This window comes from Phocoena sinus, chromosome 5 (genome assembly GCF_008692025.1).
Source record: "Phocoena sinus isolate mPhoSin1 chromosome 5, mPhoSin1.pri, whole genome shotgun sequence".
Taxonomy (NCBI): domain Eukaryota; kingdom Metazoa; phylum Chordata; class Mammalia; order Artiodactyla; family Phocoenidae; genus Phocoena; species Phocoena sinus.
In genome coordinates, this window is record NC_045767.1 from 32,888,332 (window position 1) to 33,032,510 (window position 144,179).

The window sequence follows — 144,179 nt, forward strand, 5'->3', positions numbered from 1 at the left end:
TGAACTAAGGCATACAAATAAGAGATAATACATGCAATACATGTAAATTACCTAACAAGCTTAGCACAGAGTTAGCATTCAGTATATTTTGGTTATTATTTTTTTTTATTACTATATCTTCCAAGCCAGTTACCTTTAAAATTCTTTAAACTGACTGAACTTTAATACTTTGAGTTTTTCATACCTCAAGATGTTTTTGAGCATTGGAACCTATTCCCACAGTATCAAAAGGTACGATCTATTGCAGAATGATCATTTGAAGATAAACTAAACACAATTTACATTCCCTGTTACCAAGCACGGTTATGCTTCAAACACAGATTTAAAATTGCCACTTAGGAACATATTTCCTTAGTTTGTGCCAATAGTTTTCCCATTATTTTTCAATCTGTGCCATAATTTGTTTTATAGTTGAAGTTTTTCTATGTTTACTACTCATAGTTTCAGATAACTGACCAGGAACAAACACATTTTACCATGACTGGATTAAATACCCTGCCCTTCCATTTTTTAATATGCCTTACTTCAAATGACCATATCTGACTAGAAAAATTGTCAGATTTTCAATAGTTTCCCCATTTGAGTAATGTTTATTTTGGCAATAATCTGCGATAATAGCAGGATAGAAATCAATCCATCTTGTTGGCAGGTTGAGTACTCATAGAATATTTTGCCCAACTCATTTTTGCATCCAAATCTGTGTGGTTGATTAAAGCCAAAAAACCAACCAACACAACCCTCCCCCAAATAAAAACAGTAACAAGATAGACACTTAAAAATTCATGTTGCAGGAGCCCTCTCCCATGAGGTCCTGTCAAAAATAACAGCAGTTCTAACTTCCTTGTCAGACTCCTACAGAACCCTGGAGATCTAAGGAAAAGAATTTGGAAACTACTGGTCTACATTATCTAAAAGTTGTGTGTTTTGTTGTTCAAGATGAGATTTCTTGCAATGAGCCTCTCTCAAGAATTAAACATATTTTCCAAACCACCAAGTATAGTACTCTTTCCAATAATGAATCTTGGAACAGCCTGCCAGAGCTCAGCAGTAGGGGTATATGGACCACCAAGAAGGATATGCAGTGTATAGAAGAAGCAGAAACTGTGCATCATAAAGGGAAAGGTTTGGTGTTAAACGTTTGGAGATAATTTCTAATTTCAGTTCTACCTAAGGTCACCCATATGCACAAGAATGAACAGAAGTTTGTCTACCTGAGTTTCTGACTGTATCATTTACATGCTTTTTATTAGTTGGGTTCAGCCTCTAAGGGAGGGATTTGTTTAGTAAGTTTCTATCATTTGGGCGGCAGGTAAAGTATTGAGAAGATGACTGATGTGTCAAGGATCAAAAATCAAGCCACTGGCTAAGAAATTGTTTCTGATTGATTTACTCTGAAATAACCTTGAACCACTTCACTTGTGCACGTTTGGGTCAAGCACAGCTAGTGCCTCAAATGTGAGTGACGAGGTCTTTTCTCATTCACTGGACCTGTTGTCCAGGAGATCAAGTTGGAAGAGAGTTAACAGGTGAAACTATGGCAGGAATAGAATAGGAGATGCAATTTTTCATATCTGGTATGTAAATTAGTCCTATCAAGGGACACTAAAAATGTTCACAATACCATTGCTAATATTAATTTATCACAAATTATTTAAAATGTAATTGATGCTAACACATGGTACTGTTTTTCCTTAGACAGTGAGAAACATAAAATTCTCATGTGATAAGATCCAAAGTGTGAGTCCTACTAGAACAGAAGACCAGGTAGGCTGGTTTACCATGGAGAGAGGAAACACACAAAACCATATATTCCAAATCCTTTAAAACCAAAAAATGATGGAGATGTTTCATGTCCATCTTGTATGAACAAGAAGATTCATGGGCCTATGGGGCCTACTAAAAATTAACGTCCCTTCCCAAGTTTGCCAGAGTACCGTACTTCTTACTTATCTAAAATAACCCAAATGACCACATCTAGTGTCATTTCTCTGCATTTAACCACAAATGTGGGAATATTGTCTCCCTGTGTGCTGCTAAAACGTACATGTAACTTACGAGAAAAGGAAGGACTCTGGGGGACATTCCTAATATTTTTATTCCCATAGTCATATGAATTCAATCCAGCTTGGAAGCTCCAGATACCCTGTGAGAGACTGAGGTTGGCAGAATTCAGTGGTAGATGAGAACAGAGGAAGGCTAATGGCAGCAGCTCCTGAGACGGGTAGAGGCAGATTTCAGTAAGGGCCTTCACAGTGGACCATAAGACTCTCCATGGCCAAGGCCCTGACTTACTCACGTTTGTATCCTCAAGGCCCTAAATTTAATAAATATACAGTGAATAAATGAACAACTGATAAATAGACTATTGTGGGAAGTGGTTACTAATGCAGGGAGAGGGAAAATAGGATGAAAAACAAGAATACGGCAATGAGGTGTACACTTAGCTTACCTTGGCCCTAAGTATTCAGAAGGAAACCAGGACCCAGAAGAAACTGCTGAGTCAGTTGTGGTTTTTCTATGGAACCAAAATCACCCCACAGCTGAGGAGCAAAGAGAAGTGGGAAATGATGGCCAAAGGAGAAAGTGTCCACAGAGGCACTTTCTTCTGGACAAGAGGACCCTATCTTTACTTCTGTACAGTGTTGCTTTTATTTATTTACTCCCTAATGATGTCAAACAAAAGGCATAAAAGATCTATTTTTCCAAGTAGAATATGAAGCTTGTCTCTTCATACTTACGAAAACACACATGAGAAAACACATGTGGGATTAAAACAGTAATCCAAAGTATTATGTTTACTTGCAGTTAGTTGATTTTGGGCATGCATACCTACTTGTCCGCATATGGGTTATGTGTGTCTGTTTCTGTCTTCTATACAATGTTACAGAGAGCATTTGGACCATGAATAAAATTAGTTTTTATTTCCTTTTTAGCCTAAGGTGTAGTTGTGTATGTTTTAGCATTTGATTCCATAACGTGATTTTGTTTTATAGAAAAGGGACAATGTTTGTGAAAGTAACTTTCATGTGAACTTTGATTTTTAACTGTATTTGTAAAGTTTGCTTTTGGAACTTGTAGGGTCCTTTGTAAACCTCTGAGATAATCTCTTTATCCTGACATCTAGAGCTGAAGGGTTTCTTGAGAGTACATATGCTGAATTGTACACGATTTCTTTTTAGCATATGACAGGAGTTGGGTTCTGACTATATGGTATCTTATTTTGGTTGGTGGTAAAGAAAGAGGGAACCAACAGAAACAGGCAAAGTATCTTCAGATTTTCTGTTGATTCATTGGAGTTGGTTCTTCAGCAGCTGGTAGATTCCCACACTCTTCAAGTGGAGGTAGAGTGATTTCTTGCTTACATATTTAGCTCTCTTTTCCTTTTGCTCTAAAATACTCTTGAAAAATATCCAAACCAGTAGGCTCCTAACTTAATTTTCTCCATTTCTCTCATGTTTTCTGTTTGGCAAATCACAATGAAGGCAAAAGATACACCTTTGTGTAAAGTATAAGCATTGAATCCCAAGTACTTATCTGTAGAGTGTAAGTTAGTCAGTTTCCTTGCCCTCCACTAGTGCCTGGAATGCTTACAAATCCTTACAAATCCATTCCTGAGCATATTTTTAAAAAGTGAAAAAAAAAATTTTTTTTAATGTGAAAATCTCTACCCTGCGGAAGCACAAGGGAATCCAAAGATAAGAAAACATGCCTGAGGGTTCCTCAAGTTTTAATCACCTCTTGCTTGTGCATTCAAATAGAAAAAAGTCATTCAGAAAATGAAGAATTCCTGGCAGACAGACAGAACAGGGCAGAGAAATATGCAAAGCTGCTGCAGCCTGCAGGAACCCAGCTACAAATTCACACTTTAGACCTACCTCAGCCCTTTTGGTGGAAAAGAAAGGAGTCACTCCCTAGCAACTGTTGACGGTATACCGCACTGTCCGTGCTGGTGTGTGCCAGGATCAGGTGTGAAAGCTGAGGAACTCATGTCTGAAGATTCTAGAGTGTGTTTAGAAAGAACAGCCTCCTCCCCTAGCTGTTAGCCATCAAGTTGTACTGCACAGCCTCGATTTCTCTGTGCACAGATGTTAGCGCACCAGAGAAGGAGAAATGCAACAAATTCCTAAGTGCTTGGGTTGCTTTGGAAGCCTTGGCTTTCTACTGCCGCTGAACATCTCCAGTCCCAGAGATTGCCTGGGACAGCCCTCATCTCTTGTCTCCGGCAAGGCTTCGTCGCCTTGCCCAGCGGTTGCCACTGGCGCCCCCAAGCGCCGCACACCCGCGCGCTCCAGCCCTTCTCTGAGCCTCTTTCCCACAGAAGCGAACCGGACCCTGGGAGCCTCGGGTCTCGCAGGAAAGGCTTCGCATGTAATTCCCAGAGGCTAAGGGGCAGAAAGCAGAACCTCCAAGACTCCCTTGCCGCCCCGTTCATTCCTGTCTGGGATTTCCTCTTTGCAAAGGGGGGAGTTGCCTGGGACAGTAAAGATGCCCGGTAGAACTGTGAGGTTCAAAGCTCAGAAGGTACTCAGGGGACCCCCATTGCTCCCAGCTCCTCAGAGACGTAGACAAACGCTGCTTGTGTGGTGGGGAGGGGGACTGGAGGGTGAAGAGGAGGAGACCAGAAAGTCCTAAACGCCTCTCAGAGGGAAAATAGGAGCATCTCTTTCCCCCTTCTCCGGTACTCTTCTTCCCAAAGTCCCATTTGGATCGGTTGGGCACTCCCTGGCCCACCAATACAGTACCAGTCTCACACATCCACTGGGAGGCACAGGCTAAAACCCAACTTGAGCACACACAGACCATTAATGCCCAGATGCTCACTTCTTTCAGTGTTCTATAGGGCTTTCCCAATGCTCCTCCAGGAGTCAGGGACTGGAGATGGGTTGGGGAGGGGTGCTGGCGGTCCCGAAGCGAGGTGACAGCTCGCCCCTCTCCACTTCCACATTTGCCATCCGTTTGTTTGCAAAGGTTCTTCCATCCTCGGGAGTGGCTGGTTGTCAGGAATAATCAGAACCCCGCCTGTTCCTCTGGGGGTGAATCCCATTTCCTCAACTGCTGTCCGGTGGAAGGGCAGTGGGAGGGGGCGAGGGAGAATCAGGCGGCGGGGAAGCCGCAGGGAAAAGCGAAGAGGGGGGCGGGAACGTGGGGGGTGATAGATACGTTTTCACTCTTTGTCACTATTGAATTGGGGGCGGAGGAAAAAAAAAAAAAACCATTGTGGGAAGCTATAAAAAGCAAAGGGGGCGGCGATGAGAAAGCAGACGCAGAGAGGGAGACCGCGTGGAGCGCAAGACAGTTCCCAGGGCATCGCGGCGTCCCTGGCAGCGCTTGGCTGTTGCAGGGCTGTGAGCCGGAGAACAACGCTTCGGGGCGCCTGTGCGTGCGCGCGTGCGGGACCTTGGTTGGCCTCAGACCTCAAGGGTCTTGTCCGGGGGCGGTTCCTGATCCCCCATATAGTGCCCGCTAACTTTGAAAAGGAGGACTTATGTCCTGCAAAGGTTGAGACATAAGGGGTAGGGAAGGAAAAGAGGAGAGAAAACGCAACTGAGGCCGAAGGAGAAGGAACTAATGTGGACCTCCTGAGCAGCTAGGAGGAGGACTGGACCGCGGAGAACCGGGCGGGACCTCGGAGGTGCGGGGCAAGGAGCAACGGAAGCGGTGCGGGCCGTGGCGCTCGGGCTTCTTGCACCTCGGGTCACGCCTCCTTGGCAAGAAGGCGCCTCGCCTTTGATTGCTTCCAGTTACTGCAGAACTTCCTGCCCTGGCGGAGAAGCAGGTCTTGCTTGGGTCGCGCTCCCTCCCGGTCTGAGGCGTGAGACTGAGTTCACACGGTGCTGGGCCCCCAAAGCCAAGTGGGGTTGGGGGAAACAGAGTCTGCGAGTCCCGGCGCCCCGCGCGTAGGGCCCCGTGTTGGGGTCCTCCCTCCCTCTGTACCCGCACCCTTGCGGGCTTTGCCCCTTCCCGGGGACCCCTCGCCAGGCGATGGCCGCGTTGATGCGGGGCAAGGACTCCTCCCGCTGCCTGCTTCTACTGGCCGCGGTGCTGATGGTGGAGAGCTCCCAGTTCGGCAGCTCGCGGGCCAAACTCAACTCCATCAAGTCCTCTCTGGGCGGGGAGACGCCAGCCCAGGCCGCCAATCGATCTGCGGGCACATACCAAGGACTGGCTTTCGGCGGCAGTAAGAAGGGCAAAAACCTGGGGCAGGTAGGAAAATACCCCCAATGCACTCCTCAGCCAGGAGAGGTAGGGACCGGCACTCTCGGACACTTCGTTTGTCTTTGCCCCCGAGTGCGCCCCCAGGTGTGGCGCGCAGGACGGCTGGGGAGGGGTTCGCAGATGCACGTCTGCACTGGCGGGGGTGGCTGGGTGACTGCGAGTGCTGGAGGGTGTGGAGCGGGCAGGGGAGGGTACTTTTTCATCTTTGCTTTGGGGATATGATGGGCATGTATGGAGATCTAGTGCGTACAGATGGGGCAAAGGGCCGGAATGGTCCTTCTCCACATTTAACACAGTGGATGTCGAGGATGATGTTAATAGCTAACACACAGCAACTATTATGTGTCAGGTACTGTTCTAAGCGTTTTACGTATGTTTAATCTTCACAACCCTATGAGCTAGGCGCTGTTACTATCCCTATCCTGCAAATGAACAAACTTAGGCACCGAGTAGAAGCTCTTTGCCCACGGCACACAGTTAGTGAAAGTGGCAGAGCGGGATTTGAATCCGGACAGTCTGAGTCCAATTTCTGGGCTCTTAACTGTCTCATTTCACAATCCGAAGAGGGAATTTACCGTTTTTCAGGTTCTCCTTCCTTCCCAGCCACTTTCTCATTTCCATGAAGTAAGGTCACATACAGAAAACGTCAATAAACGTGCATTTCTCACTCCTGGATATAAATCATCCCGGAGGAAACAAAATAACGAAGCGACAATGGCAGTATCATAGTTACAGGGGACCAGGGTGCCTGGGAAATAGCAAGGAAAACTCCCGAGGTTTATTTTCCAGAGGGAACTTTCCGCGAGCATCTTTGTTTCTCTGTCACACAGACAGATAGATTGACAGTCATGCAAACAGTTACACAAACAGACACAGAGAGACACGAGTGCGCACACTCTGCACCCATTGTGGCCAGCACACAGCGGCCAGGAGAGGGGGCCCTGCGGGCACTGGGAACCACTACAGCTCCCCCTTCCGCTCCTTTTTTGCGAAGCCAAAACCGAAAGCCAGTTTGCCAAGCAGCACGGGCACAGCCACAGCACAACTGTCAACCCGTAAAGGCGGCTCATTGCCCCACAGATCCTGGGTTTCCTTGTTTTATGAAAGGATCCTGCTGCAGCTGCTGTGCGCGCTCTCGGCGTCCTCCGCTGCCCCTGCCCCCAGCGTCCTCCACTGCCCCTGCCCCCAGCGCAGGCGGCAGAGCGAAGGCTGACAACCAAGGCTGTCCTGAATGGACAGCGAGGGAAGATTCTGCTCCGCTTGGCCCCCTAGTGCCCTCTCACGGGGAGAGTTTTGCTCGTTTTGCAGTTCCACAATGCTTCCTGGGCTTTGAAATGTCAAACATTTCAGCTATCCTCTCAAAGGAATACAAAGCCTGCAACCACAGTAATTTTTTTTTAAGTCTCAAGAGAAATAAACTATACATCTGCATACACACTACATGCATACATGTCCTGTGCATATTCTCACACGTGTACATACCTCCATACACACTTACAAGACCACTCTCATTCCGTTTTTCTCTTCCTTGGGAAACACCCTGCCATTTTCAATAGGAATGGACTTGTCTTAGAAGTCCATAATGTTATGGGTCAAAGATTAGAAAGAAAGGATGCTCTCAGTCCAAGTCATTAGATTTTTTTCTAATGCTACTGACTTCAAATTCAACCTTATCAGTTGCTGAAAAGAGCTGGGTTTAGTTTAGCCAAGAACAGAGGGATGGACCCAATAATCTTTGAGGTTCCTTTTGATTCTAATCCATGTACATTCTGTGAGTTTCTGCAAAGGGCTTTCTGTTTCTGTCACCATTGGGTAACACCTGATGTTCCTCAGTCAAATTATCAGTTATGTCAGCACTGCCGCTAGCCATAGGGTTACATGGGTTAGACTGTGAGATGCATCCCAGAACCTGACTTATCCTTTATGTTTTGGTAGCATATCTGTATAAAATATGTGTGCTTATTTTTCTCTCTCTCCAAATATCTGCTCCTTAAAGAGGTTGTGACTCTGTTTTGCATGTCTTCAAATTGAAGATTGATTGATTTTATAAATGAGTTGAATTTTTCTTTATTTTTTCTTTTTTGAGTTGAATGTCTTGTACGCTTTCCATAACTTAGTGGTCCTATGGAATATATTTCATTATATTCACTTAACTATAATACAGGATCCTTAAAATTTGACATTGGGTTTGTGAGAAAATTACAACTTATTAGAGACAGTGGTAGCATAGAATTGAAACATTAATTTGACTCACAGTAAGACAGCTGGAAAATAAAAGATTATCTTTTGTATATTCTAGCTTCTCACTTGTTTATTGGGTGATCGAAAATGTGTACTGTTATGAAGGAAGAAACAGAAAAAATCTTTCTTCTTTGAAGTAGAAAGAGGAATTGTTTGAGTATTTATGGGTCTCTTTATCTTCTTTCTTCCACTAGTTATGTGGTTACCAAAATTCTTAGTACTCTTATTTTCAATAATGGAATGGAAATTAGAAAGACTATTCAAAACGGAAGATGCCACATCCTTTTATGGAGAAAAACTTTAGAAGTAAAAGGTAGCTGAACTGCATTTTTATCCATCGTAACATGATTGATTGAGAAAATTTGTAAGTAAAATGCCAACTGATAAAACTAGCTAATTATGTAGTGTCATCCTTAGGCCTATTAAGTCTGGTTGTCTCCCTGTCCCCAATCTTTGATTGATGATAACGAATTGTATGCATTTCAGAGGTACAGGAACCAGGGACTGTAAGATGTAACTTCAAGTAGGCATGTCAGAAACTTAGTCTGTGGCCTCCTTTTCCTTAAGTGAAAATTGAATAACGGTCTATTTTTCCTGATTTACTTTCAGGATAGAGAATTAAAATAAAAATTTTATTGCGATTGCAGAAGAAATTACTCAAGAAATTTAATAATTCATTAACCTACTAAAGTGAAAATGAGACTAGATTGGCGCCAAGGTTTTCTTGATTCACTGTAGCTGATTTCATGTGAAGAAAACATTCTAATTAGTAGGAATTCTACTTGTCCTGTCAGCAAGGTGAATCACTCGTAAATCGCTTCTGGAGGAGTAGCCTTTGAATTTCAGAAAAGATTTAGAGGGCGCTCAAAGAAAATGAACTGTTCTCCAGGGGTGTTAAAATTCTCATTCTTAGGTTTGCTTTCAAAGACGCAGTTATGAGTTATGATTGGAAACTGACATCGAAAATTGAATTCATTCAGGTGAATCGATACAGAAGTAGCAAAAATTATTTTGCTGAATTATTCACATTAATGTTTTAATTTGACTTTCCTTTTGCATCTATTATTAATGTGTTTTAAAAGGTAGTGTGTGTATGTATATGTATATGGGATAAATTAGATTGTAGGACTCTTAGTAACATATATATCAATATTTATATATCGCAATTTCTAAAGAGACTTGCAAATTTTCTAAATCAAAAGTATTATTAAACAAAATATTCAATATCACGCGCTTAAATATATTCTGATTAAGTACACTGTTGTTCAACATCACCTCTGGAGCGTGAGGTGTCAGTTTTTACAGGCCACCTTAAAGACAGATTTTTAAAAAATAAAGCAATTTATAAAATCAATTTACCCTTGAAATTAACAGTGATTTTTCTTTTTTGAGAATGAAAAGCCTTTTGAATGTGTTTGTAATAGCTTCTTTTAGTCTTTACTCCTTACTTCGTCTTAGACTGGCAGATTAATTTGAACTCAATGCTGTATGATTTTGAAATATTTTTAAAAGTTATGAGGACAACTGTGGAAAATAATGATAGTTTAAAGGTAGATAAGCTTCCTGGCATGCGTCTCTAAAACGAAGGTGAAACTGGTAGTGTAAATTCAGATTCCATTATTTTCTGATATAATTTTGATGCTTGAAGGACCGTGGTTTGGATGAAGTTATGTTGTGAGAAAAGAACGCTTGACATACATTGAAACAGAAGCTTGAGGACGTTGGTTAGAGAACACTCATATTTGTATATTGCATTTTCTTTAATAAAAATGCTGTATCTATTTGCATGCACAAACACTCATAAATATGCTCATTGAAAAAACTATATACCCTATTTTCTGTAGGTGATTTCTTCACTTTCTAAAATTATCCATGGCTTTTTGTTTTTTTAAAACCCCAGTCCAACTTTCCCCTGCTAGAGGATAAATATTTGCTACCTCCTCTGGACATCAACGGACACTAAACATAATCAGGAAAGCAAATCAGTTTTTAAATTAAATTTTTCAAAATAAAAAAATATTTGAAATAATCAACACTACGCTACTTCTTTTCTTTCACTGTGGATAGTAGAGAATGGATGGTCGATACAAGTGAAGGTTACCTCGTGAATAGCAAGCAAAGTATTTTAATGATAATCTAAGTAGGGGCATCCATCATTTTATTTCTGTGCTAGAGGAGAGAGAGTAAAGGACAAGGTTACTTAAACTCACTCCAGCTGTGACTTTGACCCTACCACAGTCTTCCTTAGCGCTCCCCTCTGATACATATTCCTTCCTGGGATGTTTCAACTCTTACAATTTTTAAAGTAGAGAAAGCAACGTAATAGAAAGGTAACGTGTATTCTGTTCTAGGAGAATATTGCCGCTTCCTCTTCTTTTCCCTGCACAATCGTTTTGTGTACATTAAAATGATCTGTTAAATTATAGAGGCCTTTATCATACTCAATATACTTACTATTTTAGACTCAGTCTCTTCTGGCTGTTCATTCTTTGGTATTGATGTAACATTGAAATGAATTACAATCTTATTTCTGTCTGTGACTCCCTGAATGCCCTTTCAAGTCGTTTTATTTCATTATACCTCTAGTCACTTGTACTCATCCATGAAAAGGAGATAAAGCTGCTCCTAGTTAATTATTCAATCATTGAAAAGATTTATGCGATATTTATATTCCTCTTATTGAGTCATTTTTAAAAAAAATCTGAAGCAGCCCTCAAAACAAAATTAGTAAAAATTAATAGATAGATTTTTGTGTCGTGTAGGATTGCTTTAAGATTACATAGAAAGATTAAATATGGAACGTATAAGAAAAGTTTAGTATTACTATTTAAGGAAAGCAGAAGTTACTTGTTTTCTTTCTCTGTCCCCACTTGCTGGGAATGAGAGAACAACATATGTATCTCTAATTGTTGGGTTTTGTTTTTTTTTTTTTTTTTTAGGATAAATATAAACCATTCTCCCAAACACAGAGGTCAACTGATATAAAATATGGGAGATTTTTTTTGATAGGAACATCTGTCCACAGGAGGAAAGTCACCATCCAAATATTTTAAATTGTGGCTTCCCAATGAGTCTCTCACGCTAACAATTTTGGGTTATTGCCCACTTCTTTGGGTTCGAAACAAGGAAGGAAGGCCATGAATAACACCAACATCTAATCAGGGTCCTCAGGGAGAGTTCATCCCATAAATCCTTGTCTTAGTAATGGTAAGTTAAATCAGAAACCTTTAAGGCGGAAGGGGTTTCAATATCAGATATAAATTGCTGTATTTTAACTCAGTTTATGCAGCACTAAAAACAGAATTATTATATTCTAACTTTTATCCACAACCAATGAACCTGAATAAGAGACTGTATTTGTGGGATCTTAATACTAGCTTAGATTTATCTATGTGCTTCAAATAAATGTAGAAATAAAATCAGCAAAACACAAAAGTAGTACATATTTTAAAAAGTTACATATCTCTCTTCCATAGTTAGATAAAAGGGACAATTACGCATCAGATATCCTTTAAAATATATTACGGTGTCTAATTTAATTGGTTGATTCTACTTATGTATTATAATTTGGCACACACAATAGCTCAAATTTAAATATTTCATTATCATGCAACATTTTAACTGTCCCAACCTGTCTAAAGCAAACAAATTAAAATCAATGAATGAATAAGTGCACTAAGTGGCAAAACAAAGCATCACAGTTAGGGGGAGAGACTTCTTAAAGTGATGGATCCCTCCAAATATCTCCTAAAAAATGTTAGCTCTCCATATTATGCTTTACCATGTGGAATAATAATGTTCTTTCTTCCCAGGACTAGAAGAAAAGAGTGATTTTCAGATATTATTTCCTTAAACTGGCTTGCAAATAGTTATAGCACACATCAGATTATAGTAAGAGGTTCCATTTATTGATCATTTACTCTGTGCCAGGCACTGCTCCAAATGCTTCATTTGAATTAATTTTTTAATTCTCTCGGCAGCCTTTGGAGCAAGTCCTAACATCATCCTTATTTTTATAAATGATAAAGCAATAATTCTCCTGAGACACAGAGAGGTTATGCAATTTGTACAAGTCACACAGCAGTAAGTGGAGAAAGCCAGAATACGAACCTAAGCGATCTAGTGTCAGAGCCTGCATATTTAACTACGAGACCATGCGCTACAACATGCTGCAATATACAATATGGATACAATATCCATACAGTGTGGACTTAAGAGGAAACATGGACCTTTGTTTTATTCTTCCCTATTCTATTTTCTAATGACATGGATATAACGCTACGTTCATTAAAACCATAGCAAAACCCAAACCCTCTGTTGATGCCAGTTGCTACTCTGAGTAACCAAAGTATGACAGCAGTTCATGGGTACAAAGGCACGCACATAGTAGTACGCTAGTTTCGTCTCTGACTTTACTTGCCTCCCTGCTAGGGAGAATTCACTGTCAACAAGGAAAAAACACACACACACACACACCTCTCTTTCTTTCTCTTACTCTTTCCCATTAAATTATTGCGTTGCCCCAAATAGAAGGGAATGCTATTGCATAGATCCTATTTTTCTCTTTTTTTCTCATGGTAACCACCATAGAGTCCCCAGTACCCATCATCTTGCATCTAAGTGACGCCACGTGCCCACTGACATCAGCAAGTGGAGGCCTTCTCAATGGCTTCTCTCCAGTGGCTTGAAGTTGGTCTGGCTGGCATCCCTCACATTCTGATCAGACTGGGGGAAGCTGTCTAGGTTTAGAACCTGCTATGGCTTTCGTTTTTTCTTTACTTTTGACCCCTCCGAGCTGCCTTTCAGAGAATCAGTTGATCTGTAGCAGCACTGCAGCACTACAGCTTCCTAACAGAATTCCTAGGGGAATTTTTCCACATTTCAGCTGGCTAGCTTAATGTCTTTGGAAAAGCCACTTAACCTCTGGTCTTTTTTAAAAAATCTGTAAAATAGGATAACAGTAGCAGCCATAATAGTAACAATACTTATCTTACTGGGCAACAGGGAGGAAGAGGAAAGGGCACTTAGTCATTGAACTGATGTCATTATTACTATTACCATTACAGAAATAAGTAAGGTCACGTGCTCCTGCACGAAACAGAAAGTGGCTGCTTAATTTTCCCCACCAAGATGGGAAGGCGTAACTAAATGAATACATGTGATGTACATGAAGGAAACAAATGAACTCAGTTATACCCAGGCCAAGAATTGTAAAACAGAACAAAACAAGACAAAATAAACACACACACACACACGCACACACGCACACATATGCTATAATGTTTCTTGCACTGATTGTCAGAATTAAAAGGGATGGTAAGTCAGTGCTGTCTTGTAAAACTTAAGCAAAATAGCACATGATTGAAAATTGATGAAATTACACAGAAGCAAGGGTATAGCAGACATTAAAAATACAACCACAGTAAGGACAGGTCCTAAAAACTATGGCAATATTAGTTATTTAAACACGGGGACCAAAATAATTGAACAACATGTTATAGTCTGCTGCCAACAGCATTCATTTGATATTCTCCAAAGTAAGACAGCCTATGCCAAGGCAAGCTTCTTGACACTTTCCGCACAGTGCTTGGAGCCCAAAGGGCTTGCTGAGAATTTGGAAGACTTAGAACTCTCTTTGAGTGTCAGACTGTCCTGCTAAGAGGAGTCAGAAATTTGGAGCTCATTATTCTCGTTCCATTCCCTTTACTTGTTTATTTGTTTGTTTTGAGTTCTTTTTTCATGATTCAGATAATTTGGAAATATTTTAATAATGTTAAATTGAGAGTGAAAGTCATCTCACTGAAGTATGTGATAAAATTCTTTTAACATACTGGGTACAGACTATTTGCCATTAAGAGTTTCTATCTGGTAATGAACTAAAAAACTTGATTCAAGTGGGAGGACGGGGAAAATTGTCATTTAAAACCAACTGAAATGACAGCTCACATTCAAATAATAGTCTTCACTTGCTCATTGTAACTTCATCTTAACCATTTGGAATTTGGCACTGTGAACAAGCGCTGTGTTAATCTGTCACTTGAAAGCCAGTCTTTTTTCCAGTAACCATCCTCTGTACTCTGTTGTCTGTCTTTTATACCTAATATAGCCCCTTCCTTCTGTAATATTACATATTTTTCTTTTCCTCTCTGGTTTGTTCCTCTTTATTTCTTTCACTGATTCCTCCACAACCTTCTGCCCATAAACGTGGGCATTCCTTCACATTCTCTCCCCAGTCCTCTTTTCTTTCTGTTCCGTGTTCTTTTCTTTGCTGACATTATTTCCTTCTTTGAAATCATTTGTCACATATGCAGATGTTTGTGGTAAAAACTCCTGAGCACCCTTGCCTGCTCAACTGTTTTGAAGTCCTTTCAGAAACAAACAAAAAAATCTCCATATCAAAAATTAAACCGTTTACGGTTAACTACAAATTGTCACAAGTCAGGCAACCAAGTCTTTATGATTTCTCATTGCTATCAAAAAAGTCTGCTAAGAAGTGCCCCGGGTTAGACTAGTGCAGGCCATAGGAATCAAGTCTGATGGCCCCAACTTCTCATGCTCTTTTCCCTTTCATCACTTACTGAACATGGAATAGACCTGTGTAGATTCCTATCACGACAGGTGCTTTTGTTTCTTGAACTCTATTTATTTGAAAGCTTTGGAGGTAAAGGGCCTCCAGTTTTTTTTCTCTATGATGGACTTGTTACATCAACTAGTGTCTGATGAGAATATGCAAGTATCTATTATTTATGCTCATGAAATGTTACATATTATAATATGCAATACATATTTTAAGCAGTATATAATGTTTGTTTTTATAGCTTGAACTACGCACTAAAGAGTAATTTTTGGCTACTTGCTATTTTATAAATAATTACTAATTTCTAGTGTAAAACGCTTCCTTAATATTTATTTTCCACCTGATAGACTCTTAAAATTGCTTGCCTCTTTGATAATTGAATAAGAGGATTCTTCGTGTGCCTAATAATTATTAATCAAGATGGAGAGCTTTATAGAAAGAAACAAGAGAACCTTTTATCTACAAGTTTCAAGAACTTGTACAAGAGACTAAAGTGGGCATAGTTATTGCCGGGAGATACATTAGAAATCACCTAGTTTAACTCGCTCATTTTACATACGAGGGAACCAGTTTAGGAGATGGTCATGATCTGCCCAATGTACTACAAATAATGCCTGTGACAAAGGAACTTCTGCTGGAACTTGGATCTTCTGACTTCTAACACAAGCCTTTCAAATGATAACAAAGCTCTGTAGAAGAATTAAATTCAGTTGATTAAAAAACTGATGGGAGATAAATTATAGGTAGAGCTCTTTTATCAGCTCTAAATTTGTGTATGTCAAAATGTATTAGGAAAGAATACAATGTCATGATTCCAACGGTGTCAGTAGGATTTAAGCAAAATTAATGAAAGGATGTGGCTTTGACTTGCTTGCCTTTTCATTCATAATACCTTAATAAGCCTGGCTAAAGAGAGTCTGTACCAAAGAAATATATTTTACATTGGATCAAGTACACATACGTATACACATACACACACACACCCACTTGAAAAAAAAGTTTCAACAATAAATACTTTTAAGATGCAGTGAGCCTTTAAGTCCTTTCCTTCTATTCTACTCTGCACTATTCTCTTGTTCTGTTCTCTTTGCTCTCTCTCTTTTAAATACTGGTCATGACTTATAGAAATGACTGATCAAAACCTGTGGTTTGAAAAACCACTGACTCATTTGCTGCTGCCCTTACCCTGAGGGAACTCAGGGCATTATGCTCAGAGATTGGTAGTACTTGAGGAATCAGCCCCAGTGCGGGGAGATAGAAAGCAGAGGCAGGCGGGTTTTCATGGAGAGAAGCATCCACCATCTCAGACCTCTCCCACTTTCCCTTATGCAACTGCATGTCAGCCTCTGGCCTAGATGTGGTGGAACTCTTCATCTTGGGTGGTGCCTAACTCTGGCTCTCTCTCTGCTTCCAGGAGTAACTGACTTATAACAATGCTGTGTTTGGTCCTTGGATGTTTCCTGTTAATTAATTTCCATGTTAATCTGTTATCCCACATTAGTATTGTTCTTTCTGGGTGTATGCCATGTGTATCATCTACTTTATTTCTAAGAATATGCAGTGGAAGATGGCTACAGTTTTTACATAGGACAGCAGATGAGCTTGACAGAGCTTGGGATCAAGATTCAGAAGACCTGGTTAGCCTATTTTTTAATATACTGGACATTGAAGAAATCATCTAACACCTTTAAGCCTTAGTTTTCTTATCAGTAAAGTGGGAACTGTGACAATGGTGCCTTTTCCTATCTCTGCAAAAAATAAAAGATTGTTTATTTACATTGCATCATTAGATGTTGTGTTATGTAAAACAAAATTAAGGCCTTTCCACTCTGAATTTATGAAAGACAAATCTGAATTAGACAGAATCAACCCAAGAATGAGTTATTCGAGTTGGATTTTATGATTCTGGAATCATAAATTCAGTTTCTGTTTTGACAGATTGCCTTTATTCTTTTAGGGAAGAAAGACTGAAAGTGGAAGGTGTTTTTTGGTTTTGTTTCCTTTCTTTGCCTATTTGTCTTGATTTTCTTGTATTTCATCAAAAATTTCAGTACCAGTAGTAATTCTTCCACATTTCTTATTAGAACTTAGTGGTATTATTATAAGGATTATTATTTTTATTCTTGCAGGCTACAAACAGCCTGCTATTAGAATATCCTGCCTATGACATTCAAGAAGAGCCCTATGTGTTTTTATTCTATCATGTATGAGATGTGTTACTGTTTATATATTTTTAAAACATCTTGGAAAGGCATTATAAGGGCCTCGATAATAGAAGTAAATGTATTTTTAAAGCTCTAAAACTAAACTTGAGTGTCATATTTTGGGCACATTATAGGTTACAGGGTTCACAATGGATAAAGTTCAGAGTAATAGCCAATTATAAAGTCAAGCTGTATGGGTGTGAGATCACGTGAACTGTGACAGACAAAATATATTTTGCCACAAACTCTTCAAACAGGAAAGTGGGTATTTTTCAAAGCTGGTGAAAACATATTATTGTTTTCCTAAGTAGGCATTTCCTAATGAACAGTGTAGTAGTTCTGATCTTTCATGTTCCATGTGCAGGAATCTCACCCAAACATTTGTCCAAGCTAGAAACAGTCTAGGCTTCCGGCTTGCCATCCCCGCTCCTAGGCAATTATGCTCTAATTGGTAGGATTCTACTTCTTTTTTAATATTGATCTCTTTTGTTGTTTTATTGTCATCCCAACTACCATTGCCTTGATTCAGACCATTATCATTTCCCAGTATAACATTACAATTTTGTGGTATTTTTGTGCTTCTCCAAACCATCCTCCGCACTACTTCTAAAGTGAGCTTTCTAAAGTAAAAATCTGATTAAGGGTCCTCTAGAAATGTTCACTTCTAGAGCATGAAGGCTAAACTTCTCAACTTGGCACACAGTGTCATCATTTATCTTGTTTCTCTTACTTTGTCCCTGGGGCCACACAGCTGATGAGTGGCAGAGCTGGGATTTAAAGCCAAGCAGTCTTACTTGAGTCTGTCTACTTAATCATTGCTGTGTCGCATCCTCCTATAAATTGGAGGCCAGAGAATCCAGCTAGAGACTTTTTATTGGTATGTTTTAGAATTCAGATGTGATTAAGTTCTCTGGTAAGCCAGTCAACTTGTTAATTGCTTACTTACTTCTTAGATGTATTAGATGCTATGATCACAGTCAACAAACATTTATTAGACACATATGTTATGCTGGGCCCTTGGTATAAGTAGCCGTAAAAACAAGTGTAGTGTATTTGAGGAATCCAGTTGGAATTTCCAGGTTGAAAGAGGATCCCAGATATTGTCCAATTCAGGCCTCTGTTTTCAATACAGTATGAGAGCTGAGCAATTTGGTGAGTTTTCCTTTTTTTAAAGATTTTTAAGGATGAATACTTGTATCTCTTAGTCATCTAGTTAACCTGAATTATGTTAAGAATGGGAACATTCTGCTGTCTGCTGTAAGTGACGCATGGACAAAACAAAGCTGGCTGTCAGTCTCTAGGTAAAAACACTTCCTCATTAACAGAAAATGTAATTAAGCTATTTTAATCGTTTCTCATGGAGTATATACTCTGGTTCCCTTGATGAACAGTCAGGATGCCCTGGAAGAGTAATCCATCAGCAGTCAAGAAATGGTCTGACATGCTAGACATCATGGTGATAATGTAAAGAGGTGGTGCCTGCCTTTTCTTTTCCAAATATTTTGGAAGGAATTAAATTTTGATTTTTTTTCCTTTGTAAATGCGTCACTGCTCCCTGAGGAAGTCTGATCCTAGTTTCATTTACAAAGCACTAAGGAAACATAAGTGGAAAGAGGCAGGTTTACAAGGAATAAGAAGCATGGTAAGAAATAACAAGGTTGCACTAGTAAGAGGGTAGGAGTCTGCTGACTTCAGAACAGATGGTAGAGGGGTTGTGTTAGGTAAAGTGGACAAGATCTTCCTACAGGTAAGGTGGAGGAACAGAATAGGATGTGTGCTGAAATATATCAAAGCAAGAATGTGATAAATGTGCAAGTTTAAAATGATGTCATAGATTTTTTTAACAAGCACGCTCAGACATTATTTTTCCAAATTAGTCACTGTAGAAAACTCATTCCTCTGATATTGTCATTTAGACCTTTCTTTTGAAACTAACTTCAGAAGTAGTTTACATGTTTGTTTATTTTAAGCCATAATTTTATGACCATAAACAAGATTATATATATTGACCAACACACCACATTCAAAATCCTTGGCTCTGAGTGGCTTTGTGTTGTTTTCATTAACGAAATATCCCACAGAAGGTGAGGACGTCAGTCAAAGAAATGTAGTGTACTTTCTGAAAACAATTCCAAAAAGTTCCAAAAGGCATTCTGAGTCACGGAGTCAGTATTGTGGTTATAATTATAAACGTTTCAATGTTGATTGCTTTAAGGCGGTATACCCTCAGTTTGGTTGACAGTCTTAAAAAAAAATCTGTAATATTATCTTGTAACCGGGTCCTCTCTATTAGAAGAACCTGGTCGAAATGTATGTAGCATGGTTACCGTTCCTCAGGAAACCATCATTTTCAGGAAGCAGTTAATGAGTGCAAACCAGTAGTACATTCCCCACCCAAAACCCACTCTTTTCCTGAAAGAAAAGGCAGGAACAAATCATACACAGTGCAATGCCATAGAGTCCAGTCTGGTGACACACGTTACTTCATGTGCCACTTAGTAAAAACGCATGCACTGAGGCCAAAAAAAAAAATGTCTGTCGTAAGTTTTTTTTTAATGCAAACATATCCTATTAAAGTTTCAGAGAAAAGCCTGAATGGCTTAACTCAGTAAAAATGTTTTAGCAATTGTTCAAAATTAATACAATGCTTCCAAAATGCTCTTTGGAAATCCTTGTAAATTTCCTTACTTGCCTATGTGCCCTACTGCTATCTTCCCAACACTCTTCAGAAGGAAATGACTTCTTAACAAGAAAAATCTTCTTGAAATTACATTTCCAGTGGGGTCCTGGCCACACCAGCTGCAACGCATTGTGACTAAATTTTAGTCTCTTTTGGTTCTCATTGTTAAAAACACAAGTGACCAACAGTCAGGTCTTGTGCCATAGCCACCCCAGTGATTGATTACAAATTGGACTGGAGTGTGTGTGTTGTTAGAAAATATAAGCTTTTGACACAAAATAACAACTATATTTGATGGCCTGTCACTTAAAAATTAAGACCAAAAAATATAATTGTGATTCTCAGTAGACATCAATAAAAAAAAAATGTAGCCCAACCTCATCAGTAATGTTTTTTAAAAAGTCCACTTCTGGAAGAGTCAGAGACTACCTGGAGAAAATTCTCTGATGGTGGGACCAAGATGTTCTTAATCTTCAAGGGCTATTTAAAATATCTTAGGGAATCAAGGCAGAGGGGCCAGAGCACTGGACAAATTATTGATTTCAAATCCCTGCTACCAGATTTAAGAATTTTACACTCAATGAAGAGCCAACAGCAATCACCATAATAAGATTTAATATAAGGATTTGAAGGAGTGATAATCTGCAGCTAAGATGCGTGGAAAAGAAAGGAAGAACATAACTGAGAGCTACTTGTGGCTTAATCGCAAAACCAAACAGGATAAACAGGCCAACCTCCAAATTGTAGTCATTGCCTACCCGTGGATAATGCAATCTGGTATTATGTGTTGTGACTGCAGAGTGCACACTCCTGCCAATATCCTACAGCCAGTACTGTGACTGGATATCTAGGCAATACATGGGCCCTTGCTTCTAGAAGACAGTGCAACTAACATTTGTTGAAAACCTACTTTATGCCAAGAAATTTACATTAATTTCACTATATTAATAACATTTAATTAATTTTCTCAATACCCTATAGCGTCCGTCATGTGCAGAGCACTCAGTAAATATTTGAGGGAGGCAGTTAGGCAGGAAAGAAGATGCTAGAAAAGTGACTATATGAGCAAAAGTGACATTATGAGCAAGCTCAGTATTTGGTACCTATGGTCTCATGATAGATCAGCTTCAATAACTGTAGTTATTTGACTACAGTTTTAATGTGGAAGAGGTTTACCTTGATGAGCGAAGTGGGGAGAACACTTAAGTTTCATTTTTTTTTTTTTTTTTTTGTAAAAGTGAATGAGATTGTTTTTCCATACTGGCTTTTTTTTGGAGTTTAACAACTTTATAGAACTGTGCATATAAACTCTGGAAACACTATTGAAGTCGTTGTTTTCTTAGCTCTGAAGAAGAAACCAAAATTGCCACAAGCTTCAAGGGGAGTAGAGTATATATATCGATTAAAAGAAAACTAAACATTGTAAATATCTAATAATTACTCATGGGACTTAAAGGTAACAACAGATTGCTAAATAAGGACCTAAAGATAAGTTGTGGGAAATTCAGCCCGGCAAATTGCAAAGAAGTGAGTCTTACTTTATACTATTCTAGATGTCAGTTTTAGTGGGAGGGGAAAGACAATTAATACTAATTGTTCAGTAGACTCTGGGTTGTTCACCATGTTTTCTCTGGCCAGATTTTCATTAAAGATCAGGAAGTCAAGGTATGGGCCAAATGTCTCATTATGTCTTAAAGGGAATAGGGAAGAGAGATATTCCCTTGTTGGTCTGATTGTTGCAAACCCGGTGACAAGAACATAGAGCATTTTTGAAATTTGCACATGCTTAACACCTGGAATATTCTGAGAGTTATGGTCATTCTTCATCAGTCACCAGAATGAAAAGCCAAATGCCGATCTGAAGGGGGACTTCTGAGGCAATTCTTCTGGAGCTAGCAATATACCATACTTGTCATCTCTCAGACATAAGCCTTTAATCCCCTCTTCCTAAAATTGTTTATTTTAAAATGTGAGAAAGGCTAAGGATGTCACAGCTGAGTGGTGAGCTTTCTCTTTAAAGAATCCCATCCTTCAAACCCATCTTCGGCAAAGAAACTGGCATTTCATGTGCTGAGCAGACGGCGTCCTGCAGCTCTGGCCAGCCCGCATGTGTAGCTGGGCCTATCTGGCACACAGGTGTCCTGATTTGGACCTTGAAATTCTGACACCAACCACACTTTCCTCCACTGGGGAGTATGACTTGACTATGGTGTTTTCCAGTGACAACAGATATACTGGCCTAACAATAACAGCTCCGACTAAGGTGATAACATAACCCTCTAACTCATACTGAGCTGGGACTCAGGGTACAGGGTTTGTTCTAGGAGTCCTAGGCCAACTTTTTGGTTTTGATTTCCTTTTGTATATTGTGTTGTGTCACCCATATCTCCTCCTTTCACCTCTTAGGATTTGGGGTACATCTCAGAAGGGTGAGAAAGTTCCTTAGAGAAGGAAAATACTGCTGTAGTAAAGCTAAAAATTGTACATTATAAGGTAGTTTTCTAATAATAAATATTGAGCAACCACATTCCAATGTTAAGTAGTCTTCAAGGGTTTAAAAATAAGCAAAACTAGACAAATGCATTAAACTTTTCATAGCATTTTACAAAAACTACTGTGAAAGTAAAAGGAGATTTTTAAAATGCAGGCAACAAGGAAGAAATTTAGTTGCTGTTCCTTCTGCGTAATCTTTTGCATAATCATTTCAGTCACACGAAAAATATTTCTTAGTTCTGGGCAGAACCCAGATTTTTGTTTTTAATTTTGTTTATTTATTTTTGGCTGCGTTGGGTCTTCATTGCTGCACGCAGGCTTTCTCTAGTTGCAGCGAGCGGGGGCTATTCTTTGTTGCGGTGCACGTGTTCTCATTGTGGTGGCTTCTCTTGTTGCAGAGCACAGGCTCTAGGCACACAGGCTTCAGTAGTTGTGGCACGTGGGCTCAGTAGTTGTGGCTCACGGGCTCTACAGAGCAGGCTCAGTAGTTGTGGCGCACAGGCTTAGTTGCTCCGTGGCATGTGGGATCTTCCCGGACCAGGGCTCGAACCTGTGTCCCCTGCATTGGCAGGTGGATTCTCAACCACTGCGCCACCAGGGAAGTCCAGAACACAGATGTTCTGACTTTTTTTTTTAATAAAGAAAGCAATATTTAAGAACTTTCCCATTCCTTTCCATCTTAGTAACAGCTGCCTCTAACACCTGCTTATAATGAATATGTCTAAGTCGGAAAAACATAAGGGGAAATAATGAGGGAAGTAGGTGGTATCATAATTTAGAGCTATAGATTGCATTCTTGCCCTGACTCTGATTCTCTCTCACAAAACATAATTTTGAAACTGATATCTTATTTATTAAAAGCTACTCATTTTCACTCTAGTAGGTTCTACAAACTTGGTTGGGTCTTCATTTAGATAAGCAGATAAGATTACTTGGCTCAGCTCAAGAAGGAAAAGTTTATTACCCAGAAGTGATTTTATCCCACTGTCTTAAGATAATTCAATTATCACCATGGATCTAAAAGGAATAATATGATATGGGAGAGATATTCTGATTTTCAAAAAAGTGAAGGTTTATTCTATAGAATGATGAATGTGGACTACATTACCAAGCAGATTCTAAAATTAGGTACTTAGGGAAATAGATTTACCCAAGGAAAAAACACAGGTTTACTCAGAATAAATCACAACGAACTAATATTATTATTTCTTCAGCACGGAAACTGGTCTAATACCAGTATGAAGTTTAGTCCTTGCCATTTATAGCCATTTTCTTTGTGAGTTCATGACCTTTTGGCTTTAAATACCACTATATGCCAGTGACTCCCATATTTATATCTCTCAGCAATACCTCTCCCTTGAACTTCAGAATAATAAGAATAATGTGTTAACCTAACATTTCCACTAATAGATATTTCATACTGACCATATCAAAATCATCTTTTCCCTTTTCCAAACCTATTGCACCCATGGATTTCTTCATCTCATTTGATGGTAAGTCTCTTTTTCTAATTGCTCAACCAAAAAGGCTTGGATTCATCTGTAACTTCTCTCTTTCCCTTACACTCATGTCCAGCCCCTCAGGAAAGCCCCTTAGCTCTGTCTTAAAAACATATCCATAGATCAGAACAGGCATTTCTACAAAAGTATGAGTTATCAGTAGCTCACAGAATAATGACTTAGGAATTTAACTGAGGCAGGACAAGATACATACAGGGCAGAACAGACCTTCCTAAGAAAATACCTTCATACAAACGTGAGAAACATTCATTTTATAGTCTAGGAAGTGTTTTATCTGTATACATTTAGAGTATTAAAAAATTTGGTATCCTAAAAACCAATTCAATCATCAAGTCTGCCATTGCCAGAGCAGGAAAAATTAATCAAGAAGCGTTTACTGACCATACCCTATAAAAACAAAAGCACTTTGAAAAACCTATTATTTGTTAGACTGGATTCCTCAGTCAGTTTTTAGTGACCAGACAACACCAAACCCATGTATTAGCTGTGCTTTCTTGATACTTTCCTAATGTTTTTTGGTTTTGGTTTTTTCTTTTGGGGGGGGGGTCTTCTTTTAATTTTTCTTTATGTTATAGTACATACATAGCTAGCAGATAAGGAGAATGATTTCTTAGATTGGCCGTTATGTTCTCTAATAGTCTTATATTGAGATGTGACTTAGTTTCCCAAACTCAAATTTTCAAATAACTTTGCTCTAACTTGACTCTTTGGAAGGGCAAGCTTTACTTATTGTTTAAAGGAAGGGGAAATGGGACTTCCCTGGTGGCACAGTGGTTAAGAATATGCCTGCCAATGCAGGGGACATGGGTTCAAGCCCCGGTCCGGGAAGATCCCACATGCCACAGAGCAACTAACCTCGTGCGCCACAACCACTGAGCCTGTGCTCTAGAGCCCACGAGCCACAACTACTGAGCCCACATGCTGCAACTACTGGAACCCATGCGCCTAGAGCCTGTGCTCCACAACAAGAGAAGCCACTGCAATGAGAAGCCTGCGCACTGAAACGGATAGTGACCCCCGCTCACCGCAACTAGAGAAAGCCCGCGTGCAGCAACAAAGACCCAATGCAGCCAAAAAAATAAATAAAATAAAGTAAAATTAATTTAAAAAAAGGAAGGGGAAATGATATCACACAAGAGGTATTATGATATTGTTATTATGCCATTTATCATGGTCTCAGTTTTTATCATGAGTATTACATTTCTCTCTTTTGGTGTTTACTCATATTACCAATATGATTTATCTGTCATACTGGTATATAGACATTTGAGAAAAATTGTATTTTATTTTAGCTACTGAAAGTATTTTATTTTGCCAAAGTTTCAGGTTATTCTGTAATCCCATTTACAGGACTTAATATTTATGTCTCAAGAGAGATGAAAAATATAAAGCTATATTAATTGATGCTGTGGTATTGACCAATTAACCAATGAAACAGACTAGAGAGCCAAAAAAAGATTGAGACATTGATCATTAAGGGAAGAAGGAACTGTTTAAAACCTGATGTTGGAAAAATTGAGTATCCATAAGGAAAAAACTTAGATTGTAACACTACCTTACTATATACAAGGATTGATTCTAAATGAATTAATGTTTTTATGCAAAAAGAAAAAAATTTGAAAAACGCTTAGAAGAAAATATAATAAATATCTTTCAAATCTTGGGAAAGAAAAGATTTTTTTAAGTGAGGCACCAACCAGAAAATAGATGATACATTTGACCACATTTAAAGTAATACTGGCCTACCCAATGATACCATAAAGAAAGTAGAAAACAAGTCACTAACTGGGAGATGAACGCAGCACATGTAGCCAACCCAAATCTTGTATGACTAAGGAATAATGTCCAGGATATTCAACAAATTCCTACGGATCAATAAGAAATGAAAACCGAGGTACACAATCCATAAAAATGGGAAAAAACACATGAACAGGTGCTTGACAGAAGAGTAATAAAGTGGCCAATAAAAATTTGAATAGAGCTTCAGTATTAATTAGTAATAAAGAGAATGCAAATTAAGATATTGACTTTCCATTTTACATACACATATTGGATGATGAAAAATTAAGAACTTGATACTACCAAGTGTGTAAGAGAATATGTGGAATTTTAATATATTGTTCATGGGAGTGTACTTGCTACAACCACGTGACAATATCTTGTAATTCTGAGCATTCCTATATTCTCTGACCTAGCAACCCTACTCCTAAGGATATAACCCAGAGAAGTGTTTATTTACGTGTACCACAAGATATGTATGAAAAGGGCTATAGCAGCATGGCTTGTAGTATAAAAAACCAGGAAACAACCTAGTTCATCAACAAAAGGACGTATATATAAATTATAGTAGAGTAATACTGTGGAGTGCTAGGAGCAGTGAAAAATAAACTATAGCTAGAAGTGAGCTATAGTTCAGCTAGCTAACTCGCTAGAACTATAGCTAGAAGTGAGCACAAATAAAGCTTTGAAATGTAAGTTATATTATTTTCTTTAATATATGTTAATATTATATTTATAATATATAAATATTATGGAGGATGCTGTTAATTTTAGAGGGAGTCAAGAGGGTTGGGATATACGACGTATACTAAATTGAGGCAAGGTATTGATATTGTTCTAGCTCTTGGGTTGGATGGTGGGTTCATAGTTGTGCTTGACAACTTTAAAATATTTAAATATATTTTGCATGTATCAAATATATCTTAATACATTTAAAAATTAAAAATTAAAACGTAATACGGTAGAGAGCCCTGAGAATCCTTGTATAGCTTAGGGATCACCCATTCAGGTGAGATATCTGCAGATGACTGTTGAGAGAGAGGTCAATATCTCTCAGCATATCGTCTGAGATTATCATTTTAAAAATGATGTTTAGAGGTCGTATGTTGGCACTATGATAAACAGTATTAGGGAAAGTTGAGCAAAAGTGGGACTCAGACCTTAGAGAATGTAGTTAAAGCTTTTATGAGTTTCCTCCCTAACCAGTGATGAACCTCTTTCCCACTCACACATCCTCACCTTCTGGATATCCCTCTGCTTACTCACCATCTCTGAAAATGTCATGATTTGGGAGTACTTTCTACCTAACCCTAATCTAGAAACATTTTTTTTTTTCTTTTAGAAAAGCTTTCATGGCTTCAATAAGCAACCTCTTCTGCAAAACATGTCTCTATCTTGTTACTGTAACTTCCTAGGAGATTTGATAGAGATGAAATTACTTATTATAAATGAAGAGAATAATAATTTTAAGGTCTCAACACTGAAGCTGACATAAATACTGGATGAATTTAATCACATTTACAAAAAATTTTTGCTGAACTGTTCTGCTGGGAATTTTATTAAATCCTTTTGCTTTGTGGGTTCCTTGCTTGTAAAATAGGTGATAATTCTTGAGCTGTACTAAAACAGGTTGAAATATCTTTAAAATCTGTTTAAACTTTCCCTTCAGCAATATTATTTATATGGGATATGAGATATTTCAGCCATTCAGCTTTGGATGCATTTTGCCTGTTGCATTTGGAGAGTGTGATTAAAATGATTTTTATTATGTGAATGGTAAGTTATATCTGGTTAGCAACCTCCTGTTCTAAAGAGAATAGGGGTGGGTGCTGTAACTCTTTAAGAGCAAAAGAGAAAATTACTTTTTCTAATGTATTGACATGAAAAATTGCCTTATGCCAGTGGTTATTAAAGTTTGGTCCGTGAACTCTGGGGTATGTCCAGGACCCTTTCAAGAAGTCTAAAAAATCAAAACTCTTTTCATAATAACACTAAGATGTTATTTGCCTTCCTTTTACTATGTCATCAATGGTGCAAAAAACAATGGTGAGTAAAACTGCTGGTGCCTTAACATGAATCAATGTAGTGGCACCAAACTGTGCTAGCAGCCATTGTATTCTTCACCAACATACTCATAATAAAATTATACATACATACATATGTATGCCACTTTCCCTTAAGAGAGTCCTTGATGAAGCAGTAAGAGTTAATTAATTTGATTACATCTTGAGTACATATCTTTTAAACATTCTGTAAAATGAAATAGAAAGTATGCATAAAGCACTTTTGTTGAATCTCATTATACGACTGCAATACTTGAGTTGCAAGTTGAATTTGCTGCTTTTTTTTCAGGAACAGCAGTTTTTTGTTTTGTTTTTTTTTTTTACCCAAAAGAATGACTGAAAAACAAGCTGTAGTTATTCAGACTTACCAAGTTATTTAGCAAGTGTTTTCTCAGAAAGAACAAAGTCAACCTGTTAGTTCAAGGAAAACAGTTCATGATATTTGTTGCCACGATAAGATATGAGCTTTCAAGGTCTATATAACTCTACAAACCAACATTTCCTAAATGATCAATGGATGATGTTGCAGAATGATAGTGCAAAGTAGACCAAAGGATGTTAATGTAATAGAGTATGAAAGTTTCATTAATATGGCTTTGGATTCTATACTGCAACTAACCTTTAAGAAACTACCATCTGTTGAGTTTTGGTGTAGTAATCAAAGAAGAATATTCACAATTATATGAAAAAGCTATTAAAATACTCCTCCCCTTTCAAACTACATACCTGTGTGAAGCCAGATTTTCTTTATCTAGTTCAACCAAAACAACATATCACAAGAGATTAAATGCAGAAGCAGATAAGAGAATCTAGCTGTCTTCTACTAAGTCAGACATTAAAGAGATTTTCAAAAATATAAAACAATTCCATGCTTCTCACTACATTTTTCTTCTGTTTTAGAAAATATAGTTATTTTTCAGAAACATATAATGGGGTTATATTATTATTTTGTAATGAACTAATAAATATTATATTTTAAAAAGTTTTAACTTCTAATATGGTCATTATGGATAGATATCACGAACATAAAGAAAAGCTTTTGGGGGTCCCTCAATAGTTTTTAAAATTCTTATAGGGTCCTTAGACTCAAAAGTTTGAGGACAATTCTCTTTTGCAAATTCTTGGTCTTTCTCTTTCAGTGGTTAGGAGCAAAGTAAATAGAAAACTTTCAGGAGTTTTAGAACTTAACAGAACTAGAAAGGCAACTTGATCCACTCTCTTTAAGTTCTGAGACTTATCACATGTTACTAAAATTGAACCCAACATTTATTCTCTTAACCAATATTTTTTGAGAGCATTTTATATGACAAGTATTATCCTAGAACTAGGAATATAGAGGAAAGACAGGTGCCCCTGTGCTCTCTTAGAAATGTTATTTAAATTAGATACTGGATTTAGCTTAAATTGATAACAGTGAAAGATTGTGTGAAAGTAATGATGTGTATTTTGTCAACCGAAAAATAAGACCATTGCTGTAAGGCAACAAAAGCATTTGTTTGGGGTCTTAAGAATTGCAATTCTGGAGACACAGAATCCGGTAGAAACCCAAATGTACTCTCAGGAGGGTTGAAAGCCAAAGGGTTTTTAATGGAAAAAGCAGGAATCTGACATAAGTCATATTGCAAGAATTATGATTGGTGCTGGCCGACTGGAACCATTTTTGTCTATATTTGATTGGTTGCTAGGGTTGTTATTATTTGAGAGTCTGCTGTGTAAGTGTTCTGTCAGGATACTGTGGCCCAGTTCAAAGTTCACGTTCCATCCAGGTGGAGACATGCATAGGTCCGCTTCCCAATGGCGTCCTGGCTCCATTTTAGTGCTCTCTTGGCATTACAGGCTCCATTTTATTCATTCCTTCACAATTTAGTAGATATTTCAATTTTAAAAATAGGAATAGAAGTATTATGTATTTTTATTGCCTAATGACTCTCATATTTAGGTGTCTTAATACAGGGTTAACCTGTACTTGGAAAGGGAATCATTGGATAGTTTATAGTTCTTACTTGATGAGGCTTTAACCAACTAAAAGCACACAAGTGAGTATAGGTGTTATTCGTTTCCCACCTTGTAAGAAGGTAGCCTACTTGCAGGTAAATCAAGCCATTTAAATGGAAGGAAAAAAAATCTACAGGGTTTTTTCTTTGCTGTGTGTGTGTGTGTGTGTGTGTGTGTGTGTGTGTGTGTGTGTGTGTGTGTAAAACATCTCATTTAAAGTGATAAAGTGATGGTGCACTTCACAGACGGCAAAATGCTTTGGGATCCTTAGAGGAAAATAAATCCTTTTGAAGTACAAACTTGAAGAATTGAGGAACAGTCACCTGGGGCCAAAATCTTATTCTCTGTAATTCGAGAAGAATTCCCACAGAATTACAGAGATATAGAAACTGGTTAGCAAGTACTCATTTAAAGAAAAATCTCTGTTATCCAAGGAGTCTAAAATTGTATCTTTGCATAACAAAATGTCTTAGTCCACTTTGATACTGATTCAAGAACGTCCCTTCCAATGCTGTCAAAGTGAGGGCTTGCATATTTTATTAAAGTGACTTACTTGAAAAATGTGGCTGTCCCTTTGCCCTCCCCCAGCCGCAAGATCCCCTGTTGAACCATGATTTCATAAAATTAATCTGATATAAAATTTCTTTTTTCCTTTGCTCTACCCCTTCCAGCTGCAAACTCCTACCCTGCTTTGTGCAATAATTAACACATATGTTGAAAATAAGAACTCATCTTCTCCCCTCTATCCTTCCAGCTGCAGATTTCTAGCCCTTTCATGGTTTATTTCAGCTTTTTGTTTGTAGTAGTATCTCATAAATACAGAACAGGTTCAGATTCTCTGGTACGTCTTTCCAAACCCACACTGTTGTCCTGACTCAGTGGTTCTGATTGTTGCCAGTGGAGATTAGCCCAGGCCCTTCCTCAGTTACAACATTACTTTTTAATTCCACTATTTTTATTTTATTTTTGAATTCTCCAGTCCTGAAAACATTACTAAATGAGCATTAGCCAAGGAAGGGCATGTTATAACTTTCTAGTATTGAAACTAAGGAGAATTTTTTTTTCTATGCTTGAAGATGATAGACATCCTACCATTTGAACTGATCCTTTAGTAGGTAATCTAGAATTCCTTCATGTTAAAAATGTTACAGGGCTTCCCTGGTGGCGCAGTGGTTGAGAGTCCGCCTGCCGATGCAGGGGACATGGGTTCGTGCCCCTGTCCGGGAAGATCCCACATGCTGCGGAGCGGCTGGGCCTGTGAGCCATGGCCGCTGAGCCTGCGCATCCGGAGCCTGTGCTCCACAACGGGAGAGGCCACAACAGTGAGAGGCCCGCGTACCGCAAAAAAAAAAAGAGTCACATATATAAAAGCATTTCAGTTGTTGAGAAGATATATTCAGTTATACTTTGATAATCCTTGATGTTCATGTTCGTTTTCATTTATCAGATTGCGAACAGAAAATTCTCTGTTATTTGGCATTCGATGAAAATACATTACAAATAATCAAATATTCCTGATCACAGAGTAATGAATTGATATATCTGTTATGCAATCCAGTTTTGATTATATTTGTTCATCATCTTTCTAAACAGTCTTGAAAATATCAAGTCTAGGAAACCCTTCTATGTTATTACTACTAGTAACAATTTTATATGACTTATAATTTTCTTAGACTACTAAGCCCTCAAACTTGGAAACAAGTGTAAGTCTTACTTGACACTAAATAAATAACTTGAAGTGTAGAGAGTGTTCGGTTTGCACGTGTGTGTGTGTGTAGGATGTTGTTGTGTGTATGAGACATTACAGGAGCTTTGGCCTCTCCCTTTGTTCCTCCACGTTCTGGCTGGAGTGAGCTTTCAAAATTGCAAATCTGATGGTGTCTCTCCCTTTTAAGGTAAAGTCTATCTGCTTTAACATGACGTACAAGTCCATGACTTACAAGAGTGCTTATCTTTGCCTAACACTTGGTGCTTCTTCTTTTTCCCGTTACACATTTTACTTGGGTAACTCTTGCTCATCCTGCAGACTTTCCTGAACTTCTCAAGACAAAATAAGATTCCTATGTGTTCCAATAGCACCCAGTATTTACTCTCATTATAGTTGTTGCTACCGTGAATATTTTTGGTCAGTAGTACCCCTCAGTCCCCATTTCTACTCAAACTGAAAATCATATTTTTCACCATTGTGTATCTAGTGTCTAGTACAGACACAGAGTAGACGTGTAGTAAATATTACTTTAATGAATGAATAAGTGTTGAATTATAAATCTTTTAAAGTGTCTCTCAAACATGAAACGTGATTCCATGTTGCTTTTTATGTAGTCTACTTAGTTTTTAATTAGTGGTAATTAGAGAATACCTATTTTCTTTTATCCTGTTTTATCAGAGGCTGAAACATAAGCAGGGCGATTACTAGTCGAGAATATTGGAGTTGAATCAAACAAGGTGCAGCCGGGAAACGAGTAAGGGTCAGGAGATGAGATGGGGGTCTAGTTGGGGAAGTTTCTCATTCTGAGAGTTGATGTTTCCCAAGGAATCAGCAAACCTGTATAATGACATGCAATCACCTCCCACTGTTTACCTGAGTCTTAGCAATATCAAGTATGTCATTATATGTCTATCGTTGCCATACAGCATGACTTCATCAACTAGTATACCAGCTCCTAAACTCAGCTACATACTAGAATCACCAGATGCCCTGGTTGCACCTCAGAACAATTAAATCCCCTGGTGTAAAATCCAGGCATGGATTCAGGTGATTACAGTGTGCAGCCAACTTGATATCCACTGTACTTGAAGATGACAACAGAACTATTGATTTGGAATTATAGTAAACTCCATCTTTGGGTTAGAAATTCACCTCAAGTTGTGAGCCATAGCGCCACCATACTTCAAATATTTGATTTCTTCTCAAAACATTTCTTATTTTGTACTGGTATCATTTAAAACTCTATTTATTTAAAAATACGAATGGGGTCACCCTGATTATTTTCAGGAGTGCTGAAATAAATGGCTGCTTTGGCAAGAAAAGATCATTGGTACATATGAAAAATAACCTGTTTTCTTACCTTTCTTAAACCTCCGCTGAAAAAAAGAACTTAAATTTTTCATGATCATATAAAGAGAAAACAGAGCGTCTATTACTTTTGAGTCCATTGACACAGAGGGCATATTAAAGTTCCATGCAGGAGCTTAAATTTAAGCACAAACTTAAGAGAAAACACAAATCTTCTGTCTTTTTAAAATGAGTTCAGGATCATTCTATCATTCATTAACTTAAAAAAGCACAGTTGGGCTTCCCTGGTGGCGCAGTGGTTGAGAGTCCGCCTGCCGATGCAGGGGACACGGGTTCGTGCCCCGGTCCGGGAAGATCCCACATGCCGTGGAGCGGCTGGGCCCGTGAGCCATGGCCGCTGGGCCTGCGCGTCCGGAGCCTGTGCTCCGCAACGGGAGAGGCCACAGCAGTGAGAGGCCCGGGTACCGTAAAAAAAAAAAAAGTTTAAAAAAAAAAAAAAAAAAAAAAAGCACAGTTATTGTGAGAGTTGCTCTTTCAAGATATATGCACCCATTTATTTTATCCATTAGCTCTGAAAATTTGAAGTGAAGTTCTATTTTAAAGAATGTCTTCTCTTTATAACATCTAAACCACTATCCTTTTGAAAAGTTTTCACTGTTTATCAATGTTTGATATCTTTGTCTTATTAACACTCCTTATTTCCCTTCACTTTCTCCTCCAAAATAGCTGTATTTTACTTATAACCAAGGAAGGTTAAAATTTTGTTTCAGTTTGCTCTCAAAATACTATACTTCCCATTCAAAATTTGAGAACAATATTTTTGCCAGAAGGTTCTTATGTAACAGTTGTATGTTTCCTTAATTTTCACTTGATTTGCTTTGTACAGAAACAGGACACAAGCCAGAGATTGTCACCTACCTTTTCACTTCTTTCACGAAGTCAGATCGGGAGGTAGAGAGGGTAAGTGCAGGGGATGAGCGAGGAGTAAACAGAAAAGGGGAAACCACCTGCCCTCAATTCGGCTATCAAATGAATCACACAGAATTTAACACTTGACAAATACTGTGCACTTAACATGATCTTGGAGTCACTAAAGATTTCAACCAGACTCTAGAAATTTGATTCAGACAAACCTTCTTGGTTACCAAAAGATCGTTTGCCGAAGGTATTCTTTCTCCTACAACCAGGTGCTGCTAAGCATGGAAAGAGGAGCTGAGACCAGGTAGGACTCCCTCCCCGGGGTTTAGTGAGGTGTATAGAAAAGTGGACTGCTTTGAAACGTTGTTGTGTTGGAATTCCTCCTTCTGAATCATGCTGTAACACCCTACCCACATTACCAAAATTATATCTTCAGCCATGATGATCATTAATAACACAGAAAAAGCTGCTTGTTTTTTTAAGTCATTTTAATGCGAGCCCTCAAACCGTTACCCTCCAGCCCTTTATTTCTGACATTTACCTTCCAGCTCATTAGCTACATTCTAGCTCTTTGATTACTTTCTTAGCTCTTTAGTTTTTATTTCCAACGTTTTCTTAAATGATGGAATTGTCTTTGAAGCCACAACTGAGTTTTACACAGAAGGTTATTATTTATTTTAAATTCCCATTGGCATTACAATTCTAGTTTCTGTATAGTTATGCTGTTTTAAAACAGGAGACCATCGTCTTCTCTGAGGAGTCTCCCCAGTGATTCTGGTAAGCTGCCAGATGTGGGAACTCACTGCTCTAGAAACAAAAGTATTTATTAAGTGAGATTGAAAAACTTCTTGTTAACTAGTGTAGCATAATCAGTGAAACCCTACTGATAATTGTACGATCATAATATAATTTGTCTAACAGAGTGTCTGAGCCCATTAGAAACTAAAACCGAAATAAAATAAAAATCTCTGCATTTTATCCTCCCACTTAAAAAATACTTGAAAACAGCTTCTACCTCGTAATCGCAAGTTCAGAATAATAATGCAAATGGGCTACAAGTGGTGTAGAGGTGAATTAAGAGAATGGTGCACATCAGATACCACAGAAAAAAACAAAGAATGCAGTGATGTTAGAGCATCATCAAAATATCTCCATAAATTTTGGGGAGAACTGTGTTGAAAGCATCAAGAAGGAAGAAACAGATCTTCTAGGTCTTTCTGCCATTGCACATTTTAAAATTTTCAAATTTTTGTTTTCTCTTGCTGCCGTAACAAATTACCACAAACTTAGTGGTTTAAATCAATCAAATTAATTATTTTATAGATCTATATGTTAGCAGGTCAGCACTGGTCTCACTGGGCTAAAATTAAGGTGTCAGCAGGCCTGAGTTCCTGTCTAGAGCTCTAGGGGAGAATCCATTTCCTGGACTTTTCCAGTTTCTAGAGGTTTCTCACATTCCTTGGCTCATTGGACCCCTTTCTTCCATCTTCAAAGCCAGAAACAGACAGTTGAATTCTTTCACATTGCATCACTCTGAAACCTTTTCCAGTTTTAAAGATCTATGTAACTGGATTGGGCCGGCCCAGATATTCCAGACTAATCTCCCCATCCCAAGGTCTTTAGTATCTGCAAAGTCTCTTGTGTCATGTGAGATAACATGCTCACAAGTCCCAGGGGTTTCAGGATATGGACAACACTGGGGGGACATTATTCCTTCTATAACATGTGTGACCTTTAGGCAGTTCTTTTGTACACCCCATCTTCTATAAGTTTATTAAATCATAGTATTATATAGTGAGTGAGGTCAATTTTAAAACTTTAGTAAAAGAGTTTGTTGGCGGGCTTCCCTGGTGGTGCAGTGGTTGAGAGTCCGCCTGCCGGTGCAGGGGACGCAGGTTTGTGCCCCGGTCCGGGAAGATCCCACATGCCGTGGAGCGGCTAGGCCCGTAAGCCATGGCTGCTGAGCCTGTGCGTCCGTAGCCTGTGCTCCACAACGGGAGAGGCCACAACAGTGAGAGGCCCGCGTACCGCAAAAAAAAAAAAAGAAGAATTTGTTGGCAACTGCAGATGACTTGTGGTTAATGGTAGAATAGATGTTAATAGATTCTTAACTGGGGCTTTGGTCTAAATCAGCCTTGAAAATTTCTTAGGCAGATATCATTGTGAACCCTAGCATAGGTCTATCAATAAAAACCAATACAATCCATATTTTCTTCATTACTGGAAGGGATTACTAGAATTGTGATGTGTATGAGCATCAGATACAGTAGTTAATAGATGAAAAATGTATTTCTCTAAACCCTTGAATCACAGTGAAGTGCAATACCACGATATCACAATATAAGAAGCACTCTGAAACTGAGTAATTCAGCAGCATATTCGTATACCCAATCCCTCACTCACTCTGTTGTACAATTTGGAATGGTGGGCTTAATTAAAATTGTTCTCTGTCTTGCACTCTATTTTATAGATTCTTGTGCTCTTTCTCCCAATCCGCGTAGTATTATGAATATAAGTTATGCTGAACCATGTTGCTTCATCACTTCTAATTTTGACCATCCCTCATAAGAAAATAAATAAATAAAACAAATAGGGAATATGAATTCCATCCCTATGCATTTTTTTCCCCCCATCTTGTAGTTCAGTTTGGAATGCAAGACTTACACACACAACTTCTTAGAGCGGGCATCTCAAGTTATAATGTGCATACAAATTACCTGGGCATTTTATTAGAATGCAGTTTCTGCTTTAGCAAATCTGGGGTGGAGCCTAACATTTTGCATTTTAACAAGGTCCCAGGTGATGGGATGATGATGGACCTAGTTTGAGACAGCTTAGTTGTACCCTGCTGATGATTTGTTGTTGTCATGGTAACCCCACCAGCAGGAAAGGAAGCTGCTGGTTCAGGCATCTGGCATATATGCTTGGCCGAGAAGCCAAGGGGGCCAAGCTACTATCTGTGGAACTATGACTGAATGCCTCTAAGTCAGAATCCTGCCAAGGCTGAGCTTTAGGGCAGTGCCACCGAGCCTTGAGCCTCCTATACCTTTGGCTCAATGACAATGAAGGCTGCTGGGCTGGGATCCCGAGGCCTCTCTAGTCAGCTAAGGGAACACTGGGAACATGAGTACATTTGTTAGGACTAGAATGATGGTAAACTACTCCTGGGCAGAATGAAGCCTGAGGAAGCTCTGGTGGAGATCCGTAGCTGTCCTGTGCAGAACCTTCTTCTGACTTGCCTGCAGGAGAGAAGGACTAAGCCGTCCAGGAGCTGGTTCCCTCTGAAGTTTCTGTTCCCTCTGAAGTAGCAGGCACACATGGCGTGTGCCATGTGAAGAGGAAGGCAGCAATCTATGAGCTAAAGATTGTCAACAACCACCAGAAAAGACAGGGAACAAATTCTCCCTCAGCACCCGCAGAAGGTGCTCTCCGAACAGCCCCTACCTGTTAAGTAACAAGGCTTTAGTGGACTTGAGCTATGGAAGAGCTCACTATCAATCTATCCCTAATCCTGTAGGAGGTGCCATGAATTAGGTACTATTAATCATTTATGGAATGTGATAACTTATCTGACACTATGCTACGCATTTTATTTATGTATCTAATTTAACCCTCACAATGGTGACAAGAGATGGGTATTATCCCCATTTTACATAAAAGGAAGTGAAAGCTGAGCAAAGTCAAATGATTTGTTCAGGATTACATAGTTTGTAAGTGGCACAGTTGAAGTCAGACACATCTACGTTATTCTAGATCCTGGAATTTTAATCACTGTGCTATGGTAACTATTTCAACAAGGAGTAGACCCAGAACCCCAGGTCCAGAAGTTAGACTATTAGAATGAGACTGATTTTTAATTTTTCATACCATTTTTAGGGCATGCCAAATTTGCTTTTGACTCAACATTTATGTGATGACTAGTGGTTTTTCTCTTCCTTTTTCTCTCTTTCTTTTTTCTCTTCTTTTTCTTTTTGGCAGTAGAAGTCATTGAGCCAGCAAAGCAGAAGCATGTGAAGCCCTCCAGCAGATAAACATTTTCCATTCACATTTTGAAGAGAATAAAAAAGCCAAATAAAAGAACCCAAATGGCAAACACTGTAAAGCCATTCCTTCATAAAAATAAATTTTTAGTGGAGAGGTCTTTCATTTGGAAATTTGATCCAGCTTCTGCTTATGGAAAAAGCAAGTAAAAGGCAGGGAGAAGAGCAGTAGGTCTGCTAACTATACAGCCACACGGTGATACTCTGAGTTCCAGGATACAAAAATGTAGACTTAAAAGATCTGAACAATTTGTTTGCATATCTATGCACTGCGAAATCAGGCATTGTGAAGAAACAGTGTCTTGTAGCTAGTTCAGAATGATATAATTCAGGACAGATTTTTTTTTCTCCAACACATGGTTTTGAAATCAAAGTTTTTTTTTTTTTTCCTTTGAAGCAAGATGGAAAAGTCATTATGTATCAAGTGCAAAAAATTAAGTGCAGAGTAAGATTTTCATGGTAGGTAACATTTCACTTCCTGCTTATCTTTGATTGGGTGAGTATATTTCTTGTCAGCAAAGACCAGGGGTTTTCTAGGGCTGAGGTCTGCAGTAATCCACTAAAGGTAATGATGTAATGATAAGGCTTTCACATTCCAAAGGACAATGATTTTTCTCTGTTGTGAATGAAAATGTTTATTTTTTCCTAACTGTTCCCGAAAATTTCTTTAATGCATTGTTATATGCCTTTCCTTATGGAAAACAAATAACTTTTCATTCCTTTAGGTTAAAAAAATAACAGTCCATTCTTTTGTAAACACAACATATTGTACTTTATGATCAAGACAACACACCAAATGGTGTGAAAGGTGGCAAGCCATGATTCTCTGCCCTGTGTGATCTTAAAACCTGCAGATAATCTGAGATAAGAAGGAAGAAAAAGAAAGAGAACCGTACGGTTCCTACTGAGCAAGAGATACCTCCCAGGTTTGGGGCTAAGAGCTTTAACGATCTTATTTAATCTTCACAGCAGTCAGTACCAGTTAATTAAAACCCCAGTTCTGTTGCCTTCAAAAACCTATTTCCTTAATCTAGTCTTGAAAGCACGAATGTCATCATTATAAGAGTTAAGATGCTTATTTAGAAAATTCTTAGAAGAGGAAAGCCTTTAGGATTACCAAGATCTCTATTAATTTCCTAGGGCGGCTTTAACAAAGTGAGTGGCTTAAAACAGCAGAAATCTATTCTCTCACAGGTCTGGATGGGAGATGTCTGAAACGGAGGCGCTGGCAGAACCATTCCGCCTCTGAGGGCTCTGTAGGGAAGGGTTCTTTCTCACCTCTTCTGATGGCTATTGGCAATCCTTGGCATTCCTTAGCTTTGTATGTTGTATAGATTTACAATGCTGGAGAGTTGTAAAGCCTGGTTGCACTGGGGCTTTATATTTCTAAACAGAGGGTAGATTTTTTGTTTTGTTTTGTTTTTAGCAGAGAGAAGAGCCCTGTCCGTCTGACATGGGGAAAAATCAAAAGAGGTCAGTCCTCAGACCAGTCATACCTGGGTTTTCTCTCTCAGGAATCTTCAAATCTACGATCTTAGCACCAGCTGCAGTTAGTACATGTCAGGTAGTTGTGAAACGGAGAATAACTACTTACCTCAACTCTCACAGGTTTTGAAGGTAGTGAGATCTAAACTTCCTAGCTGTATGGCCATGCACAAGAGACTGAATTCAAGTTTCAGTTTCCTCATCTGTAAAACTGAGATAATATTCAGTGCAGGAGGATTTTATGAGACAGTACATTTGAAGAGTCTGGCAGATAATGGACCATTCGTTCTCTTTGTCCTTTGACTTATGTGGGTGTGCTCTGTCTCAAAGGGGTCACAATTTAGGGAATCTGGTACAAGGCCGCCTCTGTTAGCATATGAAATAGGAAAAATAGATGAAAAAAGACTAGCATACAGAAAGACACCGAATAGTTACCAAATAAACTGAGGTACACAGGTATAAACTTGCCCTTTTTCTCCTTGAATAGAAGCCTCCATCCTGAGTCAAGTCTCAGATGCTAAAAGCAGTTTAGTGTCCAGTGTTGCAAAATGGATGGTACAAGTTTTGCTTAGATTTAAAAATTCATAATCATTTTGTCTAAATCTTGTAAACAGCATTCTTTATTCTAATTGAAATGAGTGCTTATTTTTGACGAATTAAACAGAAACACTGTAACTTAATCTCTAGCCATTAACATCACTTCAAAACTGTTAAACTGTGGTTTTCCAGTCTGTTAATGCTAGCAAAGAAAAATCCATAGTAAAAGCAAATTTGCCATTAATCAAGGACCATTCTTCTTAAAAGTAAGAATTTATTAGACATATAGCAAATCTTAAGTCCAATAAGTAAGTTTTAGTGGGTTTTTATCTTTGATTATTTATAAAACTATGCATTGTTTTAAAATATTTTGGCCTGTTGATGTTTATATTTTCATTTTATCACCCTTTACACACTTTACTTTTCTGCAAATATGTCTGCTCTTATCTCTTTACGTATTTCTTTTCATATTACATATTTCATTATCACGTTTATTCATTTTCATAGTGATAAGGTTTCAAAACATTCCCCTTCCTTTCACAGGCACACTTCTTTCTACCAGAATTATTTGAAGAGCTGAACTCTTACCAATTGAAAATACTCCAGTTTATACTTAAAATTTACATTGTACATATGTCTATACACTATTAAAGTAAGAAGAAAAAATACAAAAATTTGACTTAGATTTTTTTAACAAGCTATTTGTTTCTTATGTAGCCATATACTTTCGAACTAAAGAAATAAAAGATTGGATTAGAAAAAGAAGTCCCCTAAAAAAAGAGATAGATACATATATACGTATGTATACACACACACACATATATATATATTTAAAGATTTTCTTTATAAAGTAGGGTCACATCTAATGCACTCTTAAAACCCTAAAACATGCAGTGACCCAGGCCTTGTGCTAGGTGAGTTACGTATTTCAGTTCTGATTCTCATAGCAACTCTAGAAGGTAGGCTTAGGATCATCAGGGAAGTAAAGTAACTTGCCTAAGGACACAAAAGCTAAACTCTGAGGTCAGGTTATTAATCCAGGTCTTTCTGATTCCAAAGTTTGTATGCTTTCCCTGAAGCCAACTCCTGCTTTTTTTTACCCTAAAGAAACTTAAAGTGGATGGCTCTGAGGAGTTACTTTATGCATCTTGGTGAACTCAGTGACCCTCACTTTTAATGTTTCAGTTGTTCCTCTGAAAGTTTCTCGGATAGTATCCAGGAATCTATTTTTATCAGCTGCAAAATCACATACTTATAATCAATTTATGTGATTATACTTGGGATTTATTGCCTCAGATGTAAGCTCTCTAATATGGTCATCAATTTGAAGTACTATTTAATGCTTTCTGTAATTAGTACAAATAAACAGATTTCTCTCTCTAAATAAGACATTAGGACAGCTTTTCTGATTAGCTATAGCTATTTGTATATGGCTCATCTTCAGAAAATTTGACAACAAATTTATTGAATATACACTTGTGAAAAGTATTATTAATATCTTGTAGAACTGTTCCCTTTACATGAGAATACATTGAAGATTTTCTTTTAAAATTACATCACTATTCTCTTTTGACTAGAGCTACTGTGTTAAACTAGATTTATTGTAAACTGCTTGGTGGCATCCATCTCAGAGAGCTGCCCTTTACTGGAGTAAAGGAAGGGAGGTAAACATACCTTTATGCCCTTGCACAACCAAAGTGATTACAGTACTTTGTCAGAAAAATGTGGGTACACTTAATGTACTGTTCTTCCAGAAAAGATGCAAAGCAAAATAACTTGTTTGTGGCCAGACGGAGGGCTACAACATTGTGAGACTGAAACAGAATGGACCAGAAAAACTCAGTACATTCAGAATAGATCAGAAAATATGATTCATTTACTTCATGGAAAAACAGGATGTCTTGATAGGTGAGAAGGGAAAAATGTCCTTTGCTTAAATATTTCAAGTTCCCTCTGCCAGTTGTTTAGCATTCTCCTCCCTCACCTGCTTAAATGTTCACAAAAAGGGTGTTTCATATGCTGAACAATCTCTGGATCATCCTTGTTCTTGAACAGTCCTGACAGCTTTAAGACTGTAATTCTAGAAACAGGAGCCTGATATTAAGCATCTGGACATGCTCTCCATTATTTCCTCCCAAAGAAAACAATAGCTGGGTAACGTTACACTCTAATGGAATCCATTTTCACTAAATATGTACATTTAGTCAGATGCAGTTTGGTAGACCATAAAAGAGAAAAAGAAGAAAGTATTTAAAACGAGAAGGGCAAGTATTGATATAATGCCCATTAAAAAGTGTCTGAGTAACTGATTACACATACATACATAATTGCAGACATGAATATTTATTTCAATACACCTGAGTCTTGGAAAGTTTTGAGAAGAAATATCAGTATTTAGCTACCAGGACCTTTATAATGGATGTTTTGGTTTGTGGACTTCCTGTGTTCCTGTCGTCCAATAATTTTTTTCTGTATGAAATTACAAGGAAGATTTTTCATTGGCATGGTAAAGGAAGAATTGAACTCTAAGGAAATTTAAAAATATATCTCTTGAGTGTCTGGATAGCTGATTGGCCCCAGATAAACTTGTTGATACTCTTGGTAATTTCCTATATTTCAGGAGGAATTGAATCTATTTGCATATTGACATTATATGCATAAATATGATCTATATATTCCCACCAAAACATGTGGCATTTGGCTGATAAAAAATCTGAAAACCATTTCAGAGGATGAACAAATAAAATAATTGAAACTTTTAACCTGGAAAGAATGTCTAGCAGTATTTTAAGTGCTGATACGGAGGTGCTACATGTTAGGACCCTGTGCTAGATGCTGAGGATACAGAAAGAGTTCTTGTATTATATAGCTAGTATGATGGAAACAGTTATTCTTTGTAACTGAAAGAAATAACTGGGACTAATGGTTAGGTAGGCATTACAGAGATTAAACTTTAATTTTGTTTTAGGTAAAAATTTTCTAAAAGTCAGATTTTATGAAAGTAAATGGGCTGTTTTGTGTTATAGAACTCTAGGAATGTTCTAAAGGTAATTGTGTGCCAATTTGTAGGAAATATTTAATATATATTAGTATATAAATATGGCGTAACTTCCTACGTTTCCTCTCAACTCGATGATTTCTTTTCAAAATCGTATGTAATTTATTATTAGTCAAAGTTAACTCAGAGTTAACCTTGGCCTACAGAAAAAAGCTAAACTAGGTGTCAGACACTTTTCAGAGAAGCAGGGAAACCTACTATTTGTATTCCTGTCACAACTGCCTTAGAAAGGAGAGGGCCAATCTTGCGCAGCTGTTTTTCCTCATCTCACTGGATTTTAGACTACAAAAAACAGGCCACCGAAGGACCTATGAAAACCTGTCTCCATCCCATGGCCCAGTAATTTTGTGTGTGAGGTTAATCACTAGATCCTGCCCTTTCTTTGATGTCTTGGAGGGTGAGGGTAGTTGTGGCCTCCAAGATCTGTCAACTTCAACATCCACCTGATTTCATAGTTTACCATAGAATTCTGGGCTTGAAAGAACTTCATTCAAAAACTTTTCTTGATATCATATTAAATTTACAGTCTTACATACTTAAAATGAGAGGTATTCAGTTACCTTTCCTGGAAATAGAATGGAATCCTGATCAGAGCACTGGAAACAAGAGAGCTCTAAGTTTATACTTTTCTCCTTATAGTTGCATATTCCATGTCTTCCATAAATTGAATCATAGACTATTTTTCAAATCTGATCTACAAATCGTTGCAGTTGGGGCCAGCTTTGTATCTGAACACTTTATCATTTAAGAGATTCTGTGACTCTGAAGATCTGGAATGACAAATAAACTTTGTCTCTATACATTCTATTTGATTTTCATTACAAATGAAAGCTTTCCAAAGTAGACTTTTTTGGTTTTTTATTCTTCAGCACTTTCCCCCCACTTTAAGGAATATCACAGAATTAAGAGTTTGAGGGGCTTCCCTGGTGGCGCAGTGGTTGAGAGTCCGCCTGCCGATGCAGGGGACACGGGTTCGTGCCCCTGTCCGGGAGGATCCCACATGCCGCGGAGCGGCTGGGCCCGTGGGCCATGGCCGCTGAGCCTGCGCATCCGGAGCCTGTGCTCCGCAGCGGGAGGGGCCACAACAGTGAGAGGCCCGCGTACCGCAAAAAAAAAAAAAAAAAAAAAAAAAAAAAGAATTAAGAGTTTGGGACAGATGGCTAATTAAGTAAAAATATGGAAGTAAAATTTCTTTTGCATTTCTCATGTACTTAAAGGTACATAGAATCCTGTTCCATAGTGACCTTATTCTGCACATGAGAATGATTTGTTTTCTCTCCTACATTATGTAGGCTCATGAAAATTCGTATTGGTAAATTTATTTTTAAAAAATTTCTTCAGCAAAACGTGAATAAGCAAGAGGAAAATGAATTCATTCATTCTTATTTCATGAAAAATAATAGAACAGCCATTGAGGCTTTTATCTAATCTGAAACTGAAAAAAATGTCAATGAGTGGAACACTGGTGAAATTTCTGAGTAAAGTTTAATTTTAAATTATAAATTTTTATATAAAGTACTTGAAGTAGGAAAAAGAATTTCAGAACTCTGGTCAATATATTTACAATAATGTCTATAGCTAAAGAAAAGTGAAATAAAAGGATTAACAAAAACACTATACATTTTAATTGCTGACTTGTTAATTCTCAAAAACGTCTTGGAAAATGACATCAGGACTATAATGAATCTCAATATGATATTTAATATTATGAAATTCTGGAAACAAAAAAGGGAACAAATTGGATTATAGGAAATTAATATTTTAGGTAATTTAGTTTACATATAATTAGTACTGTTAATGTACTAATTATAATAGTATTATAATATTATGGTATTAATAATATTATCTATAACAAATGAAGCCAGGTTTTTTTATAAAATAATATACCAATCCTGAGAAATTTTCCATGGTAGAATAACAACATATTTTACTAGAAAAATAAATGAGGAAATAACTCCTACTGTCTTAAGCTGTTTGAGCAGTTAACTGCATGTGTCCATGTGTTGGCCAAACAAGAGCCCTTGTAGTACTTGCTCTTGTGTCAGCTCTTGTGTCAGTCAGCAAGACGGTCCTCAGAGGATCACTGGGACTTCAAAGGAGAGCAGCTGGGGGCCAGATGGGGCAAGTGGTAGCCACGAAAGGGTTAATTTGGTAATTTCCTAAGAAAAGTGTCTTCTTCCCTGGCAGCTTTCCTATTATTTACACAAAAAAGTCATGGTGCTGAATTATAAGAGAAAAAGAATTGGTCTCTAACCTTCAAATTACTTTTCTTCTGCAATATCTGGTTCACTCAGTATAACCCACTCTTATCTAATTCAGAATTATTATAAACTTTAATTGTGAACTTGTTATGAGGATCATCTGTGAGCGAGTCTGTGTGTGTGTGTGTGTGTGTGTGTGTGTGTGTGTGAGAAAGAGAGAGAGAGAGAGAGAGGGAGATGGTTTGGGAAGAGGGATGGATCTGTCTAAAACTTGGACTGAAATTGTGTAAATGAACTCAGAAAATTTATCTTAAGTGAATGTAAGCAAACCTTCCGATCTCTTGTGGCCACATTGGTCTTTGGAAGTGGTCTGCAATGCAAGGGCATTGCATGGCAAACTCATAGCTTGGCTTTTATCCTCATGAGGTCTTAGGTTGGTAACAATCCGGGGATAAAGGAAGCTAAATGGCCCCACTTGGTGAGAGGAGAGGAAGGTATGAGAACTTAATAGTGGAGAGGCTGCTAAATATAGTGTCTGCTGGCCGTTTCCATAAACCACAAAATGCTCTTTAAGTTCTTCAAACCAAATTACTTCAACCACTAGATAAGGTTTCAACGCATGATATTATTATGCTGCAGCCTTTTTTCCCGCTTCCAAGTTAATATCTTTGTTTTGATTTTGGCTGGGGAAGTTCCTTTGTTGGTCAGCTGCAGCATTTCCATTAATTCACATAAATTCCCCATCTCACAATGCTTGCCAGTTTTCTCCCTGCCCAAACAGGAGAGATAACATTCGCAGTGTTGCATGAAACATCTAAAATTAAAATTATTTTTCCCAGAGCTTCCGACCACTGGATTGTGAATAACTTTGATATTATTCACAACCTTCCTAATCAAAGCAATGAACTTGGGAATACTTTTTATTTTACCTAGGAACTAAAAATCTTTATGATATTAGAAATTATTTATAGGTTTTAAAAAATAAAGGGGTACCAGAATTGCTTCAGAGATTTCAAAGAAATCCTGCCCGGAGCAGTGATCCCTGAGAGCTTATATGGCATTCCCCTTCAATTCCTAACATCATGGAGTTACCCAATAGGCTTCATGGGCCTAATCCAGCAATCTAATCAGTCACCAATCCAAGTGGCCAATATATTTACTAAATATCGATCAGGTGTGAAGCAAATTGGTCCTCATAGACACTGTGGCAATGATTACGTGGGCAAAGTTAACTAGAATTTCACCGTGTAAATAAACTAGAGAAATTAGTCTGTTAGTAGAATGATTAGGAACCTCCATTTACTGAGCGTATTTTACCATGTATCAGGCATGGGCTAAGTACTTCATAGACACAATCTCTTGAATTACTGACAACAACCAGAGAGAGAAACATTATCTTAAAAATTTTACAGATTTTTGGGCATATGCTCCTTTAATCAGTTTGCCCAAGGGTACATGGTCACCAGTGGAAGAGTCAAGATTTAAGCAAGATTCTGAAGGCCATGCTCTGAACCCTTGCTACTCCATGCTATTGAATTGAACCCTGCTTAGCCAGGCTTTGGGAAGAACGGAAAAGAATAAACTTCTTTGCACTTGAACCGTTTTCTGATTGAAAGCAACCCAAAGAGAGATCCATACTGGTTCTGTGCAGTATCCATATGAGATATCCATAGCTCCTGAAAGGATCCCCATTCAATCCATATGCAACTCTTTCTTTCTCAGAGGGCACAGGAACACCTGGTGAGGTCTCATTGAAACAGCTATGTGATAACAATGATAGCAATAAGCCCAAAGAGCTTTCATCTGTCAGGCACTGTTTTTTTTTTTTTTTCCGGTACACGGGCCTCTCACTGCTGTGGCCTCTCCCATTGCGGAGAACAGGCTCCAGACGCGCAGGCTCAGCGGCCATGGCTCACGGGCCCAGCCGCTCCGCGGCATGTGGGATCTTCCCGGACCAGGACACGAACCCGTGTACCCTGCATCGGCAGGCGGACTCTCAACCACTGCGCCACCAGGGAAGCCCAGGCACTGATTTAAGTGCTTTCCATGCAGTATCTCAATTCCACCTTCACAGCAACCCTATGAGGTAAATTCTCATGTTCTGGGGCAAGAGTTAAGTGGGGGTCGGGAGGAGATTTTTCTACTCAAATATGTGTGTAAATGCTACCTACTGTATTCTCTTTTTAATGATTCATAGTTCACATTAGCCTAGTAAAGACTCTGAGAGTTTCTGCGGTAAAGAAACTTCTTTGTTCTAGCCAGAATATTCAAAATTTATTTTAATATATACTCCTATCGCCACTAACACCTATTAACATGCCACAGAGTACAGATTGAGGATTGCTGTTCCAGATCTTCAGTAATAGCCTGAATTCAGAAGCAAAGCCATGGGCAAATCTTTAATGGCTAGGAGGTGGGGAGGGGGGCAGCCCGTGGAGAGGGGTGTTACTCCAGTGATTCTATAGACCACACCAGGGACACTGGGCTCAGGTGAGCAAAGCTGCATTCCACGTGCCAATCAGAAAGTTGTCTGCCAATGCAGAAATACATAGAGGGAAAGTCTGGCGCTTAAGTACAGGTTGGCACTCGACCCAAACCTTTGAGCATTTCTGCTATTTTCTAATGCAAATCTTTCATCTAATGATCTGGTGATTCCGTGGCTTAGGGCAGACTAGCACCATGAATGTAACTGATGGTAACAGGGTAAGTCTGTTCAAGCAGAGGTAATCTTGTTACATTTGCTTGTGAAAATTGTTGGTATTTCACAGCCTGCTGCTTAACTCAGGACTCTGGGGAAAGGTTTAGCAAGTGATTTAGATTCAAAATCCCGTCACCTTTCTGGCTCCATGGGATCAGTTTAGAGTTTAGCATCAGGACAGAGACCAAAAGGAGCCATGCAAGGTTGGCCGTGGAAACAACTGGAGTTAGAGGATCCGAGTGGCAAAATGAGTAAGGGAATGAACTGTCACTGGAGTTCAGGGTTTGAAGCTGAGGATGTAGAATGAATGGTTATGAAGCCTTCAAAAGTGTGAGCACCAATGAGGAACCTCATTAATGGGTTGGATTTGGAAAGATACAGAGGGCTCGAACCTGTGTCCCCGGCATTTGCAGACGGATTCTTAACCACTGTGCCACCAGGGAAGTCCTTCAATGACTTACTATGAAATAAAAAAAACTTACTAAACTTTTTTTATATTTATTGCGCATTAAAATAATATTTTGGATAGGTTGGGTTAAACTAAGTATATCATTAAGATTAATTTTGCCTGTTTCTTTTCACTTTTTTAACGCGGTTAACAGAAAATTCTAAATTAGTGTGTGGCTCCCGCTAATGGACACTCCTGCTGTAAATCTTGCCCACACTACTGTAAATAGCCCCTTTATACTCTTCAAATACACAGCTTAAATATGCCATCAGTTTTGACTGGTGGAACCTTAACTGATTCCACTAAAACCAAAGAAAGACCCAAAAAACTGTGACTAATTTTATTTCTTGTGAGTTAAATCACCACTGTGTTTTTAAAGAGAAAAAAAATAGGCTTCTTTGGGGGGATACATATATTCAGTAGGCACTATTAGCTTGGCGACACTTGGCTTTTAATGTTTCCTGAACAATTTTTACAGTGTGCTCTAGAAGAGTAATCCTCAAAAGTGTTTCCGGAATGGAAGGAAGTATTAATATTGTTAAGTAGCTATCAGATGCCAGAAAATTTTTTGATAGATTATCCAATCTCCCAGACCACATTCTGTTTCTTCCACAGCCCCACGGGTAACACTTTCAAACAGACCTAGAAAAGACCATAGCTCACAAAACTTCCGTGAAAAGGAGCTTCTAGCGGAGGCTTGTCAGGTCACTTGCAGGAAGGCAGAGACAGAGGTTTGGTGGCATGAATCGAGCTGGTCCGGGCAGGCTGCGTTCTGCTGAGCCCACCGCCAACCCCAGCGCAGTCTCACCCCATCCTTAATCAGAGTGCTACGTGGACCCTTAGACAGTCTTGCTTCCCTTTAATGACACTGGGAAAGGATGAGGATGTAAAGAGAGGCTCAGAGATGTAAACTGTACCCAAGTCACAAAAGGGACGAAGGTCCTTGGGCTTGGGGTTGAAAACATCATAGTGCTGCCTCCCATTCTTATTTTCAATCTATGCATAATTTGATCCTCCTGCATTTGACTCTGACCTACTCTGTAATTCTTCATGGGAGTTTTAAAGTGATGTTTACACATGTTAGCAGTTGTTGCTTCGGACTTCACTGTATCCTCCCTAGCTAACTGGGTGTGAAATAAAAATGTGTTTTTAAATGCAGGTAGGGACTGTACTTGAACCCATGTTAAGTCTGGAATTGTGCACAGCTGTGTGACATTAAACACTAAAAAGGGAATTACAGGAACCGCCAGAATCACTGCAGAATTGGTCATGGTTTTGTACTCCTTATTTAGTGCAAGGAATTCTTTGGGTGCATAATAAACAGTGACTATCTGATTAAATGTAACAAAGAAAGGGATGCTCCTTCCTTTATCCATTTTATATTTTTGGTCTGATCTAATATGACTGTGTGACCATCTAGACATGCTCTCATCTAAACTCTTTCGAAACTGAAAACAGAGGCAGTGTTACCTGGGGATTAAAAGAGAGCTTGGAAGCAGGCAGACCAGAGTTCAGCTGTGTTATCTAGATGCTGTATGACTGTGGCCTAGCTCCTATACCTCTCTACACCTCAGTTTCCTTGTCTGCAAGAAGAGGGTAACAGCATAGCAGTTAGAGTTCTTCAGGTATAAGCAATAGAAACCAACTCTGAAGCAACCTATACAAAATCGTTTTTAAAAAGGAATTTATTGTAAGGATATGAGAAAGCTGAAATAATCACATGAAGGAATGAACTGAGCCTCAGAAGAGCATGAACCCATGGCACTCCAGGGTTCTAGAAAACAAGACCTTTGGGGCCTTATTAGGGCACCTCAGCCAAAATAAAAGACCTCTTACAAAATTTCATCCTTTGGCTTTCTTACTCAAGATGCAAATTACCAGAAAGAGTCTGAGTGGCCTAGTTGAGGTCCTGCCTTCCTTTCCTTGATGAAGGGAGGGCAGGAGAAGGAAGGGTGCCCCCACTGACAAACTGTAGCAAACGAGGGAGGCTGATTTCTTAAATAAAACAGCAGGGTGATGTTACCAAGGAAAGGGATATGGGTGCTGGGCAAGCAAAGAAATGAAGTATTTTACATTCTCTTGACTTATAGAGTCATTATGCTGTTCAAATGAGATCACTGACATAAGTACACACAGTTAACAGTACATATAAATTGTCAAAGATAATTTTTAAAAATTATCAATAAGAAAAAATTTATAATTTAGTTTATCCTCCTCATTATGCTCTCAGAGCATATTTTAAACACACACGCACACAAACAGAGCAGTCCCTTAGATTTTACTAACGGGGGTATTGTAACAATTTGCTAACTAGATAGATATATATGGAAAACAAAATAAGTAGTAATTATGTCCCAAATAGATAGCATGCAATTATTTAATTAAAAAATCTGCCTTCACTTTTTCAAACATAAGCCAACAATAAATCCCACGCCATCTATTTTAGTTATGGTAAATCATAGTCATATGTGGTCGTGATTATGGCTAATTGTGGGATAAAGGATTTAATTTTAGAGTATGAATGAAATACACTCTTGTTGACATTTATGCATGACAGTCTCGGAACAATAGGGAAAGAGCTAACAGCCATGTGATGAAAATCCCCCTATAAAGAGAATAATAAAGAACATTTAAATCAAGGATTCTGATTCTTAATGATGGTACTGATGATTCTGGAAGCTTGGGCCCTCCATATTTAGAATGCACCAGCTGCTTCAAATTAGAGAGACTGTAGACTCTTCTGACGTGGGTTCATTGATGGGGTGTGTGTGTGTGAGAGAGAGAGAGAGAGAGAATAAGTCTTTCCAGCTATGTGCAAACAGAAAGTCTAGAACACTTCCCTGAACTATCGGTCTACAGAGAAAATATTCTGTGGTAAACTGCTATCCCACACTAAGACTGCGAATCTACATTGAAATTTGTAACTTTTTAAAGAACATTAAGAGAGATTCTATTTACACTTGGCCTGAAATTGCTTGTGAACTGAACGAAAGTGCCAGGAACTTAAAAGGAACCAACTGTATTATTTTTTTTCAAACTTCTGCTTTCACTTCACAATAATGTCTTCCATTAAAACTAAATGATTAGCGCCCTTAAAGCAAGGCCTCAAACAATTAACGTAAGACTCGAAGTTGTTTCCCTCATTGGAAATTTTTAGTGAAAATCAAAATATTCATTCAATATCAAGAGGAACCAGAGAATGCCCTCTGCTTCTATAACACATATCTAGTAAGAGAAACTCCTGCTGCACTGCTACATAGTGTCAAGATATAATGCCTGTCAAAAGTTTTCAGGGACTTCTGCAAATAAATATGGGTTGAAGGAAATTTTTTATTGCGCCATTTTATAATTGTACTGTGTGCGGTACACTCTTGATATTGAAATCACCCTTTCTATTCTGGAAATATCTTAACATTCACACAGTGACTCTGAGCTACCATTAGGGGGCAATGTGGAGGAAGCTTGGCTAACTGGGATCTATTGATTCCTTTCAGTGTATTTTTCATTTCAATTATTGTATTTGTCCTCTCTGATTGTTCTTCATATTTTCTTTGTTAAAAAATTCTAACTTCTGGCTCTGTACATTCGTTCTCTTCCCAAGTTCTCTGATCATCTTTACGATGCTTATTCTGAACTCTTTCTTGGGTAGACTGCCTACCTCCACTTCACTTAGCTGTTCTTCTGGGGTTTTATTTTGTTCCTTCATCTGGAACATATTCCTCTGCCACCTCATTTTGTCTAAGTTGCTATTGGTATTTTTATGTATGTGGTAGGTTGGTTACATTGCTCAACCTTGGCGAAGTGGCCCTCTGTAGGAGGTGCCCTATGGGTCCCAGCTGTGCGCCCCCCTCTGGTCACCCAGGTTCTAGGGGTTTCCCCTAAGAAGTGTGGGTCCTTCTGTGGTGGCAGGCTGACTTTGTGGGCAGTCTGATAGGCTTGGTTGGCTCCTAGTCTGGTTGGTTGCCAGGCCCTGTCCCGTATGGATGCTGCTGGCTGCTGTTTGGCAGAGTCTGGTTACAAGGTGGCTGATTGCAGAACCCTAGGGGGCCCTAGGGCTAGTGCTCGCTCACCAGTGGGCAGAGTCAGGGTGCCCGAAGGCCCACTGGTAGGGGCGTTGCCCACCCACTGGCAGGGGAAGCCAGAACGTGGGATTCTAGTGCCAGTCTACTGGCAGGCAGAGCTGGTTCCTGGAGTCTGGCTACAGGACCCAGGGATCCCAGAGCTTGCTTCAGCTGGTTGGGGTGGGGGGGTTCCTGACACAGTTGGGTATGAGGTCTGGGGTGTCCCGAAGGTTGTGAGGTGGGCCAGGGCCCAGCTAGTCCCAGGGTATGGTCTGGCCTGTGTTGCAGGATCATAGTTTTCTTGCTTCTCGTGTCTGCCCCTGGTGGGTGAGGCTGGTCTAGTGGCTTACGCAGGCTTCCTGTCGGGAGGGTGCCTGCCGACTGATGGGTGGAGCTGGGTCTTAGCCCTCTGGTGGGCTGGGCCATGTCTAGGGGCACGTCTGGAGGCAGCTGTGGGCTCTTCAATCTTTAGGCAGCCAGTCTGCTGATGGGAGGGACCATGGCCCCACCCAGTTAGTTGTTTGGCTGAGGTGTCCCAGCACTGGACTCTACAGGCTATTCAGTGGGGTCAGGTCTTGGCACTAACGAGCCAATATGTCAGCTGCCAGGAGTGTTCTCGCATTTGAATGTTCCCCAATATGTCTCCCACCAGTGTCTATGTCCCACAAGTGAGCTGCAGCCCTACCACACACACCTCTCCAGAAGACTCTCGAAGACCAGCAGGTAAGTCTGGTGCAGGCTCCTATCAAATTACTGATTTCTCCCTGTGTCCTGGTGTGCATGAGATTTTGTGTGTACCCTTTAAGAGTGAAGTCTCTTATTTCCCCCAGTCCTGTGGAGCTCCTGCAGTTAAGACCTGTTGGCCTTCAATGCCAAATGCTCTGGGGCCTCATCTTCCTGGTGCCAGACCCCCTGGTGCCAGATCTTCTGGAGCCAGAACCCCCCTCGTTCTGGTCCCTTATGTCTCTAGTTGCAGAAGATCTTTTCTGGTAGGTTCCAGTCTTTATCATCAATGGTTATTCTGCAGATAGTTGTGATTTTGAAGAGGAGGTGAGCACAGGGTCTTTCTGCTCTACCATCTTGGCTGCTTTCTGATCCAGCAGCAGCTGGGATCTAAACTGGGTCCTGAGCAAAGACTCAGGTGGATTTTGTATTGTATATTTGAATATCTGAGTGAGATTCCTTTCCTTCCTCATTCCCTCCCACCTTCCTCACTTCCTTCTTTTCTTCCTCTCCCCCTCCCTCCCTTTCTTCCTTTCTTTCTTTACTTAAATGTTTTGTGATAATTATAGATTCACAAACAGTCGTAATAAATAACATAGATTTGCTGTACTCTTTGCCCAGTTTCTCCCAGTGGTAACAACTTGCAAAACTATAGTACAATATCACAACCAGGATAATGACATTGATATAGGTCAAGGTATAGAACATTTCCATTCCACAGGGACCTACCATGTTCCCTTTTATAGTCACATCTACTTCTCTCTTGCCCTAATTCTGTCATTTCAAGAATGTTCCATAAATGGAGTCATACAGTATATGATCTTTGGAGATTGGCTTTTGTCACTCAGCATAATTTTCTGAAACTTCATTCAAGCTGTTACGTGTATCAACAGTTCATCCTTTTTATTGCTGAGTAGTATTCCATGGTATGGATACACTGGTTTGTTCAACTATTCACCTGTTGAAAGACATTTGGGTTTGTTTCCGATTTTTGTCTATTAAGAATAAAGCTGCTACAGAAGCTTGCATACCAACGTTCATAGCAGCATTATTCACAATAACCAAAAGGCAGAAACAACTCAAGTGCACATCAACAGATAAGTGGATAAACAAAATGTGGCATATATATATATAAGCATGGAATATTATTCGGTCTTAAAAAGGAATGAAATTCTGTATATGCTACCACATGGATGTACCTTGAAAGCATTATGCTAAGGGAAATAAGTCAGACACAAAAGGACATATTGTATGATTTCACTTATATGAATTACCAAGAATAGGCAAATTCACAGAGACAGAAAGTAGCATAGAGGTTATGAGAGGCTGAAGGAGAGAGAGAAATGGGGAGTTATTTAATGAGCGTGAAGTTTGTGTTCGGGATAATGAAGAAGTTCTGGAAATGGATAGTGGCGATGGTTGCACGATACTGTGAATGTTCTTAATGCTAGTGAATTGTACACTTAAAAATGGTAAATTTTATGTTATGTATATTTTACCGCAATTTAAAAAAAAGAATATATAAGCATCTGTGCATAGGATTTTGTATGAACAGAAGTCTTAATTTCTCTGGGATGAAAGTCCACGAGTGCAATTGTTGGTTTGTATGATAGTTACCTTTTTGTTTTTCAAGAAAATGCCAAACTGTTCTCCAGACCGGTATGCATTTTAATTCCCATCACCAATGTGCGAGTGATCCAGTTTCTCTGCATCCTCACCAAAATGTGGTGTTGTCACTAATATTTTAAAAAATGTTAATCATTCTGATAGGTGTGTATTGCTATCTCATTGTGGTTTTAAGCTGCATTTCCCTAATAACCAATGACGTTGGACATCTTTTCAGATGCATTTTGCCAATTTATATATCTTCTTAGGTGAAATGTCCCTTCGTGTCTTTTGCCTACTTTCTAGATGTGTTTGCTTTTTCACTGTTGACTTTTGAGAGCTCTTTGCATATTCTACATACTAGACCTTTGTCAGAGATGTAGTTTGCAAACATTTTCTACTACTCTGTCACTGTCTTTTAATCCTTCTAACAGTGCCTTTCATAGAGCAAAAGTTTTAAATTTTGATGAAGTCTGACTTATCATTTTTTCTTTCTGTGGATAATATTTGTTTTGTGTCCGGTCTAAGAACTCTTTGCTTAGTCCTAGATCCCAAAGTTTTCTCCTCCTTTTTTTTTTCTAAAAATTTTACAGTTTTACATTTACATTTAAACCCATGATTTATTTTGAGTGGATTTTTGTATAACGTATACAATTTAGGTCAAGATTATTATTATTTCCCTTATGGATAACCAATTGCTTTTGCACCATTTGTTGAAAAGAGTATCCTTTCTCCATCAAATTTTTTAAGTAACCCTGAAATAATGCTTGTTTCTTCCTTCCTTCCCCCCTCCCTCCCTTCGTCTTACTCTTTTTGGCCACTGCTTCACGTTATCAACAGTATCTTCACTGTAGCTGTTTTTCTTTCTGTAAACAGAAGTTTGGGCACCTTCATGCTATGAAGTTTGATGACTGTGTATATGGAAGGCACAAATTTATGTTCTCCTATATATTTATAAAACACCTAAATCAGCATTTTGCTAGCCCATTTTTGTACTTTCATAATCGTCATGTTAATTGAGCAAAAGAGAGATGGAGACGGGTAAAACATTCCAGTCCTCTCTTTGTTGTACAACGTACTCAGCAGCCTCAGTTCATCTGGATTTATTTCTGTTCTGGTGTATTAGGAGCACCAGGAACTTGGGAATGAGGCACAGGTGACTTTGTAGTTAGCAAAAGTGGTGCTGAGAGCAGTAATTTATGCAAATAGATCCTATACATTCCTTCTTTCCTCCCTCCTTCCCTCTCTCCTTCCTCCTATGAATAGTTAATAAATAACTGGGAATAATATGTTACACAAAATAGACAGGTCTTTGCTTTCATAGAGGTTTTATCCTAGTGACAGAGGAAGAAGACAAGTAAATAGATTAAATAATCACGGATTAGAATGAATGCCATTTTATAAGGTTTTATCATTGTCATACACTGAAATACTTCAAACCTTCAAATATTAGTTGTGTTGACTGTGATAACAGAATTACAAAATGTGTCATTAGAGTGATATGTTTTGATTCATTGACACTATTTTATTGATTTGCCCCATATTTATTGCATATACCAACATTGTGCTAGTTGCTGCTATAATCCGGAAGAAAAAAACTTCATAAGTTTTGACTTCCAAGGATTTATAATTTAGCTGAGGAGACAAGAATATACATAAACAAGTGTCATATAAAGAGAATGAATGATACATGAAAGTAAAAAAATGACAAGAGTTCAGTGAAGAGGCACAGTCCCTTCCCTTGGGAATAATCATGGAAAAGCATGGGTAGGCAACATCGTAAAGCTGGGCTTTGCAGCCAACCTTAAAGGAAGACAGGATTTCAAGTAGTCAAAGACCATGGAAGAGGCAAAGGGTAATGGAATGATGGCCCTAAGAAAGGCTCAGCGTGGGGAGAAAACACGACTCCTCTGTTTCAGAAATGATACAAAGACCGGTTTGACATAGTTTAAAAAGTAGGAGATTCAAATACAAAGGGAACAAAATGCATGGCAATGCATTTTGAATGCTAGTGGAGAGATGTCTATTTGTACCCTGACCCTGTACTCACAACAGCTTCTAAAAGAATCCAAACAAAGATTCAGGCTTTAAAGAGGATGGAAGACTGTTTCCATTTGTGTAATAGCTTTTAAGATTTTAGACTGAATAAAGTGTAATGTTTTATTTAAAAAATTTTATTTTTCCAATGAAAGGCTAGAAATACTTAACTAATGTGTCAACATGAAATCACAATAATTTGACTGTTATTTCAATTTACTTAAAAAAGTGAATTCAGACCATACCTTTATGAATCCACAGGGCACAATTTTGCTTTACTCTGATTCCATCCATTATTACAATATACATTCCAATATATTTTGCATCAGCAAAATTATGAGATCATTTTCACCTGTTGCTTTTTTCAATCGGGCAGCATGTTCAAGAGTTGGAGTCCTGACCTGTATTGAATCCTTGCTCGTGTCACTTAATAATAATAATGTTTATGTCATGTTGTTTTTGTTAAGGATAAAAAGAGACCAGGTATGTGAATTTTTAAAAAAATTGGTATAGTGCAAATTTAACATTATTAGATAATAAACTTCATGATGGCTTAGACTGCCCTTCATATATCTTTGCATTCTCCGAGTGCCTACTGTGGTACCTGGCACACAGCACCTATTTACCATCAGTAGCATTATTGAAAATAGCAACTATACCACAGTACATTTATTTGCCTGTACACATAGAGTCTGTTTTTACGTTTGTTGATGAATAAATGAATGTTCTATGAACTTGTTTATAAAGAACTACTTATGTAGTTATTCTATTTAATCATAGTGAACCATTCAGAATAGAAAAGTCATATTATTTGTGTCAAAGAAAACACCACTCACAGAATTATTACTCATTATACTTCTGGGATGATATATCTAGTGTAATGCTGAATAAAAGTCAAATTACATGTGTTCTACTGGCTTCACTTTATGTTTAAGCATATATAATATAGTCAGTATATAACATGCCGAAAAGCTAAGAAGTTTAAACTAAATATTTAAACTTAATTTTTGATAACATGATTATATATATGTGTGTATATATATAAACGTATCTATAAGTATATACCTATATGTGCAAATAAGTAGATGTATAGATATTACAGATATACAACCATATGGTCTAAATTGAAATTAATACTGCTAGTGCCTCAGAATGTTCTGAGTTTCAAATCACATTGATAGTGAAAAAATTAACATGTACAGCTATACAGCAATTTTGTTGTTAAAATTAAAATTTTATTCCAGAACTCTTACTGCATTCTATATGGGAGAAGCTTTCTGTAATATAGATTGGTGTAGCAGAAGCTGTAATACAACTACCAAAATGAAATTTTATGTGTAGGTTTGTGGATGAGTAATTTAAGACTTGTAGTAGTAAAGTGACTAGTTTCATGTATTGTCCCCTTATGAATCTAGTTGACCATTTATAAAAGTCTTATGTGGTTAAATGTCCAGGTTTAACAAAGAAACAAGCACCTGGATACTGTGATGTATGAGAAAAGACAGAAACTGCATCTCTGCACGAGTGCAGCAAGTTTAAGTCGGTAGTAAGTCTTTGAACAACATGGCATCTGCTGAGTGTGTTACACACTTAGCAGAGCAGATCCTGAACACGTGCAAGTCCTCACGGTTTTGGTCAGCAGCAGTGTCCAACAGTGATATGGGGCTCCTTCTAGGATAAGTCACAAGTGTGTAATTTAGCATGGAGTGGCCTATTTACGGTACACAGGAGGATACCTTGCTGGTTGTTTTTTTCCAGAGTTATTAAATCTTAGCAGCAGTTAACATCCAGGATACTGTATGACTTTACACAAGATGACAGGATGCTTCCTACACTCTTCCTGTCTTTGAAAAAATGATATTAAGTAGTCTAATCAGAACTCAAGGAATGGGGAAAATGTGAGTTTTTGGGCCAGATGAACTTGCCTTCAAATCCTGGCTCTTTATTTAGCTTTTTTTGGCCCAGGTTTTAGTCTTTTTGTACAACAGACAGAACAATATGCACCTTGTATGGTCATTTTGAGTATTAAATGAGATAATGGATGCAAACCTTCAATATAATGCCCGACATCTGTTAGATGCTCACACTCCCGCATCCTTCAACATCACACCTCCTTTCCATTTCCTATCGTCCAAGGAGACACTAACAAAAAAATCTTAAGAGTTTTATAAATTTTCAAAGTAAAAACTTTGAATGCTTTCCTGTTGAAAATTGATGCTGATTCATATAAAAAGAATGCAATAGCTTCTGAGATATTGGTACCTATAAGAAAAAGCCAGCAACTGTTCTAAGAACTTTATATATGTTATTATTTTAATCCATACAGTATTAAATACCCCATCTGGTAGATATTATTCTAAGCATTTTGCATATGCTTATCATAACAATCGTGAGGAAGAAAGTACCAACTTACTTATATTGGCCTTATGACAAGAATACAAGCTCGGCAAGAGGAAGGCATGTTTAACAACCACCTTGTATTTTAATGTTACTTTGCTCTGCACTTAATACACAGTGAAGAAACATTAGTTGATTGTTCTTTCTTGAGAACTTTCACTGCTAAACCCAGAACAATGACAGTATAGAGACTCCATTTCCCTGATCCAAGTACTAACCAAGAAGCTCTAAGCAGTAAAGATGCACCTAGTAGGCGAAAAAGCAAGAGTCCTACTTTGTAATTTGTGAATAACCTTGATAAAGTTCAAACCTTGGGAAGTGGTTTGTTCATTTATGTAAAGATGGGGTGGAGAGATGGGGTAGGGGGTGGGCAGAGAAAGAGTGAGAGAGAGGGAGGAAGGGAAGGAGGGAGGGAGGAAGGGAGATGACAGTTCTCTAAATCCTCATGTGTTCGAGATTACTAGCGAATTACTCTTGAAGTACTCAGATTGCATTTCAGGAGTTGCGCTGAAAAAAGGTGTATTAGCAAAAAATTTATTATGGCATGACCAGTCTGAGACCCTTACTTCTCTGAACCTATTAACTAGCATCACAAAGGAATGGATGCTCCATTACAGTGGACTTAGAGTACCAAGGGGAGTAGTGTCAGGTTGCTACATCTGGATTATTTTCAGGGGTGGAAAATAAAATAATGAGGATACCAACTGGGCCACCCACTGCAAAATGTGGGTGACCAAATAAGCCAACGGAACCTCTAATGAGTATTTACTCCAAAGGACTCTGCATGTAAACTACTTCCAGACTGATGTGGTGCCAAGCTCAGAGGATTAAGTCTTTCAATGGCTTTTGTTGGTCAGCAGCCAAGGCATCTAGGAACAAAGGAGGGGGTCTCCTTATTAAACATATCAAGAATATTACTTTCAGACAAGAAGAATGCAAAGAATGGATCAAAGAACACCATAAAATAGATGGAAGACAGCAGAAATAAGTAACAACAGCGTCATTCATACTCTGAGTTCAGGGTGATTTCGTTTAGTTAGGGCATTATTTTTCAGAAGACTTTAAAGCACTGCTTAACATTTATGTGGTCTGGCCTACATTATAGGTAGTTGTGTACATGTCTTTGGTTTTGATGATCTGGAGGGCAGGAGTTTCCTCTGCCCTGTCTCATGAGTGCGCCATTAATCTTCTGGTGCTTTCTTCTTCCCGCACTAAGCAGAGTATAGGTATAGGTTGTTTAAGAATTATTTCTGAAATATGTTAAATTGAATTTGCAACCACTATTGCTTTAATAATATAGAAAACATAAGGAGGAACATATCATGGTATTTTTTTAAATTTTTTTTTTTTTTTTAAGGAGAGGTAAATCTGTAATACAAAGAAATTGCATGTCTAGAGAGAACAGCTCAATATCACTTAGAAAGTTAGTGGCTGGGTTTATCCTGACTTAGGGATCTTGTATATCTCAGACTAATCAAAGCCCCCAAAGCAATGCAAATGACAGAGTACATATGGAAAATCACATTCTCTGTATGTTTACCCAGAGAAAATACAAAGCAAGAAAATGTTTGCACACTGTGACAAAAGTCAGTGCTAGAACAGATTCTAAGATGGCCACCCAAACAAATGTTTACTTCTGTAAAGCAAAGCAAAACAAAACCTAATTGGGTATTTTAAAAGTTTGAAATGTAACAACAACACTTACTTGATTCCTTTTTTCCGTTTCCAAGTAGTTGTGTTAACATTTTGGAACATTTACCTTTCTGATTCTTCTCAAAGAAGCGGTCAATTGCATTTTATAGCAAGATTTCCTAAGAGACATTGTCAAATGTAAATCTTGGCCACCAGTTTCTCCCTCTTTAGGCACGAGGTAGCCACATGGGTATTCAGAGTTGGCCTGCAATCCTGGAACTGTACTGTATGGTTTAAAGACTTTTCCGATGATCAGCATTGCCTGTTTTGCCACAGTCCTAGCATAGATAACTGTCCCTCTTTTCTGAGTGGACTACAATTGCATGCTTGCAGTTATACACATATTCAGAAAGCTTCCAAAATGTTTGTTTATTTATAGTCTTAACAGTCTCATTATAGTGCCAGAAAATGTTTTCTGTGAAGGAGATAGCAACATTATCCCTATTTCATAAATGTGAAAACTGAGGTTACATAGTCACGCAGCTCAAAAGTGGTAAAACTGGGATTCAAACCCAAGCCACCTGGCTCAAGCACACTAAAGTTTGACCCAAACTCAAAAACACATGTTCTAAGGAAAATAATGATAGTGGTGGGATTTTCATAAAGTCCTATCCAACTCAGTATCCCTGAAACTGTATGGTATGCATCTCCCTCCTTTATTTCACATCCAGCTCCGTAGCAGAAATAGGAAGTTCTCCAGGTCTTATGCCCCTGGGCGGGTGGTCCCACACAGTAGATTTGACAGGAAGGTTGGAATTATGGAGTGAAGGAGATTTCTGACCAGTTTACACTCCTGGGGATATTTCTGTGCTCTCGAGGACTCCCTGTCTTCCTCTTGTCAGCTCCTTTCCTTTGCTACCACCAGTAAATTCCAAGTTGCTTTATTTCCCCTTACTTCAGAAGGCAGTAGAATATTTCTCACACCTAAAGCAAGCAAAGCGTATCAAAAACTTTTTCTTTTCTTTTGGCTGCTTTGGGTCTTCGTTGCTGCCCGCAGCCTTTCTCTAGTTGTGGCGAGTGGGGCTACTCCTCCTTGCGGTGGCTTCTCTTGTTGTGGAGCACGGGCTCTAGGCACACAGGCTTCAGTAGTTCTGGTGCATGGGCTCAGCAGTTGTGAGTCGCGGGCAGTAGAGCACAGGCTCAGTAGTTGTGGCACGTGGGCTCAGTAGTTGTGAGTCGCGGGCTCTAGAGCGCAGGCTCAGTAGTTGTGGCGCACGGGCTTAGTTGTTCCACAGCATGTGGGATCTCCCTGGACCAGGGCTCGAACCCGTGTCCCCTGCACTGGCAGGTGGATTCTTAACCACTGCGCCACCAGGGAAGCCCATATCAAAAACTTGTAAAGTTTCTATTGCCAGGGGGCAGAAAGAAACAGGTTGAAAGTGTGTCAGAAGGGAAAACATACCCTCCTTTCTTTTTTTAAACTATCCTTTCCCCTCCCCACCCCATCATTTAAACACTACAGTTGGTCCAAGTTATGTAATTGATTTTCAGAGTAAAGCTTTTTTGGTGTGTAATTCTGGAGTCAGCATGGCACTGAATTTCTGAGGGGAGGGCTGGGACACGTGGGGACAGATATATGAGGAAAGGGGGGGCCTTAGCACTACTGAGAGAGTAGGTCCCAGGAGTGATGGAGCTCAGGGAAATAGTCCTGGAGAAGGAGAAGTGGGAGCACGTGGGATGGCTCCAGGCTGTGTGAGACGAGAGGGAAGAGGGGTCCCAAACCGGAGCCTAAAAGTTTGAACAGAGGCAGAGGAAGGAAAGCCAGGCATCGGTTCTCAGCAAAGATCATGAAACTGCTTCTTTGCAGTAATTGACTCCTGAAGAAAAACAGAATTTAAAAAAAAAAAGCATAAATCAGCCTCATCCTCCAGGAACCTAGCACTCAACTTAATTTCAGAAAGGAGTTGGGATTTGTTTTAGGTCAAATGCTGAGATTTCTTCTTGAGTACTTTTGTTTTACTCTGGGAGTGTCTCTAAGTTGACCAGTCATGCTTCTGTGAAATCCAAATTGGCAACATGGGAAAGGGAGGGAGAGAATATGACCGTATATCTTGAGGGAGTGTCTTTTTATCTTCTCTTCAGTGGGGGAGTCAATAATATTAACTCCTTTTCTCTTAACCTGAAGAAACTACAACCAGAGCCAGCTCTTCAATTTTCTGTAAATCCCATGTGTGACAAGGGTTCGGGAATCTTGCCAACACATTCAAAGCCAAACTGCCCAGAAAGCCATATGGAAAATGAAGACTCAGAGACCTCATTATGCAGAGCATTCTATGCATTCTGTATTTCTGCTATCTGGTGGGCACACTGTGTTTCAAAACAACTTTAATTAAAGGTAAATATAGGAGCTTCCCTGGTGGCGCAGTAGTTGGGGGGCCGCCTGCCGATGCAGGGGACATGGGTTCGTGCCCCGGTCCGGGAAGATCCCACATGCCGCGGAGCGGCTGGGCCCGTGAGCCATGGCGGCTGAGCCTGCGTGTCCGGAGCCTGTGCTCCGCAACGGGAGAGGCCACAACAGTGAGAGGCCCACGTAACACACACACAAAAAAAAGTAAATATAACATTTGCAATAAATTTAAGAATATGAAGCAAGGTCCCACTATTTAGACTCTTACTTTAAATCTTAATCACAATCAAGGCCTCCTTAGTGGAGAGAAAAAAAAAGATTTATGTGTATGTACGTGCACACACACACACACACACACACACACACACACACACACTAATATGCTAGAGGGAGGGCTGCTATGGTTGAATCACTTTAAGCAAGTTGCTAAACTGTCCTAGCTTTATTATCCCCATCTATAAAAATGACAATAACAACCAAAATGAGACAAGCTCTGTAAAAAGTTGAGGAGCCCCACAGTGGATGGGGACTCTATTTGACTTAGGTATCTCCAAATCTTGGACCTCTACTACGTCTCACTCTCTGAGGTTTCCTTCCTTCCCTTCTTTCCTCCCTCCGTCCCTTTCTTCCTCTCTTCTTCCTTTCTTAACATGTATTTATCAACTCTATTAAATGCTATCTATTGTGTTCGAGGTAATTAAAATCCCCAGCAGAGAAGAAAGATCTGTACCCTAAGGTGGATGCATCCTTCTCTTTAAAATCCTTATGTAGCTTCCTAGTACTTTTACAATAGAGACCAATATCTGGGTCGTGGCCTAGCAAGCCTCATCTCAGTCCACTGCCATCTTGTTCTCATCCCTCTGGACACTTCGGCCTTCTTTTTCACCATGCAGTCTCCTGCCACACACATATATATATATATATATATATATATATATATATATAAAACGTTTTCCAGGATAGATCGTATCTTGGGTCACAAATCAAGCCTTGGTAAGTTTAAGAAAAGTGAAGTTGTATCAAATATCTTTTCTGACCACAACGCTATGAGACTAGATATCAATTACAGGAAAAAAATTGTAAAACATACAAACATATAGAGGCTAAACAATACACTACTAAATAACCAAGAGATCACTGAAGAAATCACAGAGGAAATCAAAAAATACCTAGAAACAAATGACAGTGAAAACACGATGACCCAAAACCTATGGGATGTAGCAACAGCAGTTCTAAGAAGGAAGTTTATAGCAATACAAGCATACCTCAAGAAACAAGAAACATCTCAAATAAACAACATAACCTTGCACCTAAAGCAATTAGAGAAAGAAGAACAAAAAACCCCAAAGTTGGCAGAAGGAAAGAAATCCTAAAGATCAGATCAGAAATAAATGAAAAAGCAATGAAATAAAACAAAAGCTGTTTCTTTGAGAAGATAAAGAAAATTAATAAACCATTAGACTGATCAAGAAAAAAAGGGAGAAGACTCAGATCAATACAATTAGAAATGAAAAAGGAGAAGTAAAAAGTGACACTGCAGAAATACAAAGGAGAGATTACAAAAAGCAAATATCTGCCAATAAAATGGACAACAACCAGGAAGAAATGGACAAATTCTTAGAAAAGCACTGCTTTCTGAGACAGAATGAGGAAGAAACAGAAAATATAAACAGACCAATCACAAGCACTGAAATTGAAACTGTGATTAAAAATCTTCCAACAAACAAAAGCCCAGAACCAAATGGCTTCACAGGTGAAGTCTATCAAACATTTAGAGAATAACTAGCACCTGTCCTTCTCAAACCCTTCCAAAATATAGCAGAGGGAGGAACTCTCCCAAACTCCTTCTATGAGGCCACCATTCCCCTGATACCAAAATGAAACAAAGATGTCACAAAGAAAGAAAACTACAGGCCAATATCACTGATGAACATAGATGCAAAAGTCCTCAACAAAATACTAGCAAACAGAATCCAACAGCACATTAAAAGGATCATACACCATGATCAAGTGGGGTTTATCTCAGGAATGCAAGGATTCTCCAATATACGAAAATCAATCAATGTGATGAACCATATTAACAAATTGAAGGAGAAAAGTAATATGATCATCTTAATAGATGAAAAAAAGCTTTCAAAAAAATTCAATACTGGTTTATGATAAAAAACCGTCCAGAAAGTAGGCATAGAGGGAACTTACTCAACATAATAAAGGCCATATATGACAAACCCACAGCCAACATTATTCTCAATGGTGAAAAACGGAAACCAGTTCCACTAAGATCAGCAACAAGACAAGGTTGCCCACTCTCACCACTATTATTCAAAATAGTTTTAGAAGTTTTATCTCCAGCAATCAAAGAAGAAAAAGAAATAAAAGGAATCCAAATCAGAAAAGAAGTAAAAGTGTCACTGTTTGCAGGTGACATGATACTGTACATAGAGAATCCTAAAGATGCTACCAGAAAACTACTAGAGCTAATCAATGAATTTGGTAAAGTAGCAGGATACAAAATTAATGCACAGAAATCTCTTGCATTCCTATACACTAATGATGAAAAATCTGAAAGAGAAATTAAGGAAAGACTCCCATTTACCACTGCAACAAAAAGAATAAAAGACCTAGGAATAAACCTACCTAAGGAGACAAAAGACCTGTATGCAGAAAATTATAAGACACTGATGAAAGAAATTAAAGATGATACAAACAGGTGGAGCGATATGCCATGTTCTTGAATTAGAAGAATCAACATTGTGAAAATGACTATACTACCAAAAGCAATCTTCAGATTCAATGCAATCCCTATCAAACTACCAATGGCATTTTTCACAGAACTAGAACAAAAAATTTCACAATTTATAGGGAAACACAAAAGACCCTGAATAGCCAAAGCAATCTTGAGAAGGAAAATCGGAGCTGGAGGAATCAGGCTTCCTGACTTCAGACTATACTACAAAGCTACAGTAATCAAGACAGTATGGTACTGGCACAACAACAGAAATATAGATCAATGGAACAGGATAGAAAGCCCAGAGACAAACCCATGCACATAGGGTTACCTTATTTCTGATAAAAGAAGCAAGAATATACAATGGAGAAAAGACAGCCTCTTTAATAAGTGGTGCTGGGAAAACTGGACAGCTACATGTAAAAGAATGAAATTAGTACACTCCCTAACACCATACAGAAAAATAAACTCAAAATGGATTAAAGACCTAAGTGTAAGGCCAGACACTATAAAACTCTTAGAGGAAAACATAGGCAGAAACACTCTATGACATCAATCACAGCAAGATCCTTTTTGACCCACCTCCTAGCACAATGGAAATAAAAACAAAAATAAACAAATGGGACCTAATGAAACATAAAAGCTTTCGCACAGCAAAGGAAACCATAAACTAGACAGAAAGACAACCCTCAGAATGGGGGAAAATATTTGCAAAGGAAGCAACTGACAAAGGATTAATCTCCAAAATATACAAGCAGCTCATACAGCTCAATATCAAAAAAACAAACAACCCAATCCAAAAATGGGCAGAAGACCTAATTAGACATTTCTCCAAAGGAGATATACAGATTGCCAACAAACACATGAAAGGTTGCTCAACATCACTAATCATTAAAGAAATGCAAATCAAAACTACAATGAGGTATCATCTCACACTAGTCAGAATGGCCATTATCAAAAAGTCTACAAACAATAAATGCTGGAGAGGGTGTGGAGAAAAGGGAACCCTCTTGCACTGCTGTTGGGAATGTAAACTGATACAGCCACTATGGAGAACAGTATGGAGGTTCCACAAAAAACTAAAAATAGAACTACCATACGATCCAGTCGTCCCACTACTGGGCATATACCCTGAGAAAACCATAATTCAAAAAGAGTTATGTACCACAATGTTCACTGCAGCTCTGTTTACAATAGCCAGGACATGGAAGCAACCTAAGTTTCCATCGACAGATGAATGGATAAAGAAGATGTGGCACATATATATAGTGGATTATTACTCAGCCATAAAAGGAAATGAAATTGTGTTATTTGTGGTGAGGTGGATGGATCTAGAGACTCTCATACAGAGTGAGGTAAGTCAGAAAGAGAAAAACAAATACCACATGCTAATACATATATACGGAACCAAAAAAAAAAAAAAATGTTTCTGAAGAACCTAGGGGCTGGAGAGCAATAAAGATGCAGACATAGAGAATGGACTTGAGGACACGGGGTGGGGGAAGAATAAGCTAGGATGAAGTGAGAGAGTGGCATGGACATATATACACTACCAAATGTAAAATAGATAGCTAGTGGGAAGCAGCCACGTAGCACAGGGAGATCAGCTTGGTGCTTTGTGTCCATCTAGAGGGGTGGGATAGGGAGGGTGGGAGGGAGAAGCAAAAGGGAGGAGATATGGGGATGTATGTATATGTCTAACTGATTCACTTTGTTATACAGCAGAAACTAACACACCAGTGTAAAGCAATTATACTCCAATAAAGATGTTAAAAAAAATAAATAAAATAATAGAACTAAAAGGAACACCATTTATATTTAAATATGATTAACCAACTTTGTGATATAACAATATATGTGTTTATATATTAAATAATAAGATCTAGCTGTAGGTTTAATAGGTACCACAATTTTAATTAATTAATTGTTTTCGCCGTGTTGGGTCTTTGTTGCTGCGCGCAGGGTTTCTCTAGTTGTAGATAGTGGGGGCTACTCTTCGTTGCAGTGCGTGGCCTTCTCATTGAGGTGGCTTCTCGTTGTGAAGCACAGGCTCTAGGTGAGCAGGCTTCAGTAGTTGTGGCACATGAGCTCAGTAGTTGTGGCTCGCGGGTTCTAGAGTGCAGGCTCAGTAGTTGTGGTGCATGGGTTTCATTGCTCTGTGACATGTGGAATCCTCCCGGATCAGAGATAGAACCCATGTCCCCTGCACTGGCAGGCAGATTCTTAAGCACTGTGCCACCAGGGAAGTCCCTGTCCCATAATTTTAAAATGGTGATGAAACAGTATTTTGAGATCCAGAAATGACTGTAATGTGATATGAAGATATCTGTGATTTCTCTTGTTGAGAAAATCACAGATACTGCTAATGCCACCGTGATCCATGTGTACATTTACAATTCAAGGACACGGAGTTGGAGATTAGTGAAAATAAAGATGTCATGCTTTCCCAACCAAGTTCAGAGACCTCTGGTTAAGAACCAGTCCACTGTTTGATGAGGGAAAAAAAAAAAAAAAAAGATGGTTTAACCAACTGAGACTTGGAGATTATCTATGGATTTAATTTCTCAAGCTTTGTCCTGATGAAAAGAATAATATAGCTAAACACTTACAGCAATTAGTAAGTGCCAGACATTGTTTTAAGTGCTTTAAATATGTCACATCACCTCATTGTTAGAAAAACTTTATGAGGTAAGATTTTACAGAGGCACAGAGATGTGAAGTAACTTGTCTAAAGTCACACAATTTTGTAAGTGATAGAGCCAGGTCCATCATGGTCTTTTAACTATTGTGCTATGTAACAACTGGTTTCTTTTGTATTTGCCTGAGTTTTGTGGCAAATGATGGAAGGGCAGGATTATGTGAGACATTTTTTTCCAGTAGAAAAAGTTATGAAACATATTTTAAATATCTATAAATTTGCATAGGGGGTTTATTACTGTCTAATTTAAATTGGTGAAACTAAATTGTTAATGTCAGAAGCACAAGAAAGGGAAAACTCATGCTTACAAAGAAAGTCTGTGACTATTAACTGTTACCAGATTTTTGTTTTCTTTTTCTTTTTTTTTTTAGTACAAGCTGTTGGTGGTTACAAACATTAGAGTTTGAAATTTCTTTATAAGGTTAAAACATTTTAAAATTTATTGTTGTATGGTTGTTTGACTCTTGGAATTCTGGAACCACTCTGTTGTGAAAATGTCAAGGTCTTAGAAGTTTTAATAAGATTAAAAATTTAGGAAAATTAACATGGTGTTAAAACATGGGTATTATAATTAAGTATTAAATATTTTTCAACTCTAAAAATTTTGCAAAAGAGAAAACTCACAATATGTACCAACTTTTCAACAGGGTCAAAACACTTTTTTTTTTTCTGAAAGATTTAATGAATTTAGGATTACTATTTTAGAACACACAGAAACTCAGCCAACTCTTGATTTTCCAGAGAAAGGGGAGATGAGATGGCATGAGGATTCATATGCAGTGTCAAGCCAAACTCAGTATTTAATATTAATATAAACCTTCTCTTTTATCAAAATATTAGTTAAGCTTCTAACAAGTCGATGAATTATTTAAATGGAATTAACCTCTTCATATATTAACTTGGCAAAAGAGAAAACTTTGGATAAAAAGAGAGAAAAAATCAGATGCTTGGACCCCCCAAATATGCATAATTATAATGAATAATAAATATCATTGACCATATTATTAAACTATTTTCCTCAAGAAAGAGGAAAAGAGGAAAAGAATGGAGAAACCAGTAGGAAAGAAGAAAATAGGAAAAATATAAACCTGTCCACTTCATTGTTCCTTTACAGTTTAATAATTATTGCTAAGACTCAATAGAAAAAGAGAATTTAATTAATTAGTTGTAAGCATTTTTTCTAATTATAAATTATAACTAATGTGAAGGAAAGTTTGCACATTTTAAAATAATATGAATGTTAATATAAAACATACTGAAACTTCAGGCGGTGTGTCTTAAGGCTAGTTGACCATATATTTAGTGAGACATAAATCACTGTTTACAAAATAAATTTATAATGGACATCTAGACATCTAAGTTTTTTCTATGCACGATTAGTTTTATCCTTTTTTATCTAAGTTCATACCCCCTCAGTTTAGTTTTCATGCCAGCGAGCAAACTGTTTTATAAATTGATGACATCTTGAGCAAACTCAGATTTTAAGCATTTTAAAAATTACTTGAGCTTCATTGTGTTTGAGCTTAATTGAATATCTATACACTCTATGGTAGGAAGGGCAAATTGGTTTCACAAGGGGCAAAAAATATTTGTTGAATGAATGAATGACTAAAAGTGAACTTCTGTCAACGATAACCTTTTCAATATCCTTCACCTTTGACAATATCCTTACTGTTGGCATAGATTTGTGCTTATTCCTTTTTTTTTTTTTTTTTTTGGCCCTATGCGGGCCTCTCACCGTTGCGGCCTCTCCCACCGCGGAGCACAGGCTCTGGACGCGCAGGCTCAGCGGCCATGGCGCACAGGCCCAGCCGCTCCGCGGCATGTGGGATCCTCCTGGACCAGAGCACGAACCCGCGTCTCCTGCATTAGCAGGCGGACTCCCAACCACTGCGCCACCAGGGAAGTCCTGTGCTTATTCTTTATGAAGCATATTCCGTAGTTAAAAACAAAATTGAAATTCCAATTAAAATCTTTTATGTTCTAGGAAGGAAGTTACTTATGGGAATTTTACCAATTGTAGGTCGAGGTCCCACTTAATCTCTGTATCCTCTTAAGAAACCTTTGAAAAAATAGGCATAAAGAATCAAGTAGACTTCCCAGAAAACTGAAGAGATTTATATGACAGGGAAAGGGGTAATTTCCTTGCATTGAGTACTGCAAGCCAACCATTGCTTAATGGCACCAAAGACCAATTTTCCAGAGTCCCTGAGAAAGAAGAGTGAGACCAATCAAGAACATAAACTTATGGGAGGCAATCAGGCACTCATAAAAACAGCTTAATGTAATGAAATTTTGTGATGTGGATACTTGTGAAATTTAATTTCTATCCACCAGGAAAATCCTTTTATATGTTTGGAATATTTTTCCACACAGACAAATAAAATCTTTTTTTAGACATCTTGTGAAAGTCAAATACAGTGATTGGGCATGTTTTTTGGTTTTCCAAAATGTTGTCTGCTTGATATGATCGACTATAAAGAAAAGAAATATAAACGTGTCTGTATTTAATGTCATTTTTTTCATTTCTTAATTTTTTAATAATAACCTTCTGATTCATTCTGTTTTATTTAAGGAATGGGGAGAACATAAGGAAAATTGGATCTATTAGGCAGGAGGGCAACTGGTTGAACTGGATACCAAAAATTAAAAGCAGCTGTGCTCAAGCATGTAATTTTTGCCCTTCTTGCTTAATTAAAATTTTACCAAATTATATCCTTTAAAAATGATGCTAGCCATGTGTCCATGAATTTAGACTTCCTTCACAGTGCCTACCATATATTCAGTACAGTAGGACTTTTTTTTTTTTAGTTTATATGTCTGGTTTTGGGGGAGGTATAACATAAATGGGAGATTAAGAGTGACAATATCACCCTTGTTTCTTGACTACAGGTGCAAATCTTGTAAAGTATAAGTAATGTTCAATCCAAGCATATGCTCATAGATCTCAGGTTTGCATCTATTTTTTTTTTTAGAAGATGTTGGGGGTAGGAGTTTATTAATTTATTTATTTTTGCTGTGTTGGGTCTTCATTTCTGTGCGAGGGCTTTCTCTGGTTGTGGCAAGCAGGGCCCACTCTTCATCACGGTGCACGGGCCTCTCACTATCGTGGTGTCTCGTTGCGGAGCACAGGCTCCAGACGCGCAGGCTCAGTAGTTGTGGCTTACGGGCCTAGTTGCTCCACGGCAAATGGGATCCTCCCAGACCAGGGATCGAACCCGTGTCTCTTGCATTAGCAGGCAGATTCTCAACCACTGTGCCACCAGGGAAGCCCTGCATCTATTTTTGATTGATCCTTTTAAAAAGGATTGAGATTAGTATTGATACTTGAGCTTGGGATAATTAGTATTTTGTTAATAAAACTCTCAACAAAGATAAAAGATAGTACAACAGTCCATTCCAAGAACCCTGTATATAATTTATATATCTAATATACCTTTTTAATATACATTGTCATGTTATCAATCATTTCTATCCCAGAAATTGCAAAAATAAAGTTTTGCCATGCAGACAGTTCTGAATCAATTCTCAGTTCTTTTACTTCAGTAGAAGTGGTCAGCTAAATTTTTTGAAGAGTCCTTGTTCTTTTTTTTAAATGCTAGTAGATCACCATCCTAACAAATATGGACTACGTTCTCTTACTCTCCTTAGATTAAATGTCTCTGGAGTTCAGAATTCCTGTATTCAATAATTATTCACTGATCCTCCTCTATGTACCAGAAACTACGTGAACTTGCATATAGAGATGAGCTAAACACCTTACTTGCTCTTAGGGAAACGTCTGAACAATTAGTAGGTTGTGATAAATGTTGCAAAAAAGGGAAATGAGCTCTACTGAGAGCAGGGGTGGGCGTTCTGTTTCTGGGGTTGGGGTGCAGGAGGAGGGCATCAAGGAAAGGGCTCCACCAGAGGGGTAATATTCACTTAACTCTTCACTGGGCCATGTCGTAACTTAAATGTAGGATTTCCCTTTTTATCAGTATTCTGTAGTTAATAACAATAGCTTACTACCAAGCAATGTTGTTCATTTGCTCCCTTTGTATTTCTGATTATGGCAAATAAAACCACTTTGCATATCTAGGGTTAGCTGCAATTCACCAAAGGTTTCCATTGGTACATGAGATATTTGTTGACCTTTATTGGAAAAAAGTAATAATTTGCTTCTCCTTTTGTATTGTTAAGTGTCAAAAGATGAGTGGTGGTGAATTCATGGGTGGTGTGTTGATACCTACTAGGCGTGATTCCATTGGAGAGAAAACACTTATCCCACAGACACACTCTGGTGTGGTGGTTCCCTTGCCAGCCCTATAAAAGCTCCCCAGGTGTCATGCTCAAGCCTAGTAAGTGGAGCCAGCAATGAGCCTATTTTAAAAATGTGTTCACCTTACATTTGCTTTCAGAGAGTTTCAGCTATAGAGAAAGTTTACCTTTCTGACTTTAGAAGGATGGGTAGGAAATATGGGTAAGAAAGAGAAGCAAAATAAGCCACTCAGCCTTCATTTTGGAGAAAGGCATGAGTATAACATTAAAAGAGAAAATAAAACCCGTTACATTTCCAGTAAGTTGCTATTTTAAGAGATAATTAACATTAGAATTTAGTACACTAATTTAGCGCCTTGTTCATTATTATTTATGAGCAAAAAAATTTCCACTAAGAAGTTCCACTGAGAAGCAAAGTTGCCTCACTGTGCAATTTCCCAAGTCTCTCCAACTGAAACCAAGTAGTGTTATTAATTATGAACTTGTGGGGTCATATTCCATAATGGGGAACTCTCTCCACATTGTCTGGAAGTGTTTCCATTCCAGTCTCTACAGACACGGCCATCTAACGCTGATGGTGGTTTCTGTACACCATGAACTGCCAGATACCTGCTTTTCTCTGTCTCATAAAAATGAACGTGTCTCAAATCTGATTTAGACTGTCATTGAAATAATGGAGTGGTATACTAAAGAATGTATTGTTCCTTAAGATGCAATTACAGAAGCCATCTCTCTTTCCTCTCTTATTTTGCTATGATAAAAATAAATTTTTAGGTAGTCCAAATAGAAAATATAAGGAAGTGATGATAATATTAGGCAAAATGAATCAACAAACAAAATAACTCAAAACTTCAAAATTCAGATGCACAGTCCTAGGACTTTTAGATAACAGCTAATAGCTAACCATCTAAATCTTGCGTCTGTGAAATTTTAGCTGGCACAGTGGTGACTTTGGCTATATACGGAGGAGGAGACAGCTTTTCGTCATGCAGGTTATTTTCTATTTTAGAGATTTTATGTAAATCAATGAAAATAGTAACACTTTACAACAGTTACAACGTACTTTAAGTAACAGGTTATCTCATTTGACCACTCAATGGTGTAGCAAATAGAATAGTAATTATTATACTCATTGTGTATTTGTGGAAACTGAGGCTCGGCTGATAATTTGCAAAAGATGGTGCTCACACTCATCCATACTTGGATTTTCCTCACCATAATGCATAGCAGGACTTTCACAGCCTAAGAAAACTAGATGTCAAGAGCTTAAGATAAATAAACTAGAATCATAAAGTGAGTACAGATTTGAAGTCTAAAATATTTGATTTTATTACCTGAAACTGATAGGGTTGTGCTACATTATCATAAGTTCTATGTCCCATTATTCTGTGATCCTGGAATGTCAGAGGAGGCTAAAGTATTCCCCTTTCTGCAGGGAACACTCTGAATCTCTCGCTCCACTCTTCACTGGGCTATGTAGTGACTTAAATGTAGGATTTCTGATTTTATGTGAGGGACTGCCTCACATGAACACAGGGCAAAAATATCTCAGTACCCTCTGAGCTTCTGACGGAAAGGAAGGAAAGATGGGGAATCTCAAAGTTTTCCCTTTTATCTACTGAATGAGGCAACTCATCTATAACCTTGAAAAATCATCAAAATGTAATTGATCATCTAAGTGGTAATGGGTTAAAGCCTTCTCTGTCTCACATTTTTTCTTTATTAAACATTTGTTACTTTGTTCTTTTTATATAGAGCAAAACCACTGGAAAGGTATGAACAGAGTTTATACCAGAAGGGTATCTAGCCACCTCTTTAAATTTGTGTTACAAATGTGTTTTTGTCTGTTTTATTTCCATAGAGAAAGGTGAAGCTCAATCCCCCCTTTGGAGCAGTGAACATAGTGATGGGATGGCCAGCACTCAGTGCTGGTTGTCCTGGTAACAGCATCTCAAATCTTACACTAACATCTGGTGTTCTTAAGTTTAACAGCTGGTTGTCTACAGAAAAATTTGAACAAGGAGTTGAAACACAAGTGGGAATACCCTAAAATAAAAGTAGTTACCTAGGAGGAATACCAAGAAATAACTAAGCTAAAGGAGGAAATTAGATGCAACTTGCAAAACAGGAATATCAGGGATTAAAAAATGTATAAAAGATGTTATCCTGAAAAAATAAAATGAAGATTTTGTTTTAAGTTCTGCATTATTCTTATAAGCAAATTGACATGTTGGAAACATGAAAGGTCAAGATTAAACTGTGGAGAATATGGCCTAACAGGCAGTTTTTTTGAACTCTCTATAAATCCTAACAGAAGTAGAAATCTTAGTGCAGTTAAACCTTTTGAGAATTCTTGGTAAAGTGTTTGAAGATGAGAGAGAAAATACTCAGGATTTCTCCTAGAAGTGGTTGATCAATAGCTTTTAACTTCTCATTTCTATTCATAGAATTACACAGTATCATTATATTCAAAGGATTTGAGGCTATTCTTATTTTTGAGAAGGTAGTTTTTTATGGACTCTGAATACATATTGACACTGAAGTAGTACTTATGTGGCCCATTGATAAATCATAATGTTAATACAAATAAAGAATTTTGGCATCAATATTACTCTTCATTTTGAAGGGCACAGGGTCTGATTATTTACAAAAAGTTGTTAACAGAGTCATAGTGATAGCTCTCCACCTTCATCTCTTAAGTTGGAAAGTTAATTAAATTCTCAATTACTATAGTTAAAAAAATTTCTGCTATACCTACTCTCATACTGGGTGATATGAGAATATTTGAAATACAGATAGGCCTTTCCTTTCCTATAAGGAAACTGGCCAAAGCTAAGCAGAGACTTTCTTGTGGTTTAAGATAATCACAGTTAAATAAAACTGGGCTAATTAATAAGCGTGTAAAACTTATTCTGAGTAGATTTAATAGGCAGAACCAGAACAACTGGATAGGATTGGAAAGGGACTTAGACTTTTACTTGATGTAGAGAAGAACAGTTTAGGAATTCGTTTCCAAAATGGAATAGACAGCCCCTTGAGGTCATCATTCCCTCAAAGGAGCCAAAGCTGGATGAGATGCTGAATAAAAGATTCATGTTGAGTTAAATAAAGGCTACACTCACATCCAAATCTAAGATTTAGTTTTCTTGTTTAGTCAACACCACACCAAACATGTAGTTATTTCCAAATCTGCATTTTTGTTTAATGGCATTTAGAAAAAATAAGCAAATTATTGACTGCATTATTTTCTATTTAATAAAAATATTTTCCCAAATGATAGACATATTTTTTTCTTAAGAGCCATATTTTTGGAGAAAATTTTAAATCACCAATAATTTAAAAGAATAATTAAGTCTCTGACTTCCACCACTCAGAATCAAGAGCCTTTAAAGTTTTTCCACATGTGATTAAACATTAAACGTTAGAGTTTAACAGGTTTAACTTTATCAGTAAGAATGCTCTGAAGACTGCTTCCGTTCCCTCCCTCTATAATCTCATCCTCTACTCCCTTAGTTACAAGGTTCTGTTGGTCTCCTTTCGAATTTTTGAACCACCCCAAATTTTCACATTTTTAGAGGACGTTTAAAGAGAAATAGGAAAGTCATGAGGAAGAAATGGTTTTGATTGAACCCTAGTGAGTGCAGATGTAAATATGCAACATTTAGGATGCCAGAAGAGACCCAGAAGATGTTAGGCAGTGAATGGGAAATGTCATTATTGTTGAGAATGCTATCTATAGAAGACAGTCAGCCATAGAAGTGGATAGAATTCTGGAGTGAAAGATTCTACAAAGATAATATTTAAAAATCTGAGACCAGAGCTGTTTAGAATTACTGTGTTAGAAAGGTGAGGGAATGAAGAGGACCCACTTAAGATAAGGTGAAGAACCAGGATGACGAGTGCTAGAAGCTAAGGAGGAAATCATTGTCCATAAAGGACAATCATTTCCTTCAGAAAGAGAGAGAATGACATGATCAAGGATAACCCTTTGAATCGAGCTCTTAGAAGGTGAAGTATGACCAGGGGTGAATGATGAGTTTCTGCACATTGGTAATGTCGGATCTCAGGTTAAATGATGAATTAAGGAATAGATTAGCAGCCAGAAAGAGAAGACTACATGTGTAAGCTACTCTTTCAAGAAATTTCCCAATGAAAGAGAGAATGAGCATAGTTAGAGATTTTGTTTTTAATAAGAGAATTTTGCTAGGGAAAGACAAGTTGCTAGTAGACGGGGAGAACTAAAGATACACTACTCTTTCTAACTAAACTCTCACTAGTCAAACTCAGGAAAACAATGTATTCAGGTAGTGGGCCAAACTTTTACAATAGAAACGAAAAAAGATTAGAGAAATAAGAGTCTACAGAGCCTAAAAGAGAGAGCAGCAGGAGGGAAAAGGACCCCATTAATGCTAGATGTGCAAAACTATGTTTATAAAATATATCCATTCATTCATTCATTCACTTTTAAGCATATATTATATGCCAGGCACAGTTCTTGATGTTGGAGATACAGTCATAAACAAAACAAAATAAAAAATCCCTGCCCTCATGGTGCTTAAACTTCAGTGAGGGGAGATACAATAAACAAGCAAATGATTAAATAAGCAGCATGTCAGAGGGTGAGAAATGCTATAGAGAAAAATAAAGTGGTAAAGGAGCTGAGGGAGCAGTAGAGCAAGATGTCACTGGGGCCTCAATAATAAAGTAAGCGAAGACTTGAAGGAGAGGAGAGAGTGGGCCAGGTGGCTCTCTAGGGAAGAGCCTTCCAGCAAAGAGAAGAGCTGGTGCTGGGTCCTAAGTTTGAAGATGTCTGGTGTGTAGGAATCATATAAGGAGATCAGCATGGCTGGAGTGGGGTGAGTAGTGACAAAGAAGCACAGGGTCAGCTCATCTCAAACAGAAGGGGTACAGGCTTTTGTGTGGAGATGCAAAGCCAGTGGACAGTTTTTAGTTAGCAACTGACAGGATTGATCTTCCATTTCAACAGGCCCACTAAGGCCGCTGTGTTGAGAATAAAATGGTGTAGGAGAATTCTGGGATGGCAGAGCAAAGATGGAAGGCGTGGAGTGGAGTGGAGCAGTGCAGATGGTGAGAAGAGATTGGATTCCAAAAACACTTTAAGGATAGAGCTCAAATGGATTTGGTGATAGATATGAAGTTAAGAGTGAAAGAGAGGAATACAGCATGGCAACAAGGTTTTGGCCTGACAACTGCCATTATAGACTTGCCATTTACTGAGATGGGGAGGACTTCTGTGAAAAAGAAATAGAATAGCATTTGTAATATTATTTTGAAGATCTCCAAAGGATCATCCCTACCTATATTGATTTTCACAAAACATATTACCTACTGGGACCTTTTTGACATTCCAATTTGGAAATGAAGTTTTGCAATTCAAGACATGCTTTACACTGCAGAAGGCTCACACCCAAGTTATTGCTTGTAAAGCACTTAACACAGACCATGGTCCATAGTAAACACTCAATAAATATTAGCTATTATTAGAATTTTTTGTAGTGTCAGGCTGTTGAGAGGTTGATGCTATTTCATATTTATCAAAGGTTTTGTCTAGATCTCCAGTTTGTTCTACTAGATGGAAACAAACAATAAAAGGAGGTAATATCATATTTCCATAATGCTAAAGAAACAGGTTAATGACAAGTAGCCCCTGGTAAATGGGCAATTTTTTAATTAGTTGCAACAAACAGCTTTTTCAAAACAAAAACCAAAACAAAGCTTTTTAAAGGTGATTTCCTTCATTATGTAGATGGAAACCAGAAGCCCACAGATGTTAAGTGATATGTTCAAAGTCTACATGCTGATATGCAAGAGTCAGGACTTGAACCCAGAATTCCACCTCCCAGTGCTTAGCTATTTGGACCACAACAATATTATCTCTTTTGTTTGAATCCAAAAGCCATTTGTATAAAGATTCTATGTGTTTTCAAGCAACTGCTTTTATATTCATCACAGACAAAAAGGTCCCCTCCTCCACTGTTTGTGCCTTTATTTTATGTATGGATAGAAAATAAATAGAAGTCATAAAAATGTGACCAGAGCTGTCATCTTTTTACCCAAAATAAGAGTTCATATAGCCACCCCACACACAGAGCAGAGCTCTAGAAATGTGTAATTCAAGTCACCTGGTACGATGGGCTCTGCAGGTGTTTGTAACACACACCCTTTACTGGTAAATTGTTTCCTGGTGTTTCATTTAGTCCCAGTGTCAGTGCATAAAGAAGGAAATCTCAGACATCAAAGGAAGAAAGAAGATTAAAGGATCCCAGCACTTTAGAAACAAGACATTGTCAGCTCTACCGTTTACTCCCCAACAATGCTTGTCCATACTCAACCCCAAGCAGAGTGACCGGGAGAGCGTGCACAGATCTGGTAGGCAGATGTTGGAATATATGTTGGCTATATTGCCAGTTGTCATCTATACACATGTACACACATGGGGTAGGGCAAAGAAAGTGGTTGGGGGTTGATGCTAAAACACTGGCATCGACTCCTGCAGAGATGCAGGAGAGGAGTGGATGCCCTTATCAGTGCTTCTAAGACCTTTTGGTGTACACAGACTAGGACACTGGCAGGAAACCTTATAGGTAAGGATTGCCCTGTGTCCATGTCAATCAGATAGGTTGCTTGAAGCTATATAACTAGTAAGTGCCTCAAGTAATACTAAAAGAAGCCCTCTTACCTTTGATTTTAAGCAAACTAATTCATTCAACATTAATGACTATACCATACCAGGCACTGTGTTTCAGACCCAAGATAGGAGACACCTCTAGTTCTGGCATTTTGGAAGTACAAATTGAAACAGTTTAGTAGTTTCCTCAGACATGCTGGAAGAGCTTAACTAGTTAAGTAAAAGGACTCATCTTCAGCAAGGAATAAGACTAATTTACATAATGATTTTAAAGCTGATACAGTGCTTTTACCTACACATTTTCATTTTGATGTTGATCCAGCCAATAAACCTGTGATGTAGAGAAAGTGGACACCTCCTATAAGCCTACTTTGTTTAAATATACAACGGTCCTTGGTTGAATTAGCAAAACCTATACTTAGAAAATAGGCGAATAGGCAACTCAGTCTAGCATGATGGTTCTTCAAGTGTGGTCTCCTGCAACATCAGTATCACTTGGGAGCTTATTAGAAATGCAATCTCTCAGGCTCCACTCTAGACTTAACCAGAATCTTTGAGGCTGGAGCCATGCAGTCACCTCTGGGTGATTCCATGCAGCCTAAAGTTTGAGAACTGGTCTGGTAAAGAATTTAGAGTTAGAAAAAAATGGGTTCTGTTTCAGGCTCTAGCACTTACTAACTGCAGGCCACTTAACAGTCTCTGATTAGGCTTGCTTACCTACAAAACTGAAGTTGATAATGCCCACCCACACTGCTTAATCCATACGGTGGGCAGAGGAGGGGTATTCTGGAGTGATGAAAATGTTTTAGAATTAGATAGAGGTAGTGGTGGCCCAAGACTGTGAATGTACTGAATGCCACTGACTTACTTTAAAAAAAATGTTTAATTTTGTTATGTGAATTTCACATCAATAAATTTTTTAAAAAATCCTATTCAACTCACTTCCCAACTGAATGCAAGAATGTGCGTGAAGGCTCTTTGCCAATCAGAAGGTGCTATACAGATGTGGGCTTATAGGAAGGCTATTCAGAAAGTAACTTTCCTCAGGTACTTTTATTTTTCCGGAGAAACAGAGAGCCCTGTCATTCAGAAAGACATTTAGCAAGTGTTGCCAAACAACGTGGCATTTTAAAGAAAACAATTTGTTTTTATAGTACCTTTCAAACAACTGTCAAGGGGTGAATCTGAGGTAGGCAGAGGGGAACACCAGCTGCAGCTGATGTGGTTAGTATCAAGAGATACAGTCCTACACCTCCAGGCCATACATGTACCCAAGTTATCCCAAAACTGAAAGTACACGAATGTACTTAGAAACTTTTCACTCAGTCTGATATCAATTCTCTTCTCCTTTGTTTGCTCATTCCAAGATAATGGAGTTCCTGTGTGCTCCCTGAAAAGATGAGTTGAGAGTATGTGTACTGCCACTACCTGAGTTTTGACTACTCACAAAAGCAATGGCTTGTTTCTATCCTATATGAGTCTCTCGAGGGCAGTGACCATGTCTTATGCATCTTTACCACCCCTAAAATGCCTACATTAGTAGCACTTTAGTAAATGTCAATGTACGACAGTGGCTTGAAATGGATGTTTTCCTGTAGGGCTCCTGGGACAATTTTTCACTACAGAAATTTGAGGACCAGAGGCTGAAGCACTAATTTATAAATCCAGTGATGTCATGGCTACCACCATATGGTAGATTGTGAATAATCCAGTTTATAGAAGCTCTTAAGTTTACTCACATTATCAGAGGTCTTGTCAGCCTGATGCAGTCTTATCCGAGGTGGCCTTTTCAGCTTCTCCAAGGCGAGGATAGAATCAGGAGAAGGAAAAAATTTTGATTCCATGTTGTCAAGATGCTGCCTGTGCTTTTTGTGTGGAACCCAGCGATTTCAGATAACGTTTGTAGTTGGCTGCTCCTTAAAGATTAGTTTTAGAGTTCTGCCTACGTTGCAGGAATTCTTTAGCGTTCTTTTCATGGAAATTTTTATACATATGTGAAAGCAGAGAGAATAGTATGAGTGAACCCCCATGTGCCCATCCCATAGATTAAACAATTTTTAACTCATGGCTAACCTTGCTTCATCCACAAACCCCATCTCATCCTCACTTTCTGCAGAGCATTTTAAAATAAATCTTACACAGCATGTTATTTCATCCACAAGTATTTCAGTTGTTTCTTTTTTAAACTTTAATTTTTATTGTATATTGGAGTATAGTTGATTTACAATATTGTGTTTCAAGTGTACAACTGATTCAGTTATACATACACATACTTCTTTCTTTCTTTCTTTCTTTTAAGTGTTTATTTATTTGGCTTCGCCAGGTCTTTGTTGCAGCATGTGGAATCTGTTTAGTTGCGACACACGGGATCTAGTTCCCTAACCAGGGATCGAACCCAAGCCCCCTGTATTGGGAGTGTGAAGTCTTAACCACTGGACCACCAGGGAAGTCCCTCTATTCTATTTTAGATTCTTTTCCCATATAGGTTATTATAGAATATTGAGTAGAGTTCCCTGGGCTATATAGTACGTCCTTGTTGATTATCTAGTTTATATACAGTAGTATGTATATGTTAATCCCAACCTCCTAATTTACCCTCCCCCCATGTTTCCCCTTTGGTAACCATAAGTTTGTTTTCAAAGTCTTTAAGTCTATTTCTGTTTTGTAAATAAGTTCATTTGTATCATTTTTCTTTTAGATTCCACATATAAGTGATATCATATGATATTTGTCTTTGTCTGACTTATTTCACTCAGTATGATAATCTCTAGGTCCATCCATGTTGCTGTAAATGGCATTATTTCATTCTTTTTTATGACTGAGTAATATTCCATTGTACATATGTACCACCTTCTTTATCCATTCCTCTGTCGATGGACATTTAGTTTGCTTCCATGTCTTAGCTATTGTAAATACCGCTGCAATGAACATTGGGGTGCATGTATCTTTTCGAATTATGGTTTTCTTTGGATATACACCCAGGAGTGGGATTGCTGGATCATATGGTAGTTCTATTTTTAGCTTTTTAAGGAACCTCCATACTGTTCTCCATAGTGGTTGTACCAATTTACATTCCCACCAACAGTGTAGGGGGGGTCCCATTTCTCCACACTCTCTCCAGCATTTATTGTTTGTAGCCTTTTTGATGATGACCATTCTGACTGGTATGAGGTGGTATCTCACTGTAGTTTTGATTTGCATTTCTCTAATAATTAGTGATGTTGAGCATCTTTTCATGTGCCTTTTGGCCATCTGTATGTCATCTTTGGAGAAATGTCTATTTAGGTTTTCTCCCCATTTTTTGCTTGGGTTGTTTGCTTTTTTGATATAGAGCTGCATGAGCTGTTAGTATATTTTGGAGATTAATCCCTTGTCTATCACTTTGTTTGCAAATATTTTCTTCCATTTTGTGGGTTGTCTTTTTGTTTGGTTTATGGTTTCCTTTGCCATGTAAAACCTTTTAAGTTTAATTAGGTCTCATTTAAAAAATTTTTGTTTTCCTCTTCACTACTCTAGGAGGTGGATCCAAAATGATATTGCTGCAATTTGTGTCAAAGAGTGTTCTGCCTATGTTTTCTGCTAACAGTTTTATAGTGTCCAGCCTCATATTTAGGTCTTTAATCCACTTTGAGTTTATTTTTGTGTATGGTGTTAGAGAATGTTCTAATTTCATTCTTTTACATGTAACTGTCCAGTTTTCCCAGCACCACTTATTGAAGAGACTGTCTTTTCTCCATTGTATATTTTTGCCTCTTTTGTCATAGATTAATTGACCATAGGTGTGTGGGTTTATTTCTGGGCTTTCTATCCTGTTCCATTGATCTTTATTTCTGTTTCTGTGCCAGTGCCATACTTCTTTGATGACTGTAGCTTTGTAGTATAGCCTGAAGTCAGGGAGTCTGATTCCTCCATTCTGTTTTTCTTTCTCAGGATTGCTTTGGCTATTCAGGGTCTTTTATGTTTCCATACAAATTTTGAAATGTTTTGTTCTAGTTCTGTCAAAAATGCCATTGGTAATTTGATAGGGATTGCATTGAATCTGTAGATTGCCTTGGGTAGTTTAGTCATTTTGACAATATTGATTCTTCCAATCCAAGACCATGGTATATCTTCGCATCTGTTTGTGGCATCTTCCATTTCTTTCATCATCTCACAGTTTTCAGAAAACAGGCCTTTTATCTCCTTAGTAGGTTTATGCCCAGGTATTTTATTCTTTTTCATACAATGGTAAATGGGACTGTTTCCTTAATTTCTCTTTCTTATCTCTCATTGTTAGTGTATAAAAATGCAACAGATTTCTGTGTATTAATTTGTATCCTGCAACTTTGCTGAATTAATTGATGAGCTCTAGTAGTTTTCTGTGGCATCTTTAGGATTTTCTATGTATAGTATCATGCCATCTGCAAACAGTGACAGTTTTACTTCTTCTTTTCCAATTTGTATTCCTTTTATTTCTCTTTCTTCTCTGATTGCCATGGCTAGGACTTCCAAAACTATGTTGGATAAAAGTGGCAAGAGTGGATATCCTTGTTTTATTCCTGATCTTAGAGGAAATGCTTTCAGCTTTTCATCGTTGAGAATGATGTCATCTGTGGATTTGTCATATATGGCCTTTATTATGTTGAGGTAGGTTCCCTCTTATGCCCACTTCCTGGAGAGCGTTTACCATAAATGGGTGTTGAATTTTGTCAAAAGCTTTTTCTGCATCTATTGAGATGATCATATGGTTTTTATTCTTCAGTTTGTTAATGTGGTGTATCACACTGATTGGTTTACAGATATTAAAGAGTCCTTGCCTCCCTGGGATAAATCCCACTTGATCATGGTGTATGATCCTTTCAATGTATTGTTGGATTTGGTTTGCTAGTATTTTGTTGAGGAGTTGTTTCTTTAAGAGAAAAGAACTTTAGAAAAATAACTGCAATACTATTAATATTATCAAAACTTAGAGTTAACAATAATTCCTTAATATCATTAAATATCCAATAAGTAGAATTCTTAAATGTTTACAATTTTGGAAATTATCAAGGAAAAGTGATTACAATTGAAATTTGTAATCTGTAATGAAGACCAGTGCTTGGTCTTTATTTGTCTATAAAGTAACACGTCGATAAAGTGCTTAGGCAAATTGTGAAATCATTTTGTAAAAAGCACATCTGCAAAATATCTGTAGTTTCCAGGAGCCTGTTATTTTCAGGGTCTCATGAAAATACGTGCAGTTTGTAGAGAAGCTCTAGCAACTGTGGCATCTGTTAGCAGGAGTCTTTTTGGCTGGTGAGATGGTGAATTTAAGGATCTACGGCTGGGCTGACGTTATGTGGAGAGTACTGAACTCATCCTCACCACGCCCAGGTTATGCACCCAAATTCCCAATTTTTGTGTTATTTTTGACAAAGTCTGTCCTCAGTGAAAACCATCCTGCTCTATCACTGGAAATACATTTTTTGCCTGTGATTGGGTATTGGTTGAGAACTTGGCATTGAACCAGCCAGACAGCAGGACATGGGTGTGTATTATTACCCCATCTCTGTACATCCAAACATGTTTATCTAACAATGGAAAGACCTCCTGCAGACATTACGAGGACAAGATGTATAGATGTTAAATGAACTTCTCTGTAGAGCTCTCCAAACACATGTTGGCAGTTGTGACAGAGAGAGTTAATTTGTTAATACTTAAGAAATTCACTGCTTTGAAGACAAATAGCTCTATGCATAGTTACTGTTAAATATTAATAATAACTATTATTATATAGTCAGTAACTGGCTGATTACTCTTTTAACTGATTCATTCTATGAAACAAACTGTGTTTTAAAGAACTGTGATTTCTTTTTGGAAGGTTCCCAAAAAGCAGGACTGGACTTTTTAGCAAATTTGCTGTTATTTATTAACGTCTAAGTATAAGAAAGGCAACCTGATGTTTCTTGGAATCATCATTTGCAAGTTGTAAACAGCTTTCAGTGTACCATTTATAAAAGTACAGCTCCAATTCTCGTTACTATGGGATAAACAGTATTATTTCAAGAGCTCGTTCTTGGCTTTTCCAAAACGTCCTGTTTAAAATCGTAGGCAGAATTTGATCAGTGTGTATTAGTCAGTGCTGTGCTCAAGCAGAGGAGATGAAAAGCAGTACATGACCAGATCCTTATGCTTTTGATCCACCCTCAGAAAAGAGCCTGGCGAGTGCTGGGTTTTGTAATAAAAATCACTTCATCCAATGTTAATGTGGAAACAACTTGATTTGTTTGTGTGAATAAAGTTCTGGTGATCTCATTTAAACCCGGGAAATGTTATAGTCAGACTGTAATCCATCCTATCTGATACCTGCTGTGCCCAGCTGTGGCTGTGTCTTTCCTTTTCCTACAGAACAAGGGAATCCAATCACTCTAGTCTCTAGACTGTGCAGCTAAACTGTACAGGAGTCTTATAGAGACTTAACCTTTTCAAACACACAGTGACATCTCTGCTTGGACTCAAAACATATAACAAACATTTCACTTAGGAAATTTGACCTAGAGGGTAGAGTTCTTATTTTTTTCCTTTTTGCGCATGCAATAGGCTCATAGAATCTTTCTACAAATACCAAATATGAACCTAGTTTAAGCTGAATAAGTTCTTTGCAAATTTCTCTAAGTTCTTAAACTTGGGAGCAGGGCCTGAAAAACGTATGGGTGTCCCCAAAATTCTGATGTGTGGGCATAATGAGGGGAGTTGTTAGGTGTGTGTAAGAATTGTAGACATGATTTGAAATGAATTTGGTTCATAACATAGATATGCTGTCCATATTTGGGGCTAAAAATTGACATGCCAATGAGATTTAACTAATTTAACATGGTGAGAACCTTGTTTAACTCAATTTGTTTAAGATCATAAACAAGTTAGACATTAAATAAATGTTTTGGTGGTGGCATTCCATGGGGTGAGCATTTGGAAAGCATTAATTGTTTTGTGCTGGTTGTTATACTGCAGTGACTAAGGTGTATCAAGAAATTGAATCCCTTTAGTATTCCACCTACATACCTTTAGGATGTTTAAAGGAAACCATCATTAGTTGTTCACCTTTTTGCTTCTCTACAAAAATATCTCATAGTGGCGGAGGTTAACTAGGAACACTATCAGATATGACCTCCAATAAGAAAAATATTGAGAGACAAAGGCAAAGAAAATTTAGAAAGAAGTATTTAGGGTGGAATGTCAACAGGTTCATCTGATCCTCAGAAGCACCCAGTGTCATAGCTCCCACCCACCAAGAGGTTTAAACAATTTCCTGAGGACAATTAGGAAAGAGATGAAATACAGAGTCATTACTATGAATGGCTGCTAGGACAGCATTATTGCTGTGGCAGAGACCATCAATACCACTTAGATATAAAGAGCCTACTTTTCACTTTAGATAATTTATATGTGAAAAGTATCATCAGTTATGGGACTGTAATGTAAAGGAGCTGATGATAGCACTTGAAAATGTGAATCTGAGGCTCAACATGAAATATTTGCAGCCAAGTTGCTGGTTGGAAAATTACTCATCAATCAATTTTCTTTCTTTTTTTAAACACATATGGCGTCCTAAGTTAAACAGTTACAGGTTACAAATGATTTATGTAGGACTTAGCTGAGTTTTTAAAATCTATTTCAAAATATATACAAAATCATCTCTTGATTTTCAAGTTCTTTCTTTTTACCATCTGCTGATGGGTACTTATATGAGCATTTTTATCAAACCAATGGTACAAATTTCAAACGACGGTTGCAACAATATCTCATTCATTAATTCATTACTGGACAAAATGTGGAATGCTAACTTATTCCACATGACCATTGGAGAATACAGACGTGAAAGATGATTTCCATAATCAGAGAGTATAAAGAAGGCAGAGGAAGAATTTAACAGAACATGATCTGTATCATGGGACAAACAGCATGAGGTGTTAGCAGAATGCAGGTTAAACTGGGCATCCAAATCAGCTAGGAGTGAGGAGCTAGCCCAGAAGGTTTCCAAAAAGTGAAGTTATTTGATATAATCTCTGAATGAGTTGGAATTATTCTGATGATGAAGTGAATGGAGGAAAGGTATTTGTGGCAGAGGAAAAATATTTGCAGATCCATAGACATGAGGGTGTGTGGCTAACTAAGGGATGTGCAAGCAGCACCTATCACTGGAATATATAATGCAGTGCTGGCTGGGAGGGTAGATAGGGGTCATATGCCATGCTAAGAACAAAAATATTTTCTGCTCATCTTTATTGCTACAAAATTGCCTTCTTTGGTTAAAACAAACAAAAACAAATGGGACAGATTTCAGATAGCATCCCAAACATAGTTCCAGAAAACACTTTACTGCTGGATGTGAGGGAAAAAAAAATTGAAAAAAGTATAGGATTTCAGATTGACTCTAGTAAAGTTGTATTAAAAACTTTATTAACAACTTGGCTGATGAATTTTGTTTGATTTGTTTGCCTAGACTTCCTTTTGACCAAAAGAGCACTTGAGTTGTGTTGAGGCAGGACATATCTACCCCAATCCCTGGGGTGATCCTTGCTTTCTTAGCTGCACTCCACTTCTCTTTCCTACTCTCCCTCCCACATCTCACATTTTAAAGCCCCATATTTGCTGAAAATTCTGCTGGAATGTGAGGCCAGACACAGAGGTGTTAAAAAGAGTCCAATGCCAGTACATCTGGGGATCCTTAGTAGTGAACAAGGGCCAAGAAAAGGAGTAGCAGAAATACAGAGGAGCATCCTCTTTACAGGGTCTGCAGGGACCAATGGGATGAAGTGACTTAAGCCCTGAGACATGATTTCATTTTTTTCATCTAGTAACAAATCATCTGACCTCTCTTACACTTTTGAGAGTGTCCTGGTCACCACAGCAAGCAGACATACAGAGATGTGGGTGGTGTGGGGGACCGATGTCTTCTATGTGTTTTCTTTGAGATTATTAACACATTGAATATGTCATCCTAAATGAACCACATTTCTGAGGCTGAGATTTGAATACCAAGGTCACACAAACCAACGTATCTGTCATCTGGCTCATAATTTCCTTCCTTTCCAATCCTCTAGCAAAGCATTTAAATAGAATTTTTTGATAGAAGTAGATTATAAGCCAATGAGTGATGTCTTTCTCTATGCCATATTGTTCACTAGAAGTAAATTTTCTTTGTCCTTATGTGCTGACTGTCCCTTCCTCCTTCTACACAATAAGAATTTAAATTTGTTCATGGGGGCAGGAGGCTGAGAAGTAAGACCACATGTGTATCAAGATATTGACTATTTTTTGGAAGAATGTTTTATTTTAATAAACAACATATGGTCATATAATTGCTATTATCTGACACTAAAAATAAAACTCTCCAGGTTGGGACTTTTCAACCCAATCATCTTGTGAATACCTGAAATAAAATGAGTAGCCTTGGATATTGTAATTTCATCTGTCAGGAAGTCAGGCAATAATTCCCCTGGATGCTTTAAACCTATGATTATGTTAGAGACTCTGAGACTGATTCAAACTCTCTCAAACATTGTCCGGATCTTTGGAACCCAGAAATGACGACATAGGTGTACTTAGAGTGCTCTTTGCATGAAGAACTCCTATGTGAGATCTGCCTTATCAACTGAACATTCCAAATAAATAAAAATGAAACAAAAGCATGTAGCATAGGTCCCTACCTATTTTACAGGTTATATAAATATCAGCTTAAAATACCTAGGGAAGGAATCAAACTGGAAAATGGGCAAGAATAAGGATGGTAAAATAACTGATTATATGAGATAACTCCTATTCCTTTCTCTTGGTAACTAACAGACAAGCTTAGTAACTTACACAAACTTCTCTCTTAGTAACTCATCCAAAGTTCAGGAGTTGGGGGCTTCCCTGGTGGCTCAGTGGTTGGGAGTCCGCCTGCCGATGCAGGGGACACGTGTTCGTGTCCCAGTCCGGGAAGATCCCACATGCCGTGGAGCGGCTGGGCCCGTGAGCCATGGCCACTGAGCCTGCGCATCCGGAGCCTGTGCTCCGCAACGGGAGAGGCCACAACAGTGAGAGGCCCACATACCAAACAACAACAAAAAAAAGGAGTCAAAGTTCAGGAGTTGAAGTGCTTCATCCTGTTGCACATATAACTTGCCTCTTGTCCCTCTATATCTCAGGAGTGTGTAATATCATAATGATTCTGGTCCATGACTCTTCATGGACTTACTGTTTATCTTCCTCCAAATGGCAAAGGCAGAAACAGATTGAGTTACTTAGGCAGAGTTCTGTGTTAGAGCTGTGAACCACCTCTTCGCCCTACTTTTTTTAATCAAAAGGGTTCTTAGGTTTCCATTCAATCTCTGTGGCTGTTGCTATTGTGTAAACCTCTTGCTCCAACCTTCTGGGTGATCTTTTGGGACCGTGCTTCATCTCAAATGTTTCCGTCTCCTCCCAGCACACCTAGAGGATAAAATGCTGCCTGCTTTCTTATTTATGATTGTAAATTTAAATGGTACATTTAATATTCTCAAGCAGTATTTACACAGGACTTAAAGTAGTTCTTTCTTAAACAGAAATGGAGGTTTTTTTCACTGCAAATGAATATTGAGGGCTATATTTTGCTGGGCTTTTTTCCATCTTCCCAACTATAAAAGAGCAATATTTTCAATTTTATCAGCTTCCATCCATTGTTTCCTCAAAAATCAGATTAGAATATGGTGAGAGGCCATTTGTCTATTAGTCTAGCCTAATTCTTAGAAGTAAAAGAGAATTGAATGAGATTAGAGAAGCATGAAGTTTGTACATTTTATACTAAATGAAATCAGCCAAAACAATAAACATTAGCTCAATTAAATAACTGTTGGAACAATGGATTGTTTATATCTGTGTGTGTGTGTGTGTGTGTGTGTGTATATCATTTGAATGTTGCATTGATGGTCTTATTCTGCTAATAAGATGACATTTATGAAACAAGAGAATTTTTAATCATGAAACTTCAATCTGTATTTTTGATACACTTGCAAGAAGCCCTGTCTCCAGGAAACCCAAGTTCTTCCAAGCCTTCCTAATATGAAAACCATGAGACATAAAATTAGCAAGTAATAAGAAATTTCACTTTCAATCTCATAATATTAAAGTTGTCCCTCAGTGTCCACAGGGGATTGGTTCCAGGAACCCCCACTGTTGCCAAAATTCAAGGATGCTCAAGTCCCTTAGGTGAAATGGCTTAGTACAGTCGAGCCTCTGTGTCGGTGGGTTCCATGTCGGTGTGTTCCACCCACGCACACACACACGACACACATCTTCATGGAGTTCTCATGTTCTCATTTCTAAACCCATGATATTATAAGTGAAAACTTACTCCAACTCATGAAACATTTCAAATTCACAAGTGTTTACCTTTGGGCACAGAAATCTTTACCAACATTGACCTACTCTATAATCATGAAGAAGGTCTTCTAAACAGCAGTTTGAAAGCATGTTAAGTTTTCATATCTACCTGTACATCAGTATTTGAATTTTCAATGTGCTTTTCATTGGAAAGGAAAATTTGATGCTATACAAAGAATAGAAAATAATAAAATCATACATCATCTATTTATCATACTTCATACAGGGAGGAAGAGTACTTGTTTTGTAATGACCAACAGGATACACGATGCAAAGAAAATTGCAAAGCTGTGCATTGCCAACACGACACAGGTGTACACCACATGAGGATATGAAACAAGCCAGTACTAATGGGTGTGTTGACAGCTATGAGTCTACACTGTGTTTCTCCCAAAGTGCACTGGTGTGTTTGTTATGTGTTACTTTACTTTTTTATTTGTTTTAGAAATCCTCAAGCCCACCCCTAAACACAGTGGCTAAGTACTAGGAGTGAAGATGAACCTGCCTGGAAAACAGTTGTTGTCAGTGAGTCTCTTAGACTCATATTGATGTTAGGGAACCAATTCCCCCCTTAGACCCATGTCTTTCTGGGAGGTACTACGGACGGAGTTCATATCTCATGTAGACCAGACACTGTCTGTATAATAAATGTATAAGAGCATCTTTAATCTTTGCAACAATTCTATAAAGCAGTGTTTCCCTGTCTTACCTTATCATATAATCACCAGGACAGTATTCATTAAAAAATATAGATTTCTGGACCACCTCCAGTCCTACAGAATTAGTCTCTATGAGGAGTCTGTGAATAAGTAGTTTTTAAAGACACCTCATGAGATTTTTAAGATTAGGTAAGGGAAACGCTGCTGAAGGTAGTATTATACCCATTTTATCAAGGAGGAAACGGAGACTCAGCTAAGTAACTTGTATAACAAATTAACTGTGAAGGCGTAATTCAAATTACAGTATAACTCCAAATTTCTACCTACCATGTTACCTTGCTGCAGGTCATGAGGTCAAGCAAATGTGTAAGGCTACAATGAAAATTCTGTATTACAGACATTCAATTCTGGATTTAAAAGAAAATGTAAAATTGTGTAGTTTCTTCCTCTGTTTTGGTTAGGACAGTTATACTGAACCAATTGCAGAATTATAAAGGGCTTCATAATTATATGCGGAGTATAAAGGGCTCCAACCACTGCTACCAAAGCACTCTAGAAATGCTTTTTGAATATGGGATAGAAGTGTTCTGTCCTATATATTCCAAATGAGGGCAAAATGGTCAAAAACAAGCAAAAATAAAAAGCCACATACTGTTTAGATTTCTCTAGGTGCTGAGACCATATGGGAAGGGTTCCTCTTCCCATTCACCCCTTGATCAACAGCAGTAATGGACACGTTACAGTTGAGAATATGGTCTATGTTCAAAGTAGAGAATTCCCTGGAATCTCTTTTCTGCTTAATGACATACAGAGAACAGGGTGAAGCAACTAAAATTGGAGAGGACCCTGCCTTTATTTCACAGAATTATTGTTTCTTAGGATTTAAATGAGGCTTTCTGAATACATTGGGGAGGTTAATGAACCCCTGGCAGAAATCTATCATTCCTAATTTATAATCCAGGCAGTATTAGTAGAAATTCTCTCAATTTTGAACTTTTATATCAAAAATCAAATGTCTAACAAACATAGCCTTGAAATGAATATGTATAAAAGGTACTCAAAGGTTTTCCATGGTGTGCACAGCATGAATTGTTTTAGGGAATCAATTTCCAGATCCTTAACTTCCGTGGTTCTTTTTCTTAGAATTGTCTGGAATATGCCTGTGTTTACAATAAGTCTTTTGCTATTTTATGTGGGAAAAAAAGAAAAACCGTCACGCATTCCAAATCTTGATATATTGCATTAGCCAGAGGTATAAAATCCACTTTTGGATGTAAAACTAAAATAGATTTTGCAATATTGGTTTTAACAAAGATATTCTTAATGGTTGATCAGGGCATCCTAAATGTACAAAGGCACTTTCTTTCCTTCTCTTATCTTCTTCTTGGATTGATCCCTTGATCATTATGTAGTATCCTTCCTTGTCCCTTGTAACAGTCTTTATTTTAGTCTATTTTGTCTGATATGAGTATTGCTACTCCAGATTTCTTTTGATTCCCATTTGCATGGAATACCTTTTTCCATCCCCTCACTTTCAGTCTGTATGTGTCCCTAGATCTGAAATGGGTCTCTTGTAGACAGCATATATAGGTCTTGTTTTTGTATCCATTCAGCCAGTCTACGTTTTTTGGTTGGAGCATTTAATCCATTTACATTTAAGGTAATTATCGATATGTATGTTCTTATTGCCATTTTTAAAATTGTTTTGGATTTGTTTTTGTAGGTCTTTTTTCTTCCCCTTCCTCTTTTGTTCTCTTGTGATTTGATGACTATCTCTAGTGTTGTGTTTGGAGTGCTTGTTCTTACGCGGGCCTCTCACTGTTGTGGCCTCCCCCGTTGCAGAGCACAGGCTCCAGACGCGCAGGCTCAGCGGCCATGGCTCACGGGCCCAGCCGCTCCGCGGCATGTGGGATCTTCCCGGACCGGGGCACGAACCCGTGTCCCCTGCATCGGCAGGCGGACTCTCAACCACTGCGCCACCAGGGAAGCCCAGCTTGTTCTTTTTTGTGTGTGTATCTCTTGTAGCTTTTTGGTTTGAAGTTCCCATGAGGTTTTGATATAGCAGTCTCTCTATATATACAAGGTTGTTTTAAGTTGCTGGTCTCTTAATTTCAAATCCATTTCCCATTTCCTGCATTTGTGCTCTCCTCTTCTCATGGTTGCTGGTTTTGATATCATACTTGTATGTGGATGATTTCCTATTTTACTGTATGTTTGCCTTTACTGGTGAGCTTTCCCATTTGTGATTTTCTTGTTTCTAGTTGTGGCCTCTTTTTTTTTTTTTTTTTTCCCCCACCTAGAGAGGTTTCTTTAGCATTTGTTGTAAAGCTGGTTTGGTGGTGCTGAATTCTCTTCGCTTTTGCTTATCTGTAAAGCTTTTTTTTTTTTTTTTTTTTTTGCGTTATGCGGGCCTCTCACTGTTGTGGCCTCTCCCGTTGCGGAGCACAGGCTCCGGACGCGCAGGCTCAGTGGCCATGGCTCACGGGCCCAGCCGCTCCGCGGCATGTGGGATCTTCCCGGATCGGGATACGAACCCGTGTCCCCTGCATCGGCAGGCGGACTCCCAACCACTGCGCCACCAGGGAAGCCCATCTGTAAAGCTTTTGATTTCTTCATTGAATCTGAAGGAGAGCCTTACTGGATAGAATATTCTTGGTTGTAGGTTTTTCCTTTTCATCACTTTAAATATCCTTCTCTTATTACTAATTTTTAAAAAGTGAATCTTGGCCCCAGTTGGAAAGTTCTGGATATAGAACATTCAAAACAGTTGTTATGACTTGTGCGTTTTAAAATTTAACTGAATGTCTTCTAAGACTAACTTGTTCAAGGAAGAATCTCATCTATTGGTAAATATGTTGTGATTTATTTTAGGATCAGGATGCATTTAGGATCAGGCTGCATTGATCAATATTTTACTGAATCATGAAAAATTACTGTGAACTTCACCTTATAAAATGTTTAATGTTATATATCATATTAATAAAACAAACTTAAACTTATGCTGAAACATTTTACATGGCAAATGCAATGATACATGTTTTTCAAAATTAGTTTAGGGGTAATGCAGGCAAAACATTTGTAGATCACAGAACATAGTTGTTAGTGTCTGGATCATAGCTGGTGTTCAATAAATAAAAGCTGAATAAATAATTATTGAATACTGAATGAATACCCAAGCAGCCACCCTAAGAACCTATGGCACAGATCCAGAACACCATGAAATACCTGAAAATTTCCTCTCAAATTAAAAACAGCTCAATTCTCCTGGCCTTAGGTTCAGGAATCCTCAAAGATGCATCTAGTAAACCCCTATCCCCTAGAGGTAATTGTGGACAAAGGGAAAGATCAAATTGCATAGCCTTTGGCATGAAGTGTACAACTGCCCATTAGCCAGATTGAGTTATATCTCCCTGCACCTCCTGCATTTGAAATGTTAGGGTTTGAGTTTGAAATGACCACCTTAAAGGATAGCGTATTTTGCATGCTCACTGAAATACAGATCTATCATGTGGAATGTCATGACAAGGGAAATTAATCTTTAAGAACCTAGAGGACACCAGTGTGATCTGGTTTCCCAAATGTAATTGCCAACCCTTTGCCGTGCTCTGTTTAAGACCCCAGACATGTTCCAATCCCCAGCCCTTTGCTGCTACCTCCCTCTGTCCACTTGCCTCAAATGTTTTTCATTCCCACAGCTGGGTTGTCCCCCTACAGGCTTTCTTCTGCCTGCCCAGCTGATGACGTTTTTCTGGCTCCAGAAAACTTCCGAGATTGTTATAAACAGTGCTTACAGGGGACAAAGGATTGTCCCAATTAAAACAACAACAACAACAAAACTAGGAAAGTCTTGCAAGAATCCGAATGGGGGGGTAGCCGACATGAACACTTTATGTTATTTCTCTCTTCTTCATTCCCCCCATCATTAAACAGGAACATGTCATTGTTTTGAAAGCTTGGGAGTTAAAACTAAGGTTTTAGCTGTGGCCAAAGGTCTATTGAATAGTCAGTCAGTGCTGCTGAGATACCTGAAACACTTTTTCTCATTTCATAATCACTTCACTGTTACACTGGGGTGTTCTAAGGGATGGGCAGTAATTGGAAAATAAGAATAAATTCAGCCCTAAATCTAAGTCTTGATTTAACAGGCCTTTTCTCCCTGCTGGTTTAAGAATAATTGAAAAAAAAAAAAAAAGCCTCAATTAGTTTAAATAAGATGCAGTAACATTTTATTTTGTTCATTAGAATATTATTTAATTATCATTATTTGCATGATGGGATTTTGCTTATAACTCTGATTACACTGAGTTTAAGTGGACAGAAAACTGTTGTCACAAAAATGGAATGAGAAGATGTTGTTTACAGTCTTGTGTTTTCCGCCAGTATTCTGTTTTTTCCAACAGCTGCAGTAGGACATGCTGTTGGTATTTGGAGGCTTCTAGAAAGAGAAGTGGCCAAGTTTATTTTCCTAATCTCTAAATTCAGCACATAGGTCACCACTCAAACACCTTTTCTATGTGTGCATTAACAGTCATTATTAAATGCTCTCAGTCACGACACCTTACAAGGAGGCCTAAAAGCCAGGGTAGGGCTCTGATCCCCAAGTGTTCTGCCACTGAGCACATGTGATTTATCTGCAGAAGTTATTTAACCTCTCTTCACTTCATTGTTAAAATTGTAATAAATAAAGGTTCTAGATTAGCAAAAATATCCTTTATACTAAAAAAGGAATGCTCACTTCTGACAGACTTATTTTCAAGCTGTGTCCAATATGTTCACTCTTATTTTAGTCCGTGTCATGGTGGTAATGATAACTAGCACTGCTATTTATGGGAACCACTGTATTTTTAGCCTAGAAAGGGGGCTGGGCAAAACTTCTCTGTTTTTTTGGCCTGATCATGGACAGCTCTCATGTTTTCTTAATTTATGGCCCATCATCTGCTATTATTAGATATCACAAATGAATTTATCCCCTAAGTGTGACTAAAGCTAAGTCATGAATGATTCTGCATGAAGGCGAGTATTCCTGGATGCTCAGGCAACCAAATTTCTGATTCAGTTTTGGAACTTTTAGTACAGGAGGGGCATGTATAAAGTCTCTCCCTAATTCTTTCACTTGATTTCCAGTCTTCCACACAGACTGTCATTGTTCCTAAACTCAAGTAAATGAAGAACCATAAAAACTGACTATTAATAATTCCCTAGCAGGTTAAGAAAATCAGTCTTATCCATTTATAAAATAAGTACCAGGGAAGCATATTATTATTTTTGTTAAATGGAAACTTAGACTAAGGTACTTAAATGTAAAAATCATCATTAAATGGGATCTTTGGAGGCCAAAGTAAAGGGAAAGTATTTTTCCGTGGGAAAGCTTCTTAATGACACTTTTATTAATGAATATAATTCCCTTCAGTGGTCTGTTAATTGCCACAGGTCACTTCTTCAGGATTCTCCATAATTACTTTAACTATGTGCTTTTCTTTCCGTCTCTGTCTCTCTCACAATCTCCCTCCCTCCCTCCCTCCCTCGTCTAATATGATACCATTTCCAGACATGTTAAAAGGGTTAACGTAGGAAAAACCCAATAGCAAGCTGCAGAGCCTCATACTTGAGTTGAAAACTCTTTACTAAAAAATAATGCATTAGGCTGAAAACATGAGAATCAGAGTCACATTTCCTCCTGTTCTGTATTCTCTTGCTAATGGTTACACCAAGGGAAACTTTATGGCTGACTAGATCCATCCTGGGGGAACAATGATTTCAGATGTTTCTGAAATATCACTTGCTTTCCCTAAACTTGTTTCAATCAATTTTTCTCATCCATTCTTGATTTTATGCATATATAAAGGCTGTTGTTTGGAGCCAGGAGTTCCATAAGCATACTAGAAGCTGTGTAATATAACCTTTCATTTCAATTATTAAAATTTATTTTTTTTGTCATAGCACTCCTCTTAACATTACGTTCTGGAATTCCATTCCAAGGACAAGTTCACATTAACAATAACCTTCAATTAAAAAAAAATCCTGCATACTTTTCCTGCCTATATCATTTATATTTCAAGCCAATTAAAAGATATATTGGAACATCATAAAACTACCTGATATTTTTTGTCTCTTCCCTCTAAAAATTGGTGAGAATTTTACTGCGATCCTATTCACAAAGTACTACTGTGCATATTACTTTTTGTAATACCATCAAATATTTCCCATCTCAAGTATTTTCCATTTCAATATTTTCCATTTCCCACCAACTGAGAATGGAAAGACTATGATGTGCCTTCCACAATTTTCTGCATAAATGAGCTGCTACTTTTAGCAAACCATTTGCTTTCTACCATACAGGCTATTTTTTAGGAATGGAATCAAGTATTCTTCTATATTCAGAATCCCTTGAAGAGTCATTGTTTGAGTTGAATTGCACATGTTTTAGGTGGCATATGTTTACTTCCATTGAAAGAACATGTCCTATTTTTGAGGAAGGAAAAGAAACTTGTGCGACATCAGATGTTTCTTGCAAAACAATTTGGTGAAATAAATGTAAATGAATCAGAAACATGTGAATTGTATTTCAGTTAAAATTAATGGGTTTAAATATGAAGGCAGTAAAGCACTCACTCGGGGGAAAGAGTGTAGCAAGTCGGGAAGTGACATCTGTTTTGTTTTCATCCGTCTTGGACTCTTGAAAATGGCCTAATACTCTGAATTCAACCTCATTCAGAGTCTCTTAAGTCTAACGATGGAGTTATAGAATGGGACAATAGTATTCAAATTAATTTTATAGCTTTATCTGGCTCCAGTTATAATGTGGGCGTCAAACATTGCCACTGTGCCATTTTTCAAAAGCACTTTCAGTTTAAAGTTAGAGGTTTTTCTATTCTCTTCTGAGGGTAAACAGTAAATTGTAGTGATGCTAAAAGTGTATTTTTTTTCATAGAACAACAATGTAAAGTTTTCAGAGTCACATATCAACTTCGTATTTATTTCCTCTTTCTAAGATGAACAGATCTAAATGGAAAACACAGGGGGCAGAATGCATACACACGTACGCAGGAGAAGGGCACAGGGAGAAAAGGTGATGGAATAGAGTGAGAGAGAACGAGAGAGGAGGGAAGGAATAAGCAGTGCATGCAGGGGTGAGGTCATCAAGCCTCATTTCAAAAGTAAAGCGCTCAAACCACACTACTTATTTTAGTCACAAAAATTTTATCCCATAGTTTTATAGTCATATCATTTATGCTTGCTTAAAAACAACTACATAGCTTCTTTTTATTTTTTTCAATTTTAAAAAAATGCATTACTCTGAAAAGCAGGGACAAAAATGAACTACAAAAAAAAAAAAAAGACTTACAAATAATTTTCCCTGTCAACATGCCTCAAAATGTGAGTACTGTAAGTTTGATATGATATTTCAGTTTCTCAACTCTCAGTCTCTGAAAACAGGGACATTTTAAGTGTTCCAGTAACTTGCAAGAGACAAGGAGTATGTAACTGGATTGTGTGTTTATATATATATTCTTTTGTTTTTGAGATAATATATGACACTGCTTAAGTAGCCTTCTGAACAACCTGGTAGAGAAATGTAGGAACAGAAGTCCTTTCTGTATAAGTTGAAGGTACAGTAAAGCATAGGGCTGTTTTTGTGTGTTAGGAGCCTGCTGGTTTGTTTCCTGAGAACATGAGGTTGTATCAGTCATTGGAGCTCAGCGTCTCTCTGACCACTCAGAGCTCTGCCGCTGCTCACCACTGAGTTTGGAATGAAGATGCTGCTCCTTGATTTCTCTGTGCCAAAAGGTTCATCGCTTCAAACTCTTAGAAGCGTCTCCCCTCTTTGCTCCTCTGTCTGTTCCATAATTGGGCAGGAGATGTGTTTTAGCTGCTACCACAGCCCTTTGTTGCTTTATTTAACCTTCTCCTCATCCCAGTTTAGTGGATAAAAAACGGAGTGGCTAGGCTGTTTCATTTACACCTTAAATCAGTGGCAATATAACATTTAGAACTGGTTTTGAGCTCCCAGAGTCACTCTTTAGGGCTCTACTACTCAACATAAAGTCTAAATCCTAACCCCTAATTTGTGTCAATGAAAATACATGAATAGTGCCAACTTTATCTTCATCACCGTCAACAGTAAATATTTATAAAGTCCTCAATTAAGTAACTTACTACGTAATATCTCTGCTGAGCACATTATTCCAATGGTATATTTCCTTTGAGGAGGGATACATTGTGATTTATTTTCCATCATGATTTGGTGCAGTGACTTTTTGTTACAAGATCTGATCTTTGCTTTTGGTGTTGTTGTTCCACTTCATGGCAGGCCTACCCTTGTAGCAGTGATAAGGAATGTGAAGTTGGGAGATACTGCCACAGTCCCCACCAAGGATCTTCGGCCTGCATGGTGTGTCGAAGGAAAAAGAAGCGCTGCCATAGAGATGGCATGTGTTGTCCTGGCACCCGCTGCAATAATGGTAAAGGTCTCGCTCAGTGTTGAAGGGCCTCTTTCCTTTCATGTAGGAGGCCTGGCTACCAAGTTAGGCTGCCTTCTCCTTAGTCAGACTCCTGAAATGTAAGGAGCCTTTCAAAATTGGCAGGAATGGGATCAGGGTTTAGATATGTATAAGATTACCTGGATTCCCTCTCAAATCTTAGTTTTCCTGGGCTCTGACCATCTCCTATAATTTATAATCTATGCTGATCTAGGATTTGCCGTATTGAAATGTTGCATATAAATAGCTAGATGTTCTATTCCACTGAACACTTAAGCAAATACGTGCAAAGGAACCAAAGATTTAGCAATACACTTGTGAATCTGTTTTCCATTTCCATACTAGTTTCATACTTTTATACTCAAGGTGTCCTTTTTTTTTTGGTACACGGGCCTCTCACTGCTATGGCCTCTCCCTCCTGCTGCGGAGCACAGGCTCCGGACGTGCAGGCTCAGCGGCCATGGCTCATGGGCCCTGCTGCTCCGCGGCACGTGGGATCCTCCCAGACCGGGGCACGAACCCGTGTCCCCTGCATCGGCAGGTGGACTCTCAACCACTGCGCCACCAGGGAAGCCCCCAAGGTGTCCTCTTTTGAAGGCCCTACCCCGTGGCATGCACAAATGCTGATGGAGTGGTTGGTTTCTCCAAAAGGAGACACAGGAGTCTATTCCCCGGCCTTCACCCAATCTCAATGAGCTTAGAAGCAGACAATTCAGCATTAATGATAAAATGAAGAATCACCAACAACACATGGTAAAACCATTCAATAATTGCAGAAGGTGATCAGAAACATATACTTATTCATACAAAACAACATAATCAGGCTCATAATCCTATACTTATTCCTGACCTCTGGGCATAGCCCTATTGGAAATACCCTGGACAAGAAGAGGTGAAGGGAAGACCTCATACCATTAGAGGTGTTTACAGTGTAGACAAGGATTATACTGTTGATTGAAAAAGGAACCTTGATCTTTTTCTGATCAGATGTCTGATTAGACAATTTTAAGGTATTAAGAGCTAATAAGAATTTAATACTTTACTATGTCACTATTCTAAGCACTTCACATGTATTCACAGTAATTTAGTGAAATGAATTCTGTTTTCATCCTTATTTTTGCCCAAGGTCACTTGGTCTTGAGGGTGGCAAGATTCAAATCAAGAAATCCTGGCTCAGGACCATACTATTCAATTCGCAGTCTGGACAAATATATAAATAAATGAATAGATGGATGAATAGACAGATGATATCGATAAATGGCTTCATACCTCACATCAGGAGAATACTTGGATAAGAATCACATTTTAGAGAATTGAATAAGTCTAACTAATTACCTGACCATCTCCAGGCATCTGTATCCCCGTCACTGAGAGCATCTTAACTGCTCACATCCCAGCTCTGGACGGCACTCGGCACAGAGATGGAAACCATGGTCACTACTCAAACCACGACTTGGGATGGCAGAATCTAGGAAGAACACACACTAAGATGTCACATATAAAAGGTAGGGATATCTGTAGCTCTATGTTTACTTTTTCTTGTTTTATAATGAAGTAAAAGAAAAATATCGGTAATTAATTCCATTGGTTTTGTGTGCAATTTGAAAAAAAAATATTGGGAAGTTACTTTAATAGCAAGATTTTAACTGAATTTCTTAATTCTTAATTTTGAGGATGCTAGAGGTTTCTTAGAGATTTTAAATTGTTAGAAAATACATATTGCAAGAATTGCAGTACCCTAATTAACCATGCCATTTTCTAAACAGCCTTTTTACAGGATGTTTAGAACAAATCTTTTATACAAGCATTTCTCTTCCATATTCAAGCATAAAGCATTCCAAAAAATAAATGGGAAAATGTTTGCTGCCGTATGATTAAATCACTAAGATTTAGAGTCTTTTTCTCATCTTTGCAGATTCAAAAATTGTATTTCACTTACCAACCAGATAATATACTGCACATAAACCAATTTACCAAAAATAATTGAGATTACATATGCCCATAAAATGACCTTCCTTGTGTCAAAATATTTGGGAAGCCTAATCACTAATAGTAAAATTTAAAAGTATGAAATTATTGAACCCAGTTACTAATAGTAAAATTTTGAAAAATAGAAATACCTATATTTTTTTTGTTTTGAAATACCTATATTTTTAAAGGAAGTTTTTGCAAGTGTATTCTGTGGAGCACTATTCTTTCAAGACGTTCTGTGAATGAAAGAGCCCTGTGTTCAAGAGTTTTGTAATAAGGTATCTCCCCATTTCTGGAACTTTATAATTAACAGTGATATACTGAAGTCCAGCAATGAGGAAAACTGGTTAAGTTTTTTAAACGTTGTATTTCCCTGGCTTACTTGACCACAGAACCATTTCCCCACATTTTCACCTTCTGCCGAGCTAGTATCCTAGAGAATATCTGACCTATTAGTCCAACCTGGAATACTAATGGTCAAATCAATAGGGCTAAAGAGACTGACAATTCCTCGTCAATTATCCCTTGTCTACACTCCCTGAAGGCCTAAGTGCTTTACCCACATCTCCTGTTTCTAGTCCACCAAATTCACATGCATTTGTTAGTACCTGAGTATCCTTCTTTATTCTGACAGATATCTATGTCACAGTACAGTTTCAAATTTATTGCTTTAATCTAATTATATGTGGAATTTTCTGATGGCAGCCAATAATACATCTTATACAACTCAGCTAGTGAGTTGCATCCACATCACACAGTGGAACTGGTAACATCTGGGCTGACAGCTAACCTTTTAGAACAGGCTTGGCACATTACGGCCTGTGAGCGAAGTCTGTCCTAACGCCATTTTTTTTTTTTGCGGTACGCAAAAAACGGGAGTCACTGTTGTGGACTCTCCCGTTGCGGAGCACAGGCTCCGGACGCGCAGGCTCAGCGGCCATGGCTCACAGGCCCAGCCGCTCCGTGACATGTGGGATCTTCCCAGACCGGGGCACGAACCCGTGTGCCCTGCATTGGCAGGTGGACTCTCAACCACTGCGCCACCAGGGAAGGCCCTGGTGCCATTTTTGTAAATAATGTTTTATTGTAACACAGACTTGCCCATTCACGTAGGCATTATCTATGGCGGTTTTTATGATACAACAGCAGGATGAGGAGCTGTGACACAGATCACATGGCCTAAAAAGTTTAAATTATTTACATTCTGGCAGGTTACAGAGAAACTTGTTGACTAGTACTTTTTTTATAAAGATTACACATCAGCGCAGCTGTGATGTGTGGGTGTTCTTTGCTGACTTGATTGTTTTTCTGAATTAAATACCCACATTTGTGCTCCTACATCATTTTTATGATGGGTTCTTGGTGACCCTGGGGCTATCTGCCCTTGCTCTGCTCCACTCTGTATCTCAGCTTTTTATAGACTTCATTTCCTGGGCTCCCCGTCAGATGGCTTCCGACCACAAGGGTTTGGCTGTGGTGAGACTGAGAGGTAGAGGAAGGGAAAAGCCAAAAGATTCTCTCTGCCTCAGGTAGTGTTTCTGGCAGAGCTGCACCTCCTTGGGGCCTCAGCTCCTGCCAGGTGGGCCTGTTGGGATTCCAGTTCCTGCCCTTGCCCCATTCAGATACTACTGGCTCCTTTGGATCCTCCAGACTAAATGTGGTAGTGGCTTCCTGTTGTGTTGCTTTACCATACTCTGGTACTTCTTAGCCCTGCCACTCACTACCTATGTGACCAGTTCTCTGCATTAAATATCTTCTCTTTTGAATACTCAGAGATTCTGTGTTCCTGGCTAGATTTTAACCGATACATGGTCTTTAGGAGTCCCAGACAATTATAGCCTTCTCCTTGAATCAGAGTTTGTTTACTCTTTCCAAGAAGATACCAAATTAATTAATTTGAAAGCAATTCTGTTTACTTATTTTCACTCACCTAGTAAACAAAAAAAGAACAGAGAAATATCTAAAAGCACACCATGCCAAAGTAAAGAGAAGATTTTTTTCTAAAGTGTCATGGTGAAATATTTTGGTCATCATCTCCGTAGGGCATGAAGGAGACCCCTGTCTACGATCATCAGACTGCACTGAAGGGTTTTGCTGCGCTCGTCACTTCTGGACCAAAATCTGCAAACCAGTGCTCCATCAGGGAGAAGTCTGTACCAAGCAACGCAAGAAGGGCTCTCACGGGCTGGAAATCTTCCAGCGGTGTGACTGCGCAAAAGGCCTGTCTTGTAAAGTATGGAAAGATGCCACCTACTCCTCCAAGGCCAGACTCCACGTGTGCCAGAAAATATGACCACCTCTGAGGGAAGAAAAGCATCACTAGCAGACTGTGAATCTGTATTTAATACATTATAGCATGGGGGAAAACAGGATTTGGATTTCAGAAGGGCTAAAATGAGGAATGTCATAAGAATATAGATCACAGAAAGAGAAAGAAAATGGAGCAGATTAGAAAGGGTGACAAGTGTGGTACAATCAGTGTGTTTCCACCATGCACCTTGTTTATGTAAATAATGTATACATTTGTGAAAATGCTATGACTCAAAAAAAAAAAAACAGTGAAATTACTAACGAATACCATGTGACTTTCCAGCAGTTTAGGTTGTGCTAGAGGATCAGTTTCCTTCACATTGGTGATTGATTGCCTATAAAAATAACCTAAAAGCCAAATTTCTCTTTAAAGTTATACTTTAACAACAAAATAATACTCCCCATATATCCTGGCATACAATAGACTCTAAAACATGAAAAGAGGAGTTGTTAAATAGGAAACGAAAGCGTGGAGCAGAGTTAATTTGCAACACAGAATCACCTTTTAATTTGGAACACTACTTCTTACCACTCAATTAAAGACCTTCGTAGATGATAAGAAAAAAAGCAGTCGATATTTTCCAAATAATATCAAAATAATCACAGGTCTTTTGTCTAGTCCTTCAGAAAAAAACAAACTCGTTTTTCCTCACACTGCTTATTTACATTTTTCAAAACTTTTTAATTTCACTTATAATTAATAAGAACCAGTATAATAAGACAAAAATAATCCATTCAGCTTCTAAAGGATCTAAATTGCATCTCTCTTGATTGTATGTGATTCCTACCCATTTTATTCTCCATATTATACACGTTATTTGTGAATAGCACCGAGCAGAATTTTCAGATTGTAAAAGTTTTAAGATGCCCAAAATAAAAGTTACTAGATCACATTTTTTAAAGCTTTGGCATTTCCTATTTTTGATAGAATTGGACATTTATTCTTTACATACTCTGCAATATAGTAGGGTAAAGCTGATAAAAGAGACGAGCTACATGTGTCCTGCACTGAAGCACAGCAAGGAAATAAATAGGGAAAACGTTGTCAAGTATTGGCAACACATAGATCGTATGTCTGAAGCACAAACTCCCTTTTCATATTTGAAGCCCAAGGCTGTACAACCTAAATGGAAGTTTTCCATGGGATTTGCTATCACAATATTTACTACACAGATGAGTTCAGCGTGAGTTAACAACTACTTGACCTCAAAATATTTATTTTCTATTTTTGAGGTCCTAAAATAATCTTAACATGAGGAGGTCTCATTAAATGGACTCCAAGGCAGGTAGGATATAGTAAGCTTCCATTGCCCTCGGTAAGCTTCTTTCTAACTGGCTGGCACCATCTGATTTTTTCTGCACCAGCCTCTCTCTACAACAGCTGTTTCTTTGCCAAAGATACAGTTTCTGTTTTCTGCAGTCATTGAGATTAAAAAAGTATAAATGGAATAACTTGTAAAATGGACATTTTGCTAATCTACAGAAACCACAGGTTCTAAATTCTTTGAATCCATTTTATTACTTTTTTACTTTACTCAGTTCTAAATATTATGTCTAGAGCATAAAGCAAAAAAGTTATCTTATAGTTGTTACTTTTGACCTTTTCTTTTATAGACCTTAAGTCACTCCTTAATTTTCTTTTACTTAAATCCCAGTTGCAGTCTCACATTCAAGTTCTCCCAGTAGAAACTCAACCTGAGCCTGCATGTCTATTAAGAATTTCAGCTTCCCACATACATTTACAAGTATGATTAAGATTTACATTTTCCCCACATGTCCGTTAAAACTTATTAGCTAATCTATCCAAGAACCAAAGTATGTAAACAAGCAGGTTTCTATAAGCTTGGCAACATGAAAATGGAACATTTTAGTCAAACATTTCTTATATAGCAATCTGGTTTCTGCATTTTTTTCCTTATGTACATCCCTTCAAAAATTATTATTTGAAGTAATTTATTTACAGGAAATGTTAATGAGATGTATTTTCTTATAGAGATATTTCTTACAGAAAGCTCTGTAGCAGAATATATTTGCAGCTATTGACTTTGTAATTTAGGGGAAATGTATAATAAGATAAAATATATTAAATTTTTCTCCTCCAAAAATGGAATTCAAACTTCCTTGTGTTTTGCTTATGGGAAAAACTTTTATAGAATCATAGATTCTCTGAGTTCAAGTGGACTGGGTCTGATGTTGCAGTCTTAGTTGAAATCTTTTGGATGACATCACCATGAGCTGATCCAAGGCAGTTTTACTATTACTGAAGGTACTTATTTCATGGCAGGACAGCTGTAATTGTTTGTTGAAAGTTCTTTTTTTTCATTAAACTAAAGTATTCCAGCTTGTGCTTACCACCCCATTTATTCTTACTTTGCCTTCTGGAACATTTTAGAACACAAACTCCACAAACCTCTTTAAAACACTTGAAGTCACCTACCATATTTCCTATAATCTTCTCTCCAGGTTAAAATTTCCCACAATAGAGATGCCAACATGCTTAGGGTATTGGTTCATTCCTCTATGGCACAAACAAAATACAAAATATCTTTATCCCTATATAGCTATAGACTGGCCCTGCGTGAACTAAAATCTACTTCCTAGGAAGGTCTTTCCTCTGCTTCCTGAATACAAAGATGTCAGGAGTGTTTCACAAACATTATTCACCAATTATGAGACCAGGAGTGGCTGCAAGAGTCCATGTTGTATTAGAGATGTTAATGGGCTGGAAATGTGGAAAATAAACATTCTGTGACATAGTGGAATGGACTGAGTACAGCTATGGCAGCTTAATGATGCTAAAACAGTCCCATAGCTAGAAGTCATGGTTGAAGACATCTCAAGCACTGGTGAAATAATTCCCCACATTATTCTAATTAGTCACTTAGTATATTATTAAATAGTTATCCATTTCTTCAAATCGAGAACATTTATATTTCCAAGCTACAGTGTATTTTTAGATTATATCATATCGGTGATATTTTTCTTTTCCACTGAGCTCAGTGAGATGCTCTAAAAGTGACGAATTGTCCTGATTTCCTTTTTTAGCCAAGAAACAAAATACCCTATCATAGCCTCAGGATTTGAGGAGGGGAAACAATCCATTACACCTTTCTCCTTCCCCAAATTCAGACCATTTGAGAAAAAGGTTAAGAAAGAAAGGCAGATGACAGATTACCCTATGGCTGATAAAGTTAATATTGGAAAATGTGGCATGTATCTGTGGGCAAGACGACACCAGAAAGAGACAGATTCTGTGCCCCTACTCAGGCAATACTAGACAACATCAGTTCTACCTGTTGGAACTGCCCCTGTAAAACTTACAATCTGGATGGGCACAACAGAATGATACACTTTCTTCTCGAAGTTAGTGCCAAAGAAGATGGGTAGAGAAAGGACAGAACTATGCATTTCTCATCCAATAATCTCATTTGAAATTCTCTAAAACTGGATAATCCATACCACATGAGTGAGTGAGGGATGGAGCTGAGACAAAGATTATTATACACTCCACATTAAACTAACATGAAGGATTAGAAAAGAAGACCCTCTTCCCATATTATTCCCCAGATCTTTATATTCTTAATCAGTTGTACATAACCCTTTGTCTATGGTGAATATATGAGTTTTAACCAAAATCTGAGAAGCTATCTACTACGGTACTACATGATGAGGTCATTTTCCCAATGCCAACACTCCTTACTTATGGATCCTCTCAGGACCAGTGGCAAGCAATTGAGATTTTATCCATAGAAAATTGTAAAATGGATGAAAATAGTTCACTAATTCAATCAACCCCAGGATCACACTACACTCAGGACTGAAAACAAACAAAAAAACCCAACAACCTCCTCTTTCTTTTTGCCATCAAAATTATGTCCATCATATTATCCAGTACAGTCAATCAGAGGTTCCATAGTGAGATTACATAACACATGCATATCTAATATTAAAATGTAGAAAAGCACTTCCATCATAAAATTCTGACAAAACAGACATGCCACACTTTTAAATATAAATCCTCTTCCATTAAAAAATCCCTGGAAGAAATGAAAGTACAAAATTTAAATCTTCTTGCATGTTAAAAACAAAATAAGTTGAAGTCCAGAGAAATTATTCTATATTTGCTATCTTCAATGGGCAACATAGAAGAAATGGACAAATTCATAGAAAGGTACAACCCTCCAAGATGGAACCAGGAAGAAATAGAAAATATGAACAGATCATTCACAAGTACTGAAATTGAAACTGTGATTTAAAAACTTCCAACAAAAGTCCAGGACCAGATGGCTTTACAGGTGAATTCTAGCAAACATTTAGAGAAGAGTTAACACGTATCATTCTGAAACTTTCCCTAAATACTGAAGAAGAAGGAACACTCCTAAGCTCATCCTATGAGGCCACCATCACCCTTATACCAAAGCCAGACAAAGATATCACAAAAAAAAAAAAATTACAGGTCAATATCACTGATGAACAAAGATGTAAAAATACTCAACAAAATACTACCAAAGTGAATCCAAGAACACATTAAAAGGATCATTCACCATGATCACTTGGGATTTATCCCAGGGATGCAAGGATTCTTCAACATCTGAAAATCAGCCAGTGTGATACACCACATTAACAAACTGAATAAAAAACATATGATTGACCTTCAGGATGGCAGAGGAGTAAGACATGGAGATCACCTTCCTCCCCACAAATACATCAGAAATACATCTACATGTGGAACAACTCCTACAGAACACCTACTGAATGCTGTCAGAAGACCTCAGACCTCCCAAAAGGCAAGAAACTCCCCACGTACCTGGGCAGGGCAAAAGAAACAAACAAAAAAAAACAGAGATAAATGAATAGGGACAGGACCTGCACCTCTGGGAGGGAGCTGTAAAGAAGGAAAAGTTTCCACACACTAGGAAGCCCCTTCACTGGCTGAGACAGGGGCGAGGCGGGGAGCGGGGTGAAGCTTCGGAGCCATGGAGGAGAGCGCAGCAACAGGGGTGCAGAGGGCAAAGCGGAGAGATTCCTGCACAGAGGATAAGGGCCGACCAGCACTCAAGAGCCTGAAAGGCTTGTCTGCTTACCCGCTGGGGCAGGTGGGGGCTGGGAGCTGAGGCTGGGGCTTCAGAGGTCAGATCCCAGGGAGAGGACTAGGGTTGGCGGTGTGAACACAGCCTGAAGGGGACAGTGCGCCACAACTAACCGGGAGGGAGCCCAGGAAAATGTCTGGAACTGCCTAAGAGTCGAGACCATTGTTTCAGAGTGCACAAGGAGAGGAGATTCAGAATACCACCTAAACGAGCTTCAGAGATGGGCGTGAGCTGCAGCTATCAGCGCGGACAGCAGAGACGGGCATGAAACGCTAAGACTGCTGCAGCCAACAAGAAGCCTGTGTGCAAGCACAGGTCACTATCCACACCCCTCAGGGAGCCTGTGCAGCCTGCCACTGCCAGTGTCCTGTGATCCAGGAACAACTTCCCCAGGAGAACACACAGCATGCCTCAGGCTGTTGCAATGTCACGCCGACCTCAACCACCACAGGCTCAACCCACATTCTGTACCCCTCCCTCACCCGGGCCTGAGTGAGCCAGAACTCCCTAATTAGCCTGTGCTTTAACCCCGTCCTGTCTGAGTGGGGAACAGATGCCCTCAGGCGACCTACATGCCGAGATAGGGCCAAATCCAAAGCTGAACCCCAGGAGCTGTGAACAAAGAAGAGAAAGGGAAATTTCTCTGTGCAGCCTCAGGAGCAGCGGATTAAATCTCCACAATCAACTTGATGTACCCTGTATCTGTGGAATAACTGAATAGGCAATGAATCATCCCAAAATTGAGGCGGTGGACTTTGAGCGCAACTGTAGACTTGGGGTTGCTGTATGCAACTGACTAGTTTCTGATTTGTATGTTTATCCTAGTATAGTTTTAGTGCTTGTTATCATTGGCGGATTTGTTTATTGGTTTTCTTGTTCTCCTCTCTTTTCTTTATTACTTTTTAATTTTTTTATTTTAATAATTTAATTTTGCATTTTAATAACCTTATTTATTTTTCTTTCTTTCTTTCCTCCTTTTTTTTCTGAGCTGTGTGGCTGACAGGATCTTAGTGCTCCATCCAGGTGTCAGTACTGAGCCTCTGAGGTGGGAGAGCCGAGTTCAGGCATCAAACCACCTGAGACCTCCCGGTCCCACGTAATACCAATAGGCAAGAGCTATCCCAGAGGTCACCGTCTGAACGCTAAGACCACCTCCACTCAACGACCAGAAAGCTCCAGTGCTGGACACCCCATGCCAAACAACTAGCAAGACAAGAACACATCCCACCTATTAGCAGAGAGGCCGCCTAAAATCATACTAAGTTCACAGACACTCCACAACACACCACTGGATGTGGTCCTGCCCACCAGAAAGACAAGATCCAGCTTCATCCACCAGAACCCAGGCACCAGTCCACTCCACCAGGAAGCCTACACAACCCACTGAACCAACCTTACCCACTGGGGGCAGACACCAAAAACAGTGGGTACTATGAGCCTGCAAACAGCGAAAAGGAGACCCCAAACACAGTAAGTTAAGCAAAATGAGAAGACAGAGAAATACACAGCAGATGAAGGAGCAAAGTAAAAACCCATCAGATCAAACAAATGAAGAAGAAATAGGCAGTCTACCTGAAAAAGAATTCAGAGTAATGATAGTAAAGATGATCCAAAATCTTGGAAGTAGAATGGAAAAAGTACAAGAAATGTTTAACAAGGACCTAGAAGAACTAAAGAGCAAACAAACAATGATGAATGACACAATAAATGAAATTAAAAATTCTCTAGTAGGAATCAATAGCAGATTAACTGAGGCAGAAGGACGGATAAGTGACCTGGAAGATAAAATAATGGAAATAACTACCACAGAGCAGAATAAAGAAAAAAGAATGAAAAGAATTGAGGACAGTCTCAGAGACCTCTGCGACAACATTAAACACACCAACATTCGAATTATATGGGTCCCAGAAGAAGAAGAGAAAAAGAAAGGGACTGAGAAAATATTTGAAGAGATTATAGTTGAAAACTTCTGTAACATGTGGAAGGAAATAGTCAATCAAATCCAGGAAGTGCAGAGAGTCCCATACAGGATAAATCCAAGGAGAAACACACCAAGACACATATTAATCAAATTATCAAAAATTAAATACAAAGAAAAAATATGAAAAGCACCAAGGGAAAAGCAACAAATAACATACAAGGAAATCCCCAAAAGGTTAACAGCTGATCTTTCAGCAGAAACTCTGCAAGCCAGAAGGGACTGGCAGGACATATTTAAAGTGATGAAAGGGAAAAACCTAAAACCAAGATTACTCTACCCAGCAAGGATCCCATTCAGATTTGATGGAGAAATTAAAACCTTTACAGACAAGCAGAAGTTAAGAAAATTCAGCACCACCAAACCAGCTTTACAACAAATGCTAAAGGAACTTCTCTAGGCAGGAAACACAAGAGAAGGAAAACACCTACAATAACAAACCCAAAACAATTACGAAAATGGTAATAGGAACATACATATCGATAATTACCTTAAATGTAAATAGATTAAATGCTCCAACCAAAAGACATAGACTGGCTGAATGGATACAAAAACAAGACCTATATATATGTTGTCTACAAGAGACCCACTTCAGACCTAGGGACACATATAGACTGAATTTGAGGGGATGGAAAAAGATCTTCCATGCAAATGGAAATCAAAAGAAAGCTGGAGTAGCAATTCTCATGTCAGAAAAAATAGACTTTACAATAAAGACTATTATAAGAGACAAAGAAGGACACTGCATAATGATCAAGGGATCAATCCAAGAAGAAGATATAAGAAGTGTAAATATTTATGCACCCAACATAGGAGAACCACAACACATAAGGCAAATGCTAACAGCCATAACAGGGGAAATCGACAGTAACACAACCATAGTAGGGGACTTGAACACCCCACTTTCACCACTGGACAGAAAACCCAAAATGAAAGTAAATAAGGAAACACAAGCTTTAAATGGCACATTAAACAAGATGGACTTAATTGATATTTATAGGACATTCCATCCAAAAACAACAGAATACAATTTCTGCTCAAGCGCTCATGGAACATTCTCCAGGATAGATCATATCTTGGGTCACAAATCAAGCGTTGGTAAATTTAAGAAAATTGAAATTGTATCAAGTATCTTTTCCAAACACAATGCTATGAGACTAGACTTCAATTACAGGAAAACAACTGCAAAAACTACAAACACATAGAGGCTAAACAATACACTACTTAGTAACCAAGAGATCATGGAAGAAATCAAAGAGGAAATCAAAAAATACCTAGACAAATGACAATGAAAACATGACGATCCAAAACCTATGGGTTGCAGCAAAAGCAGTTCTAAGAGGGAAGTTTATAGCAATACAATCCTACCTCAAGGAAATCAAGAAACATCTCAAATAAACAACCTAACCTTAAACCTAAAGCAATTAGAGGAAGAAGAACAAAAAAAACCCCAAAGTTAGTAGAAGGAAAGAAATCCTAAAGTCAGATCAGAAATAAATGAAAAAGACATGGAGGAAATGAGAGCAAAGATCAATAAAACTAAAAGCTGGTTCTTTGAGAAGATAAAACAAAATTGATAAACATTAGCCAGACTCATCAAGAAAAAAAGAGAGATGACACAAATCAATAGAATTAGAAACGAAAAAGGAGAAGTAATAACTGTCACTGCAGAAATACAAAGGATCATGAGAGATTACAACAAGCAACTATCGGCAGTAAAATGAACAACCTGGAAGAATTCGACAAATTCTTAGAAAAGCACAACCTACCAAGACTGAACCAGGAAAAAATAGAAAATATAAATAGACCAATCACAAGCATTGAAATTGAAACTGTGATTAAAAATCTTCCAACAAAAAAAGCCCAGGACCAGATGGCCTCATAGGCAAATTCTATAAACATTTAGAAGAGCTAACACATATCCTTCTCAAACTCTTCCAAAATATAGCACAGGGAGGAACACTCCCAAACACATCTATGAGGTGACCATCACCCTGATACCAAAACCAGACAAAGATGTTACAAAAAAAAAGAAAACTATAGGCCGATATCACTGATGAACATAGATGCAAAAATCCTCCACAAAATACTAGCAAACAGAATCCAACAGCACATTACAAGGATCATACACAATGATCAAGTGGGGTTTATCCGAGAAATGCAATGGTTCTTCAATATATTCAAAATCAATTAAGGTGATACACCATATTAAGAAACTGAAGGATATAAACCATACATAATCTCAGTAGATGCAGAAAAGCTTTTGACGAAATTCAATACCCATTTATGATAAAAACTCTCCAGAAAGTAGGCATAGAGGGAACTTACCTCAACATAATAAAGGCCATATATGACAAACCCACAGCCAACATCTTTCTCAATGGTGAAAAACTGAAACCATTTCCACTAAGATCAGGAACAAGACAAGGGTGCCCACTCTTACCACTATTATTCAATATAGTTTTGCAAGTTTTAGCCACAGCAATCAGAGAAGTAAAAGAAATAAAAGGAATCCAAATCGGAAAAGAAGAAGTAAAACTGTCACTGTTTGCAGATGACATGATACTATACATAGAGAATCCTAAAGATGCTACCAGAAAACTACTAGAGCTAATCTATGAATTTGGTAAAGTAGCAGGATACAAAATTAATGCACAGAAATCTCTTGCATTCCTATACACTAATGATGAAAAATCTGAAAGAGAAATTAAGGAATCACTCCCATTTACCACTGCAACAAAAAGAATAAAATACCTAGGAATAAACCTACCTAAGGAGACAAAAGACCTGTACGCAGAAAACTGTAAGACATTGATGAAAGAAATTAAAGATGATACAAACAGATGGAGAGATATACCATGTTCTTTGTGAAAATGACTATACTACCAAAAGCAATCTACAGATTCAATGCAATCCCTATCAAACTATCAATGGCATTTTTCACAGAACTAGAGCAACAAATTTCACAATTTGTATGGAAACACAAAAGACCCTGAATAGCCAAAGCAATCTTGAGAAAGAAAAATGGAGCTGGAGGAATCAGGCTCCCTGACTTCAGACTATACTACAAAGCTACATTAATCAAGGCAGTATGGTACTGGCACAAAAAGAGAAATATAGGTCAACAGAACAGGATAGAAAGCCCAGAGATAAACCCATGCACATATGGTCATCTTATCATTGATAAAAGATGCAAGAATATACAATGGAGAAAAGACAGCCTCTTCAATAAGTGGTGCTTGGAAAAATGGACAGCGACATGTAAAAGAATGAAATTAGAACACTTCCTAACACCATACACAAAAATTAATTAAAAATGGATTAAAGACCTAAATGCAAGGGCAGACACTATAAAACTCTTAGAGTAAAACATAGGCAGAACACTCTATGACACAAATCACAGCAAGATCCTTTTTGACCCACCTCCTAGAGAAATGTAAATAAAAACAAAAATAAACAAATGGGACCTAATGAAACTTAAAAGCTTTTGCACAGCAAAGGAAACCATAAACAAGACAAAAAGACAACCCTCAGAATGGGAGAAAATATTTGCAAGTGAAGCAACGGACAAAGGATTAATCTCCTAAATATACAAGCAGCTCATGCAGCTCAATATAAAAAGCAAACAACCCAATCCAAAAATGGGCAGAAGACTTAATTAGACATTTCTCCAAAGAAGATATACAGATTGCCAACAAACACATGAAAGCATGCTCAACAGCACTAATCATTAGAGAAAAGCAAATCAAAACTACAATGAGGTATCACCTCACACTAGTCAGAATGGCCATCATCAAAAAATCTACAACCAAAAATTCTGGAGAGGGTGTGTAGAAAAGGGAACCCTCTTGTACTGTTATTGGGAATGTAAATTGATACTGCCACTACGGAGAACAGTATGGAGGTTCCTTAAATAACTAAGAATAGCACTACCATATGACCCAGCAATCCCATTACTGGGCATATACCCTGAGAAAACCATAATTCAAAAAGAGTCATGTATTACAATGTTCGCTGCAGCACTATTTACAATAGCCAGGCCATGGAAGCAACCTAAGTGTCCATCGACAGATAAATGGATAAAGAAGATGTGGCACATATATACAATGGAATATTACTCAGCCATAAAAAGAAACGAAATTGAGTTGTTTGTAGTGAGGTGGATGGACCTAGAGACGGTCATACAGAGTGAAGTAAGTCAGAAAGAGAAAAATACCATATGCTAACACATATATAGAGAATTAAAAAAAATGTTCTGAAGAACATAGGGGCAGGACAGGAATAAAGATGTAGACATACAGAATAGATTTGAGGACACAGGGAGGTGGAAGGGTAAGCTGGGATGAAGTGAGAGAGTGACACTGACATATATACACTACCAAATGTAAAATAGACAGCTAGTGGGAAGCAGCCGCATAGCACAGGGATATCAGCCCTGTGCTTTGTGACCTCCTATCAGGGTCGGATAGGGAGTGTGGGAGGGAGACACAAGAGGGAGGGGATATGGAGATATATGTATGCATATGGCTGATTCACTTTGTTATAAAGCAGAAACTAACACACCCTTGTAAAGCAATTATACTCCAATAAAGATGTTAAAAAAAAAAAAGAAACCATATGATCATCTCAATAGATTCAGAAAAAGCTTTTGACAAAATTCAACACTCATTTATATAAAAACTTTCCAGAAAGTGGGCATTGCGGACCTTACCTCAATATAATAAAGGCCACATATGACAAACCCATATCTAAGATTATTCTCAATGGTGAAAAGCTGAAAGCATTCCCTCTAAGATCAGGAACAATGCAAGGATGTCCATTGTCACCACTTTTATTCAACATAGTTTTGGACGTCCTACATATGGCATTCAGAGAAGAAAAAGAAATAAAAGGAATCCAAATTGTAAAAGAAGAAGTGAAACTGTCACTGTTTGCAGATGACATGATACTATACATTTGCTATCTTCCTCTTTCGAATAAGGAGTCAAAGCAAATCAAAATTCTCCAGTTACTAGCTAAAGTATTTCTCCCTCATTCCATATTCTGCTCTGTCTCAACCAGATGAGTTCTTTATTTTTTTCCACTGTAAATTAATTCACTTTTTAATTTAAAAAGTTTTTTTTACAGTAGGTCCTTGTTGGTTATCTATTTTAAATATAGCAGTGTATACATGGCAATCCCAAACTCCTAATCTATCCCTCCCCACTACACTTCCCTGCTGGTAACCATATGTTCATTCTCTAAGTCTATGAGTGCCAGAGAAGTTCTTGATGCCTGGGTGAAGTGGGGCTCCTTCAACAGCTATGGCCTGGACAGTGTCTCACTGGAATAAGAGACTTTCACTTCTAACGAAATCCAATAAATCTTTAGGATGCACAAGATTAAGTAAAAACTGTCACCACATTTAGAAAATAAGCCTATCTCTACTTCATAGAGCAGGTATCTGAGGCAATGTGCTATTAACACATCTAGGACATGGTGTTGTCAAAGACCATAGCAAAGATGCTTGGAATCTGAGTGAAGGAAGATGGATGGAGAAAATCTTTGTTTTCGCTTTGCTGAAAATGTTAAACCAATCCAAATTAGTTGTCTGGAACCCATGACCTATATACTTAAAAACTTACTTGGGAAAAATGTCCCACCAAGACATTAGCTATTGCAGTATATTTTACCATCAAGCAGGGTGGGGAGGCAGGGAGAATCCAGCTATGTTCTCCATCTACTTTTAGAGAGAATGAGTGGTATTTGAGGCATTGCTGCCTTCAGGTAAAACTGGTCAAGTTTAGAAATTCACCATGGTGTAAGCCCCATTGTGGCTTCTTTCTTATGCACCCAGCATGTTCAAAGCATCACCAGTGCTTAACTGAGGAGAGGTTTGGTTGGGCAATGTGGCCTCCACAGTATCTTGCAAGCTGACCTTTTTTAGGGGTGACCAGAGTGGCTGCTTCCACTTGGTGTGGAATTTTTCCCTCAACCCTGCATTCGTTCTAATTGTAGAAACACACCAACACATTCCTGAAATAAAAATGCTACAGATACTTCTGAAAATGATTTTAGTGAAGGGTGCCCAGGGACAGAGAAGACAATCCCAACTTAACATTCTTTCACTCAACGTGAACTCACGAAGAGGAACGTCTACTGTGCTGGGCAGCTTTGTAGGCACAGTGGGCAGAAACAGAACCAAACCAATAAAGTTCATCCATTCATTGTTTTTGCCCTCCAGTTAATTTTCAGGACAACAGCTAGGAGGCAGAAAATTGCTAAATAACCATTGTATAAATACTACAGGAGACAGATATGAGCCCTATGAAGAAAACTGAAGCAGCGTAAAGGAACAGAGGGAGACAAGTAGCACTGTTTTAGACTTTGCAGTCAGGAAAGATCTCTTAGAGGAAGCAAATGTCAGTAGAAACCTGAATGAAATGAGGGGCGTTCTGAAGAAACAGTGGCACAGGAAGAGCAAGGGCAAACATTTGACAATGGGAAGAAGTTGAGGGGGAGACTGGTATCAAATGGGTAACGGGGGGAGAGAAAGGAGATGAGGTCAGACAGAGTTGAGTCAGATTATGAAGACCCTTATTGGCCATCATAAATACGCTTATTTTGAAAGAGATATGAAGTTGGCAAGAGCTTCTGAGCCGGGGAGTAGCATGAGCTGACATGCTTTGAAAGGATCACGTAAGCTGCTGCATAGAGAAGAGACTAGGGCATCTAGGCAAGAACTGCTGGTGACTTAACTGGTGAGGTAAGGTAGAGGTCCTGACAGATATCGGACTTAGGATATGCTAGAGGTAGAGGCAACTGGATATGCTGCTGAACTGCATGAGGGTTGTGAGAGAAAGAGTAAACCTCTTTAGCCTCACATGAGGATCAAAAACATAGAGAAATTACTGATGAGAAAAGAAAGGTTTTAAAAAACCACCTCTTTCCTGTACAGTGCCACTGTCGTTAAGAAAGAATTTCCCTCAGTAGAATACTGACAATTCTTTAGAAAACTGCCCTCTGTAAGTTTCTCACCAGCCATCTTGAGAACTTAAGAAAAAATTATATGAAGGAGGGATTGCATCAACAAAAAGAGAGGACTTGTTGGATGCACTAAAGGAAGCAGTTGCAGACAAATGGAAGAATGAGGGGGCATCAGGAAGATTTAGAAAAGGGAATAAACAGGAGCCAGAGACTGAGGAGAGAGAGTATAAGAAAGAGATGCATCGAGAGGCATGCTGGAAATCCTAAAGGGTGCTAATAAGAAGCTCCAATTTGATGCAGATGTCAAAGGGTGCCAAGGAAAACTTACAGGAAGAGAAGAGTTGACTCACAGCAGTAGGCTTACAAAACTATTTTAGCAAAGGGTGCAGCTGAGGCAACACTCCTGTTGACACTGGGCCAATGCACTGCATTAAAGGGCCACTTGTCAAAGCAAGTCACAGTTCTCTTTGGGTCTTAAGTAGTTGTATAGTATAGGACCTGGGGATTCTAAAGAAATAACAATATGCAAGTAATTGAAGTGCTTTCATGAGAAATAAACTTGCCATCATACCTCTCACACATACGTCATGAATACCACAGTACACGACCTTTTAAAATTTCCTGGGGGTCAACATTTCTTACAGATGTCATGAACTTGTTTTATTTGTTCCACACCTTCCCACTTCACTGCACCTGCTACACCACTCATCATTCTGTGTTTAATGGCCAGTCAGCCTCCAGGGCCTCGTAACAGATGGAGAACATCAGATCAGCAAGTGCATATAAAATATTCTACGTCCTGCGTAAGCTTTGCAGGCAGACTTTGAAATGGAGATCATTTCATCTTCCATTTCTTTCTTTACCTTGCCTATTGCTCCTGGCAGCTGTGTTTTTTGCCTGTTCCAATAGCTATTTATTCTGTGCCCAATTGTATGCCATTACTTTTAAAGCTTATTTAGATAACAGGAAGACTAAGCAATGTCTATGGAAATTTCATAGAAACATTCAAGCTATTTAACATACGTCCATGTCTTATAACTTTCTAAGACCCAAATATAGTGATGCTGCCTTTTATAATGCCCGAGAGGAATACACAGCAAAACTGTGTATTTTACATTTGAAGGGATCTTGTGTTCTCTATGGGGAGTAAACGCCCCAATACATTATGGACTTCAGTTTGGGACTGCTAAAAATCAACGTTAGCTAAGGACAAAATTGGGGATGCTGTGCAAACTTTCCTTAAAATAAAAGTTGTAAAAAAAAAAAAAAAAACCCTTGAAAACAGTATTTATTTCGTAAATGAGTGTGAAGTCGCTCAAAACACTGTTTTAAGGTTACAGACCAGAGTGGGTATCTGTTATTTAACAGGGAAAAACCAGGAAAAAAACCTACTCAGTGTTAAGAGTGGGACAGGCTGAAGAGAGTGACCACATGGAAGAAAGAGACAGGCAGAGGCAATTCAAGAAAATGTTCAGGGAGCAGGAGATATGTGAACTTTCCTTGGAAAAACTTTTGTTTTGGTAGCCTTCAAATAAGTCAAAGGAGACCTGAAGAGAAGGACTGACTGGGTGAAAACTGGCTGTTATGGGTGGGGCCTTCACAGAAAAAACAATGATTTGAAGAGACTACCCAAAAAGAACATTGTGCTAGTCCAACATTCCTTTCTGATGCTTCGGGTCATCTTACTGAGAATCCAGCTATTATCTCATCGTCAATTGGCAAAGAAGAGTGTTCATAAGGATTCTCCCATAGGAAACATAAGCGATAGTGATGATAAAAATCGTTATTATTTACGTAGCACTTCTTACTTTGCTTCAGAAATGTCATCACGTGTGTTACTACGCTTGATTTCTTGCAATGTGCTTGCAACTCCGGTCTCTTCTGAATGTTGACTATGGATCAGGCTCTGGATTAGTGATGTGTCTCCATCATCACAGTGGTTGTAGTGTGCAACCACTCTACAGCAAAGAGGGGTGGAACCAAGATTTGAGACTCTGTCTCTCTGATGCCAGACTCTGCCCTCTTATCAATTAGCCTATGCTGCCTCCATTTGGAAATAATGACCCCTTCAGGATTATGGGGGGTTCTGTGGCTTGCCTACTGTCACAGAGCTCTTAAGTATCAGCGCTGATGCTAAAGGATGTCTTTCATAACCATTTCTTCACTCCAAGATTTGCTGGGTACTTCCTAAAGCAGCTTCCTTATGTCCCTTGAAATCATAGTAGTCAGTGCTGGCATCTGGGCTAATTGGAGAATATATCATTTTCTCCCCAGCAGATATTCCTTCCCACTGACTTCTCTTCAGGGGACAAATCTGTCTAGTATTTTGGACAATGTCACCAAGAACAGCTTATGGCTATGTAACAGTTTATAAAGTTTACAAATAAATGATCTATCATTTGATAGGTGGACACTGAAAGGTAATTTAAATGTTCAAAATTTCACCATAAGAATGGAAAGCAGGAATAGGATTTTTCAAAGCAGGATTTGGAGAATATATGGCTGAAATTAGCTTTGGTATGACTAACACATTAAAATAGTGATTGAATCTCCATCCCACCTCACCTCACATTCTGCTGTGAAACATAATTCATATCAGAAAATTAATCATCACTTCTTTGAACATATTGCTATTTTGTAAAAAACTCAGTTTAAGATTCCACTGAGCTTATACTCTGTTCTATGTCCCTTATAGCAAAACATTATCTCTATTTAGATAATATACAGAATTACTAAACATGATACAAATGTGTTAATCAGTCTTTGACTGCATATATTCAAAGAAGGTCCAATCATCTGTCAGGGAAATGGAAATACAAACTGAACCAAATGACTTGCCAACGTCACTGGGTTGGGGGCCAGAGGAAGTGAAGGTGATCTGCCCAAACTATGTCCAATACGCTTTGACTTGACACCTGTGCTTTACCTGTGGGGCAAGTTCTTTTATGTATTCTTTTAAAATATTACTACAGTTTTTTGTTTCTTTGCCTAGTGTGGCCTAGAGAATTTAACAGCTTCTGGGAGAATGGTGATTTCTTGTATTATAAACAGTGCTTCACAGATGCCTGCCTTCACTCCCTCCCTCCCTCCCTCTCCGTTCATTCATTACGTTTGGCTCCTTAAATAGGAAAGTAAGGCTGACTGTGAATTCAGATTTTGTTTTCTTAAAAACCCTGGGTTAGATGAGTAATTTTCACCAGAATATGAAATGCTTACTCTTGAGAAGCATTTCTTTCCTTGAATAAAAGCAAAAACTTGAAGAATCAGGGTCAGGTAATAAAAGACTGTGTATAATGACCACAATTTGCTAGTCTTAAAAGAAGCCATAACTTCAAAAATACCTTAAGCTGGCAAGCTCTTTATTGCTTATTGGATTGATATAATTATCAAAGGTTGTAAAGTACTTGAAATCACTTTTTAAAAGAAGTGCCTGACTGTGCTAGATGGTCTTGGTCCTCCTGTGTCCCACAAGATTGACCAACATCAACTGCAGTCAGTGGGCTCCCTAAATCTCTAGCTCCTTTCAGGGTTTGGCCATTGGGAGACAACTGAGGAAGGTCTGGGAATGAGAATAGAAGGCTCATGTATCTCCTCTTGGCTCTTGCCCTGACGTGGCAGAGTCTGGTAGTGGCTGTATTCCTCAACCAAAAGCCACAGGCAGGGATGAGCATCCTTTTCCTAACTCCTCTCCAGGTTTCAAGAACGACTCCTTCAGGCATAGCGATGTTAACTCATGCTGATCCTAGCCCTGAGCACATTAACATTCCTTGTTGCTTTTTCCTAACACTGCCCACACTATTATAAATAGTACTTCATCAATCTCTACTCGATGACCTGTCTCTGCCACCTGCTTCCTGCCAGGACCCTGACTGACACCTGACCTAGGTCTAAATGTTAATCTGCTTTTCCTTTTCACTGTTCTCCCTCATAGTCTATTAAAGCCAAGATATAACATCATAAAGATGGTGAATCATCAAGGCCAGGGCTTCATTTGGCTTCCAAGTTTGTTTACTGTTGTCTACTAACCACTTGCATCTAGCACACTGGCTTGTATACTGATTTTAGGAAAATGTGTATTATTTGCTAGCATTTAGAAAATAGAAAGTTTTTACATAAAGACCTGGACTTCTAGCACATTATACATAAATTTAATTTTTTTTTTTTTTTTGTGGTCCGTGGGCCTCTCCCATTGCTGAGCACAGGCTCTGGACGCGCAGGCTCAGCGGCCATGGCTCACGGGCCTAGCCGCTCCGCGGCATGTGGGATCTTCCCGGACCAGGGCACGAACCCGTGTGCCCTGCATTGGCAGGTGGACTCTCAACCACTGCGCCACCAGGGAAGCCTCCATAAATTTAATTTTTAAAAAACTTTTTTCAGAATTCTCACTCCATCTACATGTGATACAGCTTGACTTTTTAATTAAACATACCTTTGTAAAATTTTATATTGTGGTATAGTTGATTAACAATGTTGTGTTAGTTTCAGGCGTACAGCAAAGTGATTCAGTTATACATATACATGAATCTATTTTTTTAAGGTTATTTTCCCATTTAGGTTATTACAAAATACTGAGCAGAGTTCCCTGTGCTATACAGTAGGTCCTTCTTGGTTAGGGTTGTTTCCTTCCTCTTTCACTCTGTTACTCCTTATGTTTCCAGGACAACCCACTGAATCACTAATGTTTTGTGAAGATGTGTCCAGCATTTATTCTTATCTGCTTAGCATCCCATAATCTGATATCTGTGCTCTTTTCAATATGACAGCTAACTTATCTGAAAACCTAATTGCTAATGCTATGTAAAAGGAGTATTCATTATTCATACGCTGATAAAAGGGTAGAGCTATGCCTTTACAAGTAATTTTTTGTGTAAAAATATTAAAGCAATAGTAGTATAAAATAAAAACTACATTATCTCCACCTACCGCCCTCCCCGCCAAAATAATCTGGACTTCCAGATTCTCCTGAAAAACAAAACAAAGCATAAACACCCTGAACTACAGGAAAATGCTGGGCCTGCATTTCTGTCTAGCAGCAATTGATTAGAGCCTAGGGCAGCTGGAGTCTTACTCTTTTCAATTCCCACCACTCCCACATCTGCGTATCAGTTGCTATTTTTTAAATTGAGCTTGGGATCTTTTCTTGTTGTATATTTAGAAAAAAAAATGAAATATCACACATTTCTCTGCTACAAATACTCCAGTCTCTCATTACCCTCAGAATAGCCTCTAAATCCAACATGGTCTGGCCTCTGCCTATCTTCTTGACCTTGTCTCCCATCTCTCTCCCCTTCTCGCACTCCACCCCAGCCAAGCTTATTTTTTCTTCCTATTCCTTGAACTCACCAAGGTTGTTCTCATCAAACCCACTATTCCTTCAGTCCTTTTGCCTAGTGTAGTTTCCATAGCCACACTCCCACCTGAAGTTCACATGGCTTGCTGCCTTACTTCACAGAGGTCCATTCAATGCTATCTCTTCAAAAAGGTCTTCTCTCTAGAACCTGAAGTATCCATTTTGAAAGGAGAATCTAGCATGTATGCACACAACTCTAGTATGTTGTTCTTTCTTCTGGATCCTCTACCTACTTTTAAAAATCTCCAGCACCACTATCTCTCAGGATCCTCCACCAACAAATCCATAAATTATAACAGCAAGTAAACTAATACCGCATGACCTCTGCTTGGTCCGGACTGAATGTTGTTTCAGCCCTGGGATTAAGGAGTAGAAGAGTTACTGTGCAGTATTAAAACCAGATGGTGTTATTTTAATTAGAGTAATGGGGGCTCTTAATAAGGAAAAGTGTACTAACAAAGCTAGGATACATCATGACCATTAAAAAAATCGGCAAAGCCATTACTTTAGAATAGCCTTGAAAATTTTCTATAGAAATATCTGTTCCCATTAACAGGTACTTGTGAGCCTTTTCCAAAATTCCTTCCATATTTTTTAAAATTTGCTGAATGAAGAGACAAAAAGTATAAATGTCTAAAAGGCACATAGAGTTTTGGCACTTCATTTTTGTGGTGTGGGTGTGCATGTGTGTGTATTTTGTGTGTGTATAAGGTGTGTTTGCTCAGAAATAAATAAAATAAAAGATAAATCCTCCCTTTGGAACCATTAACCACAAAAGATTCCTACGAGAGAAGTGAAATTTAATTTGGGAGGGATGAATGGAATAGTATGGTCCCATAAGTGGTGCAATATACTTAGCTGTATTACAGTCATTTTAGTAACTCACACCCACCTTTTTCCTTTTCACTTGCCTGTGTTTTAGCACTTCTATGTATATCTCTAGAGACCTAAGCATTCTTTCCATGTTTCTGACACTTGTGCTTATACGTATTGGGGCTGATCCTCTCTCCCCCATTAGATTTTAAATTTATGGTGCATCAAGAACTTTATAAATCCCCACTCCACTTAGCAGCCCCACAGCTGAAGTCTTACCTCTTTTATGAACTCTCCCTTAGACCCTTCTGACCTCTGGTGATCCTTTCCTTCTCCAAATTCATATTGCGTTTTTCATTGCATCACATCGCACAGCACTTTCTGTAATAACATTTATTGAGCACTTGTTATATGACACACACTCCTCTGTACTTTATATGCATTACTAAATTTAATTCTCACAATAACTCTATGTATCAGGAACGCTCTTTATGCCAGTTCAACAGACCAGATTAAGGTATTTGCTCAAGTCATACAGCCAATAAATGTTATCACCCACCAAGATTTCTGAATTTAGAAACATTCTTTTTAACCATTCTGCTTGATCATGTTACACTATCTGCCACATAAAAAAATGTCTATTCGTAAATGAATTACATCTTATGCATTAGTTGAGTCTCAGCCAAATGTCATACTGTACTAAAACAGTCCCTATAGTGCCCAGGTCTATATTATGGGAGGCACTCAATAAATACATGCTAGCAAATTCAGAAGCTGTAGCTGGAAGTAAACAGTCTTAATGAGAGTCTCTACAGTCCTATATCAGCTCACCTAGCTGCATGTAGCCAAGTTTTTTAAATCTATGAGATTTCAGCATTTCTATTTTTGAGATCATCAGAATATTCCAAGGAAATAGATTTATGCTATGTAGTTGAGGTTATTATTTTTAGGATCTAAGGAAGGAAAGCTGAGCTTATAAAACCTTCCATTCATCAACATGACCAGAAACAATATTCCTTTCTCGTGTAGAATGAGTTACAGTATAACTAGAAATACTTTACCTTAATTTATACTCTGGGGAGAAACAAAGATGATAAGAGAGAGGATAAAAAGGAACCACTATTCATTAAGCTTCTCTGTATCTTATTACCCAAATGTACCTTAAAACTGTATTTTAAAGCAATTTGAAGACATTAAAATTCTGTGTTTCTGTTGTTGTATTTAGTTGAGAGGGTTCATGGCTTTCATCAGTTCCTCAAAGGAGCTTTGACCAATACCCTCAAAATAAGAGGCCAGGGCTTCCCTGGTGGCGCAGTGGTTGAGAGTCCGCCTGCCGATGCAGGGGACATGGGTTCGTGCCCCGGTACGGGAGGATCCCACATGCCGCAGAGCGGCTGGGCCCGTGAGCCATGGCCGCTGAGCCTGCGTGTCCGGAGCCTGTGCTCCGCAATGGGAGAGACCACAACAGGGAGAGGCCCGCGTACCGCAAAAAAAAAAAAAAAAAAAAAAAAGAGGCCAATAAGATCCACTGCTCTCCTGATGATCACAGTACATCATAAATAACCTGAAAGTTACTCATTTGCCCATGATCAGATAGAATAACTAATATTAAATTTCTGTGAATGACAATTTTCAGGTTTTAATATAAGGAAAGTGAAAAGAAACAAAGTTGTTCATATTTTAGAAGAGGACTCTTTCACACTCTTAAAAATGATTGAGGCTCCCAAAGTGCTTTTGTTTACGTGGAATGTATCTATGAATATCTACCACATTAGGAATTGAAACAAAAAATTTTAAAATGCAAGCATATACAAGCACACATTCCATTAGGCTTAAAAGTAATGGCACCATCAGAACGATGGTCATGTGGTCTTTGGAAAAAATTCCACCATGTGATCAAGAGAGAATAAGATAGAAAAGGCAAATAATGTTTTTGTTTTATTATGAAAATAATTTCACGTTGCAGCCCCTGAAGGATCTAAGGGACACTTAGGTGTACTCAGATGACATTTTGAGAACTACTGCTTTGGGGAAACTAAAATCTATAATTGGCACTATTTCCCCATTTCATTTGGGTTTTGGAAAGTGGAGATCCAAATCACTCATCTCCGGGAAATGGAGTGAACTTCATGTAAGTGTTAACACTATCCTCACTCCAACTGCATCCCTTAGTTTTTCTTTGCCTTACTTTTATCACATATTTATTTCATCTTACTATACTGCGAACATACTTACAAATCCCCTTAAGTCTTTTCTGGAACAAGACAGTATTTAAAGAAACAAAGGAAAAAGCAATAAATGGCCATAAAATGCTAAGATGGGGGCAGTAGTTTTTTTTTTTTAAAGTAATTATTCTGAAATTACTAAGTGCAGCGTCATGATACTATTAGAGAATCTGAAACTTTTAGCAAGTTAAAAAACTGTAAAATGGAATAATTTTAAACCTAGAAGAAGTTTTGGTGTTTTAGTCGTCATCTTTTTAGAGAGGAGGAAAGTGAAGTAATGTTTTCTTTCAGCTTCCTCAACTACTGAATATTTTTTAAAAGATTCCTTCAGTCCTTGAAAATAGAAATTCCCTTGATAGAAACAGAAGGTATTTTATCGTATTTTTACTGTTGACAGTGATGAACGTTTGATAATTCTCTTACATAAATGAGCTGTGATGCCACTGATCTTCTGTGTGCTAAATCTATAATGGCTGATGTCAAATATGCTGGAGAAATGGGGGTCATGAGTGGGAGGGAGCAGGGACAACAGAAGCAACCAGTGTCTGTGTATTGTTCATCACTAACAACAGAATACCATACCTTTCATATGCAACTGGTGGCCTTCCCTCCCTGCCAGTAGCCTATTGTTAAAGATAAATGTTTGAAAACAGGAGACTTCTCCTATGAAACCATAAATCTGTGTTTGTGGTATTGTCTAATCTCTGTTGTGGGAATGGATCTGACATCACCATGTGAAAATTATGATTTCTTTCAACCCAAAACCAGAATGCAGAGGATGATGAAGAAAAATTTCCTCTTCGTATTCAGGCAAATGTCACAATTGGGTATAATTCTGTTACCCATGTTGAGAAGCAAATAGACTGAGGGTTTACTATCCCTTAATTACAATTATCTTCCAGGAGAGGTCATGGTTTATGTGCTCACTAAAGCAATTGAGCTCTTACTTCCTCTCTAGCTAATCCTGAGCTGGAGAATGCAAATGTCATCACTGTAATATTACAAGTCATGAAAACAAACCAGAAAAGAGGATTTTCATCCAAAGGTTCAAATCAAGTCCATATTTCCTGGTCCCCAATCACTTCCCTATGTCCTTTCATCAAACATTTCCAGTGTACATCACACCTTGCTGGAAATATCTTTTAAATTCCACTTGTCAGAGTGACATGATGCAAAAGTTGTGCTTTATGGTAGGAAAACAACTTGCCACCTACTTATCTGTGCATCCCTCCTACAATCCCTGAAACACCCTCCAAGACAACAGTATTGCTTTCGTTAACCTCCCTTCTTTTTTTTTTTAACATCTGAGCATATGTTGAAAGCAATGACATCATGCAGTAACCTTCCTCTCTCAAAGAGCATGCAACACCTTTCAGGCAAGATGCTCACAGTAAGCATTTACCATGAATCCTAACCCTTCCCTGCACAAGGGTAACCATCTCCACATCACCACAGAGACATTCACTTACAGAATGTCACTCTATGATCTGATGGTGCAGCTGGGAATAGAAGCCAGAAGCCCTGGATCTCTGTGAAGTGTTCCAACTAGAAAACATTAGGCCTGTTTCTTCGAGGAAGAAAGCTCCCTCTGGGAGCAGGCTGATGATCTGGCTAATGGGAGGATGGCTGGGGCTTCCTCAGCCCCGAGTGAGTGCCCTTTCAGATACCTGCACAGTGGTTTCAGGCAGGTGTGACCTTTGCTGAGTAACTATTTCTATTAACACAGAGATGATCCTGCTCCATGTTTGATAGGAATATGGAGGCAATTTTCTTATTTCAAAACAGAGAATTAAAGAATGAAGAACTGCCACTCTGTCTGGAAAATCCCAAACACATTCCTTGATCTATAAAACAAATCAAAACAGAAAACAAAAGAACAAAAAACCCACTGTGAAACTTTATGAACAACAGGCAAAAAAAATTCACTTTTTCTTTTGAGGAATTAATAAATTTTTGTTGCTGTGAGTTGAATTAGGTATTTTGGGTAGCTGCTTTAGGTGGTACTGTTAAAGCCTGAATATTCTGAATTTATTCAGACCTTGGAATCTGAGAGCTTCAGTACATCCCATACTATGTCTTCTCTGTGCCGCTCAATCTACCAGCAGGGTTTAGCTTAGCGTCATTCAGTTAAAATAAAAACATAATTAGTTTTCCATCTGTATTTCCAGCTCAGAACAGGTTCTCAACAAGTATTTGTTGACTATAATAATGAAAATTCTTGTCAAAACCCATGCCAGTGAAGGATGACTATTTCCCATGCTCATTTTTTGGGGTGGAAAAAATGGATTTTTAGAGAGAAGGGGATAATTCATGTGACACTGAAGAATAATGTGATAACATCTGCTGCAAAAATATTTTGAGATATATCATTACTCATGCAGGCATAGGTGCTGTATATTGAACTGAGTATGTCCTTCAACATGATTTTACTTTCCCAGCCTGCATAGCTATTCTCCATTGACATAACTAGCCAAGGCAATGAAGCCACTGTGTTAAGTTTTAATTTTTCAAAAAGGCAAGACCCAAAGGAGGAGTCAGAAATTTTTCCTTATAAAAATGGAGCACGAGAGTTAGGTTTTAAAGTAACTTTTTATTCCCTTTTTAACCCTTCTTAAATAAGTCTTACAATTTTTCAACTTAAATAATTATAACCAAGGGGGTGGAGTCAAGATGGCACACTAGGAGGACATGGAACTCGCGTCTCCTCACAACTAGGGCACCTACCAGGCACCGTGGGGGGCCACGGACACCTAAGGGGACGGGAGGAACCCCCAGCGAGGGGGTAGGGTATGGGGCGTGGGGGGAGTGAAGGGGGAGGAGAAGTGGAGGCGGAACAGGACCAGCGCTCCCGATGGGCGGCTGCAGGGGAAGGGGGTGCGGAAGGGATCCCACACCTGATGGGGGAAATTGGGGAACCAGTGGGAGGGAAAAGGATCAAAAGGGAGCATGGCCAGGTTTCCCCTGCCCACTTGGGCCCCCAGGAACCTGCTGAGATCCCAGGCCTGATCCTCTGCCCACCGAGGATCCTCCAGCTGTGTGGGTCCTGAGGAAGTGGGAGGGAGGGAAGGGGAGGAGTAAAAGTAAAGGCTGGATCTCCTGGAGGGCACCCCTGAGGGGTGGCTGGGGGAGGGGAGTTGTTCCTACGCCCAGCGGGACCCACCCACGGTTAGGGGTCCAGCGGGGACAGGGGAGACCCTGGGGTAGACAGTGGGGGAGGGGTGCAAAGGAACAGAAGGGAACGGGGCCAGTGCCTTCCCTGTCCACTTAGTAGGCACCAGGGAGCCTGTTGGGCTCCCCGGCGTCATTCTCTGCCCTCGGAGTCTCCCTCCTTCCACGCAAAACCCAAGCCCCGCCACTACACCCCCACCCGGCGCCCTACCTCTACACTCGGAGACCCCCTCCAATGAGCTGGGCCTAAGGCCCACCCACACACCCTCACCCAGGGCCCTACATCCAAACTCCAGAACTGCACACCACAGAGGCCCTCCTTTTGAAATGCTGCCTCTCCCTTTCCGGGCAGGTCCTAAGGAGATGCCCTGCCCCACGGTCAAACATCACCCCCACCCGCATAGGTCCCACCCCACCCTAAACCCCAACCCTGCCTAAGGTCCACCCCCTGTCTAAACTCCACACCCACAGCCAAGGCTTTTTTTTTTCTTCTTTTCTTTTTTCCTCTTTTAGATTGAGGTTCTGTTTTACCTTGATTCACAGTTGTTGACTCTTTTATATTTTTATTAAAAAAAATAAATAAATAAATCTAATAAATATTTATTAGAATAAATTTTTATTTATTAGAGCTAATAAATCTTTATTTTTCTAATTTTATTTTATTCTTTATACTTTGTTAGTGATCTCTCCTTTTGGCTTGTTGCTCCCCCACCCCTTTGTTTTTCTTTTTTCTGTTGTGGTTTTATTTTGCCTTGTTGCAGTTGTTTCAATTATAGTTTTATTTTTCCTAATATGTTTTTTATCTTTCTAATTTTATTATGTTTTTTATCCTTTGATATTGTACTGCTCCTTTTTTTCTTTCTTTCTTGCTTGCTTTTTTTTTTTTTTTTTTACCACGCCACGAAGCTTGCGGGATCTTGGTTCCCAGGCCGGATGTCGGGCCCGAGCTCCTGTGGTGGGAGCTCTAAGTCTGAACCACTGGACTAACACAGAACCTCAGACCCCAGGGGATATCAGTCAGAGTGAGGCCTCCCAGAGATCCTCATCTCAGCACCAAAACCCAGCTCTATCCAATTGCCTGCAAACTCCAGTGCTGAATGTGTCAGGCCTAACAATCAGTAACACAGGAATACAGCACCAGCCATCAAAAAAAAAAAAAAAAGAAATGACAAAAAAATTTGTTACAGACTAAGGAGCAAGGTAAAAACCTACAAGATGAAATAAATGAAGACGAAATAGGCAACCTACCTGAAAAAGAATTCAAAGTAATGCTAGTAAACATGATCCAAAATCTCGGAAACAGAATTGAGAAAACACAAGAAACATTTAACAAGGATCTAGAAGAACTGAAGAGCAAACAAACAGTGATGAACAACACAATTACTGGAACTAAAAATACTCTGGAAGGAATCAATAACAGAATAACTGAGGAAGAAGAACAGGTAAGTGAGCTGGAACATAAAATGGTGGAAATAACTGCCATGGAGAAGAATGAAGAAAAAGGAATGAAAAGAATTGAGGACAGTCTCAGGGACCTCTGGGCAACATTAAATGCACCAACATTCGAATTATAGACATCTCAGAAACAGAAGAGAAAAAGAAAGGGCATGAGAAAATATTTGAAAAAATTATAGTCAAAAACTTCCCAAACATGGGAAAGGAAATAGTCAATCAAGTCCAAGAAGCACAGAGAGTACAATACAGGATAACCCAAAGAGAAACACATCAAGACACATATTAATCAAACTATCAACAATTAAATAAAAAGAAAAAATATTGAAATCAGCAAGGGAAAAGCAACAAATAACATACAAGGGAATCCCCAAAAGGTTAACAGCTGATCTTTCAGCAGAAACTCTGCAAGCCAGAAGCGACTGGCAGGACATATTTGAAGTGATGAAAGGGAAAAACCTAAAACCAAGATTACTCTACCCAGCAAGGATCTCATTCAGATTCGATGGTGAAATTAAAACCTTTACAGACAAGCAAAAGTTAAGAGAATTCAGCACCACCAAACCAGCTTTACAACAAATGCTAAAGGAACTTCTCTAGGCAGGAAACACAAGAGAAAGAAAAGACCTACAATAACAAACCCAAAACAATTAAGAAAATGGTAATAGGAACATACATATCAATAATTACCTTAAATGTAAATGGATTAAATGCTCCAACCAAAAGACACTGACTGGCTGAGTGGATACAAAAACAAGACCTGTATATATGTTGTCTACAAGAGACCTACTTCAGACCTAGGGACACATACAGACTGAAAGTGAGGGGATGGAAAAAGATATTCCATGCAAATGGAAATCAAAAGAAAGCTGAAGTAGCAATTCTCATATCAGATAAAATACACTTTTAAATGAAGATTATTACAAGAGACAAAGAAGAACACTACATAATGACCAAAGGGTCAATCCAAGAAGAAGATATAAAAATTGTAAATATTTATGCACTCAACATAGGAGCACCTCAATACATAAGGCAAATGTTAACAGCCATAAAAGGTGAAACTGACAGTAACACAATCATTGTAGGGGAATTTAACACCCCACTTTCAAGAAGAGATAGATCATCCAAAATGAAAATAAATCACAGGCTTTAAATGACACATTAAACAAGATGGACTTAATCAATATTTATAGGACATTCCATCCGAAAACAACAGAATACACTTTTTTCTCAAGTGCTCATGGAACATTCTCCAGGATAGATCATATCTTGGGTCACAAATCAACCTTGGTAAATTTAAGAAAATTGAAATCATATGAAGTATCATTTCCGACCACAACACTATGAGACTAGATATCAATTACAAGAAAAAAAACTGTATAAAATACAAACACATGGAGGCTGAACAATACACTACTAAATAACCAAGAGATCACTGAAGAAATCAAAGAGGAAATCAAAAAATACCTAGAAACAAATGACAGTGAAAACACTATGACCCAAAACCTATGGGATGCTGTAAAAGCAGTTTTAAGAGGGACGTTTATAGCAATAAAATCCTACCTCAAGAAACAAGAAACATCTCAAATAAACAACCTAACCTTGCACCTAAAGCAATTAGAGAAAGAAGAACAAAAAAACCCTAAAGTTAGCAGAAGGAAAGAAATCATAAAGATCACATCAGATCAGAAATAAATGAAAAAGAAATGAAGGAAACAATTGTAAAGATCAATAAAACTAAAAGCTGGTTCTTTGAGAAGATAAACAAAATTGATAAACCATTAGCCAGACTTATCAAGAAAAAAAGGGAAAAGACTCAAATCAACAGAATTAGAAATGAAAAACAAGTAACAACTGAAACTGCAGAAATCCAAAGGATCATGAGAGACTACTACAATCAAATATATGCAGTAAAATGAACAACCTGGAAGAAATGGACAAATTCTTAGAAAAGCACAACCTTCCAAGACTGAATGAGGAAGAAATAGAGAATATAAACAGACCAATCACAAGCACTGAAATTGAAACTGTGATTAAAAATCTTCCAACAAACAAAAGCATAGGACCAGATGGCTTCACAGGCGAATTCTATAGAACATTTAGAGAAGAGCTAACCCCTATCCTTCTCAAACTCTTCCAAAATATAGCAGAGGGAGGGACACTCCCAAACTCATTCTATGGCCACCATAACCCTGATAACAAAACCGGACAAAGATGCCACAAAAAAAGAAAACTACAGGTCAATAACACTGATGAACATAGCTGCAAAAATCCTCAGGAAAATACTAGCAAACAGAATCCAACAGCACATTAAAAGGGTCATATACCATAATCAAGTGGGATTTATCCCAGGATTGCAAGGATTCTTCAACATATGCAAATCAATGAATGTGACACACCATATTAACAAATTGAAGGAGAAAAACCATATGATCATCTCAATGATGCAGACAAAGTTTTCGACAAAATTCAACACCCATTTATGGTAAAAACCCTCCAGAAAGTAGGCATAGAGGGAACTTACCTCAACATAATAAAGGCCATATATGACAAACCCACAGCCAACATCATTCTCAATGGTGAAAAACTGATACCATTTTTACTAAGATCAGGAACAATACAAGGTTGCCCACTCTCACCACTATTATTCAACATAGTTTGGGAAGTTTTAGTCAGAGCAATCAAAGAAGAAAAAGAAATAAAAGGAATCCAAATTGGAAAAGAAGATGTAAAACTGTCACTGTTTGAAGATGACATGATACTATACATAGAGAATCCTAAAGATGCTACCAGAAGACTACTAGAGCTAATCAATGAATTTGCTACAGTAGCAGGATACAAAATTAATGCATCTCTTGCATTCTTATACACTAATGATGAAAAATCTGAAAGAGAAATTAAGGAAACACTCCCATTCATCATTGCAACAAAAGGAATACCTAGGAATAAACCTACCTAAGGAGACAAAAGACCTGTATGCAGAAAACTATAAGACACTGAAAAAAGAAATTAAAGATGATACAAACAGATGGAGAGATATACCATGTTCATGGATTGGAAGAAACAACATTGTGAAAATGACTATATTATCCAAAGCAATCTACAGATTCAATGCAATCCCTATCAAATTACCAATGGCATTTTTCACATAACTAGAACAAAAAAGTTCACAATTTGTATGGAAACACAAAAGACCCCAAATATCTAAAGCAACCTGGAGAAAGAAAAATGGAGCTGAAAGAATCAGGCTTCCTGACTTCAGACTATACTAGAAACCTACCGTAATCCAGACAGTATGGTGCTGGCACAAAAACAGAAATATAGATCAATGGAACAGGATAGAATGCCCTGAGATAAACCCATGCACATATGGGCACCTAATTTACCACAAAGGAGGCAAGAACATACAATGGAGAAAAGACAGCCTCTTCAATAAGTGGTGTTGGGAAAACTGGACAGCTACATGTGAAAAAATGAAATTAGAACACTCCCTAACACCATACACAAAAATTAATTCAAAATGGATTACAGGCCTAAATATAAGGCCAGACACTATAAAACTCTTAGAGGAGAACATAGGCAGAACACTCCATGACACAAATCACAGCAAGATCCTTTTGATCCACCTCCTAGAAAAATGGAAATAAAAACACAAATAAACAAATGGGACCTAATGAAACTTAAAAGCTTTTGCACAGCAAAGGAAACCATAAACAAGACAAAAAGACAACCCTCAGAATGGGAGAAAGCATTTGCTGATGAAGCAACAGATAAAGGATTAATTTCCAAAACATACAAGCAGCTCATGCAGCTCAATACCCAAAAAACAACCCAATCCAAAAATGGGCCGAAGACCTAAATAGACAGTTCTCCAAAGAAGATATACAGATTGCCAACAAAGACATGAAAGGTTGCTCAACATCACTAATCATTAAAGAAATGCAAATCAAAACTACAATGAGGTGTCACCTCACACCATTCAGAATGGCCATCATCAAAAAATCTACAAACAATAAATGCTGGAGAGGGTGTGGAGAAAAGGGAACCCTCTTGCACTGCTGGTGGGAATGTAAATTGATGCAGCCACTATGGACAACAGTATGGAGGTTCCTTAAAAAACTAAAAATAGAACTACCGTATGATAGCAATCCCACTACTGGCATATACCCTGAGAAAACCATAATCAAAAAGAGGCATGTACCACAATGTTCACTGCAGCTCTAGGTACAATAGCCAGGACAGGGAAGCATCCTAAGTGTCCATCGACAGATGAATGGATAAAGAAGATGGGGCACATATATACAATGGAATATTACTCCGCGATAAAAAGAAATGAAATTGAATTATTTATAGTGAGGTGGATGGACCTAGAGACTGTCATACAGAGTGAAGTAAGTTAGAAAGAGAAAAACAAATACCGTGTGCTAACACATATATATGGAATCTAAAAAAAAAAGGATCTGAAGAACCTAGGGACAGAACAGGAATAAAGAGATGCAGACATAGATAATGGACTTGAGGACACGGGGAGGGGGAAGGGTAAGCTGGGATGAAGTGAGAGAGTGGCATGGACATATATACACTAGCTAATGTAAAACAGATAGCTAGTGGGAAGCAGCCACATAGCACAGGGAGATCAGCTTGGTGCTTTGTGTCCACCTAGAAGGGTGGTAGGGAGACGCAAGAGGGAGGAGATATGGGGATATATGTATAGCTGATTCACTTTGTTATACAGCAGAAACTAACACACCATGGTAAAGCAATTATAGTCCAATAAAGATGTTTAAAAAAACATATAATAATTGCAATAGAGGCAGAAAAAGCTTTTGACACTTCAACACCAATTTATGATAAAAAGTTTCCAGAAAGTAGGCATAGAGGGAACCTACCTCAACATAATTAAGGCCATATAGGACAAACCCACAGCCAACATTGTTCTCAATGGTGAAAAGCTGAAACCATTTCCACTAAGATTAGGAACAAAACAAGGTTGCTCACTCTCACACTAATATTCAACATAGTTTTGCAAGTTCTAGCCACAGCAATCAGAGAAATAAAAGGAACCCAAATCGGAAAAGAAGTAAAACTGTCACCGTTTGCAGATGACATAATTCTATACATAGAGAATCCTAAAGATGCTACCAGAAAACTAGTAGAGCTAATCAATGAATTTGGTAGAGTAGCAGGATACAATATTAATGCACAGAAATCTCTTGCATTTCTATACAGTAATGATGAAAAATCTGAAACAGCAATTAAGGAAACACTCCCATTTACCATTGCAACAGAAAGAATAAAATACCTAGGAATAAAGCTACCTAAGAGACAGAAAACTATAAGACACTGATGAAAGTAATTAAAGATCATACAAAGAGATGAAGAGGTATACCATGATAAGCAGGGTGTGAGGGAGGGGATATGGGGATACACGTATGCATATAGCTGATTCACTTTGTTATACAGCAGAAACTACCACAACACTGTAAAGCAATTATACTCCAATAAAGATGTTAAAAAAATTATAACCATATAGAGACAAACAGACATTTGTCAACCAGTAGCCTGCAATCCAGTATATATGGTGACACATAAACTTGTATAAAGAAGTGATAAACACAAGTTAATTCCCTGGACAATGGGGATGGGTCAGAAGGAGACCAAGGGAAAACAAAATCCAAAAACACAGAATAATTTTTAAGTTGGTAACCTTTCACCTGACTCACATTGGTGAGAATCTAATATTGACCAGAGGGAGTGTAATCCATTCTGATAATGTGATGGTAAAAAGTTGTGAGTTCAATGAGTCTGGTGGTCTTGGCACTATTCCCAGGGAACTCGAGTTCCCAGCACATAACTAAAGGACCTCAACTTTGGTCCAACTGGGAGTCTTTGTTCTATTTAAAAAAGACTCAGGGTGGAAATAGGCCATGGGGACACATTTTTTCCTTCCTACTGACAGGCTTCATCTCTAAATGAGTGGAAGGAACTCTGGTGGTCACCTCTGGAGAAGTAGTGGCCGGGACCCTAGTTTCAGTCTGACCTGTGACTGCAGTGGACTCGGGTTTTGAAGGAGTCCTTCTCAAAGCCTAATGCTATCTTTGGAGAACATAAAGGAACATTAAAATTTTTCACTTAGAAAGACAGAATAATTTCATGTGCAGCCTTCATATCAGAGTCCTCAAGGAGAAATGATGAATAAGCTGAGAAATTTTATTCAGCAGAACTATTCCCTTGAATATGAGGAAGAGTGAGCCACAGTCATCTTTATTAGAAATTAGGCACCTGAAGGCTCTCAGACAGAGGGAGAGAACGTGCACAACCCATTGTAAAACACTTTTTAAAAATCTTTAGAAGGGATTAGTGCACTAATACATAGGGGTTTTGCTCTGATTGCCTGATACGGAAATTCCAGCTGCTTATCTTTAAAAGCTAACACTTTGTATTATAAAGTGGTTTTTGCACTGTTTTCCTCTTTCTTTTAATTTGTGGTATTCATCTACAGAGTCCTTACATGGTCCCTATAGTTTCTAAATTTCTAAAAGAAGAAACTCTTTCCAAAGTCATTGTAAGTGACTGAGGCGGATGATTTTTGTTCATGGATCAGGCTCCAAAACTACATGAAAAAAAGTGTGAGCTAGGTTATGGTGAAGTGATTCTAGTCTCTGTAATTGTACCATTCCACTGGTGTTCCAATCTAAATGGATTGTCTATAGGAAAATGATGCAAAGCACAGAAGTTCCTTGGAGGGGTTCAATCCCAGTGTGAAAAGGATGCGGGCAATTAGAAAACAAATTATAAAATTAATTTTATATTAGAGAGAAGGAGCCCTGAAACAATACTCACAAAGGGAAAAAAAAAAAACCAACACACTAAGCAAGTAGGTACAAGATGAAAGTTTAGTCAGCTTTTCCTTAGATTTTATCAAAAGGTCAAATAAAATACAACACTGTTTTTCATGCCCTCTGTCTTGAAATATTCTGTTCTCTCTGCCTTCTATAATACTGATCTCCTATCCAGGCTCCCATTCTGATATCGTTTTGCCGGGAAAATTTGATGTTTTTCAGGGACCTGGATCCTCTCTCCTTCATAGTCTGCAGACTCTCCCAGGGATAGACTGTTCTGTTGTTTGACTTTAGATTCCATCTACTTGATCAGGGGTCCCAACCCCCAGGTCGTGGACCGGTACCAGTCCATGGCCTGTTAGGAACCGGGCCGCACAGCAGGAGGTGAGTGGCAGCAAGCAAGCAAAGCTTCATCTGCCGCTCCCCATGGCTCCCCACCACTCGCATTACCGCCTGAACCATCTCCCCCAACCCCGCCCCTCTCGTGTTAGCGCCTGAACACCACCACCCCCCACCCCAGTGGAAGAACTGCCTTCCACGAGACCAGTCCCTCGTGCCAACAAGGTTGGGGACTGCTGTACTTGATAATAACTCCTCATTTGCGATGCAAATCAAAACTACAATGAGATATCATCTTACACCAGTCAGAATGGCCATCATCAAAAAATCTAGAAACAATAAATGCTGGAGAGGGTGTGGAGAAAAGGGAACACTCTTGCCCTGTTGGTGGGAATGTAAATTGATATAGCCACTGTGGAGAACAGTATGGAGGTTCCTTAAAAAACTACACATAGAACTACCACATGACCCAGCAATCCCACTACTGGGCATATACCCTGAGAAAACCATAATTCAAAAAGAGTCATGTACCAAAATGTTCACTGCAGCTCTATTTACAATAGCCTGGAGATGGAAACAACCTAAATGTCCATCATCGGATGAATGGATAAAGAAGATGTAGCACCTATATACAATGGAATATTACTCAGCCATAAAAAGAAACGAAATTGAACTATTTGTAATGAGGTGGATGGACCTAGAGTCTGTCATACAGAGTGAAGTAAGTCAGAAAGAGAAAGACAAATACCGTATGCTAATACATATATATGGAATTTAAGAAAAAAAAATGTCACGAAGAAGCTAGGGGTAAGACAGGAATAAAGACACAGACCTACTAGAAAATGGACTTAAGGATATGGGGAGGGGGAAGGGTAAGCTGTGATAAAGCGAGAGAGAGGCATGGACATATATACACTATCAAACGTAAGGTAGATAGCTAGTGGGAAGCAGCCGCATAGCACAGGGAGATCAGCTCTGGTGCTTTGTGACCGCCTGGAGGGGTGGGATGGGGAGGGCGGGAGGCAGGGAGACGAAAGAGAGAAGAGATATGGGAACATATGTATAACTGATTCACTTTGTTATAAAGCAGAAACTAACACACCATTGTAAAGCAATTATACTCCAATAAAGATGTAAAACAAACAAACAAAAAAACTCCTCATTTGATCAGGCTTTGTTTAGAAGCCAGTGGCAGAAACTTAAATTAAACCAAGTGAATTTCAAAAAAAGGGTCTTTATTGACTCACACAACTGAAACATCTAGGCATAGTTGTTATTAAGGTGCTCAATGTATTCATTCATTTAACAATTTTTTATTGAAAAATTATTGTAAGCCAAGCACTATTTGAGGATTAGGGATAGAAAAGTGAACTAAATAAACAGCATTCTCTGATATCATGTCACTTACAATAAGCAAATAAATAAATAATACCAGTGTTTTATTAGAAGTTCTACACTGATTTTCATTGGATCAGTTAAGCCCTGGTGTCCATTCCAGAATCAGTCATTACGACTATACTAACCCAGATGTGGGTCATGTCTTCACCCTTGAAGCCTGTGAATGCTATCAGTCTATTTGAATTATATGGATTAAGATTGGAGTAGTGGTGATTTCTCAGAAAGAAATGGAGATTCCATTGCCAGGGAGAATAGGTTTCAGGTGGGCCAAAAAAAAAAAAGAAAGCGTCCATCACAAATCCAAAATCTGTATCTACTACCAAGATCTCTTCTTATGCCTATGTCTTGAAGATAATGTCACTTGGGTATTCCATAGGCACCTCAATCCTGAGACATAAAAAGCTGTACACATTACCTTTCTACCTCCCTTGCAAATGTTATGACCTCATATATTTCTTACCACCATCTCTCCATTTGCCCAGGTAAGGAAGCAGGAAGTCATCATTCATTTCTACTTTCCCCTACATTCAATGAATCATAAAGTCCTATACATTCTCTATTCTGAATATCTATTAGTTTGGGGCTACCATCCACAGGATTATTGTTGTAGTTCCCTAACCGATTGCTTTGTCTTTATTCTCATCCCTAGTTAATCCACCCTTTATTCTAATTTTTCATGCTGCAGACAGTGATATTTCTACAAGAAAATACAATTATATGATTTCTTTGATTAATGTCCTATAATCAGTCCCCATTAGAATAATACAGCTTGAAACGTCCCTGCGTAACTCTCCATTTTCCTGTTTGGTTACTATTTACCACTCAGACAGTGCTCTCAGCATACGAAACACATTCGGTTCCTCTAAGGAACTCACCATTCCCTTCTTATCTTGGCTGAATATTCTGTTTCTTTTCCCTGGAATATATGTATTCCAAGCTAGATCTCACTTTTTTCAGGAAATATTTTTGACCCATCCTTCCACTGGTCTGGGATGCTACTCTTCTTTAACTTCACTGTAGTTACACATTTTACATGGCATTTTATTGACTATTTAATTACCAGTATCAATCACTAGAATTTAAATTTCATGAGAGTAATGATTATGTCTGTCTCAGTCACTATTTTCTCTCTCAGTAACTGGTTCATACTAGTCAAAGTATCATATGGATCAATCAATAGAACTCTGACCTTAAATCTTTTTGTAAAGAAAATTTTAATCATCACATAATAGGCATAAACTTCATTAAAGTTTTTTTGTTGTTGTTGTTATTGCTGTTCTTTTAGTATTATGGAGTTAACTCTCAGAAAAGTTTGTATAAGAGGCATCACAAAGACTAATCTAAATACCAAAGAAACAGAGAAGAAAATGAGAAAAGAGTTGTGACAGTGAGAGCCAATTTTTCAAAAAATGAAGATGGGCCAATCCCCATTTTACTGTTTACAGTTCATCAGTGGAGGTAGCAGAGATGCAATGAGTGTCATGGAAAACTTATTATAGTTATTATATCTCAGTCAATTGTGGGAGGAGTTGGGAAATGAAGGTCTGGAATGTACAGTTGGAGAATAAAGGAGGGAGTTGCCAATCAGTTACTCTAGAAGCCAAGTCTATCCAGCTGCTAAAGAGAGTCCCCTCAGTGAGAGCTTGTGGCTAGGTCTATAGAAAGCTCTTCTACAGCTACCATCTCTGTGGGGTCATGGTCAAGTGCATCTGGTATTTGTCCTGAAGCCACTGTTGGTCAGTAGGACCTGAAGTAGGGAAGATCTGAACACAGAACAGAGGACAGAGAGGATAAACTGGGCCTGATGGGAATCTCTAAATCTGTCCTTGAAGACATCTGACTGAAAAGAGATCTGCTTCATGTCTGCTTTCTAGATCTTACTCAAATTTCTAACCTGGACCCACATAGGCGAGGAGTTTCTGGGAAACATATTTCCCAGCTTAACAAATCTGACTAGCATCAACTGATGGATGCTAGAGAAATGTGTGGCTTTACTTTCCCACCCAATCTGAACCTGGAAAGAAGCAGACATTTAGACATTCTGTGCCCTATATAGAGCAGGGTGGCCCTGACTCAGACTTCACACTGAGCAGCTGTAGTGTAAAGAAACGTGCAGAAATGCCAAGAAACCTAAGTAATAATCTAAATAATCTTGAAGATTAAATAAATTCATGGCATATGGGAGAAAGAATGAGATCTAGTCTTAATTATAAGGGTTTTTAAAATAGAAAATATTCTGCCAAGAAATAAAGTACAAAAATTTTAGAGTGGGTTTCAATTATAGTTAGAAAATAAATACAATGAGTTAGAAATTTTATCTTATGGACTTGGGATGCAAATTAAATGTCCAATAGAAGGTGTCACATAAGTTAGTATATTTTAATATTAGGTGTCTCTGTTGCTGATGTTGAGGATATACTCTGTAACACCGAATCCTATGGGGCCATCTCTCTTTGAGCTCTTTGCCAATTTGTAATACGATCTCAGTTTCTTCTCTCACGAACTCTCTTCCATAGCCTTAGAGCTTCTTGCCAGAGGACACTGGGAAAATATTTAACTTCACAATACTCTCTCCACAAAGATGATGCCTTCATCCATGACACAGTCTTTAAAACTCATTAAATAGAATAACACGTCAGCCTGAAACATTTGCATTTGTTTGCTGTCCCCAATGTCCTCTTCCAAAACACAGGCAGTATGAAGCAAAGTGGCAAAGAAGCTCATCAAACCAACAACAAAAAGATCACATCAAATATAAGTTCTACTGCCCCCCTCTCTAAAGCTACACAAAACCAATTTCTGACAATTTTATCACAGTCATTATGTCCTGGCAGTCAGCCAATAAACCTTCAGATATATTGAGGTACAGTCTCAGAACACTCTAACAGATAAATGGCAAACTTTAAACGTAATTCCCACAATGCAATTAAATATGGATTTTCCAAAATCACCTCCCTTTGACTAGATAGAACTTCATATAAACTACCTTGGAGAGACATCTATCAAGTAGATTCAAAGTTCACCTTTGTCACTTGTTTTCAAAACCACTGCGGGAAGTTTAATGTTTCATTCAAGTTCATTCCCACAACCATTTCCCTCGCATCTCACCCCAGGAGAAGCTCCTTCTCTGCCCATACTGTATTTTTTCAAATTAATGTGCTTTAATGCTGGCATTTAATTCCCTTTCAGGGCCCTTCCTACAATTCTGCCTTTGTCTTAGTTGTTAAGATCTTTTTCCTGAGCACATAAGAGTGTTAAGAGTCAGAGCAAAAGATTCTGTGGACAAGCCTTCCCTACTACAGATCATTACTCATTTTCTGACCCAACAAGCCTGGAGGCCTAGAACCTCTGTTTTAATTACAATTAATTTTTAATAGAACTAAAACAACTGTGTTGAGAAATGTCAGTGGCACGTGACATTTCCGTTAAGTGTGGGGGAGGGATGTTTGCCTTTAACACAGCTGCATACACTAGAGAAATTCATGATATACGGTTCTTAAAATTAAGTTTAAAGATACAATGAAATAAATTAATGAGCTAACAAGCAACTTTAATGGAGAATTCTATACTTAACTCAAATTAACCATTTTTAGGAAGTTAAATACTGAAAGTTATTTCCAGATTTTCCATTTTCTTGAATGTTAGTCAAGAAAACAAACTAAGAATGTTCAATGTCAAAAAACTTAGAAAATGTAAACCTTATGAGTCTTATAACTTTCTTTTTAAAACAATCATAGCTTTTTTATCTTTAAAGTAGTTTATTAGCTTTTATTTGATATCGATGTGATTATTTTACGAGAGAATTTGGCTGCCTTAGCTAGTAGTTGACACTAACCAGGAGAAAATTTAAGATTGAAGTAGTTGCAGACAGCAATGAAGACATCATTCCCTGGAATTCACCTTTTCCCAGGAAACCAACTGCCATATTTGGATAAGTCTCAATGTCAGAAGTGGGAAGCAGCCGCATGGCACAGGGATATCGGCTGGGTGCTTTGTGACCGCCTGGAGGGGTGGGATAGGGAGGGTGGGAGGGAGGGAGACGCAAGAGGGAAGAGATATGGGAACATATGTATAACTGATTCACTTTGTTATAAAGCAGAAACTAACACACCATTGTAAAGCAATTATACCCCAATAAAGATGTTAAAAAAATTAAATAAAAAAAAAGAAACTGATTTAAGAAGAGGATAAAGAGCATAATGCTTTAACATATTAAGGCATATGAGATGGGAAGCACAAATTCAGATTTCCAAGTTGGAATTAATGCAGATATAATTATTTTTGGAAAGAACAGTATCAAACCTTTCTACTAAAAAAGGAAAAAAAGTCAATATCCCAGGCAAGTCATCAAAGTGAAACTATTTATATATATACATCTGAAACAGACAGGAACTACAGTAACTTCCTGAAC

The 144,179-nt window shown here is 38.4% G+C and overlaps 1 protein-coding gene and 1 non-coding gene across 2 annotated transcripts; one reads left to right on the plus strand and one right to left on the minus strand.

The window, feature by feature from the left end:
* Positions 1-5,253: 5,253 nt before the first annotated feature.
* On the plus strand, positions 5,254-106,257 carry DKK2 (dickkopf WNT signaling pathway inhibitor 2). The gene is made up of 4 exons (XM_032633705.1): positions 5,254-6,204; positions 99,698-99,848; positions 101,216-101,371; positions 103,880-106,257. Exons 1-4 carry the CDS (start codon positions 5,983-5,985, stop codon positions 104,128-104,130), a joined length of 780 nt encoding a protein of 259 aa, XP_032489596.1. The 5' UTR covers positions 5,254-5,982; the 3' UTR covers positions 104,131-106,257.
* LOC116754855 lies at positions 51,257-51,370 on the minus strand. Its single transcript, XR_004350185.1, has one exon. It is a non-coding gene; the product is annotated as a U5 spliceosomal RNA (small nuclear RNA).
* Positions 106,258-144,179: the final 37,922 nt, after the last annotated feature.

Coding starts and splice junctions, on each gene's coding strand:
- DKK2 (XM_032633705.1), top strand. CDS start 5,983: ATGGCCGCGTTGATGCGGGGCAAGGACTCCTCCCGCTGCCTGCTTCTA. Junction 6,205..99,697: donor AGGGCAAAAACCTGGGGCAG/GTAGGAAAATAC, acceptor ACTTCATGGCAG/GCCTACCCTTGTAGCAGTGA. Junction 99,849..101,215: donor TGGCACCCGCTGCAATAATG/GTAAAGGTCTCG, acceptor GACCATCTCCAG/GCATCTGTATCCCCGTCACT.